The sequence below is a fragment of the Oncorhynchus tshawytscha genome, linkage group LG30, assembly GCF_018296145.1.
Source record: "Oncorhynchus tshawytscha isolate Ot180627B linkage group LG30, Otsh_v2.0, whole genome shotgun sequence".
NCBI classification, from domain to species: Eukaryota; Metazoa; Chordata; class Actinopteri; order Salmoniformes; family Salmonidae; genus Oncorhynchus; species Oncorhynchus tshawytscha.
In genome coordinates this window covers 7060989-7182884 of record NC_056458.1, presented here as the reverse complement: position 1 = coordinate 7182884, position 121896 = coordinate 7060989, and the positions used below count along the sequence as shown (strand labels likewise).

The 121896-nt window shown below is 43.0% G+C and overlaps 4 protein-coding genes and 1 pseudogene across 4 annotated transcripts; 4 read left to right on the top strand and 1 right to left on the bottom strand.

The window, feature by feature from the left end:
- Positions 1-8564: 8564 nt before the first annotated feature.
- On the top strand, positions 8565-23600 carry LOC112228885 (spermine synthase). Its single transcript, XM_024394618.2, has 11 exons — positions 8565-8896; positions 9972-10092; positions 17962-18049; positions 18307-18371; positions 18521-18696; positions 20526-20680; positions 21110-21199; positions 21342-21456; positions 21687-21766; positions 22188-22303; positions 22432-23600. Exons 1-11 carry the CDS (start codon positions 8851-8853, stop codon positions 22460-22462), a joined length of 1083 nt encoding a protein of 360 aa, XP_024250386.1. The 5' UTR covers positions 8565-8850; the 3' UTR covers positions 22463-23600.
- A 12543-nt stretch (positions 23601-36143) lies between these two features.
- Positions 36144-67030, top strand: LOC112228145 (mucin-5AC). Its single transcript, XM_042309757.1, has 33 exons — positions 36144-36439; positions 43961-44061; positions 48238-48837; positions 48952-49026; positions 51983-52030; positions 53472-53545; positions 53654-54060; positions 54388-54433; positions 54550-54587; positions 54673-54797; positions 54892-55018; positions 55125-55204; positions 55335-55379; positions 55489-55556; positions 56992-57041; positions 57214-57253; positions 57411-57445; positions 57555-57682; positions 57793-57916; positions 58116-59344; positions 59461-59686; positions 59954-60107; positions 60348-60515; positions 60649-60771; positions 60927-60972; positions 61836-61939; positions 62047-62171; positions 62298-62569; positions 62690-62792; positions 63016-63299; positions 63429-63530; positions 63619-63774; positions 66167-67030. The coding sequence occupies exons 1-33, from the start codon at positions 36351-36353 to the stop codon at positions 66274-66276; spliced, it is 5502 nt and encodes a 1833-aa protein (XP_042165691.1). The 5' UTR covers positions 36144-36350; the 3' UTR covers positions 66277-67030.
- Positions 67031-68593: 1563 nt separating this feature from the next.
- On the bottom strand, positions 68594-79748 carry gabrr3a (gamma-aminobutyric acid type A receptor subunit rho3a). Its single transcript, XM_024394621.2, has 9 exons — positions 79163-79748; positions 78015-78127; positions 75746-75813; positions 74716-74939; positions 74375-74457; positions 73641-73778; positions 73055-73207; positions 70604-70797; positions 68594-70377 (listed from the first exon to the last, which is right to left on the bottom strand). Exons 1-9 carry the CDS (start codon positions 79303-79305, stop codon positions 70066-70068), a joined length of 1428 nt encoding a protein of 475 aa, XP_024250389.1. The 5' UTR covers positions 79306-79748; the 3' UTR covers positions 68594-70065.
- Positions 79749-88610: 8862 nt separating this feature from the next.
- Positions 88611-106386, top strand: LOC112228888. Its single transcript, XM_024394622.2, has 7 exons — positions 88611-89072; positions 91241-91552; positions 91888-92154; positions 103700-104038; positions 104169-104300; positions 104513-104575; positions 106060-106386. Exons 1-7 carry the CDS (start codon positions 88994-88996, stop codon positions 106128-106130), a joined length of 1263 nt encoding a protein of 420 aa, XP_024250390.1. The 5' UTR covers positions 88611-88993; the 3' UTR covers positions 106131-106386.
- A 5423-nt stretch (positions 106387-111809) lies between these two features.
- Positions 111810-114976, top strand: LOC112228176 (annotated as a pseudogene).
- The last annotated feature ends 6920 nt before the right edge of the window (positions 114977-121896 follow it).

Here is a 121896-nt window from a genome sequence, read left to right as displayed (position 1 = left end):
CAGCATGTATACATATTGATATATACAGATAAAAGAGTTGGCCAGAGAATTGAACCCTGTGGCCCTCCGATTTGACACACTGAACTCGATCTGAGGAGTAGTTGGTGAACCAGGCGAGGCAGTCATTTGAGAAGCCAAGGCTATTGAGTCTGCCAATAAGAATGCGGTGATTGACAGAGTCGAAAGCCTTGGTCAGGTCGTTGAAGACGGCTGCACAGTACTGTCTTTTATCGATGGTGGTTATGACCTTGAGCATGGCTGAGGTGCACCCATGACCAGCTCGGAAACCAGATTGCATAGTGGAGAAGGTACAGTGGGTTTCGAAATGGTCGGTGATCTGTTTGTTAACTTGGCTTTCAAAGATTTTAGAAAGGCAGGGCAGGATGGATATACAGTGGGGCAAAAAAGTATTTAGTCAGCCACCAATTGTGCAAGTTCTCCCACTTAAAAAGATGAGAGAGGCCTGTCATTTTCATCATAGGTACACTTCAACTATGACAGATAAAATGAGGGGGAAAAATCCAGAAAATCACATTGTAGGATTTTTTATGAATTTGCAAATTATGGTGGAAAATAAGTATTTGGTCACCTACAAACAAGCAAGATTTCTGGCTCTCACAGACCTGTAACTTCTTCTTTAAGAGGGTCCTCTGTCCTCCACTCGTTACCTGTATTAATGGCACCTGTTTGAACTTGTTATCAGTATAAAAGACACCTGTCCACAACCTCAAACAGTCACACTCCAAACTCCACTATGGCCAAGACTAAAGAGCTGTCAAAGGACACCAGAAACAAAATTGTAGACCTGCACCAGGCTGGGAAGACTGAATCTGCAATAGGTAAGCAGCTTGGTTGAAGAAATCAACTGTGGGAGCAATTATTAGGAAATGGAAGACATACAAGACCACTGATAATCTCCCTCGATCTGGGGCTCCACGCAAGATCTCACCCGGTGGGGTCAAAATTATCACAAGAACGGTGAGCAAAAATCCCAGAACCACACGGGGGGACCTAGTTAATGACCTGCAGAGAGCTGGGACCAAAGTAACAAAGCCTACCATCAGCAAGGGCATTGAAGATGAAACGTGGCTGGGTCTTTCAGCATGACAATGATCCCAAACACACCGCCTGGGCAACGAAGGAGTGGCTTCGTAAGAAGCATTTCAAGGTCCTGGAGTGGCCTAGCCAGTCTCCAGATCTCAACCCCATAGAAAATCTTTGGAGGGAGTTGAAAGTCCATGTTTCCCAGCAACAGCCCCAAAACATCACTGCTCTAGAGGAGATCTGCATGGAGGAATGGGCCAAAATACCAGCAACAGTGTGTGGAAACCTTGTGAAGACTTACAGAAAACATTTGACCTCTGTCATTGCCAACAAAGGGTATATAACAAAGTATTGAGATAAACGTTTGTTATTGACCAAATACTTATTTTCCACCATAATTTGCTAATTAATTAAAAATCCTACAATGTGATTTTCTGGATTTTGTTTTCTTATTTTGTCTGTCATAGTTGAAGTGTACCTATGATGAAAATTACAGGCCTCTCTCATCTTTTTTAAGTGGGAGAACTTGCACAGTTGGTGGCTGACTAAATACATTTTTGCCCCACTGTAGGTTCATAACAGTTTGGGTCTAGAGTGTCTCCTCTTTGAAGAGGGGGATGACCATGGCAGCTTTCCAATTTTTGAAGATCTCAGAGAATACGAAAGAGAGGTTGAACAGGCTAGTAATAGGGGTTTCAACAATTTAGGCGGATAATTTTCGAAAGAGAGGGTCCAGATTGTCTAGCCCAGCTGATTTGTAGGGTTCCAGATTTTGCTTATTGAAATTATCGTAGATTTATCGGTGGTGATAGTGCTTCCGAGCCTCAGTGCAGTGGGCAGCTGGGAGGAGGTTCTCTTATTCTCCATGGACTTTACAGTGTCCCAAAACCTTTTGGAATTAGTGCTACAGGATGCAAATTTCTGTTTGAAATAGCTCGCCTTAGCTTTACTAACTGAGTATATTGGTCCCTGACTTCCCTGAAAAGTTGCATATCGTGGGGGCTATTCGATGCTAATGCAGAATGCTACAGGATGTTTTTGTGCTGGTCAAGGGCAGTCAAGTCTGGGGTGAACCAAGGGCTATATCTCTTTTTAGCTCTACATTTTTTGAATGGGGCAAGCTTATTTATGATGGTGAGAAAAGCACTTTTAAAGAGCAACCAGGCATCCTCTACTGACGGGAGGAGGTCAATAGGATACCCGGGCCAGGTCGATTAGAAAGGCCTCTTCGCTGAAGTGTTTTAGGGAGCGTTTGACAATGATGAGGGGTGGTCGTTTGACTGCGGATCCATCACGCACGCAGGCAATGAGGCAGTGATCGCTGAGATCCTGGTTGAAGACAGCAGAGGTGTATTTAGAGGGCAAGTTGGTTAGGATGATATCTAAGAGGGTGGCCATCGTTATGGATTTAGGGTTGTACCTGGTAGGTTCCTTGATAATTTGTGTGAGATTGAGAGCATCTAGCTTAGATTGTAGGATGGCCGGGGTGTTAAGCAAGTCCCAGTTTAGGTCACCTAACAGTACGAATTCTGAAGAAAGATGGGAGGCAATCAATTCACATATGGAGTCCAGGGCACAGCTGGCAGCTGAAGGGGGTGGATTTTTAAAAGTAGAAGCTTGAATTGTTTGGGCACAGACCTGGATAGTATGACAGAACTCTACAGGCTATCTCTGCAGTAGATTGCAACTCCGCCCCCTTTGGCAGTTCTATCTTGTTGGAAAATGTTATTTGTTAGGGATGAAAATGTCAGGAATTTTGGTGGCCTTCTTAAGCCAGGGTTCAGACACGGCTAGGACATCAGGGTTAGCAGAGTGTGCTAAAGCAGGGAATAAAACAAACTTAGGGAGGAGGCTTCTAATGTTAACATGCATGAAACCAGGGCTTTTACAGTTACAGAAGTCAACAAATGAGAGCGCCTGGGGAATGGGAGCGGTGCTGGGGGCTGCAGGGCCTGGGTTAATCTCTACATCACCAGAGGAACAGAGGAGGAGTAGGATAAGGGTACAGCTAAAGGCTATAAGAACTGGTAATCTAGTGCTTTGGAACGGAGAGTAAAAGTAGCAGATTTCTGGGCGCGGAAGAATAGATTCAAGGCATAATGTACAGACAAGGGTATGGTAGGATGTGAGTACAGTGTAGGTAAACCTAGATATTGAGTGATGATGAGAGAGGTTTTGTCTCTAGAGGCACCATTTATGCCAGGTAAGGTCACCGCATGTGTGGGGGGGTGGAACAAAGGGCTATCTACTGCATATTGAGCAGGGCTGGAGGTTCTACGGTGAAATAATACAATAATCACTAACCAAAACAGCAATAGACAAGGCATATTGACATTAGGGAGAGGCATGTGTAGCCGAGTGATCATAGGGTCCAGTGAGTAGCAATAGATGAGTCAAGGAGCCAATCCAGTAGTCGCTACTACGCTAGGCGAACTGGAGACATGACGATTCAGACAGCTAGTGGGCCGGGGCTAGCAGATGGACCTCAGGCGACATTGCAACGGAAGAGCCTGTTGAAACCACCTCGAACGGTTATGTCGGCAGACCAGTTGTGATGGATCGGTGGGGCTCCGTGTCGGCAGTAAAGGGTCCAGGCCAAACGGCAAAAGAGGTATTGTTGCCCAAGAATTGGCTGATGGACCTCTTCGACTAGCCGGGAGATGGGCCAGGTTAACTGGTGCTTGCTTCGGGACAGAGACGTTAGCCAGGAGTAGCCACTCGGATAGCAGCTAGATAGCTGCGATGATTCTGTGTAAAGGTTCAGAGCTTGCGGTAGGAATCCGGAGATGTGGTAGAGAAAAAAGCAGTCCGATATGTTTTTGGTTGATATCACGCTGTGCAGACTGGTAGGAATTGACCGGGCTAAGGCTGGCTGATGTCCGAGTTAACGTTGAATAGCTATTTAGCTGGCTAGCTTCTGATGGGGGTTCCGGTTCTAAAGTATAAAATAGCAGATCCGTACCACATTGGGTGAGGCGGGTTGCAGGAGAGTATATTCAGTCCGTAGATGGAAAGTGAGGTTAAAATATATACGAAATATATACAAAGAAAATTATATATACACGGGACAGGATGGGACAAGACAAAACACACGTCCGACTGCTATGCCATCTTGGGTCGTCCGAGTTAGGGGAAGGTTAGGCCGGCAGGGATGTCCTTGTCCCATTGAGCACTAGCGACTCCTATGGCTGGCCGGGCGCAGTGCACATTGACACGGGTGCCAGGTGTACGGTGTTTCCCCCAACACATTGGTGTGGCTGGCTTCTGGGTTAAGTGGGCATTGTGTGAAGAGGCAGTGCGGCTTGGCTTGGTTGGGTTGTGTTTCAGAGGACGCACGGCTCTCGACCTTCGCCTCTCCCGAGTCCGTACGGGAATTGCAGCGATGAGACAAGACTGCAACTACCAATTGGATAACACGAATACGTGGTAAAAACAAAAAAATAAACACAGCCAATGTGCTTAACAAATAAAATTATGAAAAATGTGACAGAAAAACAGTTTTCTTTACAAATATATGATTAAGATAGACAAGAATATAATTAAGAGACACATTTTTGTGGTAGTGGAATAAGATTAAAAAGTTTTACTTTAAACATGTTATTTGAGTAGTGAAATAATTTAAAATGCCCATCCCTAGTCAGTAGTGGTCAGTAGTTGGGTGGTTGTGGTCAGTAGTTGTGTGATCATTAGTTGAGTGGTTGTGGTCGGTAGTTGTGGTCAGAGGTGGTCCCTAGTTTTAGTAAGTAGGTGTGTAGTTCTGTAGTTGTGGTCAGCAGTTGTGTGGTTGTGGTCAGTAGTTGTGGTCAATAGTTGTGGTCAGTAGTTGTGTGGTTGTGGTCAGTAGCGTTCAGTAGTTATGGTCAGTAGTTGTGTGGTTATGGTCAGGAGTTGTGGTCAGTAGTTGTGAGGTCAGTAGTTAGTTGGTTCTGGTCTGTAGCTGTGGTCAGTAATTGTGGTCAGTAGTTGTGTGACTGGTCATTAGCTGTGTGATCAGCAATTGTGGTTAGTAATTGTGTTGTGGTAAGTAGGTGTGTGGTTCAGAAGTTGTGGTCAGTAGTTGTGTGGATATGCTTAGTAGTTGTGGTCAGTAGATGTGTGGTTGTGTTCAGTAGTTGTGGTCTGTAGTTGTGTTGTTGTGGTCAGTAGATATGGTCTGTAGTTGTGTTGTTGTGATCAGTAGTTGTGGCCAATAGTTGTGTGGTCAGTAGTTGTGTGGTTCAGTAGTTATGTGGTTGTGGCTAGTAGTTGTGATCAGTAGTTGTGTGGTTGAGGTCAGGTGTTGTGTTCAGTAGTTATGGTCCCTAGTTGTGTTGTTGTGGTCAGTTGTTGGTTGGTTGTGGTCAGTAGTTGTGTGGTTGTGGTTAGTTATTGTAGTCAGTAGTTGTGGTCATTAGTTGTGTGGTTCAGTAGTCATGTGGTCAGTTGTCGTGTAGTTGTGGACAGGAGTTGTGTTCAGTAGTTGTGGTCAGTAGTTATGGTCTATAGTCGTATTGTGTTCAGTAGTTGAGTGGTTGTGGTCAGTAGTTGTGTGGTTCAGTAGTTGTGGCCAGGAGTTGTGATCAGTAGTGCTCCATAGTTTTTTTAAAGTAAGTGTATGGTTCAGTAGTTGTGGTCAGTAGTTGTGTGGTTGGGGTCAAGGTTGTGTTCAGTATTTGTGGTCAGTAGTTGGTTGTGATCAGTAGCTGGGGTCAATAGTTGTAGTCATTAGTTATGGTCTCTAGTTTTCTTGTTGAGATCAGTAGTTGTGCTCAGTAGTTATGGTCAGTAGTTATGGTCTCGAGTTCAGTAGTTGTGATCAGTAGTTGGTTGGTTGTGATTAGTAGTTGTGGTCAGTAGTTATGGTCTGTAGTTGTGGTCAGTAGTTGTGTGGTTATGTGCAGTAGTTGTGAGTAGATGTGTGATTGTGGTCAGTAGTTATTGTATGTAGTTGTGTTATTTTGGTCAGTATCTGTGTGGTTGTGGCTGTGTTCAGTAATTGTTGTCAGTAGTGTTGCGGTTAGCAGTTATGGTGTATGGTTCATTAGTCTTGGTCAGTAGTGTTGGAGTTGTGTTCAGTAGTTGTGTGGTTGTGGTCAGGAGTTATGGTCCCTAGTTGTGTTGTGGTCAGTAGTTATTTGTATTTAATCTTCATTTAAATAGGCAAATCAGAACAAATTCAAATTTACAATGACGGCCTACCCCGGCCAAACCCTAACGACACTGAGCCAATTATGCGCCGCCTTATGGGGTTCCCAATCACGGCCGGCTGTGATACAGCCTGGAATCGAACCAGGCACTGAGATGCAGTGCCTTAGACTGCTGTGCTACTCTGGAGCCCAGTTGTAGCTGTGGTCAGCAGTTGTGTGGTCAGTTGTTGGTTGGTTGTGTTCAGTAGTTGTGGTCAGTAGGTATAGTCTCTAGTGTTCAGGAGTTGTGTGATCAGTAGTTAGTTGGTTGTGGTCAGTAGTTGTGTGATTGTGGTCAGGGGTTGTGTCCAGGACTGCTGGGCTGAAGAAATGCCAGGCCACGCAGAGACGCAAGAGATTGATCTTCACTGAGTTCGCTCCATTAGTTTGCACTATATATATATATATATATATATATATATATATATAGATCAATGTTTTTTTCTGTGATCGAATCAACATTATATCAGCCCCTTTTCAATGCAAAAAACTAAACAAATCTAACTTTGCAAGATTGAGTCTGTGATTTTGTTACAGGCAGAGCCAGAGCACAAAAGGGAGTGGGGGTAACCCACAAGTGGTCTTTCAATCACCCAGGGTTGAATGTGTTTTTCAAATCAGTTCAGATCAGCGCTGTGCTGGTGCAAATTTGTTGATATTCTTTGCTAGTTATTAGCCCAGTTATAGATAAGTATAGGTCAGCAATGGGGAATTACTGCTTCCTACAAAGCACAAATCGTTTAGGCTTAGGCTACATTTCAAGCTGTCTTTGAAAAGCCAGTCAGGTAAAAAGCTTATGTCTTAATGGGGCAGTGTTGTATTTTGAGACATGATTGAAGACGCAAATAAGCCAATAGAAGAAGCCTACATGGTCTAATTCTCTCTATGGTAATAATAATTCATTTTGTTTTGTAAAGTGGTTTCTTGCATCATACAACACATTACTTTGCAATTTACAGTCACTTATTTGGCTCATGGTGTTACAAACCAAGTAAAAAAATAATGTCAAGCCCTTCATGATGTAAAAACGTTTTTAAAAGTCTCATGCAATGGAGGCCACATATAGGCTACTGTAGGCTATATCATAGAAATCAAAAGCTATTTCCATGTGAAAGTGTTATGGGATTTGTTCCATTGGTTTTGTTGGTAGGCCTACATTATGCTCAAATAGCCACAATAGTCTAATGCCTAAAACTGTAAGGGTACAGTCTCAGTGTTCACTGTAAACGAGCGCCGGAAGATTCAACTCAATATTAGGAAGGTGTTCTTAATGTTTTGTCCACTCAGTTTATTTGTCTCTGACTATTACCAATGTGCTATAGTGAGAATGATTATTGAGGGATCTCCACTAAAACTAAACATGTTCATTATTGCTGAATGCCAGCACTCCCATTCAAACGCCAAATCCAATAGTGAAGTTTTCCAAAATTTCAATAGTCGAGTGAACGAGACAGGACTTGGAAGGACGTCCACGCGACACTATAACAGATTACATGTAACAAGGATTATAATGTAATCAGATTACGAAAACTAAGTAACTAATCAACCCAGATTACTTAAATGTGTGGCCCTAATCAGATTACAATTACATTCTTAAAAATAGCCAATTACATGTTGGATTACTTAATCTAATTTCAAGATGTGGGCTGCAAGTGTTTTCATCAAACACACCGAAATTGCAGATTTGTTGTATTCATTTTTTACGTCTAAGAGCCACACAGCTTGAAGTCACCTTTCAGCGGGAATGGAAGCTTTCTCTTCTGTTATTATTTATCTGAAATCTCCAAAATCTCCCCCATTTAACCAGGATCTTTGTATCAAAAGGACATTTTTGATTAGTCAAAACAGTTCACTTCCCAAGCACTGAGATGAAATACATAAGAAATCAACTGCTTAGACTACTCAGCTAAATCTCTAGTTTCATTACACTAAATTAAATAAACATTTTTAATAAACATTTGTATCTCAATATCAAATGATTTCTGGGTAACAGTTGTTTGATTTGATTGTTTGATTGTTTTCCATAAAAATTCTCCCCAAAAAACAAAAAATAGCTTCTTTGCAAAGAGCCATTTCTGAAGCAAAAATTGTCCTAGGACTGTCTGGCAGTGGTCTGAGTGGGGAAGGGAAAAATAAAAGTAGCTGTTATTGGCAGATCTTTTTCTTATTGGTCTATTTACTAGTTTACCGCCTGATGAGGTCACCAGGCAGGCCAAAACTCCATCCCACCAAAACAGGCTGACATTTCAGGTGTTCTTAATTATCATTATTTTCATATTATTAATCCAACCTCAGTGTGAAAATATATATAGAAAACGTTTTTGACTGCACTGGGCCTTTAATCTCAATAAATAGCTAAAAAAAAAAAAAAAAGTTAGTTTGGGAACAGGTCTTTCTCTGCCCAACTCACAGGAAGCCTACTGTAGACCCAGTCTGAACAAAGCACGAGGTAGACTAGCCACAGAGTCATCGGACCATCCCCCTTGCGAGCCCACCAGTCTGCGTTGTAGAAAACCCTCTCACTCAAACAGCAGCAGCGGTACTGGCAGTACGATCAAGGCCCTTCCTTCAGTCTCCACAGGCAAACTCCGTTTTCACACCGGCTGCCTACTCCAGGCATGGCTGACGGCTGTACCCAGTCATGGCACTGCGACATTACACCCTCGACTTCAACCTCTCAGCGCCAGGTAAATTGCACACACGTGCATTCGTTAGACTACGAACGGTTTCAGCACGAAATATGCTCTTGAGACCAGGTTGCACTACAGGACATGGGCCGTTGTCTTTCCGCATCTAGCTAACTACTTACTGTATGTTAGCTAGCTAATCGTTGACAATACGCGCAGTCTGTCCAATATACTTGCATAATATAGCTAGCTAGCTATGCACGATTAGTGGGGGTGAGGGGGTTCTCCGAGGACATAACTCGTTAACTGAGTAAGAATATTTCTAGCTAAATGGCATCCGCTATCTTGATAGCTAGTTAGGTAGCATAATTCCAAGTCACTGGTTGCCAGCAGATTGACATGCAAACGGGTAATATGACCTTTCGTGCAGTTGCTAGCAAGCTAACTAGATTAGCAAAGCCATGTGTCTGCTGCTGCGCCTGTCTGCGTGACTGGACAGTCAAACTGCGACTAGCTAAACAATGGTGACCATGCTTATTGATGAGGCTAGCCATCAATAACGTACAAGGTCCCAATGGCCAATAATCGGTATGATATCCATAGCCACTCACTGTTAAAAGCCTTGCACGATCAATTTTCTAGTTAAATTAGGCTACTGCCAACATTTTCTTTGCATTGTGCTGCATAGCACTTTAAATTATTCGTAATTTTCGCCAACTATTATAGGTGGTTGTTACAAGATACAGTTCCGGTGTGTGCAGTAAGAAACCCATTCGTATTTACCTAGGAAGATAACACCTACTTAAACCTGCACAGGGACTGCAGTCATTGGCACTCTCGAACACACCTGATACATTCTGTTTAGTTGGGGTTGGAAGAGGCTCCCAGGGCTAATCCCTTACCTAGCAGGCCTACTCACATTAGGAGCTGTGAAACACCGAGATGTCTGAGCTATAGCCTACTTCTCCCGTCCAGTTCAGTCATCAATCAGGCTAGACAGAAATGAGTCTGGCACTGCCCTCTTGGGAGAATGGGCCATTATCTGTGATTCTGTCTGGAGGAGGAATTTCACGAGGGGGTTGTTGCGGTCATAACTGTGTTCTCACCATATATACCCCTCTCCTATTCTGTTTAGCTGACTGTCCTTCGACTGTGCGTGGGCTGCATTCTATATTTCAAGAGCAGGAAATGACAGAGACTGTTCATGACACTGAGGGACATGGATACCTTGCTACCTTCATTGGCAAGAATGGCAGGTAGGCACCAGTTCAATCAACACTGTCATTATTTATGTCACAATCAATATATTTTGTAGATTAAGTTTTTTTTTTTAAGTCAGTGCTATTATAATAATAATAATAATAATAATAATAATAATAATAATAATAATAATAATAAGACATAAAAAAAAGCACATGAGACAGTCAATGGGGATGTATTCAAACTATTGATAACAAGCTACCATACTATGCTTCAACAGGGGTTATTGAATTGAAGATTATGTGATCATGGTTACAATCTTCAAAGATAAAATGGGATTGAAGGATTTTTTTTTTTAGGCACTCCGTAGGGCAGGGTGCCACTAGTTCATGTATGGACATTTCCATGTGACACACTCACCTTTTCACTTTAAAATGTTTGCCAAACAAAAACATTGATTGCAAAGTTTAACAAACCATAAACCTATGTATATGCAAAAGTCTACGTTTAACAATTGCCTCGGAAAATGTTGCTGAAACACATTTTCTTGAGGTGAAGATGCAAAGTTTGGTAACAGAATGACAGTTAAATCTCCCTCAGTTTGTGACTACGTTTTTCAAAAACTTGGTTAAATATCTACTCAAAATTAAGATCCAAAGATGTCGGCAGAAGGAAAGATGTGACACCTTGAGTTTGAAAAAAATCTATTTTGGTTATTGAACTACAGTAAGTGAATAGAAGAAGGTCAACACCCAGCAACAGAATGACATCATGAGTCCTTGATCTGTACGATACAAAAAGGCCTAATTATAAATGTCATGAATTGTTACACAAAGGTAGAACATTTTATTATGCATGCTCACCATACGTTTGCATGCTGTTCTGTTAGGTCAAATGCAGTCAACAGATTGTTCCAAACTAGAACGATGTTGCTTTCCACTGCTTCCTAATATAAATCTATTTCTATAATCACATTTCCATCCAACCTTTTTTGTGCAAGTAAAGTACATGTTGAATAAAAGAATGTCACGACAGGCCTGATGGAAACAGGACATTTGTCGGTAAACTTTACAAATGTCGACAAAACAAAATGCGCTAGAGACGGTAGGTTCTGAACATCGAAATAACAACCATCATATTGAAGTAAATTTGGAGTCACGCAAAAATATGTTGTGTGGTCCAACCACTACGACTCGGGAAAGCATGCGGTTTATTAGGCTACAGATGAAATAAGTTATAATGAACTTGGCAGGGTGGTGAACGTGCATGATGATGAGCTTGATGCTCCTTTCCAATAAATATTGAGGGTCTTATTCTGGTGACGTGATGATCGATGCTTGACTGCCGTGTGACAAAATAAAATTTAGCTCAATTGTCCATTTTGTAATCTCATGTAGGTAGCCTACACGCACTGTATCTGCGAGCTGTTGACTGGAGTACACATGCCAAGACCAGAGTGGGCCCTCAGAACAACCTCAATTTCTCAGGGCATGGACTCTATAAGGTGTTGAAAGTGTTCCACAGGGATGCTGGCTCATGTTGACTCCAATGCTTCCCACAATTGTGTGAAGTTGGCTGGATGTCCTTTAGGTGGTGGACCATTGTTGATACACACGGGAGACTGTTGCGCATGACAAACCCAGCAGCGTTGCAGTTCTTTTACACAAACCTGTGCGCCAGGCTCTTGCTAACACACCCACTCAAACGCACTTCTGTTTTGCCCATTCACACTCAGAATGGAAAACATGCACAATCCATGTCTCAAGGCTTAAAAAAATGTGAATAGTTCGCTTTATTTCAGTTTGTGTGCCAAAACAAGCAGTCATTGTGTAGGGAATACTTGTAAATCAAATCAAATGTTATTTGTCACATACAAGTGTTTAGCAGGTGTTATTGTGGGTGTAGCGAAATGCTTGTGTTTTCTAGCTCCGACAGTGCAGTAATATCTAACAACAATCACAACATACCCCAATACCCACATCTAAGTAAAGGAATGTTATTAAGAATATATAAATATATGGACGAGCAATGTCAGAGCGGCATAGACTAAGATACAGTATATACATATGAGTAATGCAAGATATGTAAAATAATGAAGTGACTAGTGTTCTCCGTTTATTAAAGTGGCCAGGGATTTCAAGTCTATGTATATAGGCACCAGCCTCTGTGCTAGTCATGGCTATTTAACAGTCTGATGGCCTTGAGATGGAAGCTGTCTGATGCACCTGTATTGACCTCGCCTTCTGGATGATAGCGGGGTGAACGGGCAGTGGCTCGGGTGGTTGTTGTCTTTAATGATCTTTTTGGCCTTCCTGAGACATTGGGTGCTGTAGGTGTCCTGGAGGGAAGGGAGTTTGCCCCCCATGTGTTGCCATTTCAGTTTGTCAGTGATGTGTATGCAGAAGGAACTTAACTTGTACCATCTAAACTGCTCTGAAACATATTTTACATAACCAAAAATGTATTTTCAGCTGTTTGAAGCTGGTGTACAAAACTGAAGAAATTGATCTGCTGCTTCTTAGGCTTGCTTTCAATGAGTGACAGATCTATAACTATCATTTCTATGTGAATTTGGTTGAGTCCACCCAAAAGTTACATATTGTAGCTTTAAATCAAGTTTGATTTAGTCCTATCCTTTAACTTTAATACTGATTAGGATTAAGCCAGTAGCTCACATGAAACTATCCAAGCATTACATATGCTTTAAATGTTGATTTTTGGTTGTGTTTGTCAACCAAACATAATTCAATGATACTTTTGTTAAACAGTAAGGCGGAGCTAAGTGGCTGAGATTGAGACGTGCATGTGTAGTTTACAGCAGTGGATGCATCAATTCATACTACAAGCATAGTGAGCCTAATGACAATCGCCGAATGTCATTACACTATTAGATTGTTTTGTAACATAATTCTCTTTCCATTCATCAAATTGCAGGTGCACTTTTGAGATGCTGGAATTATTTTGTGAGTGGACAAACGTGCATGGCTAGCCAACAGGAGCAGCTTTGGAGTGATTGTTTGACAATCGGACACAAACGCCGTAAATGAATGTGTTCCTTATGCGAATCTATGACTATATATACACTTGGTCCCATACCGGTAAGACATGAAATTTACTTTCACCCCTGAATGTAACAGTATTTATTCAACCTTTAAAAATGAGTAATGCATCCATGGCCACATTTTGAGGTTAGCTTACTGTAACTATTACATGTCTTCCTATGCGATCATATTCTGCAAGGAATCTTGGTTGTGCTATTAGCTGAAGCACAGTGATAACTCATTAAGTTGACGTATACAGTTGAAGTCAGAAGTTTACACCTTAGCCAAATACATTTAAACTCAGTTTTTCCACAATTCCTAACATTTAATCCTAGTAAAAATTCCCTGTCTTAGGTCATTTAGGATCACCACTTTATTTTACGAATGTGAAATGTCAGAATAATAGTAGAGTGATTTATTTCAGCTTTTATTTCATTCTTCACATTCCCAATGGGTCAGGCGTTTACATACACTGAATTAGTATTTGGTAACATTGCCTTTAAATTGTTGAACTTGGGTCAAACGTTTCAAGTAGCCTTCCACAAGCTTCCCATTCCTCCTGACAGAGCTGGTGTAACCGAGTCAGGTTTGTAGGCCTCCTTGCTCTCACACGCCTTTTCAGTTCTGCCCACAAATGTTCTATAGGATTGAGGTCAGGGCTTTGTGATGGCCACTCCAATACCTTGACTTTGTTGTCCTTTAGCCATTTTGCCACAACTGTGGAAGTATGCGACCAAGCTTCAACTTCCTGACTGATGTCTTGATGTTTCTTCAATATATCCACATAATTTTCCTTCCTCATGCTGCCATCTGTTTTGTGAAGTGCACCATGCCCTCCTGTAGCAAAGAACCCCCACAACATGATGCTGCCACCCCCGAGCTTCATGGTTGGGATGGTGTACTTTGGCTTGCAAGCCTCCCCCTTTTTCCTCCAAACATAAAGATGGTCATTATGTCCAAACAGTTCTATTTTTTTTCTTCATCAGACCAGAGGACATTTCTCCAAAAAGTACGATCTTTGTGCCCATGTGCAGTTGCAAACTGTAGTCTGGCTTTTTTATGGCGATTCTGGAGCTGTGGCTTCTTCCTTGCTGAGCGGCCATTCAGGTTATGTTGATATATGACTCGTTTTACTGTGGCTATAGATACTTATGTACCCGTTTCATCCAGCATCTTCACAAGGTCCTTTGCTGTTGTTCTGGGATTTATTTGCACTTTTCGCACCAAAGTACGTTCATCTCTAGGAGACAGAATGCATGTCCTTCTTGAGCGTTATGACGGCTGCGTGGTCCCATGGTGTTTATACTTGCGTACTATTGTTTGTACAGATGAACGTGGTATCTTCAGCTGTATGGAAATTGCTCCCAAAGATGAACTAGACTTGTGGAGGTCTACAATTTTTAAAAATATTTTTTAGGTCTTGGCTGATTTCTTTTGATTTTCCCAATGTTGTCATGCAAAGAGGCATTGAGTTTGAAGGTAGGCATTGAAATACATCCACAGGTAAACCTCCAATTGACTCAAATGATGCCAATTAGAAGCTTCTAAAGCCATGACATCATTTTCTGGATTTTTCCAAGCTGTTGAAAGGCACAGTTAACTTAGTGTATGTAAACTTCTGACCACTGGAATTGTGATACAGTGAAATAATCTGTCTGTAAACAATAGTTAGAAAAATTACTTGTCATGCACAAAGTAGATGTCCTAACCGAGTTGCCAAAACTATAGTTTGTCAACAATACATTTGTGGAGTGGTTGAAAAATGAGTTTTAATGACTCCAAACTAAGTGTATGTAAAGTTCTGACTGTAATACAAAATATCTGACATTTTGTATTCCCATTTTAATATATAATAATCCCATTTGAATTTTGCTGTGCTTTTAAATGGTTGAAAGCACAGTGATAATGCATTTAGATGACAACTTAACCAAAAATCCAACATTGTTTTTCCATTGGAATTTGATTGTGTTTTTAGATGGTTGAAACCATAGTGATAACACATTGTTGAATGCCCAAACTTCTGTCTGTCTTTTTGAATGGGTGAATGAAGGTTGAAATCTCGTTGATAAATTTCCCAACCAAATATTACCCACATTTCCATATTGAAATGACGTGTTGTGCCTGATTTAGTAACAGTGGCGCATTTCAATCACTTATTCGTAAACCAAATTGTTAGCAGTAAAAACACTACCTAATTGGTAGGTCTACTTTTACTTGTTACTTCTGTGAACCTATAATTAAAAGCATGCACACCAATAGAAAATATTTTGTGTAGAGGTGCTAACAGCGAATAAACTGTAAGCTATAAAAAAAATAGTTCCACATTCTCTCGTATGTATGTTAACCAAATAAATGACTGGGAGTTTAACTACCAACGTTTCCACATCATGCCCTTTTCAGACCTTAAAGAAGGCATAGTGATGCTGAAACGTTGGTGCATTACCCAATAAATGACTGGGAGTTTAACTACCAACGTTTCCACATCATGCCCTTTTCAGACCTTAAAGAAGGCATAGTGATGCTGAAACGTTGGTGCATTACCCAATAAATGACTGGGAGTTTATATATATAGAGTGCGACTGTCTTTATTTATTTTTAACTCCTGTGAACTTCCTCACGAGGTAGAGAAATTCGAAAATATAAAGATGTTGATAACGGAATGGCAATTTCATAAGCTTTTACAGAAAGCATATAATTTCTGTAAAACGAAATATAAATGTTGATATTTGTTGGCAGGGGACTTCAACATGATTGTGTTTTAATGTATTTCTAATACCTTAGGACTTTTTCTAGTAATTAAAAAGAAAAAACATTTTTTTTTTTCATCTGTGTGACCAGAAATCAAAGCCTTTGCTTGCTTATTCCTTATTTTTAGGATGGAAAATGGTTGAAAAACGTATCAATGCCTTCATTTCCCCAAAATATTGACTTTTCAATTGACACCAAATGTGCTCTGCTCTTATAAACTTCACTTGTTGGTGCTCATGGGTCCTTTTTTACATGGAAATGACTTATCTGAACTGTATTGGTAGATAACCTCTTAGATCATCACAAAATTGAAATTCCAAACAATGTAGTTAGCTCAACAGTGTAATATTACCTCAGCAAATACTCTAACAGCAGTTATCTGTCACGGTTAGTCGGGATGAAAGGGAAGGCTATACAGGCTGCACAAAAATGTTGTAATTGAGAAATATTTAATGTGTGTGAGGAATTTGTAAAATCCCAGTTCTTTTTTTACCAATACCCAGACTGTCCAATGAAAACACCGGGTGTGTTACAGTGGTCAGACATCCTTTAGGAAGACCATTGATTGGCCAGTTAAGTGTATCATTGGTACAACAATGGCTTTCGTTCAGTTGAACGCATGGCCCTTTAGTGGCTTTGTGTATCGGATCAAAGGGCTTTGCTGCTTCCTGTTTTGTGTGGTGAGTGGTAAACACAGCTGGTGAGGCATTGTGTGGGCCTAAGCCTGCATGAATATGGCTGCCCGCAGCAACACAACACACCATTTTGGATAAAATGCTCAACCTTCAGCTGCCCCTGGCTCTCCACTGTGCTTTCAGAAAGGTTAGGTCAATAATAGGTCACAACCTGTATCATCAAATCAAATCATCAAATCAAATTTTATTTGTCACATACACATGGTTAGCAGATGTTAATGCGAGTGTAGCGAAATGCTTGTGCTTCTAGTTCCGACAATGCAGTAATAACGAGCAAGTAATCTAACTAACAATTCCCAAAAAAAACTACTGTCTTATACACAGTGTAAGGGGATAAAGAATATGTACATAAGGATATATGAATGAGTGATGGTACAGAGCAGCATAGGCAAGATACAGTAGATGATATCGAGTACAGTATATACATATGAGATAAGTATGTAAACCAAGTGGCATAGTTAAAGTGGCTAGTGATACATGTATTACATAAGGATGCAGTCGATGATATAGAGTACAGTATCAACGTATGCATCAATGAGATGAACAATGTAGGGTAAGTAACATTATATAAGGTAGCATTGTTTAAAGTGGCTAGTGATATATTTACATAATTTCCCATCAATTCCCATGATTAAAGTGGCTGGAGTAGAGTCAGTGTCATTGACAGTGTGTTTAGCCACTCAATGTTAGTGGTGGCTGTTTAACAGTCTGATGGCCTTGAGATAGAAGCTGTTTTTCAGTCTCTCGGTCCCAGCTTTGATGCACCTGTACTGACCTCGCCTTCTGGATGACAGCGGGGTGAACAGGCAGTGGCTCGGGTGGTTGATGTCCTTGATGATCTTTATAAGCATCGGGTGGTGTAGGTGTCCTGGAGGGCAGGTAGTTTGCCCCCGGTGATGCGTTGTGCAGACCTCACTACCCTCTGGAGAGCCTTATGAGGGCGGTGCAGTTGCCATACCAGGCGGTGATACAGCCCGCCAGGATGCTCTCGATTGTGCATCTGTAGAAGTTTGTGAGTGCTTTTGGTGACAAGCCGAATTTCTTCAGCCTCCTGAGGTTGAAGAGGCGCTGCTGCGCCTTCCTCACGATGCTGTCTGTGTGAGTGGACCAATTCAGTTTGTCTTTCATGCCGAGGAACTTAAAACTTGCTACCCTCTCCACTACTGTTCCATCGATGTGGATGGGGGGGTGTTCCCTCTGCTGTTTCCTGAAGTCCACAATCATCTCCTTAGTTTTGTTGACGTTGAGTGTGAGGTTATTTTCCTGACACCACACTCCGAGGGCCCTCACCTCCTCCCTATCATGCCATAGCCTATAGGATATCTGCTAATCATGAGCTCTAGGTTTAAGGAGAAGTGAGTGAGAAGTTATAGCCTAGAATCAATGCTATTCTCCCCCTCACTTTAACTCTGCACTTCTTTCTCTCTGTCTCTCTTTTCAGGTTGGTTATTCTGCGTGTGCACTCCCAAGGTCTGGTTACCGTTGATCTGCAGTGTTGTGAAGGAGATAACATTGCACAAGTAGATAATGTAGGTGACGAGAGGAAAAACAATTGTCTTTGCACTGGACCTGCTAATATCCAATCACAATAACGGAAATATAAAAACAAAATTATATACTATTTAACAGACCTTCAGAATGCCCTTAGTAAGACACCCTTCCATGAGTTCGTTACAGCAACACTTGACCATAGGCCTTTGGACTATTTTGACATTTAGGATATTTTGCTTAATGTAACATTGGGATATGCAACATAATAAATATGATTTTTCTTTTTTTCACTCAGCTTTTGAATGCACTGGAAAAGAAGCTAAAAAGTCTCCTACATGGAAACATTAGGGGGGTCAAGAGGTAAGCCCCGAGTGGTGGATGATCTGTGGTGGATGATCTGACTAGTGGCCTTGTTGTGTGATGACTGGAGAGCTACACAAGCTGTAGTGTGACGTGATTACCCTGTCACCATGAACATGATTTAGACTATTCCCCCCCTCCTTCCCCAGGCTCCCAGCTCTGACACGAGGTGCAGCTGTTGATCGATACTGGCCCACAGCCGACGGCAGACTGGTGGAGTATGACATTGATCGGGTTGTATACGATGAGGACTCTGCATACCAGAACATAAAGATCTTGCACTCACAGCAGTTTGGCAATATCCTGATCCTCAATGGGGATGTTAGTAAGTAAAATATAACATTCCTACCAGAGTATGTGAGCGTGTCCAATATGATTGGAGCACGGAGCGAGTTTCCCAAAGGCTGGAGCGTCAGCCTTCTCACCTGTTCCAATTTCGCGGAGGGCATGCCTGGCCCAGCAAGCATTTGTAGGCTACTTGTGTGCTGCTATAGACCCTTGCTTTAGCTACTGTCATGGAGTTTGCTAAATATTTTCATAGAGAAACCGATTAAACACACAGGTGCAAAATCAAGGTGACTTACAAAGATGAGGAGGACCAAGAGCAAGAGAGGGAGTGCGGTGATGTAGTGTCCACAACTAAAGAATCATTGTGGAATCTGAAAAGCCATATCCCGAAAGCATGAGGGTGTACTTACTACGTGCACATGAGGAAGGAAGGAGGTAGGTAGCTAGCTAAGTGTCATTGTAGCAAAGTGTAAAACACTTTTTAAATTTTTTTATTTTAAATTTAAAATCAGATCTCTTTAAGTTTTGTTAATTTTCGTTCTATTATCTATATGATAAGGCTATCATTGATGTTTGCCCAATAGGCCTAGCATATTACCTCTTTCAAGGAGCTTTCTGTTTATTTTGCCTAAACCTTTTAGGCCTACCTAAATAAAAATATAACTGCATCCCTGTCCAGCCTGGCTAGAGTGTTTCGAAGGGTGTTTAGCATCCCCAGTGGTTCTGCAAGTATGGAGAGGATATTCTCCACTGCTGTCCTGCTCTCCAGGCACCATCGTATGAGCCTGAAGACAGACTCTGACCAAACTCGTGTTTCAAAATTTAAAGACTGTAGACTGAGCCTAATAAAGCATTTTTCATTTAATTCTAAGTAAGTCGCAGCCCATATGTGCAATTTATAGACTAATGTTTAAATGCTGAGCCCTATAATGTCCCTGCCAGCCTAGTGTGTCGAACTCGCAAATGCTTCACAATGTATGTATTTGTAGGCCATAGTCCTGAAATAATAGGCTTAATAATATATGAATACTTATTAGGATCCCTGTCCATATGATTTCATTGAAATCATCAAGTTTGGTTTCAATACTTCAAAATCATATTATAGGTCCAGGTAGACACAAAAATAGATGTTTTTTTTTTAAACGTTTGGAGTTTGGAGCGGTTGGAAAGGATGTGGAGCTCCGGTGCGCAAACACCGTAAGCAATGAGCGGGATTTCCAACCACTCAACTCTGTACTTTGATTCCTACGGCCGTGATTTAACGGGATAGTTCACTAAAATGACATATTGGTTTCCTTACTCTGTAAGCAGTCTATGGATGAGGTATGACGCCAATCCAGGCTTTGGTTTAATTTCCCGGGCACTGTTTCCAAATGCTCTCGTTTTAGCGTTTGTGGCACATCCCATTTAAGTCATTAGTGTTTTTCCACACATGTTCTAATCATCTATACATGATTTTTGTTGACATTCACAATACATTTGACATACTTTCTGATTAATTGGACATGTGTGAGAAATGCATGACTTAAATGGGATTTGTCCAACAAATACTAAAACATTAGCATTTGAAAACTGCCAGGGAAATCTAAAACATGTCTTACCTTGACCATAGACTGCATACAAGGTAAGGAAGCTAATGTGATATTTGTGTGAACTGTCCCTTTTTAAGATATAATTTGAGAATTATTCCATCACTTACTGCTCACGTATATCATTAATTTATATTTACTTTTATAATTGTTATTTACTGTAATTGAGGTCTCTATTGTAATTTTTTAATGATTTGAAATCTGAATCTAATTAAGATGAACATTTTGACTGGGTTTCAGTAATGGCATATCTAATGATGATGTAATTATATGGCAGATCTGGCAGAGAGTGACCTGCCCTACACCCAGGCTATCATGGGCAGAGGGAAAGAGAACTATACAGGAAAGGAGGTGCTGATCTTAGGAGGCGGTGATGGAGGAATCCTCGCTGAGGCCGTCAAACTCAAGCCAAAGATGATCACCATGGTGGAGATATCCTTTCAGGACGCCGTCTGTCACTTCCCTCTGTGCCCAGTTAACATATTGCTTCAGTGATTTGCACCGAAAACTATTTAACCTTTGAGCATTTTTTTTTTTTTTAGACATAACCCGGTAGAACTCTGGTCTGTGATCTATGTCTGGTCTGTGATCTATGTCTGGTCTGTGATCTATGTCTGGTCTGTGATCTATGTCTGGTCTGTGATCTATGTCTGGTCTGTGATCTATGTCTGGTCTGTGATCTATGTCTGGTCTGTGATCTATGTCTGGTCTGTGATCTATGTCTGGTCTGTGATCTATGTCTGGTCTGTGATCTATGTCTGGTCTGTGATCTATGTCTGGTCTGTGATCTATGTCTGGTCTGTGATCTATGTCTGGTCTGTGATCTATGTCTGGTTTGTAATGCCTTGACAAAGTGTCTACATCGACCAAATGGTGATTGATGGGTGCAGGACGCACATGAGGAAGGCTTGTGGAAGTGTTCTGGACAACCTGAAGGGAGACTGTTACCAGGTGAGGATGACAGTGCTGTCTATTGCACTTTTCCTTAGAAGAGATGGAACGTTTGTCATTTGCCCACTACTCTTGAAAGGATTGAACCGGTCTGTATGGTCTTTTATGTTACTACAAGGGGTTACCGTGACTGTATTTCCAGGTGTTGGTGGAGGACTGTGTTCCGGTTCTGAAAAAGTATGTGGAGGAAGGGAAGACGTTTGATTACGTCATCAATGACCTCACAGCAGTTCCTATCTCCACAGCGCCAGAGGAGGGTGAGTGACAGATGCTCTCGTGCTGTTCTCTTGGACATGAATTTCTAACTGTATATTGATGAAAACCGGTATGGCTCATGTAAAGAGGAACTGCATTGTACCTCATCGCAAAGTATTGATCTGATTTAGGATGTGGACAGTGTAATGTTAAACTGTTTCTTGGATAGGAGGAAATAGGTTTATATTGCTCACTCACATAATTGATTGACAGATGGTTTACTCTGTCTCAGACTCTACATGGGAGTTCCTACAGCTCATCTTGGATCTTTCAATCAAAGTACTGCGTCCTACTGGGAAGTACTTCACACAGGTAAAACTGCCTTTCTCATATTAGCTGAATGCTTCACACAGTCACTCTACTAACTAGTCAAGTCAGTTAAGGACAAATTCTAATTTATAATGACGGCCTACCCCGGCCAAACCTTAAACCGGACGACACTGGGCCAATTGTGCGCCGCCCTATGGGACTCCCAATCACGGCCGGTTGTGATACAGCCTGGAATCGAACCAGGGTCTGAATCGAACCAGGGTCTGAATCGAACCAGGGTCTGAATCGAACCAGGGTCTGTAATGACGCCTCTAGCATTGCAGTGCCGTAGACCGCTGCACCACTCAGGAGCCTCTTTAGTCTGTTGTTCATGAGAGAAGTTTATCCTAGTGTGAAGTTTTTAATGATACATATATTTTGTCACATCTGGTCCATGTTTTAACCCTGAGTTGTGTGTCCTCAGGGAAACTGTGCAAATCTGACTGAGGCACTGGCTCTCTATGAGGAACAGCTGGGAAGGCTCTCATGTCCTGTGGACTTTTCCAAGGAGGTGGTTTGTGTGCCCTCTTATATGGAACTGTATCCTTCTAAAAAAAAAAATGTTGTCATTATCAGACACTCCTGTCATTTACAGCCAGACATGGTTGAACATTCATACAGAGACGTGTGGTTGTTTGCATGCAATTCTCCTTAACGGACTGACTCAGGTGGGTTTTCTACACCGTTTGGAAGAAGTAAAGAGCTCCCTCTCTCCCATTCAAGCCCTGCCTGCCGGAATGTGAAAACTGTCCCCCCCACCCATGATCCGCTATCGCACTGAGGGGCGATAAGACCCCCCGAAAAAAAACAAAATCTCTACTCACACCGTTTATTTTATTTTTTATCCTTCTAAGTCCAACTCTCAAACTCTTTTTAGATGTTGGTTTTATAATTTTATGTCTAAACTTGCAAGAGATTGTATTTCTGTTAATTGGATATTTTGAGTTGGGCTGTTTTTGCATATGTGCTCCAGGGAGAGCTGTGGGGCTGCTACCACTGGATACACTGAAACCTACTGTAGAGGATGACTCAGCATTTCTATAGCTGGTCCCAGACCTGTCTGGGCTTTAGACTTCTCTGACTATAGCCTGGTCCCAGACCTGTCTGGGCTTTAGACTTCTCTGACTATTTTTGTCATGCCATACATGTTACATGTCTTATACATGTTTGAAAGGGCAACAATACTCCTGAGGAGTTGCCTGAAGCTCATAGAGATCTGGGACCAGGCTATAGTCAGAGAAGTCTAAATCCCAGACAGGTCTGGGACCAGGCAAGTATTGACACACTTTATGCACCTGTCCCTCTGGGTTACTTTTCACATTTGGGTTATAAAAGCAGCACCAACCAATAGCTTTTGGGTTCTGATTGTGTGATAGAATATGTGCTCCCCATAGTTTCAACTGAATGTCTGTTTGTGTGATTGTTTTTCCTCTTCTGTTGTAACTGTGGCGTGAGTGTGATTTTGATTACAGGTGCTTGTCAAGATGTTGAAAAGGCAGTGTGACCCTGCCCATTGAGGCTGAAGTGTCCGAACGTGTTTTTAAAAGGGAAAAGGGTCCTCCTTTGTGGCGGTTTCTTGCTTGTAATGATTTATTTTTACATACTTTGTTTTAAATTGGTCTAAAATTCTGTTTGGTGCATGTGCTGGAAAAGGAAAGTTTTATTGAATGTAGCTTACCATATACACAGTGCACATTCATGCCTTTTGATGATTATTGTGGTGCTTTGTTAAATTTATTTATTGGATATTATTTCACCAAATGCTGTTTTATCCCACTGGAAAAAAAATGTATGTTCAGCAGTGACTACCTGCTATTAAAACGAGTTGGAGAATAAAGTATTTGGTTTCTTTATTTTGCAGGGAAATGTTTGATTTTCCATAGTGTATCGGATAGTTTTAACATCTTGGATTGCTAGCTAATCTGACTGACAATTTCAGTTCCAACTAAAAATCAAGTAACCAATGCAAAACTTCAGAAAGAGAACTGGGGTGTACAAGTATTTAATTGTGGTATCTTTTGTAATAAGACTTTCAGTAATTCGCATACCCTACTGCTGCATACTCGGTGTGGTTCTAAAATCCACCCACACATTTGCGTATTGTCTGTTTGCGTATTGTCTTGCTTGTGCGTAGAACCAGAATGGCCAATTTTAAGAGGGACGCCACTGGATAGGTCTGAACGTGAGAATCATACAGGGCCATTGTCTTTCACCATCATTAGCCCCTCTGTGATCTCTGCCTGTGAATTTTCTCAGTCCAGCATGTATACATTGATCGATATAGAACTCATGAACAGAGTATGCAGGGTCGGGGAGTAAACGACATGTAATCTGATTACAAACAAACCAGATACGTTACCATCTGAAATATTGTAGTCCGATTAGATACTTTTGGGAAAACTAGATTACTTCTTGTTTACGTTCTGTTCTCTCAATGACATTCAATTCAGAATTGAAAAAAAGTTGCAAGTTTAAGTTTATTCCACCTGAGCGAGTCTGACCACTGACACATGTTTGTCTTCTAATGCTTTTTAAGGGGAAAGTCCTCAAAGTAATCAGATTGTTAGTTTGGGTATGCAAAAATTACATTACTGATATTCAGACAGGTGACTAGATTACATTTAGAAAGTAACCTACCCAACCCGAAGAGTATGTAGTAGTGTGTGGCCAATTGACTACTGAAGATGGGTATGATCAGGACCTGACTAGTGCCTCGGATCACACCGAAAGTGCCCCACAAAATGTGACGCGGCATATGTGTGCAACTAAAGTTAAACATTCAATTTATGCTACCATTTCTGCCAAGCCGTCTATCCAGTTTGACGCACACGTTCGATAAAGCAAACATATGCACCACACAGAACGCACAGGTCTGCAATGCTGCAAGGCAAACGTAGCGTTCCATTTGAAACGAATATACTTCTGGTATGCCAAAACGCAAGGGTACTGTCGGTGTGATCGAGGCTTAACCACATTTGGGGGCCTGCGGGCTCATTCATAATCGTGGCGTACATTTACCACTATATGTGTGCGCCATTTCTAAAACATTGCACATGTACAACAATATTGCAAACACGTTTTGTGGTTATGAATCAGACCGGTCGTAAAACTGCGCTCGTGAACGAGCAATTTAACTGCCTGGACAACCCATCATTCACCTTTTATGGTGAAAATAACGCCCCTACTTGCTGTATTCTTTAGAAGTATTGGAATTAGGCCAAGATAGCAATGGCGAAGTCGGTCAAATGTCTTTGGAGGTGTTGGCAGAGACAATACCTGTATCTGACGTTTCTGAATTGTTGTGGACCTAAACAGATCGTTTAAAAATAATGTTGCACTGTACGCGAATTATGAAACATTGTCTACTCGGAAATTAAAACTTCCATATCCCTACTTACAGTGGTAGCATACACACTTCAATTCAAAATATCAACTGTCTGTTGTAATATTTGTGTGGTGGAGAAAATAACCAGGCAGGAAACGGGAGTACAGTTCAGTGTCATTTAGTAAAAACCTATCGTGCTCTACAGCTGGGCCCAATCGTGCACATGGGCATTTCCAATCAGGTGTCGTAACATAACACTGCTTTAATATATGACGGCTTAGTAACAGCATAGTAACTAAAATAAACAGATATATATATCACCGATACTACATCTGTAATTTGTTGTATGGCTATTTCGAAAATATGAACTCAGCATGGCCAGAAAAGATGAGGTATTTATTCTGCAATGGTTATGATACACAAGTATGTGGACATCACTTCGAGTTAGTGGATTCGGCTATTTCAGCTACACGCGTTGCTGGCAGGTGTATAAAATCGAGCACACGGCCATGCAATCTCCAGAGGAAAGTATTGGCAGTAGAATGGCCTTACTGAAGAGCTCAGTAACTTTCAACATGGCACCGTCATAGGATGCCATATTTCCAACACGTCAGTTCATAACATTTCTGCCCTGCTAGAACTGCCCCGGTCAACTGTAACTGCTGTTATTTTGAAGTGGAAATGGCTAGGAGCAATAAAGTCTCAGCTGTAATGTGGTAGGGACTGCCGTGTGCTGAAGCGCGTAGCCCGTAAAAATCGTCTGTCCTCAGTTGCAACACTCACTACCAAGTTCCAAACTCCCTCTGGAAGCAACATCAACACAATAACTGTTCGTTGGGGTAGCTTCATGAAATGGGTTTCATTGGCTGAGCAGCAGCACACAAGCCTATGATCACTATGCACAATACCAAGCATTGTCTCGAGTGGTGTAAAGCACGCAGCCATTGGACTCTGGAGCAGTGGAAACGCATTCTCTGGAGTGATGAATCATGCTTCACCATCTGGCAGTCCGACAGATTAATCTGGGTTTGGCAGATGCCAGGAGAACGCTACCTGCCCCAATGCACAATGGCAACTGTAAAGTTTGGTGGAGGATAAATAATGGTCTTGGGCTTTTTTTCATGGTTTGGGCTAGGCCTCTTAGTTCCAGTGAAGGGAAATCTTAACGCTACAGCATACAATGACAATCTAGACAATTCTGTGCTTCCAACTTTTTGGAAACAGTTTGGGGAAGGCCCTTTTCCTGTTTCAACATGACAATGCCTCTGTGCACAAAGTGAGGTTCCATACAGAAATGGTTTGTTGGTGTGGAAGAACTTGACTGGCCTGCACAGAGCCCTGACCTCAACTCCGTCAAACACCTTTGGGATGAATTGGAACGCCGGAGTGCGAGCCAGGCCTAATCGCCCAACATCAGTGGCTGAATGGAAGCAAGTCCCTGCAATAATGTTCCATCTAGTGGAAAGCCTTCCCAGAAAAGTGGAGGCTGTTATAGCGGGCAAAGGGAGGACCAACTCAAAATTGATGCCCATGATTTTGGAATGAAATGTTTGACTAGCAGGTGTTCCATGTAATTTTGGTCATGTCGTGTATATATAATGTAATGTTTATGAATTAAATATTGTCAATTCGAGAAATTTGACAGTATTCAGTATACAGTATTCAGACTACAAACGTAGCCTACAAACGTAAAAGGTGAACCGTCTGTGCTTAAACGTTGAATCGCATAGAGCAAAATACTTGAAATAGCTGATCTGTTTACTACTGTGAACTAGGTCAAATTAAAATGAGAGATGGGATGAAGGGTAGCCTATCCTAACTTGTTGTAGGCCTATAGGCTATTTGGAAATTAAATCATAGGAAATGGATGCCTATTTAAAAAAATAATGCAAAGATTAAATACAGCAATCTTCGCTCTTCACTAATGGCAAATGATTGCATCTTATTATATTTAGCCAACTATTTTCTTCTTATGAATAACAGTGTCATTATATATTCCCCATTTGCACAAGGCTACTAGGATACGCTTGCCTTGCAATGCTGGAAACTGGAAACTGTGCGTAAGCATTGTTTAAAGTTTGCGGGGAGGAAAGCACATTCTCTAGTCAATTTCACATAAATTCCACATTTTGCATGAAAACTGGCACACGCACATTTTGGGGTCTATTTTGTACGTACGCACAGTTTAAAAATCCCTGATCAAGAACATTTTGGAGACCCCTCTCATGGTAGTGGAGCGATTTTCAGCAGTTACACTCATTTTGCCATGGGTCTGAGAGAAAATGTTGTCGTTTTCAAACAAATGTCTTGCTATTAGTGTCTTTACATTCTGCCATAGACGTGTTCATATGCTCTCTGAGCAGGACAGCTAGCCTTTTGGCGCTCCCTGCTGGTGAAAATTATATTAATAAATCACTTTTCATGAAACAAACTATCAGTCAACTGCTAAACATGAGAGAGGAATGTGACAGAGCTGTACTGCAGTGTGTTGCAACACTTTGTAACCTACATGTTTATATTGCCATGCTACTGGATATAGCTCTTCCTAGCTACTGATGCGTGGATGAGGAATTGCCAGGACAAGAATGAGTCAAGTTTGATGGAAATGTACTGAAAGAACTTCTCAGATAACACAGGTATGATGATGATGGGAATTCACAATAATGGCATTCAGTAGATGTTATTATACAAATGGAAATAACACAGGCTATGTCTAGGTGCTCTTGCTCGGGCACAGAACGATGTCCACGTCCATGTGATGAGCATGCTAGCAAACCTTCAACTACTGTGGGAAAAACAAGACAACTGGCTAACTTAAACATGGCACGCCCATTGACCAATGAGCGGCTGTCATGCATACAGAACGTGCACCATAGAACACATGGGGGCACAAGGGATATGCCATCTGCACTGCAGTCGTGGCCAAAGGTTTTGAGAATGACACAAATATTAATTTCCACAAAGTTTGCTGCTTCAGTGTCTTTAGATATTTTTTGTCAGATGTTACTATGGAAAACTGAAGTATAATTACAAGCATTTCATAAGTGTCAAAGGCTTTTATTAACAATTACATGAAGTTGATGCAAAGAGTCAATATTTGCAGTGTTGACCCTTCTTTTTAAAGACCTCTGCAATCCGCCCTGGCATGCTGTCAATTAACTTCTGGGCCACATCCTGACTGATGGCAGCCCATTCTGGGTTTTTGTTTGTCCACCCGCCTCTTGAGGATTGACCACAAGTTCTCAATGGGATTGAGGTCTGAGGAGTTTCCTGGCCATGAACCCAAAATATCTATGTTTTGTTCCCCGAGCCACTTAGTTATCACTTATGCCTTATGGCAAGGTGCTCCATCATGCTGGAAAAGGCATTGTTTGCACCAAACTGTTCCTGGATGATTGGGAGAAGTTGCTCTCGGAGGATGTGTTGGTACCATTCTTTATTCATGGCTGTGTTCTTAGGCACAATTGTGAGTGAGCCCACTCCCTTGGCTGAGAAGCAACCCCACACATGAATGCTCTCAGGATGCTTTACTGTTGGCATGACACAGGACTGATGGTAGCGCTCACCTTGTCTTCTCCGAATAATCTCTTTTCCAGATTCCCCAAGCAATCAGAAAGGGGATTCATCAGAGAAAATGACTTTACCCCAGTCCTCAGCAGTCCAATCCCTGTATCTTTAGCAGAATATCAGTCGGTCCCCAACGTTTTTCCTGGAGAGAAGTGGCTTCTTTGCTGCTCTTCTTGACACCAAAAGTCTTCGCCTCACTGTGCGTGCAGATGCAGTCACACCTGCCTGCTGCCATTCCTGAGCAAGCTCTGTACTGGTGGTGCCCCGATCCCGCAGCTGAATCAACTTTAGGAGACGGTCCTGGCGCTTGCTGGACTTTCTTGGGTGCCCTGAAGCCTTCTTCCCAACAATTGAACCGCTCTCCTTGAAGTTCTTAATGGCCTGATAAATGGTTGATTTAGGTGCAATCTTACTGGCAGCAATATCCTTGCCTGTGAAGCCCTTGATGTGCAATGATGACGGCACGTGTTTCCTTGCAGGTAACCATGTTTGACAGAGGAAGAACAATGATTCCAAGCACCACCCTTCTTTTGAAGCTTCTAGTCTGTTATTCAAACTCTATCAGCATGACAGAGTGATTTCCAGCCTTGTCCTCGTCAACACTCACACCTGTGTTAATGAGAGAATCACTGACATGATGTCAGCTGGGCCTTTTGTGGCAGGGCTGAAATGCCGTGGAAATGGTTTTTGGGGATTCAGTTCATTTGTATGGCAAAGAGGGACTTTGAAATGAATTGAAATTCATCTGATCACTCTTCATAACATTCTGGAGTTTATGCAAATTGCAATCATACAAACTGATGCAGCAGACTTTGTGAAAATAAATATTTGTGTCATTCTCAACTTTTGGCCACGATTGTACACTCCTCCCCTCCAGGAGTACCAAGTTCCTTCGGTACAGGTGTTACTTGCTGTAGACTGGCTTAAACAATAAAATTAATAAACAAAGTCCACAGTCTCTCTGACTTATAACTTGACTGGAAACTACACAGTCCATGTTCTTTCTTTTCCTTACTTAACTACTGTTGTATCTCAAAGGTTTGTGAAACTTTTGTCCACGCAGTGTCGTCTTCACTGTCTTGTTTTCCGTCGGGTCTTTGTCTTCGTCCGTGTCGGATGTTTCCACTTTTTGTGTTTTGTACTGTCGACGACAGAGTGCAGCAGGTTACCGCTTCTTTTCTTTTCTTTACTGTTTGGCTCCTGTTCAGGAGTCTGAAGCTGTGTCGCTGCCATCTGGTGGTGGCTAAGGTAGTTGCTGAGGTTCCAGGTGTGTGGGTGTCTCAGTGGACTCTACACTGCTGTAGGACCTGATTCATTTGTCGCCTGACCCACGCCGGGATAACCTCACTATCGTAGGGCTTGAGGCGGTCGTGGTGCATTATCCCTCTGTGCAGTTTTCTTGTATCTCATACAGCACAGGGCCACGGCATGCAGAGACAACGTAGGGGCCCTTCCAGGGTGCTTGGAGTATATTTTATTTTGATGCTGCTCAGAGATGCTCCCTTGAAGTTATGTGTGCTTCCTCTAGATCCAGGTTGTAGAGGAACTCTGGGACTTCCATCCTGTCAGACCTGTCCTCTGCTGCATCAGACCAGATATCCCGAGGTTGATGGGCCTCTGTTCCAAGCATCAGACTATTTGTAGTGAACCCAGTGATTGCATGCCTGGGAGCTGCTGTAAGGGGACATCAGGATTGGCAACTGTTCATCCCAGTTTCACAGATTCTGGTCCATGTAGCACCAGATCATCTGGAGTAGCGTACGGTTGAACCGCTCCACCTTACCGTTGGAAGCCGGATGATAGGGAGTTTTCCTTCTCTTTGAGATCTGCAATTGCCTGAACACACTCTTGAACAGGAAACATTCAAAGTTTCAACCTTGGTCTGTGTGCAGTTCAAGTGGGGCACTGACGCAAGCAAAGTCCTATACCAGACTCTTGGCAGTAGTTTCAGCTCCTTGGTCAGGAACAGGAAGAGCTTCAACCCACAGAGTAAACTGGTCGCTGATGAGGAGGATGTACTTGTTTCCGGAACTACACTACCAGTCCAAAGTTTTAGAACACCTACACATGCAAGGGTTTTTCTTCATTTGTACCATTTTCTACATTGTAGAATAATAGTGAAGACATCAAAACTATGAAATAACACATATGGAATCATGTAGTAACCCAAAAAGTGATAAACAAATCAGGGCATCCGGGTGCCTATATTAGGCACATGGCTTTAATCATTTTTTGGGGTCAAATTATATTCTACCTTTTATTTCTCATGAGTGTTCATGTTGATCAATATTTAGTCTATGCTGGCCTATTGTAAATGATCAAATAAATATTAAATGAACAATACATACAATTCTGAACATATTGTCATTTATAGTGCTAATGCAGAGGCACCAATACGTTGTCGAGTACACAGTTTTTATGTACATTCCCTTATGTCTAAGCTTCTAAAGTGACTTTGGCTACTAATTCTTGTGAGGAAGTGTATCAGTGACCTGTGTTCTGTAATTAGTTACAGAACAATAGAAATGCAATTGTGTATTGCTGCTGTTTGTCTGGTATCCATAATCATCTCTGTTGACCATGAGAGCATTTTGCAGAGAAAATGGGTTGAGGCATACTATTTAGGCTCAGAATGACACGTGGCCCATTGTTACCAAGGCAGCGACCACAAGGGTGTTTCAAAGAGCTGTACGTCAAGGCGAGCTCATGAATATAAGCACCCCGCCCACTCAAACTGTTCTTTCAGGTTCCTGATAGTTATAAATGAGAGAAAAGGTACAATTTCTTAAATTCGGGGGCATTTTAATAGCGTACAATATTGTGGGTGATGTTTTGGTCATTCAAAGGGTTTTTCACTTTAGAAATCGGATGCCTGAGCTGGACCTTTTTAAATCCTGTCTTTCTCAGCACCTCTGTGGTTGGTCTTTGTTTGGTCTTCATAAAGAGGTGTGGAGACTGTACTCTATTTCAGAGGCACGAAATTCCAGTCTGAATTCCAGGACCTGTGATAACGTTAAAGTATAAAGGTGCATTCAAGTGCACACATGGACACGCAACATGGCTCTTGTTTACATCAGAGGAGGATATGTTCAGAGTTGGGTCTGTATCCCATTTATCACACATAACAACACACATTACAGTTGCTGATGAGTTTTACATTACAGTAGCTGATGAGTTTTACATTACAGTAGCTGATGAACAGTTCCATATGATTTCAACATCTTTCTGACTGCACCCCTTTTGATTTGAACGAAACCTTCCAGAAATGTTTGGCCATGGTAGAAGTGGTCAGAAGAAAAAAATCTGTCATCACTAGAAAAATAATAATAAAAGGTTGAGTTTGATATCATTTGAAAGCTTACAAACAGGGTTGTCAAACTATTTAATAATTTATTGAAATAAAAGTTCATACAAATTGTCTTTTTTTTTTACACCTTTTACATCAATTATATAAATGCGTAAACCCTGATATTTTTTCATGTTATGTCTTTTCATATGTTGTAGCTTAGACCCTATTGTACATCATCAGAGGTGTTTGTGTTGTGACACCATCAGTTGAGATACAACATGCTCTTGAATACAGGGTGGGTGTCATGTTTTGGCTGATACATTTTTTGAATGTCAGTCAAATTTAAATGTCAACTTTCAAATGGTACCACAAAGATGGTTGGCGGTCCACACATCAGAGAATGTTGACTTGAGATTAAACTTTCAGTCTTCCATAGGAAACATTGAAATCATAGAAATACAGATACTAGAATATACATTCCCATTCAAGTTGGTATTTGACGGTGAGTGGACTGGTGACCATCTTTCTGGTAGTAATTGCAACTGGATTCTGGACTTCCTGATGGGCCGCACCCAGATGGTAAGGGTAGGCAACAACACATCTGTCACGCTGATCCTCAACATGGGGATCCCTCAGGGGTGCATGCTTAGTCCTCTCCTGTACTCCCTGTTCTCCCACGACTGCGTGGCCAAGCATGACTCCAACAACATTAAGTTTGCTGACGACACAACAGTGGTAGGCCTGATCACTGACAACGATGAGACAGCTTATAGGGAGGAGGTCACTGACCCGGCATGGTGATGCCAGGACACAAACCTCTCCCTCAATAGGAGCAAGACAAAGAAGCTGTTTGTGGATTACAGGAAAAGGAGGGCCAAACACACCCCCATTCACAACAATGGGACTGTAGCTGAGCGTGTTAAGGCACTACAGAGGGCAGTGCGTAAGGCCCCGTACATCACTTGAGCCAAGCTTTCTTCCGTCCAGGACCTCTATACTAGGCAGTGTCAGAGGAAGGCCCAAAAGGCTCCTTAACAACTTCTACCCCCAAGTCATAAGACTGCTGAACAATTAATCAAATTTTCATTGACCCCCCCCACACTGCTGTAACACCCTGTTTATTATCTATGCATAGTCACTTTACCCCTACCTACATGTACATATTACCTCAATTACCTTGTCTAACCTGTACCCTCAATCATTGACTCGGTTCCGGTACCCCCTATATATAGCCTCGTTATTGTTATTTTATGTGAAAATGAGTTAAATCAGAGTTTAAGCGTTTTTATTTATATTTGATGTTAAAGTTAATTTTTTTGTGCTTTTTAATAAAAGCTATATTTTTTCAAGAAATTATAAAATAGTTTGAAAACCCTGTTTGTAAACTTTCAAATTATATCAAACTCAACCATTCAAATTTTTCAATGACATGGATGTCTCATGGTAGGGTGGGGTATGCAAAATAGGTCAACTTTCAGCACTTCTTATCACCTGAATGTTTTGGCATTCCGGTCCAAAAAGTCCCTTTCTGACCACTTCTGCCAAGAGCAAACATGTTTGGGAGGCTTCGTTCATTTGTAAAGGGGTGTAGTCAGAAAGTGATTGAATTCATATGGAACGACCAAGTTGTGAAGTATCCCTGCTATTCACAAGCGGGGGAAATTTCAAGGATTTTCAGGAAAACCAACAATTTCTCTGCATAATTAATGTCAGAATGCTATTCCCTGCATGCTGCTGCTTCTTTCACAGCTGTGGCTCTGAAGTTCTTAACATTTCATAAGTACTGTAATCTCTCATGCTGGCTGAGCCCTTGATTGAGGTGAAAGCAGTGCAGCCTCTCCCTACCTCACAGGTGAGTAAACGTTGTGCAATGGACACTGGAAACTTTATCACAGCCAATGAGGACCGTCGATGTGGATGGGGGCGTGTTCTATCTGCTGTCTCCTGAGGTCCATGATCAGCTCCTTCGTTTTGTTGACGATGAGGGAGAGGTTATTTTCCCGGCACCACTCTGTCAGGGCCCTCACCTCCACCCTGTAAGCTGTCGTTGGAAACTCGATGATTGAGTGTGAGACGTGCATGGCCATGCAGTCATGGGTGAACAGGGAGTACAGGAGAGTGCTGAGCGCGCAACCCCGTGTGGCCCTCATGTCGATCAGCGTAGAGGAGGTGTTGTTGCCTACCTTCACCACTTGGGGTCGGCCCCAGGTCGGCCCTCATTGGGTTATTACTTACAGCTTTGTTGACCTGAGTATTAGATGGATCATATTTTGGACAGCTCTAAAACAGTATGTATACAGTAGAATAATAAGCACATTACTGTAATATCAGAGAATTGTGCCAATTAATTAAAATGGAAAAATACAACCAGGCAAATGGTGACCAGACACAGGTGCTGCAGTTGAGGTATGAAAATAAAGACATGTGAGCTGAGAACAGGTGGTCAGAGAACAACAAGACAAAAGTCAGGACAGGGAACACAGGTGTGGTATGTGAGCAGAGAAAGACTCTAGGTGAGTCAGAGGTGGGTTCCCTCTCAATACACTGTCAAGCAGATGCATAGCGTGACAGGAATGATGCATGTCCAACTCTGAACATATCCCCCTCTGACGTAGCAACAGCTCACACGTCAGAGGAGGCTGGTGGGAGGAGCTATAGGGGGACGGGATGAGTGTAATGACTGGAATAAATGGAACGATATCAAACATATAATACTATATACTTTTTGTTTTATTTTGTTCTACTGTATTATTGACTGTATGTTTTGTTAATTCCATGTGTCACTCTGTGTTGTGTCACAGAGTGACGTGTCGAATTGCTACTCTTTATCTTGGCCAGGTCGCAGTTGTAAATGAGAACTTGTTCTCAACTAGCCTACCTGGTTAAATAAAGGTGAAATAAAAGAAAATACAAACATATGGAAATCACGTTTGACTCCGGTCCATTTTTCCATTCCATTGCAATGAACCTGTCCTCCTATAGCTCCCCCTACCAGCCTCCTCTGACACACATATGTTCAACATCATCCTCAACTTTATTTAAAGTGCATTTCAAGTTTGATTTGATTTAGTCCTATTCTTAAAATTATATTTGTGGTTGAGATGGAGATGTGAATCCAACATATGAATGATTAATTTGTAGACAAACTGGAATCAAAGCCAGACTAAGTCATTGGCACAGACGGAACTATCCAAGCAGTAGATGCGTCTTTTAAATGTTGATATTTGGTTGTGTTGTCAACCAAACACAATTCAATATTCCTTTTGTAATATACAGTAAATTGCCTAAAGTTAAGTCTATCTATGAAGTCTATGTAACGTTAAACTTTAAAACGAGTACCAGATCCATGAACACATTTAGATTTTACTCTCACTATATAATCATTATTATTTAATCACATAAAGAATGCATGTTTAAGATGACATGCCTAGGTTGTCGCAGGTCTGTGGAGATTTTCGCAATTGCTGTAGTAATCTGTACAGAATCTCAAATGGCATTGATCACTTGCACAATGCACTTTTTAATGTAATCTCCACTACAATCCAGGTCATTTCATTCTGCTATTAGATGAAGCACAGTGATAACACGTCATTAATCGGTTGTATACATCAAACAAAACAGCCGACCTTGTATTCCTTTTTGAACTTTACTGTGCTTTTAAATGGTTGAAAATTCAACAAACTTTTGGCTGCCTTTTTGAGTGGGCGATTATAGGTCATAATCTCATTGATCAATGTCTCAACCAAATATTACCCAATTATCCATGCTGAAATGACATAGTGTGCCCAGTGAGTTGGCTCTAACTCTACATTACTTAGATCCTGTACTTACTTTCTACTCCATTAATATAGAAATAAAATTGAATACCATATAATATTAAAGTTTAACAGGCTAGTTAGTAATATGAGAACTGAAGAGACGTTAAGGGACAGATTCACTAAGCAGTTACATCCTGCAAACTTTAACACCTGTTATATTCCAGAAAGAATTATACATATAAGTTAAAACACTATCATAAAAAGTTGGAAAAAAGTAAGCAGATTGACAATATGTAGGCTAACTTTTCTTTCTTAAAAGTTTTGTTTGTGTCTTAGCCAGGTACATATTTCAGAACAGGCTTTGGCGTTTTAGGGGCGTGTCCCACCTGCCACCTAACGATGCTGAGAAAGTCACAGAAACTTCACGTTGGCTCAACAGCCTGTACATTTTTTTCTCAATAACAGTTGGGAAACATTTGTGATTTCATTTGTGCTGTATATGCTTATTTAAGGACCATTGTTGATATTCTATTGGTCTGTAAAGGGGAAGGACAATCATAAACTTGCTTTATTTAATTATTCTCTCAGGGGGGTCAGTGCGCTTAAAGTAGCTTAAATCTGGATTGTTGAATTGCCGATGAGAAACAAATGTTTTATGGAGATGAGGACAATCCCGACAAGGTTCCAGCTATGCGGTGTGGTGGAGTACGCTGTGTCCGTATGCGGTGCTTTACCAGGTAAAATCTATTCCTCACAGAATCTTTCTCTCTGTACAGAACATAGACCTACAGTAGGCTACCTATAAGTCCAGGGGTCATTGACTTGAATATTGACTGTTCAATTAGCACTGAGGGTGAATAGCATTTCTTGTAGTCCTTTATGGCAGTTTTTTTTACAAGGATAATTAAACGTGGATATCAAAATTATATTAGGTAGAGGTAGCCAGGATGAGATTACAGTGTTGTTAGTTTTTTCTCTATCACTTTGGTGCAATTTCCACAACTGTAAGCACAACAATCAAAACAAAATGGTTTAAAAACTCAAAGCACATTTTCAATTGACTGAGTGCAACAAACCAAATCACTAAGTAACTTGTTTTATTGCACTAAATCACTCTTTCAATTTGGATACATATTCAATATGCTTTTCAAAATGCAATATTCACTTTACTTTTGATATGATTTCCTTGTCATTTGTTAACAATACAATTAAATATCACTTATTCAAACTGCTCAAAACTGATAACTACTGAACCAAAATGATTTGGTGCCTAGTTAACTGCTCAAAACTTTACATTTCTATATTTATACCTCATAAATGTATCCTTTTGACAAATTTATGTTGGAAGGTTAAACTAAATCATGTATGGATGTGGCTGTAAATACGACATCATTCTCCTTCAGCCAGTGTGATTCAATTGGAGAATGTGGTAAAATTCACTCTATATGCCACCATTTGGAATTATAGTATAGTCTACAATGCACTGCTGAAATACCTGGGTTGTATTTAAAAACATATTCCCCTCATTATTTGCATTTCATTGATACACTGTAAGCTGAAGAATTTCAAGCACAGACACAGGCGATACTGTATCAGTTGACAAGTCACGTAGAAAAGGTGACCTTGTACAATGTTTCATGGGGCAGAAAGGGCATACAACATCGTGCGATCCTTTTACAGTAGCCATCTGCTTTAAAATACCCATATTTCTGATTATTTGTCTTATGTACTGTATAAAGATAATGAAAGGCTAGGAGTTTTTTCCTTGCCACTGTGCTTCTACACCTGCATTGCTTGCTTTTTAGGTGTTTTAGGCTGGGTTTCTGTACAGCACTTTGTGACATCAGCTGATGTGAGAAGGGCTATATCAATACATTTGATTTGATTTGAAACTGTACTGTATAAAGATAATGAAACTGTAAGACTGACATATTTCTCAAATAAAATAAATGTTGCATGTCAAGTTATAGTCAAATACTTTATGGAAGATGATGTTCAGAACTTCAAAAAGAACCGTGTTGAAATGTGTATCTTGTATTTTTATGCTATTGCATTAAATTGTAGTTAAAATGACTAAATGGTGAGCTTATTATTTAGCAACAAAACAGACGCGTGCACAACTATGGGGCAATACAGACTGAGTTGGCTTAGACTTGACATGTAAAATGTTGTTAGTCTCCTAATGTTTATTGAAAACATAAATACATTTTCACATTGAGCAATGAGTGTCTCTCAAACACATAGTTACAGTTGTTGGTTAGCTAGCTAGTGTTTTGCCATATTAGCATAGACATGACATCAGTCAAAACACTTAACAGCAAGAAATGGTATCAATAACAAGATACAATTATCTGAAACAAGTCACCTACAATTACCCACAAGGCAGCTTGTCATTGTTGCTAGTCATCTGACCATTCAGAATCATAACCAACGCATAATTTGTAACGTTGTCAGCCAACACGTCTATAGGTGACGAAACAACATTTCCGAAAATATACAATGCCAGGGAAAGAGAACGACAATTACCAGGAACTAATCTAATCGTACAAATAACAGCTTGTGGCATTGTAGATTTTAATGTGTGTGTGTGCTTGCATACATGTGAGAGATTGTGTGATCAGATTAATTGTATTAATGTTTCGGGACACTTTTGATAGTGTAAATTCAGGTGTGTCAGAACAGGCATACAGTAATGCGTTTGCCTTAGAATTATTTACGACTTACTTGTGTTACGTAACACATCAGATGAAGGCTTCCCCTATTGTGTTAAATATTCATTTGTAACTGACACGGAAATGGCTACAAAGATATCACAGGTATTAAAAACAACATTTGTTTCATGCTGAGAGATCACGTCACAGTTTAGTGTGAACCCCTTTCACCTCCACCCAACACAGGGTTTAATGTTCTCCAGCACACAACACAGAAGACCAGGACAGGTAAGTATACTCAAGTAACCTCCCCTCAGGTAGGTTACCCTCCCTGACTACCTCAGGTAAATAGCAGGTACGGATACGGCACTGCAACAAGGTAGTTATTCTAAGGGAAGGCACTGCAACAAGATAGTTATTCTAAGAGAAGGCACTGCAAACAATATGGTTAAAGGCACTACAATCTCGCTCTGGTGCTGCACACAAACATGAGACCCACCCTTGGTACGGCTCTACTCTACTCTACTCTGCCAACCCCTCTAATGGATTCTACTGCTATGGGACAAAATAGGGAGGGGGAGAGACAGACAGAACAACATATCCAGTAGAAAGGGTGGGGATAGGTTCTTGATTTCTAGGGCCCGACGAGAACCATATCCCCTCAAAATAAAATAAACGTCTCTGTGTGGCGTTATCCAGATCCGCACAGCTCCCTGTCCTGGAATTCACCCCGTCTGAGACTGCTTGGTGACGTCAACGATGGACCCGGCTCCACTGCAAAATGAGGGGAAGACAGACGGCAGGGAAACCTGCCAACAATAGTGGCTTTCAGTGGCGTGGCAAAAGGACCCAGAATAAGAAAGAGTGGTGTAAGGGGAACAGGAAGATTCATGTCCCTTACTTGGCGGAGCTAAAGCTCCTTGATGTGCGTTGTACCAATGCCTCTCTCGGTCCTCTGCTCTTGGATTACCATTCAGCTCCACAGCCCCAGTTCATTGTCAGCGCAGCTGCCCTCTTCCTCACTCAAATGTGCAAATAAGACTTTTCGTTCCATAGACACTGGTCCAGTGCGATCACAGCAAACAACCAAACAGACAAGACATGGAAACTTGCGTAGGAGACCGATCCCCACAGAGAGAAATTTTCTGCTCAACTCCCAGCCCCAAATGCCACAAAACACAGGGCTTTAAAGGAAATTACAACCAATCTCCAGCTACCTGTCTGATTAGCCAACTTGCAGGAGGTGAGTCTCATCCCCCCAGCCCCACCACAGGTCTGTGGAGTTGCATCTGGGCGCGGTCTGAAGATCAGGTAGGGGCAAGGCCGCACATGGTTCCGATAAATTGTCCGCATTGGTCTCCCTTCCTCTGGTCATATACGAATGACTGGCAGGCAGTCCAGGCCAAAGATGTAGAATGACAAAAGGCTGTGGTTGCTATCGGGTGGCTAGCTATCGGGTGGCAACCCTGATCACGTTGTCGGAAGTTCCCCAGTAACACCCGTTCACTAGCCATCAATGGAAGGTCCTTCGCCCGCTTGTTATACCAGTATTTGTCTTGCCCCTGCGGGTCCTTGCATCGACCTGACTGTAGGCCCATCATAGCTGGTCATGATGGTGCCTCACCCATCCATCTAGGTCAATCCACAGCATTGGGGCCTCCACCACTGAAATCAAATCAACAGGAAGATGGGCATGCCTGCTACACATTATAAAGAATGGGTAAGTCCGGTGCTGCTATGTTCAGTGTTGTTGTATGCCTGCAGAAGCATGGGTAACTGCTCTGGCCAACGCATCTGCTCATCTTGCCCCAGGGACCCAAGTAGAGATAACAATGTTTGATTAAACCCCTCACATGCCCCAGTGCCCTGAGGGTGGTACATAATGGTTCAGATCTCCTTGATGCAGGGGCGAGGATATGCATCCTTGTGGGTCAGGGCGTTGAGTCGGTGGTAGTCTACACAGAACCTTCAGGTCCCATCCTTTTTCTTCACCAGTACCACTGGTGCAGCCCAGAGACTTGAGCTTTATGTGATTACTCCAGAATAGCATCCTTGCCATTAGGGGTCTCCGCGTACAGGCTTGGTGGAATTGGTCGGTGTCACACTCGGCTATGGATGGCAGTACCTGTGGGAATGTGATGTAGGACCGAATCAGACTTACCGAAATCTTCCTCATGGGCAGAGAACACACTTGACCAATGGGCTAGGAGTGCATTGAGCATTTGTTGCAGTGTTGGCTCCAGTCCCTCTACCAGTGGAATGTTTACAAGGGGTTGGCCATCAGGCTGTAGATGGACTGTCTGCACATCCACCTCAATATTACCTGGTGTTTGGGTGTGTAGCACCAGGTCTCGCTCTCCACAGATCTGAGAAGGCTCCAAGAGGGTCACTGTGGCCAGTGGGTGTCACCTTGGTATCTCAAGGGGGTAAGGTTTTAAGTTCAGCAGTCGCAAGGGTAGCCTTCCTCCTTGCACTCAATACTGTGCGAGCAATTCTCAACTCCATCACCAGGTTCCTCCACCAAGGCATGACAGTCTTTGGAGGAACTCCCTCCAACAAGTCTGGCCCACAGCAACTTCTCACTGATAGCTGGAATCCCATTGGGGTCCCCATTGGACAGGCGTTCAGTAAATGGTCCGCCCTCAGGCTCAATGGTCTGCATGACTCGTATACATGACTCGTCTGCAGACAGCAAAAGCATTCTGACACTCTTTCCTGGCAACTGCCCCCAAGGTGGTGTTGAACCCAGTGACGCCCTGGGAGACTCCTTGGAACAACTCCTTCCAGTATTGGGCTATAACATTCATCCCAAGGATCCCTTAGTCTACCCCCAAGACAGTCATCATTGACAATCATAACCCCCTTGGCTGGAACTTGCACTCTTCCCACAACAAAATAATTGACCGCATAGCTGACACAAGGGATGTGTAGGCCATTGACTGCCTTCAACATGAGCCAGCGGAGGTCTGACAAATCCTGCATGGAGAGATGGCCAAGCCACTTCTGAAAAAAACTGAGACTGAACATTGTTACTTGGGACCCTGTATCCAACATATATGGTATTTTTATTCTGCTTACCTCCACTTCCACATGAGGGCAGTTTCCCAGCAGACTTCTTTCCTAGCAGACGTATTTCCCAGCAGACTTATTTCCCAACAGACCTCGCAGGGCTTTCTTCTTGCCTGGTGTCTGCAGCACTGACCGCTCGCCTTACAGCGGACGGGGGATTCCTGTTTTAAAGGACCTGTTCATCTCTCTGGGTGGAGCAGAAGCATTGGATGTGGCCAGGCTGTCCACACCCCAAACAGATGGGTCTGCCCTGCCGGTCCCACTGGAATGGGGCTCTCCTTCCATTAGAGAAAGGAACATGTTGCCCGTCTGTACATGCCCCCTTGGCTCCTCCCTCGGCCGTGGCGGTGCAGCTGAATTAGTCTTCTGATGTCTGATTTCTCTCACTAGGGTCTCTGCCAGGGTGCTCAGCTGCTCCTTCATCTTCTGCAGTAGGTCAGCACGCATGTTCTCCTTCCATTGCTCCTAGTCTGCATTGGTCACAGCAGCTGTGGCACCACCTGTAGGGGGAACAGTACGGCAAACCTGGCAGTCCTTTTCCGCCATCTCTCTGGCCAGCGACTCAGACTCCTGACTAACCTGAGTGAATGCCATCCCTTACTGTTGCCGCGCATACCTTTGGAGCCCCTGTTTCAGAGGGCCCTCCGTTAGACCTTTAACAAATTGGTTCCGAAGAGTTGTTTCATCCTTGGCAGAGCTGTCCGGTTCTGATTGGAGCCATCGGCTAAACAGCTCCCATGTGTGCAGGAGGTAGTCTCCCATAGGCTCATCTCCCCTCTGGTTACAGTCAAAGAAGCGGCACATGAGAGTGATTGTAGGGGTGAGGCTGCCAAACCGGTCCTATAATGCAGCCCACGAAGAAGGTGAGATCCTCTGGGCTTGACGAAACATGGTTTGTCTTTGCACTGCCATCTAGAGCCCCCATGATGAAATCAACGTGCTGCTATCCTGCCAGTCCTTGCGAACTCAATATGGCTTCGATTTGTGCCTCCCACTCCCAAAATCTAACTCCATTACCCTCAGAAGAACTTTTGGGAACCCAGGGTGAACACATGAACCAAGGCATTGCTACAGGAGAAAACTGAGGTAGTGGGCCTGCCCCTGAAGGACTAGAGCCTTCTGCCCCCTGTGCTCCATCTCCTAGCTGATCCATAGCCCCCTGTGCAAGAGAAGTGCGCTTGGAGAAATTCTGATGACAACAGCACTTAAAGAGGTGTCACAGTTTAGTGTGAACCCCTTTTTACTCCAACACAATATTTAATGTTCTCCAACACAAAACCCCAACACAGAAGACCAGGACAGATAGTAAGTATGCTCAAGGTAAGTTTTATTTTAAATTCATGGGTTAACATGGATTGGATCGCATTTTCTGACCTCCCACAGCAGACTGTACGATTTCCCCAGACTGTGTCGACACAATAGCCTCCCCTCAGGTAGGTTACCCTCCCTCAGTTGAATAAGCGGGCATGCAGAAGTTACACTGCAACACACTGCACACTGAAATATTCTGATATGGCACTGCAACAATATGGTAAAAGGCACTACAAATCTCACCCTACTGCACACATAATTATTCTACGGCACTGCAACAAGATAGGATTGGTGGGTCCCCCATGGGACGGTTGAGCTAAAGTAGGCTAATTTGATTAGCATGAGGTAAGTAACAAAAACATTTCCCAGGACATAGACATATCTAATATTGTCAGAAAGCTTAAATTCTTGTCAATCTACCTGCACTGTCCAATTTACAGTAGCTATTACATTGAAAGAATACCATGCTATTGTTTGAGGAGAGTGCATAGTTATGAACTTGAACATGTATTAATAAACCAATTAGGCACATTTGGGCAGTCAACACAATTTTGAACAGAAATGCAATGGTTCATTGGATCAGTCTAAAACTTTGCACATACACTGCTGCCATCTAGTGGCCAAAATCTAAATTGCGCCTGGGCTGGAATAATACAGTTTGGCCTTTCTCTTGCATTTCAAAGATGGTACAAAAAAATATGTTTTTTTCTTTGTATTATCTTTTACAAGATCTAATGTGTTATATTCTCCTACAATAATTTAGCATTTTCACAAACGTCAAAGTGTTTCCTTTCAAATGGTATCAAGAATATGCATATCCTTGCTTCAGGTCCTGAGCTACAGGCAGTTAGATTTGGGTATGTAATTTTAGGCAAAAATTGAAAAAAAAGGGATCCTTAAGAGGTTGGGAAGGCACTGCAAGCAATATGGTGAAAGGCACAAAGGTGCAATGCCTCTCTCTGTCTTCGGCTCTCAGATCACCACTCAGCTCCACAGCCCCAGTTCGTTGTCAGCACATCATATCAATCAGTTTGGTTTCACCACACCACCACTATCTCAGTAGTGCAGTCAAAGTAGTGTGATCAAATTCAATGTATTTTCTTTCATATGTGGTAAAGGATCGTCTCATCAGAGTTTAACACAGAGTTTCTTTAACAATGAAGCCTCTGTACTACACGCTTGATTTATGAGTCGTTAACATTGATCCTGTGATCTGTCGTTTTACAGAAAGATGACCAGATCCACAGATCTCCTGCACATGGGAACTAGGACACATCCAAGGCACCTCTGGGTATCCTTCCTAGTCCTTCTTCTTCATGCAGCCATAGGTGAGGTCTTATTATAGGGTAAATCCGTTAGAATTCAATCACTTTTTGACAGCATCCCTTTTGATTTAAACAAAAGTTTCCAAATATGTCTCTGCCCATTGAAAAAGTGGACAGAAAGTGACTTTTTGGACCTGAAGTTGACCCATTTTGCATACCCCATCATACCATGAGACATCCATCACTGGAAAAGATAAACGGTTAAGTTTGATATAATTTAAAAGCTCACAAACAGTGATAAACTATTTTATAATTTATTTGATCAAAAACTACGCAAACTCCGATTTAAATTTTTTTTTGCTTATGTTGTAGCTTAAACCCTATTTCACATAATCTGAGATTTTTCCATTGTGCCCGCCATTGGTTGAGCCACAATAGGCTCTTGAATACGGGGGTGTCATTTCAAAAATCAAAAATAGAATTCATATCCCTTCAGACCACTGCAATTTAGCTCGTACACCATTGACATTTGAATTGAATTGACATTTTAACTTCTACATCAAGATGACCGCCGGTCCACCCACTGTCGAATTTGAACTTCAATGGTCATGTCTATTTTATTAGCTATATTTATATGGTTTCAATAGGTTGCCTATGGAGGATTGACAGTATAATTTAAAACAACAGATATTCACATTCAAGTCAACATTCTCTGATGTGTGGACCTCCAACCATCATTGTGGTACCATTTGTAAGTTTACATTCCAATTGTATTCCCATTTTAGTACATTTATCAGCCAAAACATGACACCCACCCTGTATTCAAGAACATGTTGTGGCTCAACTGATGGTTGGCACAACACAAAAACCTCAGATCATGTCAAGTTCGGTCAAAGCTACAACCTATGCAATATTTTTTTAAATCTACGTTTACAAGTTTTTAGGTAATTTATGTTAAAGATTTTTAAAAATACATTAAAAAAACTGTTTTTTTCAAACATTGTAAAATCGTTTGACAACCCTGTTTGTTAGTTTTTAAATTGTATCAATCTTAACCGTTTATCTTTTCCAGTGATGAAGACATGGATGTCTTATGGTATGGTGGGGTATACAAAATGGGTCAACTTTCAGCACCTTTATCTCCTAAATGATTTGGCATCCAGGTCCAAGAAGTCCCTCTCCTAGCGGCGTAGTTTCTTATGTTGTCATTAGGTTTCATGCTGAGAGATGTTGAATGATCTGTTTCTGTTATCAGGACATTCGTTTGCACAAAGTTTTCCATCTTCACCCTCTCCACCATCATTAACACATCCTTAACTCAATTCAATTCAATTCAAGGGCTTTATTGGCATGGGAAACATGTGTTAACATTGCCAAAGCAAGTGAGGTAGATAATATATAAAGTGAGTATATAAAGTGAAATAAACAATAAAAATTAACAGTAAACATTACACATACAGAAGTTTCAAAACAATAAAGACATTACAAATGTCATATTATATATACACAGTGTTTTAACAATGTACAAATGGTAAAGGACACAAGATAAAATAAATAAGCATAAATATGGGTTGTATTTACAATGGTGTGTGTTCTTCACTGGTTGCCCTTTTCTCGTGGCAACAGGTCACAAATCTTGCTGCTGTGATGGCACACTGTGGAATTTCACCCAGTAGATATGGGAGTTTATCAAAATTGGATTTGTTTTCGAATTCTTTGTGGATCTGTGTAATCTGAGGGAAATGTGTCTCTCTAATATGGTCGTACATTGGGCAGGAGGTTAGGAAGTGCAGCTCAGTTTCCACCTCATTTTGTGGGCAGTGAGCACATAGCCTGTCTTCTCTTGAGAGCCATGTCTGCCTACGGCGGCCTTTCTCAATAGCAAGGCTATGCTCACTGAGTCTGTACATAGTCAAAGCTTTCCTTAATTTTGGATCAGTCACAGTGGTCAGGTATTCTGCCGCTGTGTACTCTCTGTGTAGGGCCAAATAGCATTCTAGTTTGCTCTGTTTTTTTGTTAATTCTTTCCAATGTGTCAAGTAATTATCTTTTGTTTTCTCATGATTTGGTTGGGTCTAATTGTGCTGCTGTCCTGGGGCTCTGTAGGGTGTGTTTGTGTTTGTGAACAGAGCCCCAGGACCAGCTTGCTTAGGGGACTCTTCTCCAGGTTCATCTCTCTGTAGGTGATGGCTTTGTTGTGGAAGGTTTGGGAATCGCTTCCTTTTAAGTGGTTATAGAATTTAACGGCTCTTTTCTGGATTTGGATAATTAGTGGGTATCGGCCTAATTCTGCTCTGCATGCATTATTTGGTGTTCTACGTTGTACACAGAGGATATTTTTGCAGAATTCTGCGTGCAGAGTCTCAATTTGGTGTTGAGGACCCCAGACCTCACAACCATAAAGGGCAATGGGCTCTATGACTGATTCAAGTATTTTTAGCCAAATCCTAATTGGTATGTTGAAATGTATGTTCCTTTTGATGGCATAGAATGCCCTTCTTGCCTTGTCTCTCAGATCGTTCACAGCTTTGTGGAAGTTACCTGTGGCGCTGATGTTTAGGCCAAGGTATGTATAGTTTTTTGTGTGCTCTAGGGCAACAGTGTCTAGATGGAATTTGTATTTGTGGTCCTGGTGACTGGACCTTTTTTGGAACACCATTATTTTGGTCTTACTGAGATTTACTGTTAGGGCCCAGGTCTGACAGAATCTGTGCATAAGATCTAGGTGCTGCTGTAGACCCTCCTTGGTTGGTGACAGAAGCACCAGATCATCAGCAAACAGCAGACATTTGACTTCGGATTCTAGTAGGGTGAGGCCGGGTGCTGCAGACTTTTCTAGTGCCCGCGCCAATTCGTTGATATATATGTTGAAGAGGGTGTGGCTTAAGCTGCATCCCTGTCTCACCCCACGACCCTGTGTGAAGAAATGTGTGTTTTTTTTGCCAATTTTAACCACACACTTGTTGTTTGTGTACATGGATTTTATAATGTCGTATGTTTTACCCCCAACACCACTTTCCATCAGTTTGTATAGCAGACCCTCATGCCAAATTGAGTCGAAGGCTTTTTTGAAATCAACAATGCATGAGAAGACTTTGCCTTTGTTTTGGTTTGTTTGGTTGTCAATTAGGGTGTGCAGGGTGAATACATGGTCTGTTGTATGGTAGTTTGGTAAAAAGCCAATTTGACATTTGCTCAGTACATTGTTTTCATTGAGGAAATGTACGAGTCTGCTGTTAATCATAATGCAGAGGATTTTCCCAAGGTTACTGTTGACGCATATTCCACAGTAGTTATTGGGGTCAAATTTGTCTCCACTTTTGTTGATTGGGCTGATCAGTCCTTGGTTCCAAATATTGGGGATGATGCCAGAGCTAAGGATGATGTTAAAGAGTTTTAGTATAGCCAATTGAAATTTGTTGTCTGTATATTTGATCATTTCATTGAGGATACCATCAACACCACAGGCCTTTTTGGGTTGGAGGGTTTTTATTTTGTCCTGTAACTCATTCAATGTAATTGGAGAATCCAGTGGGTTCTGGTAGTCTTTAATAGTTGATTCTAAGATCTGTATTTGATCATGTATATGTTTTTGCTCTTTATTCTTTGTTATAGAGCCAAAAAGATTGGAGAAGTGGTTTACCCATACATCTCCATTTTGGATAGATAATTCTTCGTGTTGTTGTTTGTTTAGTGTTTTCCAATTTTCCCAGAAGTGGTTAGAGTCTATGGATTCTTCAATTACATTGAGCTGATTTCTGACATGCTGTTCCTTCTTTTTCCGTTGTGTATTTCTGTATTGTTTTAGTGATTCACCATAGTGAAGGCGTAGACTCAGGTTTTCCTGGTCTCTATGTTTTTGGTTGGACAGGTTTCTCAATTTCTTTCTTAGATTTTTGCATTCTTCATCAAACCATTTGTCATTATTGTTAATTTTCTTCGGTTTTCTATTTGAGATTTTTAGATTTGATAGGGAAGCTGAGAGGTCAAATATACTGTTAAGATTTTCTACTGCCAAGTCTACACCTTCACTATTACAGTGGAACGTTTTACCCAGGAACTTGTCTAAAAGGGATTGAATTTGTTGTTGCCTAATTGTTTTTTGGTAGGTTTCCAAACTGCATTCCTTCCATCTCTCTCTCTGTCTCTCTCTCTGTCTCTCTGTCTCTCTCTCTCTCTCTCTCTCTGTCTCTCTCTCTCTCTGTCTTTCTCTCTCTGTCTCTCTCTCTCTCTCTGCAGCCTCTTCCCTATCTGCCCCGCCATCTTTGTCCTCACCGCCATCAAATGCACAGCTTAAAACAACAACCACACCACCTACACCAAATACTACCATATCCACTAAAACTACTGCACTTTCTACACCAAATACAACCACAACAATTACTTCAACCACAACAACTACACCAACTACATCCACACCAACCACAACCGTGTCAGCTACAACAACCACATCTACTACAACATCTACCACCCAAAGTACTGTAGCATCAACCATGTCACATACTAACACAGCAACTGCACCCTATCCAACCACATCAGCTACAACCACGACACCTGCAGCTCCATCAACCATACCATCCACAGCTACATTAACCACTACTTACATTCCTTCATCTAACACTCTAAACACATCAACAGTCGTGGTGCCCATGTCGAATGCAGCAGCACCAAATGCATCCACCACCCCACCCCCCACATCACATACAACCCCTCACCCATCACCACTGCACACTGCCTCATCCAACATGACTAGTGGACCAATGGCATCCACTGTGCCATCTCCATCCACTACCTCTACGCTGCACTCAACCTCACCCATCATGTTGTCCACCGCTAACAGTAAGTTAGATCATTCTTACTACAGTAGCCTATGTTAAAAATCGGATCTTTCAGCTCCACGCGTTGTATTGTACAGATTCTGCAAGCTAATCGGCTCCTGGGTCTCCATTTCAGTGACCTCGAAAAATGACACATTTCCGGGACACTCCACGCCTTTACCAACAACAGTCACCTCTAACGTCACTACAGGTAAGTCAACAGCCTGAGTAATGGTGGAGGGGTGTAATCACAATGAGTAATCATATGATTTATGTCAGATGATGTCTTAGTATAACAGAGGTGTTTGTGTGGAGCTATACAGTGCTTTCAGAAAGTATTCACACCTTTTGAATTCTTCCACATGTTGTTGTGTTACAGCCTGAATTCAAAATGGATTCAATTTGGGGGGTTTTCTAACCCATATCTACACACAATAACTGTAATGACAGTAAAAACATGTTTTTAGACATATTTGAAAATATATTCAAAATGAAATACAGAAATATCACATTTACATAAATATTCAAACCCCTGAGTCAATACTACCTTTGGCAGTGATTACAGCTGTGAGCCTTTCTGCGTAAGTCTATAAGAGCTGTAGACACCTGGATTGCGCAACACTTGCCCATTATTCTTTTCAGAATTATTCAAGCTCTGTCAAATTGGTTGTTGACTGTGCTTAATTTGAGCCGGATCCTGCCATAACAGGATCCGGCACTTCTCAGATTTGACTTTTGTTTGTTCCGGCATCTATTTTCCCGGACCCGGTACCTCTTGGAGCGGCAGGTAGCCTAGTGGTTAGAGCGTTGGGCCAGTAACCGAAAGGTTGCTGGATCGAATTCCTGAGCTAACAAGGAGAAAATCTGTTCTCTCCCCGAACAAGGTAACCCACTGTTCCCTGTCATTATAAATAAGAATTTGTTATTAACTGGCTTACCTAGTTAAATAAATAAAAACTATCGCCCTTTATTTTGATTTATTAATTGTTTCGCTGTTTATTCTAATAAAAGCGATCAGTGTTAAATGAAGTAGCCTCCTTGTTTTTTCTCCTGATCCCCCAAAAAGACCATCACGTAAAAGCGTGGCGATCCTTCTGCGTAATCATCCTATCCTGCCACAATTCCAGACCTGCTCTCTTATTTGTACATATAGGTTATGGGGAGGTAAGATCTTGACACAGGTCTTGGTAGTGGTGGACAGCGAGTGAAGAGGTCCCTACGTAATCATGCCATGTAGCCTAGTTTAGTCCTCTCCCTACTGAATTTGAAAAGGGGGAAAGCCAAATAAAAAATGTATAAGAAAAAACAATTGAGTTTGATTACATTTTTTAAGTTCAAAAGTCCAGAGAATGATTGTGAATCGTGTTCTGATATTGTGATATGTGTTCTACTGCTACGTTGTTGTCTAGAAAATTAGGCTATAATAAATTCGAACTTGTGTAAGCCCCAAAGCTATCAAATCAAATGTTATTTGTCACATACACATCACCATGCTGTCTGTGTGGGTGGACCAACTCAGTTTGTCCGTGATGTGTACGCCGAGGAACTTAAAACTTACTACCCTCTCCACTACTGTCCCGTCGATGTGGATAGGGGGGGCTCCCTCTGCTGTTTCCTGAACTCCACGATCATCTCCTTTGTTTTGTTGACGTTGAGTGTGAGGTTATTTTCCTGACACCACACTCCAAGGGCCCTCACCTCCTCCCTGTAGGCCATCTCATTGTTGTTGGTAATCAAGCCTACCACTCTAGTGTTGTCTGCAAACTTGATGATTCAGTTGGAGGCATGCATGGCCACGCAGTCGTTGGTGAACAGGGAGTACAGGAGAGGGCTCAGAACGCACCCTTGTGGGGCCCCAGTGTTGAGGATCAGCGGGGTGGAGATGTTGTTACCTACCCTCACCACCTGGGGGCGGCCCGTCAGGAAGTCCAGTACCCAGTTGCACAGGGAAGGGTCGAGACCCAGGGTCTTACGCTTGATGACGAGTATGGAGGGTACTATGGTGTTAAATGCTGAGCTGTAGTCGATGAACAGCATTCTCACATAGGTATTCCTCTTGTTCAGATGGGTTAGGACAGGGTGCAGTGTGATTACGATTGCGTCGTCTGTGGACCTATTGGGGCGGTAAGCAAATTGGAGTGGGTCTAGAGTGTCAGGTAGGGTGGAGGTGATATGATCCTTGACTAGTCTCTCAAAGCACTTCATGATGACGGAAGTGAGTGCTACAGGGCGGCAGTCGTTTTGCTCAGTTACCTTAGCTTTCTTGGGAACAGGAACAATGGTGGCCCTCTTGAAGCATGTGGGAACAGCAGACTGGGATAAGGCTTGATTGAATATGTCCGTAAACACGTCAGCCAGCTGGTCTGCGCATGCCCTGAGAAAACGGCTGGGGATGCCATCTGGGCCTGCAGCCTTGCGAGGGTTAACACGTTTAAATGTTTTACTCACGTCAGCTACAGTGAAGGAGAGTCCGCAGGTTTTGGTAGCAGGCCGTGTCAGTGGCACTGTATTGTCCTCAAAGTGAGCATAGAAGTTGTTTAGTCTGTCTGGGAGCAATATACTGAAGTATGTGGGCATACTGCAGTGACGTCTAAAATGCTTTGAATGAATCAGCACCTTGGAGAGTGCTGTCCGTTTCACCACCATAGATTGTAGGCTACTTGCATTGGAAAACCTCCCTGGTCTTTGTGGTTGAATTTGTGTTTGAAATTCACCGCTCGACTGAGGGACCTTACATATAATTGTATGTGTAGGGTACAGAGATAAGGTATTCATTAAAAAATAATTGTTAACACTATTATTACACACAGAGAGAGTCCATGCAACTTATTATGTGACTGGTTAAGCACATTTTTACTACTGAACTTATTTGGTCTTACCATAACAAAGGGGTTGAATACTTATTGACTCAAGACATTTCAGCTTTACATTTTTAATTAAGTTGTAAAAATGTTTAAAAAACAAAAACATAATTTCACTTTGACATTATGGGGTATTGTGTGTAGGCCAGTGACAAAAATGTCAATTTAATCCATTTAAAATTCAGGCCGTAACAATTTTTTTGGGGAAAAAGTCAATGGCTGTGAATGCTTTCTGAAGGCACTGTAAATGTTGCATCATAGTTATGCACGGATCCTCACCTATCTCCTCTCCCACCTCTATTTCAGAGCCAGCAAAGGTGCATTGCAACTTCTCACAGCTCTGTGCCAATCAGTGTAAGTTCAATGAATCATGCTTATAATATGAATATATGATATTGCTGCAATAGTCTCTCATGTCCACTGTTATTTGACTCTTTTTAAATGTTTTCATTTATCTCTTAATTTTAATATTGTCTATCTAAATGTTTTATTTGTCTAGAAAAGTGTTTTATTCTTTGTATTTTTTTTGTAAGAAATGTGCTACATAAATAAAGTTTGATTGATTGATTATACACTGAACAAAAATATAAACTGTCACATACGATGACGCTGGAGGAACGAAGCAGGTACGGGGAGTCAAACATTTCATAAGGAATGGACATGGAACGAGACAGGAACAGCGTCAGCAAACGAGAAACACAGACAAAAACAATCAATGCAGCAGTGGGGAACAGAGCTGGGGAACTGACAAATACAGGGGGGGGGGAGCAGACATGACATAAACACAACATGTAAAGTGTTGGTCCCATATTTCATGAGCTGTAATAAAAGATCCCGGAAATGTGCCATACGTACAAAAAGCTTATTTCTCTACAATTGTTTGCACAAATTTGTTTACATCCCAGTTAGTGAACATTTCTCCTTTGCCAACATAATCCATCCACCTGACATGTGTGGCATATCATGAAGCTGATTGAACAGCATGATCATTACACAGGTGCACCTTGTGCTGGAGAAATGTGCTCTTCGCGGATAAGTCCTGGTTTCAACTGTAATGGGTAGATGGCAGACAGCTTGTATGGCATCGTGTGGGTGAGCGGTTTGCTGATGTCAACGTTGTGAACAGAGTGTCCTATGGTGGCGGTGGGGTTATGGTATGGGCAGGCATAAGCTACAGACAACGAACACAGTTGCATTTTATCGATGGCAATTTTAACTCACAGAGATACCGTGACAATATCGTGAGGCCCATTGTCGTGCTATTCATCCACCACCATCACCTCATGTTTCAGCATGATAATGCACGGCCCCATGTCGCAAGGATCTGTACACAGTTCCTGGAAGCTGAAAATGTCCCAGTTCTTCCATGGCCTGCATACTCACCAGACATGTCACCCATTGAGCATGTTTGGGATGCTCAACGTGTACGACAGCGTGATCCAGTTCCAGCAACTTCGCACAGCCATTGAAGAGGAGTGGGACAACATTCCACAGGCCACATTCAACAGCCTGATCAACTCTATGCGAAGGAGATGTGTCACGCTGCATGAGGCAAATGGTGGTCACACCAGATACTGATTTTCTGATCCTCACCCCTACTTTTTTAAGGTATCTGTGACTAACAGATGCATATCTGTAAATCCATAGATTAGGGCCTAATTCATTCCTTTCAATTGACTGATTTCCTTACATGAACTGTTACTCACCAAAATCTTTGAAATTGTTGCATTGATATTCAGTGTATAATATGAATTTGACATGTGCTATAATCTAATTTAATGTGTATGTCTTACAGCTGTTTACTACTGGATGGTCCTTGCTGTGGACGTGACTGGAGACCTGAAGAGTGAAACGGACATCAGTGACTGGGTAGGCTTGTGAATGATTCTTGACTGACTGATGTGTGATGAATTGTGTTGAAACTGTACATTTGCTTAGTAATACATCAAAAGTGACAGCACTGTTTTCCTTTTTCAGTTGTGGGATCTATTTCATACTCACTTGGACACCTGCGAGCCCTACAAACCTGAACAATCAAATGGCACAAACTCGACAGACACACTGCGAACCACCTCAGTCAGTCCAGCATATCCCACCCCCTACAACATGACCACACGGTCATACAACTTCACCGCAGCAACACCATCCCAGAACTTCACCACGACAGCACAAACGCTGAACTACAGCTCGACCCCCTCGCACGACTTCAGCATGACGGCCTTGACAACAAACATGACAACCATGCTTTACAATCACAGTATTACTACTCCTTCACACAACCATGGCATGACTACCACACTCTACAACCATAGCATGACTACACCATCACACAACTACAGCACGACAACTCATTCTCCCAGCTGTACCATGTCTGCCACCACTAGGTAAAGTACTCAGTCACATGTCATTATTGTTCATTAATATCAATATAAAGTATATATATATATATATATATATATATATATATATACAGTAGATATATAAAGTATATATATATATATATATATATACAGTAGATATATAAAGTATATATATATATATATATATATATATATATATATATATATATATATACAGTAGATATATAAAGTATATATATATATATATATATATATATATATATATATATACGTATATACAGTAGATGTGCAGAATATGAACTAACATCTCTGTTCTAAGCTAACTCTGTTCATTAATTGTCTGTTCTGCAGTAAAGAGCACGAAGGTGGAAATATGACTGCCGCCAGCCTGTTTCAAGTAAGACTCCATCTCTCGCCAGACCAACCTGCCTTAATGTGCATGTGAACCTAAGGGGGCACTTTTGCTTTTTCTGTGAAAGCATGTGAGTTGAATCAAAACTCGTATCTTTACAGGACATTGAAGTGACGTGCGTCAATAAAACGAGGATCAGGTTAGTTGAAATACTAATTTCAATACCTCGGGTCAGCATCCTCTGTCTCGCTCCACGTCTTAATACTGCCCCCCTATTCCTCCAGGAGGACTAACTGTACTGTGCTGCTGAAGCTGAGGAAGCCCACATTTCCCTGCTGTGTACAGCGGGCCATTTGGTTGGCTGCGGAGAACAGCCCCATACGAGCCGATATTGTGGGAAACAGAGTGGGTGAGTGACATTGACCTGAATGTAAATCTGAAATCTCTCACAGAAATGTAAATGTGCTTATCAGAGCCTCTCGTCTGTTGCTTGTTGATTGTAGGTAAGGGTCTGTCTCATTGCGCAGGCCAACTGCCTCCAGTCGGTTCTGCGAAGTGCAATGGCTCCCTCAATGGGACCCTCCCTCTCCCAAACACTTGTCAATTTCCAGGGCCTGTTAATATCTCATGGTAAGCTGGACAAGTACATGCAATGCTGTTGTTTCTGTGTTTGCAGAATTTCTATAGAATAAATAGGGTATCCATCTACTCATACGAACATGTTTTTATCTTACAGTGGACATTGCGGGACTGTTTATGTTCCTCTTGGGAATCAAACCCAAATGGACGACGGCAAGCCCCCTAAACCCCCCATCGGTATAAACGGTTTTATTTACCCATGTGATAATACTCATTATCCACATTCCCTTGACGTTTCAACCTTCAGTGGGTTTTTAAAACACACACGTGTCTGTATCTTGACAAGCACCGTATTCCTGCTTTTCAGAGGCAAAGATTTTCTGCAACTGCTTCGCTTATTGCGATGGTACAGGTAAGTGAAATAGAAAAAAAAACAACTGATGAGTTCGCTGCTACTGCGATGGACCCACGTTTTCATCACCCACCATGTGATAACTCTCTCTCCCTCCCTCTCTTTTTAGCTGCACGCTACACCTTGGACGTACAGATCACAGATTCTGCTCTGCACATTTCAAACATCTTCTCTCTGGTGAGCTAGTGCAGATATGCATATACAGGTAACTGCCAAAATAATGGAAACGCTTGAGTAAATGAGGGATACAAAGTATATTGAAAGTGGGTGCTGCCACACAGGTGTGGTTCCTGAGTTAATTAAGGAATCAACAACCCATCATGCTTAGGGTCATGTATAAAAATGCTGGGCAGGCCATTATTTTGGCTACCATGGCTATGCCCCCATAGGATGACGTTGTCACCATTCACAAGGGCACGAGTGGTCACTGAATCTTTGTCGAGCATGAAAACGATGTAAACCGTATGCCATAGCCACCTGTCACCAGATCTCAACCCAATTGAACACTCATGGGAGATTCTGGAGCGGTGCCTGAGACAGTGTTTTCCACCACCATCAACAAAACACCAAATTATAGAATTTCTTGTTGGAAGAATGGGGTCACATCCCTCCAACATAGTTCCAGACACTTGTGGAATCTATACCAAGGTACATTGAAGCTGTGCTGGCTCGTGGTGGCCCAACGCCCTATCAAGACACTATGATGCTATTTCCTTTATTTTAGCAGTTACCTGTATGTATATATATATATATATATGTGTGTGTGTGTGTATGTGTGTCCATGCTTGCGCACTGTCTGTGTGCATGCATAGACACTGAGTGTACAATACATTAGGAACACTTTTCTAATATTGAGTTGCACCTGATTTTGCCCTCAAGAACAGCCTCAATTTGTTGGGGCATGGATTCTACAAGATGTTGAAAGCGTTCCACAGGGAAGCTGACTCATGTTGACTCCAATGCTTCCCACAGTTGTGTCAAGTTGGCTGGATATTCTTTAGGTTGTGGACCATTCTTACGAAACACACACGGGAAACTATTTTTGAGTGAAAAACCCAGCAGCGTTGCAGTTCTTGACACACTCAAACTGATGCGCCTGGCACCTGCTACCATACCCCCTTCAACGGCCCTTAAATCTTTTGTCTTATCCATTTACCCTCTGAATGGCACACCTACAAATCAAGCCAAATCACATCTGTTTATATAGCCCTACATCAGCTGATATATCAAAGTGCTGTACAGAAACCCAACCTAAAACCCCAAACAGCAAGCAATGCAGGTGTAGAAGCACGGTGGTTAGGAAAAACTCCCTAGAAAGGCCAGAACCTAGGAAGAAACCTAGAGAGGAACCAAGCTATGAGGGGTGGCTAGTCCTCTTCTGGCTGTGCCGGGTGGAGATTATAACAGAACATGGCCAAGATGTTCAAATGTTCATAGTGGATTTAACAAGTGACATCGATAAGGGCTCATAGCTTTAACCTGGATTCACCTGGTCAGTCTTTGTCATGGAAAGAGCAGCTGTCCCTAATGTTTTGTCCACCCCGTGTATATGTGTGTGTGTTTAAAACCTACCAGCCTGTATTAATTACTTCTTCATTCATACCTTCCCCAGGTTAAACAGCTAAGACATCCACCACCCTGTCACAACACCTCAGCGACAGGGTATGTCCTAATTTCTTCATTCGTTTTAATACAGTTTTCTCTCTGCTTAACGTCAAATATTCTCACACTTTCTAATTCGATCATCACAGCCTTAATGAACCCCAACAGTACCTATAGCACCATACCTCCCACACCACGTTCGATATTTTCCTGACATAATTCTCTGTTACAGTCCCCCTAGTCCTCTGCTCATCATATCGACTATCTTTCAGGTAATTTTGCATTGGGGATAATAACCCAACACCACAATGAACTCTCATTGTTTTATGTTGCTCTGTAAATAAACCATATGCTAACTTATTGTCACACACTCCTGGTGTGACGTCGTGTGTGACCTTAAAAGACCTGTTCTGTGTTCTTTTCACACAGTGTGCTTACGTGAAATGCTTTAGCACGGAGACAAAGTGAGTTCCCATAAACCTTTACAGTACATTCAAGACAGCTGCCCTCGATGTGCAGTGATGGTGGTCTTAATACTTATTAATAACTACACGGTTACTGTTTCCTTACCAGTCTCCAAAGCTGCAGGGTTATCGTGGGCCTTAGACATTCAGTGCCTATATGTGCAGTCAGCACTGCATTGAAGACTGTGTTCAGTGATGAGCATGGCATTGACTATGACGGAAAGGTGACACGAGCAGGTGAGTAGCCCCACCATGGAAAGTGGAGGCAGAGAGCATCTGTGTAGTTGTTCATGTACGTTATACAATATGTGTCTGGCTGCTTGTTTGTGTCCATATATATCACACAGGAATTTGTAGCTGGACAGGATCCAGTGGAGATCTATTGAATTCGACCTTCAGCTCGGCGGAGAGCTGCCTCAACCACTCGGAGTTCTGGACGACTGTAGAGGAGAGCCATGGCAAATTTGTCTGGTCAGTCCAATCTGGCGTTGTGTGCTTCAAAGACGGCAAAACCCTTGTTACACATTCTGTAATCATGTTAATTAAACACTGTAAATGACGGAGAGTAAGCACGTTGCACATTGTTATATGTACATTTCAGTTGTAACACTTCATCAATTACTGGATATGGACTAAAGATGTACATTTATCAGTTCTTTTCTCTTTTTAGCAAACAAGGAGAAGTTGTGTGCGTGCTCCCAAATGAAATGTGTGACAGATACCCCACACCTCCTCTCACTTCACCCAGCCCAATAGCCAGCACTACTTTGCCTGCAACAACAACACGGTCTCCTCCACCCAACACCACTCTACAACGAAACACCACCTCCCTCCCATTGAACACATTACCTCCACCCAACAGCACCTCTACAGCGCCAAATACTACAACCTCCGCTCCAAATACTACAACCTCCGCTCCAAATACTACAACATCAGCTCCAAATACTACATCAGCAGCTCCAAATACTACAACATCAACTCCTAATACAACAACATCAGCTCCTAATACAACAACATCAGCTCCTAATACAACAACATCAGCTCCTAATACAACAACATCAGCTCCTAATACAACAACATCAGCTCCTAATACAACAACATCAGCTCCAAATACTACAACATCAGCTCCTAATACAACAACATCAGCTCCAAATACAACAACATCAGCTCCTAATACAACATCAGCTCCAAATACTACAACATCAGCTCCTAATACAACAACATCAGCTCCTAATACAACAATGTCAGCTACAAATACTACAACGTCAGCTCCAAATACTACAACATCAGCTCCAAATACTACAACATCAGCTCCAAATACTACAACATCAGCTCCAAATACTACAACATCAGCTCCAAATACTACAACGTCAGCTCCAAATACTACAACGTCAGCTCCAAATACTACAACATCAGCTCCTAATACAACAACATCAGCTCCTAATACAACAACGTCAGCTCCAAATACTACAACGTCAGCTCCAAATACTACAACATCAGCTCCAAATACTACAACATCAGCTCCAAATACTACAACGTCAGCTCCAAATACTACAACATCAGCTCCTAATACAACAACATCAGCTCCTAATACAACAACGTCAGCTCCAAATACTACAACGTCAGCTCCAAATACTACAACATCAGCTCCAAATACTACAACATCAGCTCCAAATACTACAACATCAGCTCCTAGCACCATTGTCACAACACAAACCAACACAATGACAACCATCCACCCCATTCATCCATCGCTAAACACCTCCACAACCAGGACCATTGCGACAACTCCCCTGGGTAATACCACTGCAAACTCATCAACACCCGTCCTTCCACCAGTAAACACCGCAACAGCTTCCCCAAAGACCACCACGACAGCCGTGATAACAACCACCGCAGGTAACCACTGGGATCCTAACCCACTCTGACCTTTGAACTATACTTGTCATAGCTGTTGCTGTTACATTCATTTACATTGAACATACTTGTTTTTTTATGGATCCCTTTCCCCACAGCACAAAACACCACAGAAGCCAGTAATGAAGAGCAGGCCAACCAGTTGCTGGATCTGACAAGCGACGTGTCCAAGCTCAACTCCTCCCAGGTGGACCAGTTGGTATCCCAGCTAGAGGCCCTGCTTGCTGGGCCCAATGTCAGCCTGGCTCTGGGGAAAACCTCTGTCACGATCGTTAGCAACCTGCTGGGTGTCTCCTCTGACACCCTGGCCTCCTCCTCCACCAAGTGAGCTGCCTGGAGCTAAACAATGTACAGTTGTTCAGTTGTTCTGCCTGTTGTGCTGCCTGTTGAGCTGCCTGTTGAGCTGCCTGTTGTGCTGCCAGTAGTGCTGCCTGTTGAGCTGCCTGTTGTGCTGCCTGTTGAGGTGTACCTGAAATGATTACTTATACAAAGCCTGTAAAGAGACTGTGGCTACATTTTCTTGAAACTGAAAGAAAACTTAGCAATGGCTTTGCTAGGCTGCACGTCAGTAACAGTTCATTTTTCTACCAGGATCATTGGGATTGTTGATACTGTGGGCCTGAAGCTGGTTGTTCAGGAAGAGGCTACGATTTTAACCGAATCGGTCGCTCTCACCGTCAAAACGGTGGACGGCACTGATTTCCAGCGAACATCTTTCTCCATCCGAGACCCCAACAGTGTGCAGGTATGACCTAAACCTTCTAGTAAGGAAACACTGAATATGAAATACTGTAACCGTGGTTGCCCTCAAAATGCATGCAAATCTAATGTAAGACATCCTTCACTCTGCATGTATTATCTTTGCACAGAACAGTATGATCTGGTATGGTACTCCCTGTACAGTGTGAGGCCCTGATGGTATGCCAACTCATAACCCCTGTTTATTTGCTATGTTTTAACCATAGAGAAATGTGTCCCCTTGTAGATCTGTGGAGACAACAGAGCCAGGAGGAGTGTGAGAGCAGAGGCTTCCTCCCTCCCTCAGGGGTCCGTCACGTTCCCCTCTTCCCTCACAGCGAACCTCTCCCCTGAGCAGCAGCTACAGGCCTCCAGACTCCAGTTCAACTTCTACCAGAAGAGCACTGCATTCCAGGTACCCCAAAACCGTACCCTATTCCACTGTACGATCTGCTAGAGTAGAATTGAAGCATGACAGAGTTGAAAAACCCCTACACCCTAGTGGACTAGTGTAGTAATTGTCAGATTCTTTCCATGCTGTTTCTCAGGACCGAGCCCTGGGAGACAGCAAGCTGAATAGTGGAATCCTGGGGGCCAGTGTGGCCAACCTGTCAATCAAGTCTCTGCAGGAGGACGTGGTCATCACCCTGAGAAACACTGAACCTGTCTTAGTGAGTCAAGCAAACACCACACTGTACATTTGAGTCAAAAGCGCATGCCCTGCGTCCTGGATGTGACATCTTTGAGAAAGCATTTCATGTCTGTCACCTTGTCATCCCAATGAATCCTTGACACACTGTCTTCTATTGATCATTTGTCCACACAGGCAAATTTCGTGGTGGCATGTGTTTTCTGGGACTTTGGCATGAATGGTAAGCCTTCCGCTTGTGTCAAATCAACATCAGCTGTTGTAGTGAACTGCAGCTGGAGACTAACAGTGAAACGCTAACTTGCGGGTCCTTTTCCACCAACGCAGAGTTAAAGGTACAAAATAGAAAATAGAAATAGTGAGATATGAAACAAATACACGGTGAATAACGAATCACAATAAAGATTTCAAATGACATGGCTATGTACAGGGAGTACCAGTTGGTACCAAGTCAATGTGCAGGGGTACAAGGTGATTGAGGTAGCTATGTACATATAGGTAGGGGTAAAGTGACTGGGCAACATGATTAGATAATAGACTGAGCTGTAGCAGCCGCATATGTCGTGAGTGTGAAAGTCTATGTGTGTGAGTGTGTGTGTGTGTGTGTGTGTGTGGCATCAGTATGCATGTGCGCGCATGTTATGGATGTGCGGATGTATGTGTGTGTTGGTGTGTGTATGTGTGTGTTGGGATGTTAGTGTAAGTATGTGTGAGCGTGTGGGTAGAGGCCAGTGTTGGTGCATAGGGTCAGTTCAAGAGAGTTAGTTAAAAAAAGGTCAATGCAGGTTGTTCTGGTTGCCATTTGATTAGCTATTTAGCGGCCTTGTTTAGCAGTCTTATGGCTTGGGGGTAGAAGCTGTTCAGGGTCCTGTTGGTTCCAAACTCGGCGCACTAGTACCGCTTGTCTAGCCGTAGCAGAGAGAACAGTATGACTTGGGTGACTGGAGTCTTTGAAAAAAAGGTTTGGCCTTCCTCTGACACCGCCTGGTATAGAGGTCCTGGATGGCAGGGAGCTCGATCCCAGTGATGCATGAAACGAAGGCTACCTCTTAAAATGAATAGAATTGTTTTTTAAAAATCTGATAGATGGCTCAGGAGGCTGGAACCGAGATGGCTGCTCTGTCAGGAACAGCACAGATAATGAGACTGTCTGTGTCTGCAACCATCTCACCTGCTTTGGTGTTCTACTGGTGAGTCCATTCTGAGATAGAGGGTTGTAATGGGATCTCTCCCATTCAGTCTTTGTCAACAGAATGATTTAATGTGTATTACATGTTTTTGGTGTTTCTTCTCACAGGACATGTCCAGAACGGGCATAACCAGTTGTCTCCAGGCCACAATCCTCACCTACATCACCTACATTGGCTGTGGTATCTCCGCCATCTTCCTCTCCATCACTCTGCTCACCTACCTGGCATTTGGGTGAGTCTGAGTGCAGGATATCCATGATGACAGTTCACCTGGAGGGCTGCTCTAAATACAAAGACATATAAACAAGCTCGAATCAATGTAATATCAATCTTAATGCGTTTCAATGTGTTCCTGTAGGAAACTGCGTAAGGACATCCCATCTAAGATCCTGATCCAGCTGTGTGTGGCTCTGTTGTTTTTGAACCTGGTGTTCCTGGTGGATGGTTGGCTGGCCCTCTACCCTGACGCTGTGGGCCTCTGCATCTCCACCGCCTGGTTCCTGCACTACTTCCTGCTGGCTTCCTTCACCTGGATGGGCCTGGAGGCCGTCCACATGTACCTGGCCCTCGTCAAGGTCTTCAACACATACATACCACGTTACATGCTCAAGTTCTCGCTCCTTGGCTGGGGTAGGTGAAGAAAGGATTGTCTGTTTTCTTCTTCTTATGTTAGTGAAGAACAGCCACCGTGTGCAAGTAAACGTGACCGTTTCTTACGGTTTCAATGCAGTCTGTTGTCTCTCAACCTAGGAACTCCACTCCTTGTGGTCATTGTCGTCATTGCTGTTGACGAGGACAACTACGGACTAGTTGGCTACGGGAAGTACGTAGATGGCTCCCGCACAGATGACTTGTGAGTCCCTTGCATTTTGTTCACTATTCAACATGCCGCTTTACAGTTGGAGTCTTTCTATGAAGCGCCTGTATGTGCATCATGAAATGCACACTCACATTTGCGTAATAGGACAGCTGATAGGTCTACACCTTATTATCCATATATTTGTTATTTATATATGTTATATATATGTTATACTGTATTGTAAGCCATATATCTTCTCTCCGTTCTTCTCCCACAGCTGCTGGCTGAAGAACGGCATTGCCTTCTACGTAACCGTTGTGGCTTATTTCTGTGTCATCTTCCTGATGAATCTCGTCATGTTTGCGGTAGTGATGGTTCAGCTGTGTCGGATAAAGAGGCAGAACCCCGACAACAAGAGGCACCGTAACGGGCTGCAGGACCTGCGCAGTGTGGTTGGAGTCACAGTACTCCTGGGTCTCACCTGGGGCTTTGCCTTCTTCGCCTGGGGGCCCGTCAACCTGCCCTTCATGTACCTCTTTTGCATCTTCAACTCCTTTCAAGGTGAGATTTCGAGCTTCTTCAGATCTGCCCTAAATGCTGTATTCTCAGAGAGGACAGACGGCGTGTGGGGTTTCATGGGGAAGTGTGTAACCAGTTGGTACTTAATCTGGAGCTTGTGTTCTTTTGCAGGGTTCTTCATCTTTGTGTTCCACTGCGCAGTGAAGGAGAACGTGAGGAGGCAGTGGAGGACTTATCTCTGCTGTGGTAGACTGAGACTGGCGGAAAACTCAGGTAAGACCTGTTGACCTACACCTTGCAATGAAACAGTGACCTACACGTGGTTAACGTTTCATCTCATTCATTCATTCATTCATCACAGAGTGGAGCCGCACCGCAACACAGAAGACAGGGAAGAAGTCATTGCCAGTGACCAGAGCCACGTCCCTCCACTCCGACAACTCCTCCCAGTTCAACAATTCCTCCATCTTCTCCTTCTTGTCCAATGACTCCTCAGAGCAACCCAGTGGAGGAATAGGTAGGCATTGGGAACCAGGGAGGGGGAATCAGGGTTTGTTAACAACCAGTATGAGTCAGAAAACAGTAAAGAAATACATATATTTTTTTACATGCTGGTCTACTCTTGTGTCATGTCATCGTATTAAAACCATTGTATGCAGAGCTGGGGATGGCTTAGCAAGCCTTCATCTCCATCTCACTAATTACCTATGTAACCTCTGAACTCTGTGACGGGCTCTGAGATGACCTTTACTCTACAGCAGTGGTGTAAAGTACCTAGGTAAAAATACTTTAAAGTACTACTTAATTAGTTTTTTGAGTATTTGTACTTTACTTTACTATTTATATTTTGACAAGTTTTACTTTTAATTCACTACATTCCTATGAAAATAATGTACTTTTTACTCCATACATTTTCCTTAACACCCAAAAGTACTCGTTACAATTTGAATGCTTAGGAGTACAGGAAAATGGTCCAATTCACGCACTTGTCAAGAGAGCGTCCATGGTCATCCCTATTGCTTCTGATCTGGCAGATTCACTAAACACAAATACTTAGTTTGTAAATTATATCTGAGTGTTGGAGTGTGGCTCTGGCTGTATAAGGAAATAGTGGCGTCTCATTTGCTTAATATAAGGAATGTACTTATGACAATTGACTACTTTTTCTAGCACTGTACTTAAGTATGTTTAAAACCAGATACTTTTAGACTTTTGCTCATGTAGTATTTTACTGGGTGACTTTCAATTTTACTTGAGGTATCTTTACTTTTACTCAATTATGACAATTGAGTACTTTCCCACCTCTGCTCTACAGTAGGATTTAGTCAGTTTAGCCAAGCCAATCAAATGGTTACTGCATCTAACTGCACCCCCACCAATACCTCTGGTTTAGTTGCTGCTTCCCTGATTCCATCAGTCATAAGTGACACTGCTCCCTTGTCGCTTGTTTTCTTTTCTTCATGAAACAGGCCTTTCATCGGTTCTGCTGCCAGACATTGGAAAGAATGTCATACATTTAGTTATAAACAGTGAATCACCAGAATAATTTGGCCCTTGAATATAGGACACTGGAAGTCTAATCACCATAACCAGCTGACTTTATATATGGTCCTTCAACGCAGAGGAGTTCATCTCAGAAATACACTACATGACCTATGTGGACACCTGCTCGTCGAAATCTCATTCCAAAATCATGGACATTAATATGGAGTTGGTCCCCCCTTTGCTGCTATAACAGCCTCCACTCTTCTGGGAAGGCATTCCGCTCAAACATTGCTGCGGGGACTTGCCACCATTCAGCCACAAGAGCATTAGGTCGGGCACTGATGTTGGGCGATTAGGCCTGGCTCCCAGTCGGTATTCCAATTCATCCCAAAGGTGTTTGATGGGGTTGAGGTCAGGGCTCTGTGCAGGCCAGTCAAGTTCTTCCACACCGATCTCGACAAACCATTTCTGTATGGACCTCGCTTTGTCATGCTGAAACAGGAAAGGGCCCTCCCTAAACTATTGCAAAAAAGTTGGAAGCACAGAATTGTCTGGAATGTCATTGTATGCTGTAGTGTTAATATTTCCCTTCACTGGAACTAAGGGGCCTAGCCCGAACCATAAAAAAACAGCCCCAGACCATTATTCCTCCTCCACCAAACTTTACAGTTGGCACTATGAATTCGGGCAGGTAGCGTTCTCCTGGCATCCGCCAAACCCATATTCGTCCGTCGGACTGCCAGATGGTGAAGCGTGATTTAACACTCCAGAGAATGCGTTTCCACTGCTCCAAAGTCCAATGGTGGCGACCTTTACACCACTCCAATCAACGCTTGGCATTGCACATGGTGAGCTTAGGCTTGTGTGCGGGTGCTTGGCCATGGAAACCCATTTCATGAAGCTCCCGACTAACAGTTCTTGTGCTGACATTGCTTCCAGACGCAGTTTGGAACTCGATAGTGAGTGTTGTAACCGAGGACAGACAATTTTTATGCGCTTCAGCACTCGGCGGTCCGTTCTATGAGCTTGTGTGTGCGACCACTTTGCGGCCGAGCCGTTGTTGCTTGTAGACATTTACGCTTCACAGTAACAGCACTTACAGTTGACCGGGGCAGCTCTAGCAGGGCAGAACTCTTACAAACTGACTTGTTGTAATGGTGGCATCCTTTGACGGTGCCACATTGGCCTTACTGAAGAGCTCAGTGACTTTCATTCTACTGCCAATGTTTGTCTATGGAGATTGCATGGCTGTGTGCTCAATTTTATACACCTGTCAGCAACAGGTGCGGCTGAAATAGCCGACTCCATGAATTTGAAGCGGTGTCTACATACTTTTGTATATATACATAGTGTCCCTCTCTAATGATTTGGATACAGTAACTTGTGTGCAGGATAAGCTGTAACTCTGATGTGTCCTATTGCAGGTAGTCCATTTAATGACAGATCCATCACTGCCCTGGAAGAGCCCAACTCAGACGTGGTCCTCAACGAGATAAACAGCCAGTTTAGGAGTCCGAGTTCGAGAGCACCCTGACACCTGTGAAAAACTAGGGGCTCTATTCAATCTGTATCACTGAAGATCACTTTACAGATTGCGCAATAGAAATATCAAGGTCATTTCCGATTGCGCCGCCATATGCAGCGTTTACCGTGAATGCCGTCTTGGTTAACGCGGGAACGTTGCCTTTAAATTTCAATCACGCTGTAACGCTAAACTTCTGCGATACGGATTGAATAGAGGCCTCCGGGTAGGCTGGTGGGGAAGGGACACGGTGTGTTTCATAATAGTTTTGAAGAATATATGAAATAGTTGCATGTTAGTGTTACATTTTGTAGTTTAAAGGAAAGGTGTGACAGATCACCCTGAAGAGATGGGACATCACCAAAGAGCTTGCATGCTCATGTATTCCATCTGGTTGACCTGGCAATACTATCATGAACTCGCCTGGGCTGGCACCCATGATTGTGAATAAGGCATGTACTGAAAGGGTATCTAGCACAGAGAAAAACCCCACTCATAGATCCTCATGAGGTGCATCCTTTGACCGCATTCTACATACTTAATTTTTTTCTCTGCATTCTTCAGACCCGTAAGTTAGATGAAGGTTCAATTTAAAAAATTGACAAAAATAAGTTAATACCAACACTGTGTCACTATCTGTTTTCATCTTTAAGATTTAGCTCTTTTATACTCTATTCAGAATCAAGATAGTTTCATGAGATGTACAGTACCAGTCAAAGTTTGGACACACCTACTCATTCCAGGGTTTTTCTTTATTTTTACCAATTTCTACACTGTAGAATAATAGTGAAGACATCAAAACTATGAAATAACACATATGGAATCATGTAATAACCAAAAAAGTGTTAAACAAATCAAAATATATTTTATATTTCAGATTCTTCAAAGTAGCCACCCTTTGCCTTGATGACAGCTTTGCACACTCTTGGCATTCTCTCAACCAGCTTCATATGGTAGTCACCTGGAATGCATTTCAATTAACAGGTGTGCCTTTTAAGCAAATTTGTGGAATTTCTTTCCTTCTTAATACGTTTGAACCAATCAGTTTTGTTGTGACAAGGTAGGGGTGTATACAGAAGATTACCCTATTTGGTAAAAGACCAAGTCCATATTATGGCAAGAACAAGTCAAAGAAGCAAAGAGAAACGACAGTCCATCCTTACTTTAAGACATGAAGGTCAGTCAATGAGTACAATTTTATGTTTCTTCAAGTGCAGTCGCAAAAACCATCAAGCGCTATGATGAAACCTGCTCTCATGAGGACCGCCACAGGAAAGGAAGACCCAGAGTTACCTCTGCTGCAGAGGATAAGTTCATTAGAGTTAACTGCACCTCAAAAATTGCAGCCCAAATAAATGCTTCAAAGAGTTCAAGTAACTGACACGTCTCAACATCAACTGTTTTGAGGAGACTGCATGAATCAGGCCTTCATGGTCAAATTGATGCAAAGAAACTACTACTAAAGGACACCAATATGAAGAAGAGACTTGCTTGGGCCAAGAAACATGAGCAATGGGCATTAGACTGGTGGAAATTTCTCCTTCGGTCTGATGAGTCCAAATTTGAGATTTTTGGTTCCAACCGCCGTGTCCTTGTGAGACGCAGAGTAGGTGAACGGATGAGCTCTGCATGTGTAGTTCCCACCATGAAGCGTGGAGGAGGAGGTGTGATGGTGTGGGGGTGCTTTGCTGGTGTCGTGATTTATTTACAATTCAAGGCACACTTAACCAGCATGGCTACCACATCATTCTGCAGCGATGCTCCATCCCATCTGGCTTGCGCTTAGTGGGACAATCATTTGTTTTCAACAGGAAAACACCTCCAGGCTGTGTAAGGGCTATTTGACCAAGAAGGTGAGTGATGGAGTGCTGCATCAGATGACCTGACCTCCACAATCACCCGACCTCAACCCAATTGAGATGGTTTGGGATGAGTTGAACCTCAGAGTGAAGGAAAAGCAGCCAACAACTGCTCAGCATATGTGGGAACTCCTTCAAGACTGTTGGGAAAGCATTCCAGGTGAAGCTGGTTGAGAGAATGCCAAGAGTGTGCAAATCTGTCATCAAGGCAAAGGGTGGCAACTTTGAAGAATCTAAAATGTGAAATATTTTTTGATTTGTTTAACACTTTTTTGGTTTACTACATGATTCCATATGTGTTATTTCATAGTTTTGATGTCTTCACTATTATTCTACAATGTAGAAAATAGTAAAAATAAAGAAAAACCCTTGAATGAGTAGGTGTTCTAAAACCTTTGACTGGTACTGTATGTTCATTCATCACAATAATTAATGTATAATTAAATGTCATTTCACCAATAACAAATGTATAAATTAAAATAAATGTTTTATTTTAAGCTAATATGATATAGTATTTTTTACTTATATTCACTGATTTGACAGACACATGCATGTATACATTCATTTTCATGCACATTTAAATTCATACTACTCACATTAACTAAATGTATAAACCAGTGAACAAAAAACAACTGTCCATTACAGTTCGGGTTGCAAATGGAGAGTATATTACTGGAAACTTTCAAAGTTGACCAGTAAACTACCACCATTTTTTTAGTAACTTTTTAAATGATTAAATGTAATTTATCACAAGACATCTAGTGGCCCTTTTTGGGTACTTCAGATTACCACAGGTGTCTGTCATTATCTCTGGCATCTGTGTGGCCTTATCACATGTAAAACATTTAAAATACTCAAGTAAGATGATTCTAAAATGATACAAATCTGTAAAACATTATCCTAAATATAAACCAGCAATTTAATGAATACCATTGGTGTTTAATATGAGAGTTTCAGCATCATCCATTATATTTTCTTTACACACTTTTATTTATTTTACTATTTCAATATGTATTTGTAGATTTTTTGGCACCAAACTGGTGGCAGTTGTGAAAAAAGTCAACAGTTGGAAGAGTTGCAGAGTTTCAGAGTTAATTGAAATGAATGTCATTGGTCGATTAAATGCTTTTAAAAATTAAATTGGGCGATTTTCTCTTGAACCATAGTCTATCCACTGGAAATTCATGGACAATATGGACACATATATAAAAAATGATTACTACATATGGATACATTTTTTCAAAAGTTATTCAAGTATAAATAACCAAAGTTACCATTGCCATAGATGACCTGATAATGAATCTGGCATTTTTGGTGAATTACCAGTATGCAACCCTAATTACAATAGAAAAACTCCCATGAACATTACCACCAACTTCCCATCTGAATGCAGATTTCTAATAAAAAGCAGGTTTACTCAATAGTCTCTTTTCTTCAGTTCGGCTTGACAGTCCAAAACTCCCACAATGCACTCTGGTAGACACCAATGGTTAAGGTCATAATCCAATGGGTGGCAGAATACAACGGCTTGATGAGGATGCTGTTGTCAGTGTGAATAACCTATTAGATCATGTATGGTAGTATAATTCTGCAGTATAATTCTGCAATACAGTTTTGTAGTATAGCTATGTAGTGCAGTTATGCAGTGTAGTTCTGTAGTATAGTTATGTAGTATAGTTTTCTAGTATAGTTATGCAGTGTAGTTCTGTAGTATAGTTCTGTGGTGTAGTTATCTAGTATAGTTATGGAATATAGTTCTCTAGTATGGTTATGTAGTATGGTTCTGCAGTATGGTTCTCTAGTATGGTTCTCTAGTATGGTTTTTCAGAGTAGTCCTGCAGTGTAGTTCTGCAGTATAGTTCTCTAGTGTAGTTCTGCAGTGTAGTTCTGCAGTGTAGTTCTGCAGTGTAGTTCTATCAATATTTATTAGTAGAGTACACACTCATGAGTACAAGCTCCAGTAGATGATGTTGAACATCAGGTAGGTCATGGGGAAGATGACTCTGGAGTAGGAGTCAATCATGTAGCTGTTACTCATGATGAAGCTGAGGTTGTGTTTGATGGATTTTTTGCGTCGTAGCCTGGTGCCCTCTGTGGGTGGGGGCTCTGCAGCAGAGTTCCTCGACGTGGCCGTCCGACTCCGCTCTGTGTTGGGGGTGCTGGGGAGCTCTGGGAAGGGTGTCAGGTCAATGTCATTGTCATGGTAACATCCGTCAAAAGCCATAGTTTGAGTGGCATTGAAATCTGCAGGGATCTGTGGAGAGAGGAGGGAGTTTACGGTATATGATTTTCTGACAGTGGAACACATTAAGACCAGTAGGGGGAGATACAGACATAGTTAGTGTCACAGCCTAATTTGGTGCCATTATCGTGGCTCTGACATTGTGGTAGCATGGGTATATTCCATGTTTTATAATACACCAATTTACAAGAACCCAACTGTGACTTATTTGACCCCACACTCTATAAGTTTCAGTGACCTTTCCCCCCTTGAGCTTCTTCATCTCCTCCACAGTGGTGAAGTAGTTGACAGCAGCGTACTCAATGACGGACAGGAAGACGAACAGAAAGCTGGCCCACAGGTAGATGTCCACAGCTTTTACATAAGACACCTGAGGCATGGAGGCTGACACGCCTGTGATGATGGTGGACATGGTCAGAACTGTTGTGATACCTGGAGGGGGAGAGAAAAAAAAGGGAGATTAGTTGATTATTATGTTGATAAGGTATACATCTTGATCAATCCGTTTCTTTTTTTTTTAAAGCCTTATTTTACCACCACAACCTTTCGGCCTTTGATGATGAAAAGAGGGTGGGGCAAATGCATGGAAAAGAATTAGCTGTGTGGGGGTTTAGCATAGATGGATGGAAAGTCAAACAAGGGCTAGAGAAAACCGTGTAGCAGCTACATCCCACTGGGCACAACCTGGTTGAATAAACGCTGTTCCAACGTCATTTGTAAATGTATCGTGACGTGGAATCTACGTTAAATATACATTGGATTGGAAAAAAAGGCATCAACTTTTGTTTTGAGGCTGATATTTAAAAATACAGGATTATGTCAACATAGACAAACCTTGTATAAAATAGGTTGAATTTGTATCTTTGAAACAACGTCAGACCTTTAACGTTAAATCCACTATAAAAAAAATACATAAACTGGGAGAATTGATCTATATCTACAGCAAACTTTTTCTCCACAATTTTGTGATTGGTAGTTAACGTCTTGGCCCATCGCGGCAACTCCCGTACGGACTTGGGAGAGGCGAAGGTCGAGAACCATGCGTCCTCCGAAACACGACCCTGCCAAGCTGCACTGTTTCTTGATACTGCTCGCTTAACTTGGACGCCAGGCGCGCCAAAGTGTTGGAGGAAACACCGTGCAACTGGCGACCGAAGTCAGCTTGCTGGCCCACCACAAGGAGTCGCTAGAGCTTAATGGGACAAGAACATCCCGGCTGGCCAAACCCTCCCCTAACCCAGACGACACCGGGCCAATCATGGGTCTCCTGGTCACGGCTGGCTCAGATGGAACTATCCAAGTAGTAGACACATTTAAATGTTGATATTTGGTTGTGGTGTCAACCAAAGACAATTCAATATTACTTTTCTAATAAAGTAAATAGCCTAAAGTTAAGGCTATCTTACAAGCAATTACTTTTATTTATTTAACCTTTATTTAACCAGGTAAGTCAATTAAGAACAAAACTAATGTGACATTCAACCTTAAAATATGTTTTTGTGGACTGTCGTATACTGTAGTATTAACTGTAATGTTTTTGTGTTATTATCTTTGCCATAGAAGTGTGGACTTTCTCCTTGAGGAAACCTACTGGAGAGATAGTGAAAGAGCACATTTTCCATAACCTGTAGGTAGGATTGGAGGGAGTCTGAACGAATAGTTCAGTGCCTCTGCTCTTTTCTACAACGTGTATGGAACACAATCTATGGTCTATACTTGGCATGTACTTATGGGTGCCACAAATTGTGATATGGCGGAGGGGAATAGGCAGGGTATATGCAAATTCAATATTGTGGTATTTACTTTAGTTAAAGAAGTGTAGTGTTTTTGAGGACATTACCGTAGTATTTAGTACAGTGTTTTTAGGGGGATAATACTGTAGTATTTACAATAGTATTCCACTACAACATTATATAGTAAGTACTAAACATGATCGAAGGATACTACTAGTATTTTACAGTATACTACAGTTTACTACATCATTCTACAGTAAGTACTGTAGTATTGAGTGTTGCAGAGTGAAATAAGGCCAGCCTTTGTTACGGCATCCTGATCCTCCAGCAACCTGCCGTACTCCAAGCACACTCCCCTCCCCCCACCCCCCCCCCCCTCACACACACACACACCCTGCTGCATTAGCAAAGTCAACATCTATTCACAAATCTAAGTGCAGCATTTACTCTGTCCTTTTATCTCGCTCTCTCTTGCTCTTCCCTCGCCCTCCCCTTTTTCTCTTTCTTTCCGACACGATTGCACAAACGAGCTCTGGCACACATGCACACACAGGGACCTCGCCTGGTGCAGGTGCCTTGAGTCATGCGCAGAACTGAAATGCTTTGTCACTGTGCTCAGTTTCAGTTGTCCTCTCTCTGGGTTAATGAGTCTCTGAGCAGTTCTGCAGCAGGCTCAAAGCAGCAGGCTCACATTCACTCGCCCACATAAAAGGAACACAACAGGAAATTGTTGCGCAACCCTCCCCCTTTTCACCTTACAGTTTTCACAGAGATGTGACCTGGCTGAGGAAGGTAAAGCCCCCACCACCCACTTTACTTTCTGGAGATGAATCAAGTATGTTGTGCAGAAAATGATGGCTTTGTGATCCGTCTCTGCTCAGTCTTTAAGCTTGGATTATTTTACGGAGATCCCCCCCTCGAAACCCCACATACAAGTGAGAGAATCAGTACTGTACCCAGTGACACTCTGGCAGGCACAGCCCTCCTGTCAATCCAGAAGGACACCCAGGAGAGCATCACCATCAGCATGGTGGGGAAATAGGTCTGCAGCATGAAGAAGAAGATGTGCCTCCTGAGGATGAAGTTTATGTAGAGCCTGTTATACCAACCTGAGAGAGAGCGAGAGAGAGAGAGCGAGAGAGAGAAAGAGCGAGAGAGAGAGAAGGGCTCTGATATCTCATTTTTGGAGGAACAGTTTACTCACCATCCTTCTGGGTAATCAGAGGTCATTATGAGACACAGGAGGGTATCTAGTCAAAATTATAGTCACATGGGACCTCACATGGCTATGATGTAATGGACACTGGAACTACTGAGAGTTGGGCAGGATTCCACACTGACACTCTGTGGAGGAAAATCTCCTAACCTCTCCCTGTCCTCAGACTGTCAGAGTGGAATCAGAAGCAGGAGGGTTTGGGGTGTTGGCTTTGGATCTTACAGAGCCGTTTTACGTAATAATAAGGAGGAGTTGGACAGCGGAGAAGGACAGAGAAACAGCACCGTAGGCCCCAATGCACCAGGCTACAAAACAAGCACACATACCCGTGCTGCTGTAGAAGGCAAGCCCGTAGGAAGGGTGGAATTCTTCAATAAAAAACTGCGAGAGAACGATCTCATCAGTCCTTAATGAATCGTTCCCGTTCTTCCAGTAGAGCATGAGGTCGTTCTCATTGTACGCATCTTCAAGAGAGGAGAGAACAGGGGGAGAAGGTGACTCCTTCATGTGGCCTCTCTTAGAAGAATCATGGGCTATGTCCCTCAGAGGAGAGGAGACACTGAGATTCACTACTACCACTACTACCACCTCTCGTCTGAGACCAGACCCATGCTTTCTGTGCGTGTGCGCGTGCGTGTTCGTTTGCCGATCATTTGTGTGTGTCCGTGCTTGTGTCTGTCTGTCTGTTTGTCTGTGTTCTAATCTGGGTAAGATGCACTGCCTCTTGAGGCTGGGTTTAACACAATCATGACAATTGCAACATCAGTGTGACAGAATGTCTCTGATGAGAAATGACCGACTTCAATTCAACTGTAGCTGCTGCTCCTTATACGGATGAATCAGGACAGGTAAATCCTGCATCAAAAAGACATGCATTACAGACACAAACTGACCTGACCCCGACTTTTGAATGTTATTTCACCTATATGAAAAGAGGAGGGTCAAATGCTACCATATTACGTGCTTATTGTGTTGCACGTAGACATATGTTAGGTATATGTGTGGACGTACATGGAATTACACCCAGGGCAACCACATAGCCTTATTGTTTTATACTCACAGCTCTCCAGTTCCAGAGAGCATTTCTGTGTGTCCAAAGGAAAACTACTGAAGTCCATGGCGCAAAGAGCAGTCACAGTGATCCTGAAACACAGGGCCTAGTTAATGATACAGCAGTTGCAGAAAACATACCGTGGCAACATAACGTGGTCTGCAGAGAGATCAGAACTCTCTGTGATAGGCGATGCTCTTCCTCTTTTCTTGTTGATATTGTAGGCTGAAAGACTCAAGATGGTCTACTCCCCCCATGTTTCTTATGTGTACAAAGCACCAATAGTATAGAATAGTACACGCTAAAGGCCTTATGGTCCCTGTGTTAAAGGAGGGCCATTCTCCATGTACCTGACACTGTAGAGAATGTTGCCGTCAGGGTACACCCTCAGCATGATGTTCTCCATGGTCGTGTCATGGATGAAGGAACGTTTGGAGTGGACAAAGAACACGTCCGGCACCCAGATCTTCTTCACCAGCCGAGCGTCAAATGTCCGGCTCTTTTTGCTGCTGGAAGGAAAGGCCAGCCGGTCGTCCTGCCAGTAGTGTCTCAGGTACAGAGTCATGGTGAAGTCCTGCACAAACACACCAAAGCTCAGGTCCAATGGACAAACTATCACATAATCAAAACGTGGGCAATTGTGCAATGATGGCAGTAAGACTCAATAACGGTTCACCCAGATTCTTTGTATATAGGGTGACGAGCGACAGGATCATGCAGGTTAATAGTGTTTACAGTGCTAGTGTTAATTGGGACCAGAACATCAATGATCCATTGAAGTTAGAGTGTAGAACATAGTGGAAACAATAACACAACAGTAAAGTGGTCATCCTGCCTCTGTTTTGGTAAAAAGCCGAGGGAGGGGCGTGGAGAAATGTGACCACTCTTAAATGGACGCAAGGACTGACCATCCGTGATATCAAAATGATAGTTTTAAACGTGTTTGGAGGCTATGTAGTGTTTGTTTACATGTACATTGTTTACAAACATTGGAGTAAAACCATGCATTATTCTGGGTTCTGACGGTGTATGACAGTATGACTAAGCTTATGAGGCATTTATAAGTTATAATCTTCAAGAATTAACAGGTATAAAAAAATATATGTAGCAACTAAGTATTCTAGCTTCAAAATCAATACATGTTTTGACTGTTATGCCCTGACATTAAATTGGGGGCAATGGAGTGGAGCGGTGTTCCAGTATGAGAGAGAGCATGGGAAGTTGTCTCACTGTGAGCGAGAAAGAGAGTGAATGGCAGTGTGTTAGTCACACACACACACACACACACACACACACACACACACACACACACACACACACACACACACACACACACACACACACACACACACATCGTTTACGATGGTTATAGACACTTACCATGTTGACTTCAGATATACTGTCAATGCTTTCCACTTGCACGTCTATGCCCACAGGAATAGCTGCCCCTACAGGGGTGAATAAACAGCCCGAATCAGTAAACAGCTTGAGATTTCATACCTCTACCCTGACAGGGCAAGCACATTGAATGTTAGGCTTTTGGCCGTGTCATAGGCATATGGTAGTCATGATGCAAGGCCATAGAATGTCTGACTCAGCCGGGAACGATCTTTTATGACCCAATCTCACTGGTTTTGATTAGCCCAAGACCTATCATCCATATATCATCTCATCTGTCTGCATGTGGTCTTACTTACACCAGTTTTTATATTTATTTTATTTAAATATCCTCTTTAAGACCTAAATATTTGTAAATCCACCCAAACACTATAAAGTTAAGACAAACAGATAGTCAGTAAGAGAAAACCCCAAATAATGGTTTCACAGAGGATCTTGGTGCTATGCTGGTCCTCAAAGGACATCCTGAAACCCTGTGGTCACACTGGAGGCTGTGGTGTTGAAGGACTACATCAGCTAAGCCCTATGTTGTGATTATCCTGTCCATTTCCGTGTACATGCAGGGTCATGACATCACTCTTCACGCTAAACACAGCTGCAGGCTTATGGGGTCCCACACAACGTCAAAGACACACCAGTAGTCCCACGCCTCCCCTCCAGAAAGACACAGCCTTCTCCTCACTCAGGGATGCAAGAGACGCCGTGTCACCAATCTCATGAATGCCTTTTCTCTCCTTATCTCCTTTCCTTCATAAATCCTAACCGTATAATACCTGTTGCATTAATCTACAATCAAGTCACAGTCATCTATAATCACAGCCTTGTTCAGGAGGTTTTCCTGATCATGTGACCAGTCCAGAAATGGCTAAAAAAGGGTTCTTCGGCTGTCCTTAATTTCAATTCCAGACAAATTTACCCCACGTCACTTAGACCACACAGACACAAACACAGACAACGCACAGGGATAGTTCGGAATAGAAAATGTCCAAATGGAAACACAAATGGACAGAAATCCATAACACGTCATCACACTAGATTTACAAATATGTACCTAAACAGTCATTAGTACTGCCTACGACATAGAATGTTATGTAAATACATGTTTCAATGACAGTTGATTTACAGTGGGACCCCACACACTGACACACATGCAAGCATTCAGAAACGTGATCAATAGTTCATTATAAACTGGGTGGTTTGAGCCCTGAACGCTGATTGGCTGAAAGCCATGGTATGTCAGACTGTATACCACGGGTATGACGAAACATTCATTCATTTTAGCGATAAGGCACCTCGGGGTATGTGGTATATTGCCAAAATACCACGGCTAAGGGCTATATCCAGTAGAGTAGTGGCCTGAGGGGACACACTTAATGTGAAAGTGTTTTTTTGGGAAAAGTGTTATGAAATGGAAATGTCACGTAATATTTTGATTTGTATATAACTGCCTTAATGTTGCTGGACCCCACGAAGAGTAGATGCCTTGGCAACACCTAATGGGGATCCTTAATAAATAAATACAAATAAATAAATACAAATACAAAATCCAGGCACTCCAGGTTGCATCGAGCATAAGAACAGCCCTTAGCCGTGTTATATTGGCCATATATCACACCCAATCGGGCCTTATTGCTTAAATCTAACATTGTCTGATCATCACCCAATGAACACACTGCTGTAGTACTGTATGCATGGAACTCTTTGCTGTCCTGGACTTTCCAATAAGATGCAGCATTTGGTATTGTTTCAGAAAGAGTGGCTTATAATCCAGATTACTCTAGTTCTAAAAACATCTGTGTACTCGGCCGCAGGCTGTCATTGTCTGCTAGGCTCTGCAGACAATCTGGGTCAGTGACTTTTTGGGGGGGATGGGGTGTTATCGAAGATGACACTATAACCTACATTCTGTTCCAGGAGAGAGAATACAAGCTAGTGTCAAATGCTGCCTATTACAGAACCTTAACTCTGTGGCACGTTATGGACTATCTATAATTTTATATCTGTAACAAATGACGGTAGGTAGAGCTCTATTAACCCCCCCCACCCCACCCCTCTCTTTCCTCTTCCCTCTCTCTGATAATGACCCTTGATTTTCCCCATTCAGGCCTAATTAATGAGTCCAACCCAACACATGGTGGGAAAAAGCACACACACACCCAGTCACAACCAAACCGCACATTATCATAGTTCAACCACATGAAAATACATTGATTGCCCATCAGGCCAAAGGATATTGGGTGGGTGGTCTTACCTCCAAAGCCAGGCCGCATTGCAAAGTCATGGTCCTCGATACGGAGCAGCTGTTCAGATTTAATTAGCAGGGACTTGGTGCTGTCAGACTTTTTCATCTTAAAGTCTATTCGTCTGCGGAGCAAAGAGGACACAGATCAGCATATCAGATGTTTTATTTCCTAAGAAATACAAACTCACACCAAATGGCAAGTGCAAGTGCACACACACACACAAGCACACACACACTAAAGGAAGCAACATCTGCTTTGGGGTTTTTGCTGTTGAGAATAATTAACTGCACTTTAACCATCTGATTAAAACCAAAAGTAAGAGTATACGTGACGCTCTTCACTAATGATTTAGCAGCAAACTGAGTCAGTGCTATGACGGTACAATAATTGGTCCTGGGAGATTATATAGACTTCCCAAAGCTCTCATATAACAGTTAGTCTGGGTCAAAGGACATAATGAATATCTCCAATTTGGTTGACAACACACTCATCACTCGCAAAGTTTCTAAATAGCATCATACGATAAACTTCTGTAAACTGATACTTTCATTTTCATAATACATAAACATATCTGCTCCAACAAATCATTCCCATACCACCCAAACACAATCATCTCCCCTATTATTGCAAATGATACTCAAGTGTACAGTCCAACCCCTTATTAACACAACTCCCCCCCTATCATTACCCACAAACTACTGCTTTTCTCTTACGTGGTGCCCCCACCAAAACACAGCTTCCCTGACATTACCTCTAAGCCCCTGTGGTCACCTCACCTGCCCTTTATCCAGAATGCACTGCTGTAATGTCATCCGTCCCAGCACACATTGGAGATCGCGCATGCCACCATGGTAAATTCACCATCAATATTCTATTTTTTTCTTGAATTCATAAAGATTAGATTAATACCAACAAACCACAAATAGTACTATGTGATGAACAATACATCTCCCCAAAATAACCTTTTAACCATATCAATCAGAAAACAGATCAACAGAACAGTAACATCCTGTGGTGTGTATATTACCAAATGTAATTTTCTACCAGAACTAAACACAATCCGGTTTCAAACCAAACAGAACAGACAAGCAAACTGAACCCTTGACAAGAACATAACACAACTCCAGTGGGACCGCACTCCTAAACTCTGGCTCACCCTCCGTGTTGGTTCTTGCTGTTCTCCCCAAGGTACACGTCCTTGTGCCTCCTCTTGTTGGGTTGGTGGCTGCCGTTGTGCAGAGTGACAGGCCACAGCCAGGCCAGGCACATCAGCCTGAAGGCCAGGAGCACCAGGTTCATGTCTGAGGCTGGAAGAGCAGAAGCAACCAGGAGGTGCTCCCACTGCGTCTTGAGTCTATCTCACAGAAATCCTCCAGGTCAGTGGGACGCCACTACTGTCCCCATCCGGCGGCCCATCCATATCCCAGCAGCAACCATATACACCTCACCAAAAACACATGCAGAGCTCTGAAAGATCTGTGTTATCCAACCCTCTGTTACATGCTGCACGTTGATCCAAGCATCCAATGATCGGCTCCAGTGCCACAAACTGTTCCCCCAGCTTGTGTTTTCGCCTGCCCGTGCCCTAGTGCCAGTTCCCCTGACTCGTGTTTCTATGCTACTCAGGGCACATCCTGTTGTTCCCTCCTCTCTCCACTCCCTCTGATTAAAATCAAATATCAATATATTCATATAATGACAAAGGAATGACGTTAATTCCTCTGTAATCTTCTTATCTGTGGTCGCTGAAATCTTTCAGTAACCTACAAACTGGAGCCAGGGGAGGGCGGGGTGTGGATAATACAACCAACAGTTTCTAAACATGATTCCCCCCCCCCTCCCCCCAGATAAAAATAAAAAGCTTGTAGCCCACATTCAGTGTATGCATAAAGGGTTTTCCATGGAATTGCACGGAGATTGTGACGGCAACAGGAATAGATTTCAACACTTCAGAAGTATTGGGACAGCGACACATTTGTGTTGTTGTTTTGGCTCTGTACTCCAGCAGTTTGGATTTGAACTAATACCAAAAGTATTGGGACAAATTCACTTATAGGTGTATTAAACTAGCCAAAAGTTTAGCATTTGGTCCCATATTCCTAGCATGTAATGATTACATCAAGCTTGTGACTCTACAAACTTCTACGTTAAATACGTTAAATGTTGACTCTACAATGATTACTGATAGTCCTGAATGAATTATGAATAATGATGAGTGAGAAAGTTGCAGACGCACAAATATCATACCATGTTTAGAAACATATTCTATTGTTATTTACAATAAAGGTGATTCCAAAATGACACAATACATTATTTACCATACATTTCTATTGGGCACAATAGAAAAATATCTGTAGCACAACCAAAACAAACAGCAAATGCATCCAACAAGTGTGTAGAGTCACAATCTTGATGTAATCATTGCGTGCTAGGAATATGGGACCAAATGCTACACTTTTGACTACTTAAATACACCTAGAAGTGAATTTGTCCCAATACTTTTGCTCCTAAAAATGGGGGGACGATGTATAAAAAGTGCTGTAATTTATAAACGGTTCACCCGATATGGATACAAATACCCTCAAATTAAAACTCACAGTCTGCACTTTAACCCCATAGTCCAAAGTGCTGGAGTAAAGCGACAAAACAACACAAAATGTGTCACTGTCCCAATACTTTTGGAGTTCACTGTATGTCTGTTCCACATGCTTATTCTGAACTGATTTGTATAGAAGCTGCTATTATGCTTTTTTGGATAGCTTCTATGGATTTATTTAAACCATTGATCATAAAAGAGGTTAAAATATGCCAATATTTTCAGTTGCTTTCCTGTCTGCACAACAAAACTATTTATTGTACTCCTGTAAACCTATCCTATTTTCCAGTGTCTCCCAAATGCCAGTGGTTTTAACCTCACTGTCATGCAATCTGCTAACTCCAAATATTTACATCATATCACTTCATCCTCCTAGATCCTCCTCTTAACATCTGCAAAGCATCAACATCCAGCTAATCTGGAAGAATGGGGATAGATTGCCAAATGCCAACCATCGAATGTTGAGCATCTGTGAGCCAAAGTGAGGTGAGGGAGAGATAGAGGAGCTATTTTTGAGATAATGAGCACGGATAATGAAAGAGGAACAGAGACCTCTAAATTGATGGAATATTAATAGTAATAAGTAATAGTGTTTACAGGGGCATAGGCACGGGTGGGCCTGGGCCCACTGGGGTGCCAGGCCCACCCAATCAGATTTTTTTCTCTCTACTTGACAGTGTTCCAAATGGGACATAATTAGTATTTTTACTTAAACACAGTACTTTACTTGGGCAGGAGCTCACTGGAGCTGATTACCAGCACCCAAAATTTTCTTCTGCTTGAGTTCCTGTACCTCCTATAGAATACTAGCTCAAAGGTATTGAGGAGTCCCTGTGCCCAAGAACGCCAAGGTAACCTGCCTAAATGACTACCGCCCCGGAGCACTCACGTCTGTAGCCATGAAGTGCTTTGAAAGGCTGGTCATGGCTAAAATCAACACCATCATTCTGGAAACCCTAGACCCACTAAAATTCACAAACTGCCCAAACAGATCCACAGATGACACAATGTCAAACTCACTCCACACGGCCCTTTCCAAACCTGGACAAAAGGAACACCTACGTGAGAATGCTGTTCATTGACTACAGCTCAGCGTTCAACACCATAGTGCCCTCAAAGCTCATCACTAAGCTAAGGACCCTGGGGCTAAACACCTCCCTCTGCAACTGGATCATGGACTTCCTGATGGGCCACCCCCCAGGTGGTAAGGGTAGGTAACAACACATCCGCCACGCTGATCTTCAACACGGGGGCCCCTCACCCCTGAGGGGTGAGTGCTCAGTCCCCTCCTGTACTCCCTGTTCACTCATGATTGCATGACCAGGCACGACTCCAACACCATCATCAAGTTTGCCGATGACACAACAGTGGTAGGCCTGATCATCAACAACGATGAGACAGCCTATATAGGGAGGAGGTCAGATACCTGGCCGTGTGGTGCCAGGACAAAAACATCTGCCTAACGTGATCAAGAAAAAGGAGATGATTGTGGACTACAGGAAAATGAGCACGCCCCCATTCTCATCGATGGGGCTGCAATGGAGCAGGTTGAGAGCTTCAAGTTCCTTGGTGTCCACATCACAAACAAACTAGCATGGTCCAAACACACTGTCACGCCCTGACCATAGAGATACTTTTATTCTCTGTGTTTGTTTGGTCAGGGTGTGACTCGGGTGGGAGAGTCTATGCTTTCTGGTTCTTTGTTTTTGGCCGGGTATGATTCTCAATCAGGGACAACTGTCTATCGTTGTCTCTGATTGGGAATCATACTTAGGCAGCCTTTTTTTCTTTTCTCATTTGTTGGTTGTTGTCTTCATTTAATGCATGTATAGCCTTACGGAGCTTCACGTTCGTTTTTGTTGTTTATTGTTTTGTTAGCGACATTTAAAAAATAAAGAAAAATGTACGATCACCACGCTGCACCTTGGTCCGGTCATTTTCAAGACGATATTCGTGACAGAACAACACACCACAAACGGACCAAGCGGCGTGGTCGGGAGGAGCAGACAGAGTGGACATGGGAAGACATTCTGGAAGGAAAGGGATGCTGTACGTGGGACGAGATCCTGGCTGGAAAGGATCGCCTGCCGTGGAAGCAGGTGGAAGCAGTGAGGAAGGCGGAGGCAGCTAGTAAAGGGGCCCAGCGTTACACAGGGTCACGGCTGGCAAGGAAGACCGGGAGGCCACTCCAAAAAAAATGGGGGGCACACGGAGAGGTTGGCGGAGCTAACACCCCGTGCTCACGGTAGGGAGTGTGGTACTGGTCAAGCACCGTGTTATGTGGTGAAGCGCACGGTGTCTCCAGTGTGCGTTCACAGCCCGCTATATTCCAGCTCCTCGCATTGGCCGGGCTAGAGTGGGCATCCAGCCAGGACGGATGGTGCCGGCTCAGCGCTCCTGGCCTCCAGTGCGTCTCTTCGGCCCAGGATATCCTGCGCCGGCTCTGCGCACTGTCTCTCAGGTGCGTCTGCACAGCCCAGTGCGTCCTGTGCTAGCGCCCCGCATTTGCCGGGCAAAAGTAACCATCCAGCCAGGACGGGTTGTGCCAGCTCTACGCTTGAGACCTCCAGTGTGTCTCTACGGCCCAGTGTGTCTCTACGGCCCAGTGTATCCGGTGCCTGCTCCATGCACCAGGCTTCCAGTGCATCTCCCCAGTCCGGTGAGACCTGTTCATGTTCCACGTACCAGGCCTCCAGTATGTCTCCCCAGCCTGGTAAGCCCTGTGGCAGCTCCACGCACCAGGCTTCCAAGACGTCTCCTCAGTCCAGTGAGACCTGTTCCAGCTCCACGTTCGAAGCCTCCAGTGATGATCCATGGCACGAAGCCTCCAGTGATGATCCATGGCACGAAACCTCCAGTGATGATCCATGGCATGAAGCCTCTAGTGATGATCCATGGCACGAAGCCTCCGGTGATGATCCATGGCACGAAGCCTCCGGTGATGATCCATGGCACGAAGCCTCCGGTGATGATCCATGGATCCAGCGTTGATGCGTGGTCCGGAGCCTCTAGCGACGGTCCCCAGTACGGGGCCTGCAACGAGGGTCCCCAGTCTGGGGCCTACAACGAGGGTCCCCAGTCCGGGGCCTGCAGAGAGGGTCCCCAGTCTGGGGTCGGCGACGAGGGTCCCCACACCAGAGGCGCCACCAAGCACCAAGATAGATACCCACCCGGAACCTCCCCTATAGTGTCAGGTCCGCACCTTTGGGGGATCCTTTTATTCTCTATGTTTGTTTGGTCAGGGTGTGACTCGGGTGGGAAGTCTATGCATTCTGGTTCTTTGTTTTTGGCCGGGTATGATTCTCAATCAGGGACAGCTGTCTATCGTTGTCTCTGATTGGGAATCATACTTAGGCAGCCTTTTTCCTTTTCTCATTTGTGGGTTGTTGTCTTCATTTAATGCATGTATAGCCTTACGGAGCTTCACGTTCATTTTTGTTGTTTATTGTTTTGTTAGAGACATTTAAAAATAAAGAAAAATGTACCTTCCCAACGCTGCACCTTGGTCCGGTCATTTTCAAGACGATGTTTGTGACACAAACTAAGACAGTCATGAAGAGGGCACGACAAAGCCAATTCCCCCCCAGGAGACTGAAACGATTTGGCATAGGTCCTCAGTTTATACAGCTGCACCATTGAGAGCATCCTGACTGCTCGGCCGCTGACCACAAGTCACTACAGAGGGTAGTGTGTACGGCCAAGTACATCACTGGGGCCCAGCTTCCTGCCAACCAGGACCTTTTATGGGGTGGCAGGGTAGCCTAGTGGTTAGAGTGTTGGACTAGGAAGGTTGCAAGTTCAAACCCCCGAGCTGACAAGGTACAAATCTGTCGTTCTGCCCCTGAACAGGCAGTTAACCCACTGTTCCTAGGCCATCATTGAAAATAAGAATTTGTTCTTAACTGACTTGCCTAAATAAATAAAGGTAAGTAAATATACCAGGCAGTGTCAGAGAAAGGCCCTAGAAATTGTCAAAGACTCCAGCCACCCTAGTCCATGGACTGTTCTCTCTACTACTTTACGGCAAGCGCTACCGGCGTGCCAAGTCTTGGTCCAAAAGGCTTCTTAACAGATTCTACCTCAAGCCATAAGACTCCTGAACAGCTAATCATAGGGTTACCCTGACCCCTCTTTTACACTGCTGTTACTCTGTTTACTATCTATGCATAGTCACTTTAACTCTACCTACATGTACATATTACCTCAATTACCTCGACAAACCGGTACCCCCTGTAGCCTCCTTATTGTTATTTTACTGCTGCTGTTTAATTATTTGTTAATTTTATTTTCAATTTTTTACTTATCTATTTTTTACTTAAAACTTAAAGCATTGTTGGTTAAGGGCTTGTATGTAAGCATTTCACTGTAAGATCTACTACACCTGTTATATTCGGCGCATTTGACAAATACAATGCGATTAGATCTTTTTTTGGTTTGATGCTGCCACCACCATGCTTTACCGTAGGGATGGTGCCAGGTTTCCTCCAGATATGACGCTTTGCATTCAGGTCAAAGAGTTCAATATTGGTTTTATCAGACCAGAGAATCTTGTTTCTCATGGTCTGAGAGTCCTTTAGGTGCCTTTTGGCAAACTCCAGCAGGCTGTCATGTGCATTTACTGAGGAGTGGCTTCCGCCTGGCCACTCTACCATAAAGGCCTGATTGGTGGAGTGCTGCAGTGATGGTTGTCCTTCTGGAAGGTTCTCCCATCTCCACAGAGGAACTCTGGAGCTCTGTCAGAGTGACCATCTGGGTCTTGATCACCTCCCTGAGGAAGGCCCTTCTACTTCGATTGCTCAGTTTGGCGGCCAGCTCTAGGAGTAGTCTTGGTGGTTCCAAACTTCTTCCTTTTAAGAATGATGGAGGCCACTGTGTTCTTGGGGACCTTCAATTCTGAAGACATTTTTTGGTGCCCTTCCCCCGATCTGTGCCTCAACACAATCCTGTCTCGAAGCTCTACAGACAATTCCTTCGACCTCATGGCTTGGTTTTTGCTCTGACATGCACTGTCAACTGTGGGACCTTATATAGATAGGTGTGTGGCTTTCCAAGTCATGCCCAATCAATTGAATTTACCACATGTGGACTCCAATCAAGTTGTAGAAACATCTCAAGGATGACTAATGGAAACAGGATGCACCTGAGTTAAGAATACGGCTGTAATGTAAGAAAATGTTGAAAAAGTCATGTTAGGCGGAGCGACACAGGGGAACCCAAGAGCAGACTCAGATGAGTCTAGCTACAATAGTCATTTACAACATTAACAATGTCGACACTATACTTCTGATCAATTTGATGTTATTTTAATGGACCCCTTTTTCTCCCCAATTTCGTGGTATCCAAGTTATCATTTAGTAGCTACAACTCCCATACGGGCTTGGGAGAGACAAAGGTTGAAAGTCATGCGTCCTCCGATAGAGAACCAACCAAGCCGCACTGCTTCTTATCACAACGCCATCCAACCCGGAAGCCAGCAGCACCAATGTGTCAGAGGAAACACCGTGCACCTGGCAACCTCGGTTAGTGCGCACTGTGCCCGGCCAGCCACAGGAGTCGCTGGTGCGCAATGAGACAAGGATTTCCCTACCGGCCAAACCCTCCCTAACCTGGACGACGCTAGGCCAATTGTGCGTCGCCCCACGGACCTCCCGGTCGCAGCCGGTTGCGACAGAGCCTGGGCGCTGTACTGCAGCGCCCTTAACCACTGCGCCACCCGGGAGGCCTTACAAGGACATTTCTAAGTGACCCCAAACTTTTGAAAGGTAGTATATATTATTAATTTATTTTTAATTAAGCATAATGATAATGGCACTAAATTGCTGGGGAAAGCTTGGCTTTTGAAAAATGCACAATTCTCCAACTTCCAGACGGGGGCTTGTGGTATAGGGTAGCCTAATTAAATGATGGCCCTGCTGGCCCTGCCATCAATGGTTTTCTGCCCATGCCACTGAATAGTATAGTAATAGTACTCTTCCATGATCATGATCATTCATAGAATACACCCATGAATATATCCACGAAGGGAACAGAAATGTGCATGTACTCTCCATGTTTCTGTGCCGGTTGTGTGGATTATAAAGTTGAACTAAAATAGTGGTCTCATAGCTGCTTTTATATGATTAGATATTGGCTATGCAAAGTCTATAGTTCAAGGCTATCAGTGCATGTTTTCCAGTTATTTACAACAATGATTTCCTTTACTGACTAATGTAGGCCAGTCATGAATGTCAGGCCAGTTAAATGTTGGCTCTTCTCAACCAGAGAGTCTACTAATGTCACCACAAGGGGTTTTGGATTACTGCTGGTAATATGCATAGGTATAATTGCCTGGGAATGGATGGAAACAAGGTTTAGTCACTGGAATATAACCAGAATTAAACCACATTACACAGAGAGAAAAGAAAATACATTATAGTGATGACTAAACACACATTATTAGAACATTTAAAAAAGAATACACCAGAGGAAGTATAAAATTGAGTCAGGAAGAGACTGGTAGAGAATCAATGATCAAATGAAAGCGCCCACAGCATAATCCCAGTCCAGTGGCATGCTCCTTTAATCTGGGATTAGCGTTGATTGAGGGCAGAGATGATTGCCGCCATCTTTAAGAGGCATTGACGTGGAGCTGGTGTTTCCCCTCACACGCGCCTCCTAAGGACCGCAAAGGAGAGGTGTAGCTACACATCATGGAGTAAATACATGTTCATCTCTCAATCACTCGCTGTTGGTTAACCATGGCAACAGAGTGAGGCCTCCACACTAAAACGTGTTTGCTATGATAGACAGATACTCTGGCGCATTAAAACCCCAACCACTCATTATTGACACACAATTCTGCTTTGAAATTATTGTGGTTTTTTTTTCTGTGCTCATCTCTGTTTATCAGCTACTATGGGATAAATAGGACACTTATCATTAGTGACTCATCATAATGTGGCATTGTTATGGTTTTATTTCACCCCTTGGAGGCCAATGACACGGAACACAAGGAACTAACGTGAGAAAACACGTTGCGTCATCCAACGTGAGGGCAAACTTCCTGAAAGGTTCCTGAACGTTAGGTGCCTTCAGCCACAGCAATAAATAGATTAGGATTCAGGTTTAGTGTGGTCTGTGATCGTGTGTGTATAACACAGTGGCAGTAGTGCCCAGTGGGAGGCAGACAGAAACAATGACTGAATACGTTCCACATTGAACTATAATTGGCCTTGTGGTTAACCTCATGCCTGCCTGCTAGTGGCAGGGCACTTTGACATCCCACTTTTCTTGTCCAAACCAGTTCTCCATGATTAATGAAGGTATTGAAGGCTTGAGAGATAAAGAACATGCCTTTCAGGGAACTAGAATATACAATAAAATATACTGTTTCAGTGGAAACTACAATATGAAAAGAACAGTATAGCTAGTCTACTGTGTGCACATTTATTACTCAGAGAAGGTGTGAGATGTAAAATGGTGACATACAGAGTGACATGGAAAGAAATCAATCAGATGACAAGAGGTTCTATGAGGCACTGAGTGTGAGGGGTGGGGAAGGGGTGGGGAGGTTTGACAGGGAGATAAGAGGGAAAGAGACATTTCCAAGTAACACAGTGTAACCATTGATTCCACCGTGCCTCGATGTCTCTGTAGATGGGTTTGTATTTCAGAAAAGCCTGTCTGCCCTGCCGCTCCCTCCTTCTCGCTCTCTCTTCCTGTTACACACCCTCTTTTCTCACTGTGAGAGGAGCTAGTTTCTCTGACAGGGAAACTGCTTTTCTGCTCTGACACAAGTGGTTCCAGGTGGGCCCTTTCGTATGTCTGCGGCAGTGAGTTTCAGACTCATTGGCTCTCATTTGTGTTTACAAGGATATTTTCCATCCGGATCCTTTAAAGTGACAGCAAAGCAAAGTGACAGGCAGGTAAGAAGCAAAGAGGCGTTTCCAAGTAACACATTGTAACCAATGATTCCACCGTGCCTCTGCCTCTGTAGAAGGGGGTGTATTTCAAACCAGCCTGTCTGCCCTGCCGCTCCCTCCTTCTCGCTCTCCCTTCCTCTTACAGTCCCTCTCTTCTCACTGTGAGAGGAGCTAGTTTCTCTGACAGGGAAACTGCTTTTCTTCTCTGACACAAGTGGTTCCAGGTGGGCCCTTTCGTATGTCTGTGGCAGTGAGTTTCAGACTCATTGGCTCTCATTTGTGTTTACAAGGATATTTTCCATCTGGATCCTTTAACCTTTAAAGTGACAGCAAGTGCTTTTGATCTACACCATCCCAGAGGCTGAAATGTGAGATCTAAGAGAGACCAAGACACTAATTGTGATTCAGGGCTCCTAATTGCTTTAAGATTGCTACTGATTGGAATCAGGACGGGAGTCAACAGCAACCATACTTGTGACTTTGTGAATGAATGAAAATGGTAAAGGCACTTGCTCAAGCTTTTTTGAGGTTGCTGTGGATTCTCACCTTGGCAAAGTGTAAGATCCCAGGTAAGGATAAGACCTCTCTATCCTCTTTTAAAGGTAGTAGTGCAAGAATTGTCAGGATAGGCTCATGGGCCAAGGTTTAAGGCACGGGATGTCTTTAGTGTAAGGAAACAAATAATCTGACTACTGTATGCCTTTAAACACTTACATTTGATCTAATCTTAAAATACATCTATATCTAAAAACATTTATTACCCCAGGACACTTCAATGGGTGAGTGTCCAGGAAAATAAAGACAAGCAAACTTACTTACCTGGTTCTGATAGAGGTGATTACGCCAAAATGTAAACCTGCTTGCATGATGTGTCCAGTCAATAAATAATCAGATCTATGCAGAAACAATGTACTCCTTTTTCTTTATTTTCCTCGATAGTCACCAGTTTGAAGTGTCTGGGGTAAGGAATGATAGTCACCAGTTTGAAGTGTCCTGGGGTAAGGAATCATAGTCACCAGTTTGAAGTGTCCTGGGGTAAGGAATGTTTCCCTTTTTGTTCAAGCGGGGCTGAAGAGTGTTTTGGTACACTTTTTTCTCTCTACATCTCTTGTTCATGGAACAGATGCTTTTTGCATTGTGTCCCTTTCACTGCACAAGAAATCACAGTTCTTCTGGGCAAAACTAAAATGAGACAGACATCTGAAAAAAGAACAAGAACTACTTTAACATGTGGTCCTAAAAGGAGAGGGATTTTCCATAAGACAAATCCAGTGTAAAGTATTAGTTTAAAGATGATGTTTTGACCAGGAGTTTTATGAATACAAACAACTATTTCTACACAACAGAAATGACATGTTGTCACTGCACTGTTCATGTAACTTGTGGGTGAAGTCTCTATCCATCCTCAGCAAATCTGAGAATGTATGAAGTAAAAACATCCTTCAAGGCAATGCTGAGCCTCTATTGCTGTGCATGTGGAAATACGTTGTCCACATCCCTGTAAATCCTTGAGAGGTGGTCAGTCAGTGGGCAGGAGTCGAGATGTGTTCTTTCTGAGGAATCCAGTTGCCCATGGCGTCTGGGATAGCTGGCCCTCTGGCCCTCGGCATGCCTCTGTTTGTTCTGGTTGGGAGACTAGGGAGGCCGGGCCCCACTGCCCTGTTCAGTATTTAGACTGGCCAGACCATGCTGGGACCCAGGTCAGCTGTCTCTTAGGTTTGGAATGTTGCTGAGGTGATGAAAGACGTCTACTCTGAGGAGAAGCTCACAGTCTCACAGGGACGCCCTTGACTCTTCACACATATGCACACATGCTAATTCTATATAGTCATGCACTCTATTTGACTCTGAGTGGGTGCCCTGTCTGTGAAGGACTTCACTGGTGTTACCACTGTTATTTTGGCAGTAAAAAGCCCTTACATTTACTCATTCACAGTGCAATGTCTTGTCGCAACCACATTTAGTGCAAAACAAATGACTGAAAAGAACGGATGTTGAGAATAGGCTGTGTGATTACCAGTTTCAAGGGTATTATCTAATACTTATCCAGTGTCAAACTCTGCATTTAACTCAAAAAGTGTAATGTATGTATGTAATGTTTGGCTTTAAGTGCCACCATAACCATAGGTGCCGGCGCTCACTGTGAGTTGTGTGGTGGCTAAAATGCTGGGACTGCATGTTACAGTTGGGTAAGACGAAACATAGTGAATGTTTCAGAACCGTGAGAGTAACACAACCTATAGCAAGATGGTAAGAGGGGGAGAAAAGTTCACTCATTGCCATGAGGATTCAGTACACGTCATATGTGATATACCGGTATGGAAAGGACACACTGTGAGTAGGTGTTGTGGGCTGAAAGAAAAAGATAGAAATGGAGGGAACATTTTGTTCATTCCGCCTTCTACTGCAGTAGGCTAAATAGGGGGTCACACACAGTGTTTCTTGGTGGTCTTAAATCTACTTTGAAACAAAATTATATACCTTAAACACATAGTTATGGGCTTTAAAAAATAATACACCTGTACCATATCAGATATGGAGTTGAAATGTATTACATTTTGAGTTTGCATCGAAATATTGCACTTTATATACGTCACAGAAGACTGAAATAAAAATATAACAAAACCGTTTGACATGGCAACACTGGATTTTTTGCGTTTAAAAAAAAAGAATGTTAACTAATTATTAAATGAAGGTCACATTTTCCCAAACTGTTCTCTCTCTACTTCTCCCTTAGATGCCCATTTGACATGCCTGTTCTCAGAAGACTGTGTGCTACCCTGCAGCTTCAAACCCAGCGGAAATGAGATCATCAGCTGGTACCGCCAGGACTTACTCCTCCTCAGCCACTCCCATCAGGGTGGAGACCAGTCGGACCAGCCTCCCAAGGGCCACCGTACCAGGATGTACCTGCTTCAGGACCAGCTCTCCCGGGGCAACGCCTCGCTCCACCTCAGCCAGTGTGGCATCAAGGACCGAGGTCGCTACAGGTGTCTGGTCAACAGCACTCTGGGACAACAGGAGTCCTTTATCATCATGAAAGTGGAGGGTTAGTAGTACCGCTGGCACTAGTATCGAGGCTAGAGTATGCTGCTGAGTATCCACTTCACATATCAAATTCTTTCAGCATAGCTTGTGGTAAAATACCCTCTGTTAAGAGACATGAATCATTGTTTGTCGACCAGCTACTGCTGTATTGGAGCTAGAGCCAAATTGCTAAACTGATGCCAAGCCAAGAGTCGAGTATTTGCTTTTGTTATTGGTTTTGTAACTTTGCTGTACAAAAACCTTTTGAATGGTTTTTGCTCTCAAATTCGCTGTTTGTAGTGAAACCACTCAAGGCTATTACTCTCTAACCTTGGCTCTCTGTCACTGTTATTCCAGCTCCCATCAAGATGGTTACTATGGAGATAAGTAAGAACACAGAGATTCAGTGCCTGTCTAAGGATATCTTCCCTGCTCCCCGTGTGCAATGGTCCACTCTGCCACCTAAAGCCAACCTGAGATCCACCACACATATGGCACCCAACACTGAGGGCCTCTACTCTGTTCAGAGCAAACTGAGAATGTTTGGAAATACCCCCACTTACGTCTGCACCGTTAATTCCACATATGGATCACAGTCATGGAAGAGCTCACTACAAAAAGGAGGTACGGCATAATCAGCATCGTCTTTCTCTTTCTCTCTCATTTTGCAGATGCATAGTTTATGGTTGATAAATGATCATTTAAACAGTAATACACTGCTGGGAGTGACTGTTATTACAAAAATAAAACGATTATTTAACCTTTATTTAACTAGGCAAGTCAGTTAAGAACAAATTCTTATTTACAATGACGGTCTACCAAAAGGCTACAGGCCTCCTGTGGGGACGGGGGCTGGGATTAAAATGAAACACTACATAAAGAGAGACCTAAGACAACAACACAGCATGGAAGCAACACAACATGACAACAACATGGTAGCAACACAACATGGCAGCAGCAAAACATGGTAGCCTCACAAAACAGGGTACAAACATTATTGGGCACAGACAACAGCACAAAGGGTAAGAAAGTAGGGACAACAATACATCCTGCAAAGCAGCCACACCTGTCAAGATGGGCACCATTGTTCCTATAACCAAGAAGGTAAAGATAACTGAACTAAATGACTACCGCCCCGTAGCACTCACTTCTGTCATCATGAAGCGCTTTGAGAGACTAGTCAAGGATTATATCACCTCCACCTTACCAGTGTCATGACGTGGCCCTTTCTGGGTGTAGATCGTGGCTCCCCCCCTCGCTCTCCCTCTCTCTCCTAAACCCAGGTTTTGTTATCTCAGGTCATAAATTCCTGGCAGAGACTCTCTCCCCCTGGTCATGCCGAAAGAGAGGGAGAGAGCATAGGGAGAGAACAAAGGACTTCACTTGGCAAAACTCCTAAATCCCCAAAATGGGACAATTAAACAATATTTCTACTTTTGAGAATGTGTAAATGGTCCGTGGACACTTAAGGGACAGTTATGACGGTAACGGTATCTCTTAAAGTGTACATTTCCCAGCTGTCAGGTTTACATCTAAATATTGTGAAAGGTATGTGATTAAACATTTTAACATATTTGTGAAAAGATGTAATGTGATATGAACATTCTAAATGAGAGTTTGGATTTTCATATGAAGATTAACTAGTCTTTGGCCACACCCCCGTGAGCCCAGACATCACATTAGGCATCGACAAAGGATTAAACCTGCTCCTGAAGAAATTCACACATGATCATAACATGCCAGGTGACGCTGGAAGTGGTTTAAACTACAACTCTATCAAAGGACAAGACTATACCAACGTGGAGCATGGAGCATATGCTACACGGCTGGAAATGATTAAACTCTGAAAATGGTTCCACTCTGGGACTATCGATTCACTACAGAAGGAGCAAATTCTAGACGACACTAATTACTAATCTGCAGCTAGAAATGACGTAAACCTTGAACGTGAATAAAGAGAACTGCTGAAGCATCTATTCTATGAGAAGATTTCTGAATGGTACTATGAAGTTTCCATTCTAACCACCTACAACCACCTACGACTTTGATCTTCTGGGAAACAGAACCAGAGACTTTTCTGTTGACTCTCTCCAGCAGATGGACCTGCGACCACAGAGAGAGACAGCAAGAAATACACCCGGAAATATGTAAATTGCAATTTATTTTCGGATGAGCGGTCGTTCATGTAAAGTATTAGCAATTTATATGAGTGTAGTAATCCTCGATGAGTTTCCCGCTCTTGAACTGCCACACCCCTTTTCTTTGTCTACCAAGCCGTCATATCGGTTTCGTCCGCTAGAGACCTTTTCTTTGTATTATGTAGCAACCCAATGTATGAACTAATTGTGTGTGTTTTCATTTATTTCTATGATTAATTAGTTAGTAAATAAATACCCAAGCCAATTTGTATATCGCTGATTCATAATTTACGTTAGGGATTGTGCAGAGAACCAAGACTTTTACGATGTTTCGAATGAGACTGACGGAAGGTAAAGATTAATAATCATTAATAGAAGACTAGATAAGATATGAAAATATCTGAAGAGTTGATTCGGGAAATAGAGACTATAGCATTTTCCCGTGGTGCCCCGACTTCCTAGTTGATTAAAGATTACATGATTGGTTTAATCAGGTAATAATAGTTACAAATAGAGAACTGATTTGATAAAATAACAGTCTTCACATTTAATGATAGTAAAGACACGACACCGGCCACCCTAGACCCTCTTCAGTTTGCATACCGCCCTAACAGGTCCACAGACGATGCAATCGCCATCATACTGCACACTGCCCTATCCCATCTGGAGAAGAGGAATACCTATGTAAGAATGCCATTCATTGACTTCAGCTCAGCATTCAACACCATAGTACACTCCAAGCTCATCATCAAGCTGGAGGCCCTGGGCCTCAACCCCACCCTGTGCAATTGGGTCCTGGACTTTCTGATGGACCGCCCCCAGGAAGTGAAGGTAGGAAACAACATCTCCACCTCGCTGGCCCTCAACAGCGAGGTGGAGGGTGCGTGCTCAGGGTGCGTGCTCAGCCCCCTCCTGTACTCCCTGTTCACCCATGACTGTGTGGCCATACACGCCTCCAACTCAATCATCAAGTTTGCAGACGACACAACAGTAGTGGGCTTAATTACCAACAACAACGAGACAGCCTACAGGGAGGAGGTGAGGGCACTCGGAGTGTGGTGTCAGGAAAACAACCTCTCACTAAACGTCAACAAAACAAAGATGATCGTGGACTTCGGGAAAGAGTAGAGGGAGCACCCCCTATCCACTTTGAAGGGACAGCAGTGAAGAAAGTGGAAAGTTTTAAGTTCCTCGGTGTACACATCAACGACAAACTGAAATAGTCCACCAACACAGACAGTGTGGTGAAGAAGGTGCAACAGCATCTCTACAACCTCAGGAGGCTGAAGATATTTGTCTTGTCACCCAAAACCCTGACTAACTTTTACAGATCCACAATCGAGAGCATCATGTCGGGCTGTATCACAGCCTGGTATGGCAACTGCTCTGCCCTCAACCGCAAGGCTCTCCAGAGGGTGCTGCGGTCTGCACAATGCATCCCTGGGGAAATTACCTATAGCACCCGGTGTCACAGGAAGGCAAAAGAAGATCATCAAAGACAACAACCACCCTAGCCACTGCCTGTTCACACCACTACCATCCAGAAGGCGAGGTCAGTACAGGTGCATCAAAGCGGGGACTGAGAAGCTGTTCTTCAGTCTCTATTTCAAGGCCATCAGACTGGTAAACAGCAATCACAAACTCAGAAAGGCTGCTGCCAACATGGAGACCCAAACACTGGCCTCTTTAACAAATAGATCACTAGTCACTTGCACTTTTTGGAACCAGAAGCACAAGCATTTCGCTACACTCGCATTAACATCTTCTAACCATGTGTATGTGACAAATAAAATTTGATTTGATTTGTCAGTGTGAGTGTCCATGATTGAGTCTGATTGAGTCTTTGAATTAAGAGCTGCTGTGAACTGAAAAGACGAGCGACCCAAGGATGTTTGTGCTTTGGGGACCTTTAACAGAATGTGACTGGCAGAACGGGTGTTTTATGTGAAGGATGATGGCTGCAGTAGATATCTCAAATGGGGGAGTGAGGCCTAAGAGGGTTTTATAAATAAGCATCAACCAGTGGGTCTAGCGACGGGTATACAGAGATGACCAGTTTACAGAGTATAGAGTGCGGTGATGTGTCCTATAAGGGCATTGGTGGCAAATCTGATGGCCGAATGGTAAAGAACATCTAGCCGAATGGTAAGAACATCTAACATCTAGTCATTTGAATCAGGGTTAGTTTGGCAGCTGGGGTGAAAGAGGAGCGATTACGATAGAGGAAACCAAGTCTACATTTAACTTTAGCCTGCAGCTTTGATATGTGCTGAGAGAAGGACAGTGCACCGTCTAGCCATACTCCCAAGTACTTGTATGAGGTGACTACCTCAAGCTCTAAACCCTCAGAGGGAGTAATCACACCAGTGGGGAGAGGGACATTCTTCTTACCAAACCACAATGTCCTTTGTTTTGGAGGTGTTCAGAACAAGGTTAAGGGTAGAGAAAGCTTGTTGGACACTAAGAAAACTTTGTTGTCGAGCGTTTAACAGAAAATCTGGGGAGGGGCTAGCTGAGTATAAGATTGTATCATCTGCATATAAATGGATGCGAGAGCTTCCTACTGCCTGAGCTATGTTGTTGATGTAAATTGAGAAGAGAGTGAGGCCTAGGATTAAGCCCTGGGGTACATCCTTGGTGACAGGAAATGGCTAAGACAGCAGATGTTCTGACTTTATACACCGCACTCTTTGAGAGAGGTAGTTAATAGTAACTCCCCACCCCGGGTCCGGGAGCGTAATCATCGACTGACACTAATTAGCATAACGCAACGGACATAAATATTCCTAGAAAATATTCCTATTCATGAAAATCACAAGTGAAATGTATTGAGACACAGCTTAGCCTTTTGTTAATCACCCTGTCATCGCAGATTTTCAAAATATGCTTTACAGCCAAAGCTAGACAAGCATTTGTGTAAGTTTATCGATAGCCTAGCATAGCATTTTGTCCAGCTAGCAGCAGGTAACTTGGTCACGGAAATCAGAAAAGCAATCAAATTAAATCGTTTACCTTTGATGAGCTTCGGATGTTTTCACTCACGAGACTCCCAGTTAGATAGCCAATGTTCATTTTTTCCCAAAATATTATTTTTGTAGGCGAAATAGCTCCGGTTTGTTCTTCACGTTTGGTTGAGAAATCGCCCGGGAAATTGCAGTCACAAAAACGCCAAAAAATATTCCAAATTAGCTCCATAATATCGACAGAAACATGGCAAACGGACTTAGACAAGTTGTAAATGGATCATAATAGTACTCACAGCTTTCCAAGAAAAACATTTGAGACATTTCTGATCTGTTTACATACAGTACAAGTCCAAAGTTTGGACACACCTACTCATTCAAGGGTTTTTCCCTATTTTTACTATTTTCTACATTGTAGAATAATAGAGAAGTCATCAAAACTATGAAATAACACATATGGAATCATGTAGTAAGCAAAAAAGTGTTAAGCAAATAAATACATTAATTTTTTATTTTAGATTCTTCAAAGTAGCCACCCTTTGCCTTGTTGACTATCAGACCTCAGGATACAGAACCGCAGACAGGCTCAGGGAAAGGGCAGGCAGAATGGTCAAAACCGGAAAAAGGAGACAGAGGGCTGTAAGACAGAGGATTAATCCTTGATACATGAAACGTGGGATGTGTACGGAGCGTGTGGGGCAACAGAAGATGAACAGCAGAGGGGCTAAGGATCTTGGAAAAAGGGCCGATAAAACGGGGGGAAAGTTTGCGGGACTCTACCCGGAGGGGCAGATTCCGAGTAGACAGCCATACCCTCTGCCCAAGAAGATAGCGGGAAACCAGGGTCCGGTGGCAGTCCGCCTGTCGATGGTACTTGGAGGTAGTCGTGAGAAGAGCAGACCGAGCTCTCTTCCAGGTGCAGACAAACATCTGGGCAGAGGGTATGATGACCTCTTCCTCTTGCTCAGGGAAGAGCTTGGGCTGATAACCCATGGAGCATTCGAAGGGCAAGAGCCCAGTGGCCGAGCAGGGAAGGGTGTTCCAGGCGTACTCCAGCCAAGTTTCTGGCCTCAGGTGGTGGGGTTGGCCGAGACGAGGCACCGAAAAGTTGTATCCAGGTCCTGATTGGCACGCTCTGACTGCCCTTTGGATTGGGGATGAAAACCGGAGGACAGGCTGGCTGACGACCCAATCAGAACGCCTTCCAGAACCGGGACGAGAATTGAGGACCACCGTCGGAAACCATGTCCACTGGAAGTCCATGGATCCGGAAGAAGTGCTGCACCATGAGCTGGGCCGGCTCCTTGGCCGAGGTAGCTTGGGGAGGGTAATGAAAGCTTTGGAAAACCTGCCCACCACTTTGAGGATAGTGGTGTTGCCATCAGACATAGTGGGACCAGTGACGAAGTCCAGGGAAATATGTGACCAGGGACGGTGAAGGACAGGAAGAGGTTGAAGGAGGCCAGCCAGAGCTTACCGAGGAGTCTTGTTCTGAGCACAGACAGTGCAGGCGGCGACGAACGCGGAGATGTCCGGAACTATGGTGGGCCACCTGCCACCCTGGCTCCAATGGGGGCAATAACGGCGTGAAAGCGCGTCTGGCTTACCCCGGGTGGTAGGAGATGGTGAAGTTGAACCGGGTGAACAACAGTGCCCATCGAGCTTGCCTGGAGCTGAGATACTTGGCGGTGCGGAGATATTCCAGGTTCTTGTGATCCGTCCACACTATGAATAGAAGTTCCGCCGCCATCTAACCATTGTCTCCACTCCTCCAAGGCCATCTTCACCCTGAGTAGTTCTCGATTCCCCACATCATAATTCCTCTCTGTGGTGTTAAGGCGATAGGAGAAGAAGGCGCAGGGATGCAGCTTAAGTTCCAGGGCAGAACGCTGGGACAGGACAGCCCCCACTCTGACATCCGAATCGTCTACCTCCACCATGAACTGACGGGACGGGTCCGGATGGATCAATATGGGAGCTGTGGTGAAATGATGCTTAAGGTCCAGGAATGCCGGGTCAACAGCTGGGGACCACATGAACGGGACCTTCGGAGATGTGAGTGCTGACAAGGGAGAGGCCAGGGTGGATTAAACCGTGATAGTAATTGGCGAATCCTAAGAAACGTTGCAATCTACTACCGCTCTCACCTTACCCAGATCCATCTGCACATTCCCAGAAGTGATGTATCCAAGGAAGGAGATGATGGAGCGATGGAACTCGCATTTGACAAACAGCTGGTTCTCCAGGAGATGCTGGAGGACTTTTTGGATGTGGAGAATGTGTTCTTGAGCTAAGCGGGAAAAGACGAGGATGTCATCGAGGTAGACGAAAGTGAACTGGTTCAACATATCCCGGAGAACGTCATTAACCAAGGCCTGGAACACAGCAAGAGCATTGGTATCACCAGGTATTTATAGTGTCCACTAGCAGTGTTGAAGGCTGTCTTCCACTCGTCACCTTCCCATATCCGTACCAGGTGGTAAACATTCCCCTAACTTAGAGAACATAGTAGCCCCTTGGAGCGGCTCAAAACCAAGGCGATGAGTGGCAGTGGGTAGCGGTTCTTAACTGTGATGTCATTGAGGCCCCGGTAGTCGATGTACGGGCGCAGAGTTTCGTCCTTCTTCTCCACAAAGAAGAACCCTGCGCCGGCGGGGGAGTCAGAAGGACGCATACCCCCTGCAGCCAGGGACCTGACAGTGAATACAGCCATCCCCGGGGTGGTAGTGCCCGAGAGAATGTCATTCCCGCAGTCATAGGGTCAATGCAGAGGAAGCGAAGTGGCCCGGGCCATGCTGAAAACCTCCCATAGATCCTGGTACTCCGCGGGAATGGCAAAGAGGTCCGAGGCTTCTTCCGAGCCCAAAGGAAGACGTCCCGGGGCAGGCTGCGCTGACTTCAGGCAATGGGCGTGGCAGAACGGGCTCCAGCCCATGATAGTACCAGCAGTCCAGTTGATAAGGGGATTGTGGCGCTGGAACCAAGAAAACCCCAATACCACGGGAACCTGAGCATAAACTGTATAGATCACTGTGGTTCCCGGACACACACAAGTGGATAGGAGTAGTATTGTGGGTAACCCTGCCTATAGAGTGCCCATCCAGTGCTCTAACATCCACGTGACTAGAGAGGGGCTGAGTGGGGATGCCCAGCTCAGACACCAGGGTGGCGTCCATGAAACTCTCATCGGCCCCAGGGTCAATGAGAACCCAGGGAGATTTAGATTGGTCACCCCACAGCAGGATGGCATGGAGAGGGGTGTGAGTAAGGGGAGAAGAAAAACTCTCCGTATGGCCCACCAGAGTACTTGTACCTACTGATGAGCCTGGTCTTCTTAAAAGACAGGTTGACACATAATGACCGGCAGTTCCGCAATACAGACAACTCTGGGTGTTAAGTCTGCGTAAGTGTTTAGCCTAGCTCTGCCAAGTTGCATCGGCTACAAAAAAGGGGAGTCGGCAGACCTCAGAGACTTTCGGGGGAACTCTCGTAAGCTCGGATTCTCTCGGGGACGTAGACGCCGGAATCTTCCGGAGTTCCTCGGAGGCAATTTGGGATCCTTAGGGCAAGAGATTGGGACTGGAATCAGACCTCCTCTCCCTCCTATGTTCCCGTAGCCGCCCATCGATCCGGATGGTCAAGGCAAAGAGAGAATCGAGATCCGTAGGCAGTTCCCGGGCTGCAAGCTCATCCTTAACGTCCTCCGATAATCCATGAAGGAATGTGTCAAACGGAGATTCTGAGTTCCAGGCACTCTCGGCAGCCAATGTGCAGAAATCAACCGCATAGTCCACCACAATGCGGAAGTCTTGGCGAAGCTGGAGTAACTTCTGGGCAGCCTCTCTCCCAGAAAATGGAGAATTGAAACCTTTTTCACCTCATCCACGAACTCCTTCAGGCTGAAACACTCGGTAGATTGTTGCTCCCACACCGCAGTAGCCCAGGCAAGAGCCCTCCCGGACATTAGCGGGGGAAGGACGAGGGCAGCAGCTCAAAGATGAGGGAACACTGGGAGAGAAACACCCGACAGGTTCCTGACCGTCCAGCGAAGTGTTCTGGGGGAGGTAAGCAAGGTTATTGGGAAGCCAGGGTGGCCTGGAGAGACGCACTGCTGACAGCGGTGTTACTGGGGGGCTGGGAGGCTACTGTCGTGGCCGGTGGACTCACAGATAATCCGCAGAATTGTTCCAGCAATGTATTCAAGGCACAGTCATGGCGTTCTGCCAAGGTTTGGAATCCGTCCATAAGACCTGGGAGTAACTCCTTGTGTCTCCCAATGGTGGCTCCTTGGGAGGAGATGGTGTTGCGGAGTTGGTCCAAGTCTACTGCGTCAGTCATGGCCAGGTCGTACAATCGGACCTCAGGAGAAGACCCAGATGCAGACAGTTCGAAGCAACAAAGTTTATTACAAAAACAGGTGGCAGGCAAACGACAGGTCAAGGGCAGGCAGAGGTCAGTAATCCAGAGCAGAGTCTGAAGGTACAGAACAGCAGGCTCAGGGTCAGGGCAGGCAGAGGTCAGTAATCCAGGGCAGTGTCACAGGGTACGGAATAGCAGGCAGGCTCAGGGTCGGGGCAGGCAGAATGGTCAAAACTGGGAAAGCTAGAAAACAAGGACAAGAGAGAAAAACAGGAGTACAGGAAAAATGCCAGTAGGCTTGACGAGACAAGACGAACTAGCAACAGACAAACAGAAAACACAGGTATAAGTGCACAGGGGATAATGGGGGAAATGGGTGACACCTGGAGGGGGTGGAAGCAAGCACAAGACAGGTGAAACAGATCAGGGTGTGACAATGACTGCTTTGCACACTCTTGGCATTCTCTCAACCAGCTTCATGATGTAGTCACCTGGAATGCATTTCAATTAACAGGTGTGCCTTGTTAAAAGTTCATTTGTGGAATTTATTTCCTTCTTAATGCTTTTGAGCCAATCAGTTGTGTTGTGACAAGGTAGGGGTGGTATACAGAAGATAGCCTTAAGCAAAGAGATAGTCATAAGCAAAGGGAAATGACAGTCCATCATTACTTTAAGACATGAAGGTCAGTCAATCCGGAAAATGTCAATAACTTTGAAAGTTTCTTCCACTTGCAGTCGCAAAAACCATCAAGCACTATGATGAAACTGGCTCTCATGAGGACCGCCACAGGAAAGGAAGACCCAGAGTTACTGCTGCTGCAGAGGATAAGTTTATTCGAGTTAACTGCACCTCAGATTGCAACCCACATAACGCTTTACAGAGTTCAAATATCTCAACATCTCAACTTCAACTGTTCAGAAGAGACTGTGTGAATCAGGCCTTCGTGGTCGAAATCCTGCAAAGAAACCACTACTAAAGGATACCAAAAATAAGAAGAGACTTGCTTGGGCCAAGAAACACGAGCAGTGGACATTAGACCGATGGAAATTTTCCTTTGGTATGATGAGTCCAAATTTGAGCCTTTTAATTCCAACTGCCGTGTCTTTGTGAGATGCAGAGTAGGTGAACGGATGATTTCCGCATTTGTGGTTCCCACCGTGAAGCATGGAGGAGGAAGTGTGATGGTGTGGGTTGCTTTGCTGGTGACACTGTCTGTGATTTATTTAACCAGCATGGCTACCACAGCATTCTGCAGCGATATGCCATCCCATTTGGTTTGCGTTAAATAAGACTATAATTTGTTTTTCAACAGGACAATGACCCAAAACACACCTACAGGCTGTGTAAGGGATATTTGACCAAGGAGAGTGATGAAGGGCTGCATCAGATGACCTGGCCTCCACAATCACCAGACCTCAACCCAATTGAGATGGTTTGGGATGAGTTGGACCGCAGAGTGTAGGAAAAGCAGGCAACAAAGTGATCAGCATATGTGGGAACTCTTTCAAGACTGTTGGAAAAGCATTCCTCATGAAGCTGTTTGAGAGAATGCCAAGAGTGTGCAAAGCTGTCAACAAGTCATTTTGTCATTTAATTTTTTTCCCCCTTTTCATATCCAATTGTTTTAGTAGTTACTATCTTGTCTCATCACTACAACTCCCATACGGGCTCAGGAGAGACAAAGGTCGAAAGCCATGCATCCTCTGAAACACAACCCAACCAAGCCGCACTGCTTCTTAACACAGCACACATCCAACCCGGAAGCAAGCCGCACCAATGTGTCGGAGGAAACACCGTGCACTGCGCCCGGCACAGGAGTCGCTAGTGCATGATGAGACATGATATCCCTACCCAAACCCGGACGACACTAGGCCAATTGTACATCGCCCCATGGAACTCACGGTCACAGCCGGCTGCGACAGAGCCTGGGCTCAAACCCAGAATCTCTGGTGGCACAGCTAGCACTGCAATGACGTGCCTTAGACCACTGCGCCACCCGGGAGGCCAAAGGGTGGCTACTTTGAAGAGTCTAAAATATATTTTGATTTGTTTAATAGTTTTGATGACCTACAATGTAGAAAATAGTTTAAAAAATAAAGAAAAACCCTTGAATGAGTAGGTGTGTCCAAACTTTTGACTGGTACTGTATATTTTAGAGGCTATTTATACAGACAATTGGTGTAAAACCTGTATAAACTGTATTTACAATTATTTGACAATATTTTATGTTGACAATAATTCTATTACACCATCTCTGATATATCTTACTTTAATTTTCCTGCAGGTGTGTTTTGAGTCAAATCTGGATTATATGCCTCTATTGCCATTCGTTCCAATTAGAGTGGTTGCATTTCGCCCTGACCAATATGGCCGCCATTTTCCTCCTTTCTGGAACTTTGAGGGTTTATGAAACCCCACAAGTAATTTAATAGGATCTCTATGGTAACAACGCCCTCTAGTGTTTAAGAGAGTGACTACAGTGGGAAGTCTGCTAAGGGACAGTGATATATACCTTTTACATTTAGCAGACACTCTTATCGAGAGCAGCTTACATAAGTCAGTACATTCATTTTTGTATTTTTTTGTACTGGTCCCCCGTGGGAATCGAAACCCACAAACCTGGCGTTGAAAGTGCCATGCTCTACCAACTGAGCCACAAATAACATGCTTTCCCTGGCTCACAATTCATAAACTTATTTCATCAACAGAGTTGATTGGAGAGGCAGGGCGAGAGCTGTCCATCCCTTGCATGGCTCCACAGAACTTCCAGAACTTTTTCCTCACCTGGACCTTCACTAGAACCAATGATAACTCCAAGGTCATCCTCAGCTATGTCAGCCAAACCAGACGGACCTCCAACCTTTGGGAGGGCCGGGTTGAACTGGAGCAGGACCGAGTTTTGATGGGAGATGGATCCCTCCTTCTTCACAACCCAGAGAGTCAGGAACACACAGGAACCTACACCTGTACATTCTCAGGCTTCCAGAGCAGACACATGGTTCAAACCCAGGTCGCCATCAGGTCAACATCACGGCGATCGTTGACAGGTACACAATTATACCTTTAAATGATTTACTCCCTATGTGCTTATTATGCATGCAAGGTTATTGATGCTAAGTGTTCACATCTTTCCATAATGCTGAATTTTTAACACATTTACATTGTCCAAACGTCTAGACAATATGCCAAATGCTGAAGACCAGGTTGGGCGTACAGGGGAAAGTCACTCCAAGATGTGGGTTATTGCTGTAATAGTTGCAGTGGTTGCACTAGTAACAACAGCTATACTACTGTATAGAAAACAAAGAGGTAAGTATAAAGACAGGTCTTGACCCGGGCCTGCAGTGGGAGTATATCAGCGTATCAAAGAGATGTCTGCTATCCTACTGTTCAATCTACTATAACTAATGTGATGGAATACCTGAGAGTAAATTAATCACTTCTGAACACCATGCATTCTGTACTCATACTCACATGGCAATGAAGGAAGTAATGACTCATATGATTTATGAACTCCCTAGCCAACCAAGGGAAGGCTGATAGGACCACTCTGGAGGACACAGAGATGCAGCCAATGAAAACTAGTAAGTGTAGGTCTATTTTAGTAGTTGTCAGGACTCATCATTATACAGTATGGCCTTTATCCTATTATAATCCAATCCAGAAGTCTTACACTATATATACAAAAGTATGTGGACACCCCTTCAAATGAGTGGATTCGGCTATTTCAGCCACAACCGTTGCTGACAGGTGTTTATAAAATCAAGCATAAATCCATGCAATCTCCATAGACAAATATTGGCAGTGGAATGGCCCGTACTGAAGAGCTCAGTGACTTTCAATGTGGCACCTAAATAGGATGCCACATTTCCAACAAGTCAGTTTGTCAAATTTCTGCCCTGCTAGAACTGCCCCAGTCAACTGTAAGTGCTGTTATTGTGAAGTGGAAACACCTAGGTGCAACAACGGTTCAGCCGCGAATTGGTAGGCCACACATGCTCACAGAACGGGACCGCCAAGTGCGGAAGTGTGTAGTGCACACTCCTCGGTTGCAACATTCACTACGGAGTTCCAAACTGCCTCTGGAAATAACTGTTCGTCAGGAGTGGTGTACAGCTTGCCGCCATTGGACTCTGGAGCAGTGGAAATGTGTTCTCTGGAGTTATTAATCACGCTTCACCATCTGGCAGTCCGACGGACAAAACTTGGTTTGGCAGATGCCAGGAGAATGCTACCTGCCCCAATGCATAGTGGCAACTGTAAAGTTTGTTGGAGGAGGAATAATGGGCAGTGGCTGTTTTCATGGTTCGGGCCTTAGTTCCAGTGAAGGGAAATATTAATGCTACAGCATATAATGACATGCTAGACGATTTTGTGTTTCCAACTTTGTGGCAATAGTTTGGAGAAGGCCCTTTCCTGTTTCCCCATGACAATGCCCACGTGCACTAAGCGACGTCCATACAGAAATGGTTTGTCGATATCGATGTGGAAGAACTTGACTGGCCTGCACAGAGCACTGACTTCAACTCCATTGAACACATTGTGGATGAATTGTAAAGCCGACTCCGAGTCAGGCCTAATCGCCTGACCTCACTAATGCTCTTGTGGCTGAATGGAAGCAAGTCCCCGGAGCAATGTTCCAACATCTAGGGGAAAGCCTTCCCAGAACAGTGGAGCCTTCCCAGAACAGAACAGCCTTCCCAGAACAGTGGCAGCAAATGGGGGACCAACTCCATATTAATGCCCATAATTTTGGAATGAGATGTTCGAAGAGCTGGTGTCCACATACTTATGGCCATGTAGTGTATCTGATTTTATCCCATTCTGCAAGGCCAAACCAAAGTGACTTGTGTAGCCTTCAGCCCAGATACCTTTAGCCTTAACAACATTCATAAAACTTAAACTTTTCTATCATTTGAATGAATGTATCTGTTATACTAAAGTTCTTATTTATTCATGTTTGGTTGAAGTACACTGAAAGGAAATACTGCTGGCTTTAGTTATTTTTTCATTGGCTAATACCTATTGCCCTGCCTTACTAATTGGCCTTTCCATTTCTCCCTCACAGTTAAATCATCTGATGATTTGCCAATGGATAACTGCCAGCTGACAGCAGGACAAAACAACGGCCATACATAGCTCTGACTGACAAGACGTACTAGATGACAGTCATACTGTTCCTAATCACAGACCTGACATCATCAATCATCCATGCATTTGTAGCTTGACTGATAGTTAGAAAATGTGCCCATGGACAACAACCCACATGTTTTGCTCAAGGGGGGAAACTATATCATTGGAGAGTACTGTTCTACAGTGGAGCACATCTGTGTTCTAAACAATTGAATAACTGTACCGTCTTCATAATTTACATTAAAGTTTTGAATGAAGTATTCATTGTAGCAGTCATCCGTGAGTGTCTGAACAGTTGTCAACTCTGAGATACCTTACCCTTCTAAGGTATCTAGCTTAGAACAGCAGGCTACCGAGACAGAAATAGACATTGCCATGCTGTTCGTAATGGAGCGTAACATTTTCGTCCTGAATTTGAGCTTTCATTTTAACAACATGACCACACAACTTTGGAATTCTATATAGGACAAAATGCGTGTTGCAGGCATATTTTGATATTTAAGATTGTGAAAATGTTGTACAGTTATTCCCTCTTCGAAAAAAAAACGGTTCCAAAAGGGTTCTTCAGCTGTCCCCATAGGAGAACACTTTTTGGTTCCTGGTAGAACCCTGTTTTTGGGTTCCATGTAGAACCCTCTGTGGAAAGGGTTCTACATGGAAACAAAAGGGTTCTAACCTGGAACCCTAAAGGGTTCTACCTGGAAGCAAAAATAGTTATTCAAAGGGTTATTCTATGGGAACAGCCGAAGAACCCCTTTAGGTTCTAGATAGCACCTTTTTTTTCTAAGAGTGTACACCTAGATGTGTGAGTAGAAGTGTGAGTAGAAGTATACTAGGTAAGAATACTACAAATTTTGATTATCAGAAATGTTTGATTGCAATTATATAACATTATCCTCTGGAATCTAAACTTCTATTAAAGAATATGTAGGCATTGTTTTTAAAAAGGCCATGTCTTGTCTCTCTGGTGACCTGTCTCTACTCTGAGGACTGTGTGCTGCCATGTAGCTTCAAACGAAATGAAGACAAGGTGATCCTTTGGTACAGACAGCAAACACACGTCCATAGCTACTACGATGACATTGACTAGTTACAATTTCAGACTGAACATTTCAGTGGAAATACATCTTTGTTTAAAGACCAGCCTTTTCATGTAAATAAATCAGTCCTACTCAGGAGTGTAGATGTTTCAGATGAGGGTATATACACTACCGTTCAAAAGTTTGGGGTCACTTAGAAATGTCCTTGTTTTTGAAAGAAAAGCCAATTATTTTGCCCATTAAAAAAACATAAAATTGATCAGAAATGCAGTGTAGACATTGTTAAAGTGGTAAATGACTATTGTAGTTGGAAACGGCAGATATTTAATGGAATATCTAACACTACTGTACCAAAGTTTGGGGTCACTTAGAAATTCCCTTGTTTTTGAAAGAAAAGCACATTTTTTGTTCATTAAAATATCATAAAATTGATCAGAAATGCAGTGTAGACATGGTTAATGTTATAACTGACTAATGTAGCTGGAAACGGCAGATTTTTTTAATGGAATATCTACATAGGCCCATTATCAGCAACCATCACTCCTGTGTTCCAATGGAAAGTTGCGTTAGCTAATCCAAGTTTATAATTTTAAAAGGCTAATTGATCATTAGAAAACCCTTTTGCAATTATGTTAGCACAGCTGAAAACTGTTGTGCTGATTAAAGAAGCAATAAATCTGTCATTCTTTAGACTAGTTGAGTATCTGGAGCATCAGCATTTGTGGGTTCGATTACAGGCTCAAAATGGCCAACAACAAAGAACTCTTCTGAAGCTCATCAGTCTATTCTTGTTCTGAGAAATGAAGGCTATTCCATGCGAGAAATTGCCAAGAAACTGAAGATCTCGTACAACGCTGTGTACTACTACCTTCACAGAACAGCGCAAACTAGCTCTAACCAGAATAGAAAGAGGGGTGGGAGGCCCCGGTGCACAACTGAGCAAGAGGACAAGTACATTAGAGTGTCTAGTTTGAGAAACAGACACCTCACAAGTCCTCAACTGGCAGCTTCATTAAATAAACAAAAAAAGAAATGTTCTCTCACTGTCAACTGCGTTTCTTTTCATCTTAAACTTAAACCACAGACATGTGACTAACAGAAATGGAATAATGTGTCCCTGAACAAAGGGGGATGTCAAAATCAAAAGTATCAGTCAGTATCTGGTGTGGCCACCAGCTGCATTAATTACTGCAGTGCATCTCCTCCTCATGGAATGCACCAGATTTGCCAGTTCTTGCTGTGAGATGTTACCACACTCTTCCACCATGTCACCTGCAAGTTTCTGGGGGGAATGGTTCTAGCCTTCATCCTCTGATCCAACAGGTCCCAGATGTGCTCAATGGGATTGAGGTCCGGGCTCTTCGCTGGCCATGGCAGAACACTGACATTCCTGTCTTGCAGGAAATCACGCACAGAACGAGCAGTATAGCTGGTGGCATTGTCATGCTGGAGGGTCATGTCAGGATGAGCTTGCAGGAAGGGTATCACATGAGGGAGGAGGATGTCTTCCTTGTAATGCACAGCGTTGAGATTGCCTGCAATGACAACAAGCTCAGTCTGATGATGCTGTGACACACCGCCCCAGGCCATGATGGACCCTCCACTTCCAAATCGATCCCGCTCCAGAGTACATACAGGCTAGTGAAGGTTTGAAAATAATTTGCCAATAGATTGTTGACTTGATTAAATAAGGATTTGTTCTTAACTGACCTGCCTAGTTAAATAAAGGTTAAATAAAAAATCTAATAAAAAATCTATTCATAACTAAGATTTTGAAAGTATGATGTTGACATGAACAGTCCAATCAAAGTTTCGTGATATAATGTGATTTTACGTCATTTTACATGTGGCCAATGACCTTGAGCCTTCTTGGAAGGGCATTTCCAATATAAATCTATGGCAGCACCGAAGGGGCTTGAACTTTCTGGCTCTCCCTGTAGATTTTGAGGCGACTTAGTGTCCCCATGAGTGACAGAACACTGAGCCAATCACGGCACATCAAGAGAACATTACCAACCCCTACGCTCTGTTTTTTTCTGATGGCTGCCCCATCACCACAGAAAGCACTGAGCTAGGCTGAAACACCTGCATTTTGGAGTTGACTTACTCAAGAAAGCAAAGCAGAGACCATGTTTGTACAGTGCCTTGCGAAAGTATTCGGCCCCCTTGAACTTTGCGAACTTTTGCCACATTTCAGGATTCAAACCTAAAGATATAAAACTGTATTTTTTTGTGAAGAATCAACAACAAGTGGGACACAATCATGAAGTGGAACGACATTTATTGGATATTTCAAACTTTTTTAACAAATCAAAAACTGAAAAATTGGGCGTGCAAAATTATTCAGCCCCTTTACTTTCAGTGCAGCAAACTCTCTCCAGAAGTTCAGTGAGGATCTCTGAATGATCCAATGTTGACCTAAATGACTAATGATGATAAATACAATCCACCTGTGTGTAATCAAGTCTCCGTATAAATGCACCTGCACTGTGATAGTCTCAGAGGTCCGTTAAAAGCGCAGAGAGCATCATGAAGAACAAGGAACACACCAGGCAGGTCCGAGATACTGTTGTGAAGAAGTTTAAAGCCGGATTTGGATACAAAAAGATTTCCCAAGCTTTAAACATCCCAAGGAGCACTGTGCAAGCGATAATATTGAAATGGAAGGAGTATCAGACCACTGCAAATCTACCAAGACCTGGCCGTCCCTCTAAACTTTCAGCTCATACAAGGAGAAGACTGATCAGAGATGCAGCCAAGAGGCCCATGATCACTCTGGATGAACTGCAGAGATCTACAGCTGAGTTGGGAGACTCTGTCCATAGGACAACAATCAGTCGTATATTGCACAAATCTGGCCTTTATGGAAGAGTGGCAAGAAGAAAGCCATTTCTTAAAGATATCCATAAAAAGTGTTGTTTAAAGTTTGCCACAAGCCACCTGGGAGACACACCAAACATGTGGAAGAAGGTGCTCTGGTCAGATGAAACCAAAATTGAACTTTTTGGCAACAATGCAAAACGTTATGTTTGGCGTAAAAGCAACACAGCTCATCACCCTGAATACACCATCCCCACTGTCAAACATGGTGGTGGCAGCATCATGGTTTGGGCCTGCTTTTCTTAAGCAGGGACAGGGAAGATGGTTAAAATTGATGGGAAGATGGATGGAGCCAAATACAGGACCATTCTGGAAGAAAACCTGATGGAGTCTGCAAAAGACCTGAGACTGGGACGGAGATTTGTCTTCCAACAAGACAATGATCCAAAACATAAAGCAAAATCTACAATGGAATGGTTCAAAAATATATCCAGGTGTTAGAATGGCCAAGTCAAAGTCCAGACCTGAATCCAATCGAGAATCTGTGGAAAGAACTGAAAACTGCTGTTCACAAATGCTCTCCATCCAACCTCACTGAGCTCGAGCTGTTTTGCAAGGAGGAATGGGAAAAAATGTCAGTCTCTCGATGTGCAAAACTGATAGAGACATACCCCAAGCGACTTACAGCTGTAATCGCAGCAAAAGGTGGCGCTACAAAGTATTAACTTAAGGGGGCTGAATAATTTTGCACGCCCAATTTTTCAGTTTTTGATTTGTTAAAAAAGTTTGAAATATCCAATAAATGTCGTTCCACTTCATGATTGTGTCCCACTTGTTGTTGATTCTTCACAAAAAAATACAGTTTTATATTTTTATGTTTGAATCCTGAAATGTGGCAAAAGGTCGCAAAGTTCAAGGGGGCCGAATACTTTCGCAAGGCACTGTATGTGGCTTTATTAACTCAATGATTTGTTTTACATTGTTAGAAAACTGATTTGTGACACGTATTAATGCCAAAATAACATGCTAAACAGGAAACAACAACTGTATTTTTTGCTAAACAGGTGAGCTCATAACAGCTGCCCTGAATGACAGGTCACCACTTGTCATTACCGCTGCTGGCAGTGCTTATGTTTTGCTAATAAATAGAGTAGACCACAATAACTGGAATGACATTTACACTCACTGCTGGGCAAAAAGCCACACCCCCAATAAGCCACGCCTCCAACTCTTCTGATAAGCTGCCTCTGCTACATTGTCCTCACCACTATACAATGCACATGCGCATGAGGTGCTGAAAGAAATTGAGAAGCTTTCATTCAACTGAAAAAATTACATTGATACTGTATGACGATTTTTTGTTATTTGATTTCAGACAAATTGAATAGAATAGGCTGGATGAACCAAAATGTAATTTTTGGTCATTCCAATCATTAAAAGCACTTGAGATTAACAACAGTGCAGTCCCACTTTTTACAGTGTGCACAGGTTAATGGAACAACAGCTTGAATGGTTGCACAAAGTGCATACTCAGAAGCACTCTCAAACATAACACACACACAAGCATGCGCGCACACATGCAAACACACTCTCAAAGGCACGTTGTCCTTTATATTTTACACAATTTGAGGTTACATGTTCTGCTATCTCTCTTGAAAACCAGTTTATTTTATGTAATTATGTGTGCAACCACTGTGGTGTACACATCATGTCCATTCATGGGTAGGCGGGTTAAAGTTTTACTCGCTTGGTTAATAAGACCTTGTTTTATCAAAGCAAGAGCCAATGAGACATGGATTCAAGATCTGGAAACAGACTCTCTAAGATGGCACTGACACATGGACCTGCCACTGTGTTCCTGATCTTTCTGAGGATATTGTCTATGACTGACTCTAAAGGTACAGTATGACTAAACCGCTTCTCTCTCTCTATCTCTCTGTTTGTAAGCGGAACAAACTCTATGGATATATTTCAGGGAAGAGCCATTGCTACTTTCCTCCGTCCATCTTTCCCTCGATCCTGACTAGTCTCCCAGTCCCTGCCACTGAAAAACCTCCCCACAGCATGATGCTGCCACCACCATGCCTCACTGTAGGGATGGTGCCAGGTTTCCTCCAGACATGATGCTTGGCATTCAGGCCAAAGAGTTCAATCTTGGTTTCATCAGACAAGAGAAACTTGTTTCTCATGGTCTGAGAGTCCTTTAGGTACCCTTTGGCAAACTCCAAGCAGGCTGTCATGTGCCTTTTACTGAGGAGTTGTTTCCGCCTGGCCACTCTACCATAAAGGCCTGATTGGTGGAGTGCTGCAGAGATGGTTGTCCTTCTCGAAGGATCTCCAATCTCCACAGATGAATTCTGGAGCTCTGTCAGAGTGACCATCGGGTTCTTGGTCACCTCCCTGACCAAGGCCCTTCTCCCTCGATTGCTGAGTTTGGTTAGGCGGCCAGCTCTAGGAAGAGTCTTGGTGGTTCCAAACTTCTTCCATTTAAGAATGTTGGAGGCCACTGTGTTCTTGGGGACCTTCAAAGCTACAGACATTTTTTGTTACCCTTTACCAGTTCTGTGCCCTGACACAATCCTGTCTCGGAGCTCGCCGTACAATTCCATTGACCTCATTGCTTGGTTTTTGCCTTGACATGCACTGTCAACTGTGGGACCATATATAGACATGTGTATGCCTTTCCAAATCATGTCCAATCAATTTATTTTCCCACAGATGGAAACAGGATGAGCTCAATTTTAAGTTTCATAGCAAAGGGTCTGAATACTTTTATTTTTATTTTTAATACATTTGCATTCGCTTCGTCATTATGTGGTATTGTGTGTATATTATTGAGGAACATTTTTTATTGAATCAATTTCAGAATAAGGCTGTAACGTAACAACATTTGAAAAAAGTCAAGGGGTCTCATTACTTTCTGAATGCACTTGTTCATCAAGTTAAAACACAAATGACAAATGCTGTGGTTCTCCAAAAAAAAGGCCAGTAGATGGCATTTATTCCCCTTGATCAGATACGTACACAACAGTGATTGGACAATTGCAGGCTCGAATTTTCAAACATTGCTTTTCAGAGGCCTTTGTGATCTGTCTATTCCATGAGGACTGCATGCTGCCCTGTTTAAACCCACCGGTGCTGTAGTCATCCACTGGTACAAACAGCAGATCCCTGTCCATAACTACTCCTAGTTTATTTATCTTTCATGCAGCATTTCTCAATAGACAGTTCACCACCTTTCTGCCTTTGGTATGATTCCACATTTCAAATTCTCTCCAGACATGTAAAACATTAAAAAGCTGGCACCCACTGGGCACCGTTTTGATTTACATTTGGTTGAGTTGACAACTAACACAATTTCAACGTGAAATCAACAAAAAATATCACCTTGTCATTGGATTTAGGTTCAAAGTTGATTACTTTTTTCAATATCACATGACAATTTTGGGGTTGAAATGACGTGGAAACAACATTGATTCAACCTGTTATTTCACAGTGGGCAGGCTTTGTAAGCCATGTCTACATCTGTTCCAATATCCCCATGTTAAATTTGTCTGTTTATTTGTTTTGTAATATTTGTTCTTCAAACCTCTTTAGGAGAGCCAAGCGGAATGTGATGATCTATAGAGTTTAATAAAAGCTTGAGCCTAGTATTGAAAATTGGGACAGTGTTTGTTAGTGTTCCATAATTAATTAGTCTACCCTCATGGTCGTGACTGCAGAGTGGAATAAAACACTCTTTTTCCACTGTAACACTTAACTGGGCCCTGCTGGCAGTAGTTTACAGGGCACACAATTTTTCCATAGGGACCATGGTCATATTTCCATGAAAGCCGAAGTTGTCAGACTAACAATGCAAGCATCCACTCGATAAAACAAAAAACATTACTGATTTACAATAATATGCCATGATTGGCCATGGAAACACTAGAGGGCTAGTGAACTAATGTTATCAATGTAAAAAATAAAAAAAACACTCATGGTTGATACTTTAATTCAACACTATCAATAACACCTTATTTCTATTTTGCAGCTCTCATCCAGTCAGTGAGAATAGAGATGACTTGGGAGGTCGTCTCCTGTTCATCTCAGAACGTCTATCCTGTCCCTCAGGTGGCATGGACAACAGACCCAGTGTCTGCCCCAGAAACACAGAACTCCACCAGCAAAACCCCAGACTCCAAAGGTCTGTACACAGTGGAGAGCACAGTAAGGATCGTGGGTCATGTCTCTGACCACACCTACTTCTGCTCTGTCATCTCTACAGACAAGGCCCAGGTGTGGACAGTCTATGAGGCAGCAAGGTATGGATCAACATCCTTGGAATCCAGTGTTATGTTTGTAAAACCAAGTCTCACGAAAATTCACAGTGAGCAAGTTGTTCTCTCCTAGATTTAGCCTGAAAAGGCATTTTTACCAAGAACTGACTAAGCTTGTATTTGATATGCTCCTTGGAACAGGAACTAGGAATTATTGGTCAGTCTATTTAGTGTCTTTAGAGAAAACCTTCAACCTGTCCAGAGATATAGTGACATTTAAAGGCACTTTAAATATGTGCCTCATAAAAGTGTGATACTTATGGTTAAATATTGTGCTTTTTAGGGGTCATGAAGGTTGTTGACAAAGGAGAGAGATATCATTGACACAGGATTTGTGATGTTTAAACTTGCAGAGAAATTGATTGGACAGTCAAGAGCTGTCCATTCCTTGCATGGCTCCACAGAACCTCCAGAACTTCTCCCTCACATGGACCTTCACCAGGACTAATGAGCCCACAGTCATCCTAAACTACGACAGCAGAACCAGACGGACTTCCAACCTCTGGGAGGACCGGGCTAGACTGGAGCAGGACCAGGTTCTGATGGGCAACGGATCCCTCCTTCTTCGCAACCCAGAGAATCAGGAACGTATAACTGTATATTCTCAGGCTTTCAGAGCAGATACGTGGTCCAGACCCAGGTCAACATTACAGTTACTCCAATAGGTAGGTAGCATACTCGTTAAATGTATAGGTTTTCTACACTATTCATATACATCGCTACAAGCAAAGAAAGACAAGCAGATAGTTAATGAAGAAACACAATCCGTTTCACAGTGGAGGATGAGCACAACAGTGAGAGGTCATTGTGGGGAACAGCAGCCTTTGTAGCCTTCTTTTGGCTTCACAGTTTAAGACACAGAGGTAAGCGACTACAGACCTCTAAAAGTCATGTGACACCTGATTGTACTTTCAGCTATCTTTCCAGTAGGATAGCAAACGATGGACAATCGTAAAGACGGGCGACCGTTGCTTTTAATAAAGACCCTCACATGCAGGTAACCGAAGACTAGAGGGTCAGAACAGTAACACGTTTTAAACCGTTCTTGAGGAGGATGACTTGCTGTTCTAAAACGCTGTATTGTTGTGGTGTAGATACAGCAATAATCATGATTGGATCAACTTTACGCCAACAAAATGGAGCAGGTCTGGATGAAACAGGATCCGCTGAACATAGACCACACACACCAACAAAATGGAGCAGGTCTGGATGAAACAGGATCCGCTGAACATAGACCACACACACCAACAAAATGGAGCAGGTCTGGATGAAACAGGATCCGCTGAACATAGACCACACACACCAACAAAATGGAGCAGGTCTGGATGAAACAGGATCCGCTGAACATAGACCACACACACCAACAAAATGGAGCAGGTCTGGATGAAACAGGATCCGCTGAACATAGACCACACACACCAACAAAATGGAGCAGGTCTGGATGAAACAGGATCCGCTGAACATAGACCACACACACCAACAAAATGGAGCAGGTCTGGATGAAACAGGATCCGCTGAACATAGACCACACACACCAACAAAATGGAGCAGGTCTGGATGAAACAGGATCCGCTGAACATAGACCACATACACCTACAAAATGGAGCAGCTCTAGATGAAACAGATGCAACAATATCATACGCCCAAGAAGGGGATATATCGGGACCATGTACATCAGGAGAGGATGAAGAAGTAGGACTTCGTCACCTCCACACACATAAGTAGGTCCTGTCCGACCAAACACCAGAGGAGTCGATTCCTCTGTACCAGATGACTCAGAAAGAGGTGCACATGTCCAGGACTTAGTGAGAAGTGATGCACCAGGACCTTACATAACATGGGGTGGTCTACCAGAACTAGACAGCATATCATATTGGAATAGCGATTGAGGAGATACAGTACTTCTCACAGTGGTCACAGCTGATGGATACATGGCTACATCAATATCCTCACAGAGTCCATGTCTAATGCAGATCAATGTGTCCAGACCCATGAACAAATCTACTATAGTTGCCTGAGAAAAGTTTGGGATGGGTTGGAATAATGTTGGAAAGTAGCACAAATTCCTTGCCCCGTTTGATATTTGCCTTGAGTTACGGTAACCTACAGACATATTCTGACTAACATTTTAATACATTTATTAAAGATATCTGGGTCAAGTTGTGTATTTTCCAGACTCCTTGTTCATTGCTTGGGCAGAGTCACAGGAAATGAGACTGCAGGCTGCCCTGTGTTAAATGAGGTCAATGTGTGCATGTTTATCCTGGCCTCACACTGTGGAGGTAACACATCCCATTGGTTGCAACTTGTCCCACAAAACATGTATCTTGCATTGACCCTGTCATATCTATTGATAACTGAAACCCCAAAGTTAATGTAAGGAGATGACAAGCCGTCTGGAGGAAGAACTAATGAAAGATGCGTGTGTGACCCTTGGGTCAGCAGAAAGGGGACATTTGATCTCCCTACAGAACATACAATCTCCTGCTTTTGTTCTAACTGCACTGGGCAGTAAGGAATAAGCACTGTGTGTGTGGCTCAGGGGTATAGTGATCACATGTACTCTGTGACCATCACATGAACAGAAACAACACATGAAGTAATCGGAGAGAATTGCTTGAAAGCATCAGGACATTAGCGCACAGAAGATACAGGAAATTGTGATCGAAATCACATGAGTTGAATTATCAGTTTCACTTCTCACTTATATCTTCACAACACACACATCCATTTTTCCTTAAAGGCACCTAATCACGTGCACCCTCAAGCAAAACAGACACAAACTCATCCTTGCAACACTACGTAGTTATGTGCTCTCCAACAGAGCACAGCCCAATTGATCCTTTGTGGGGGTTTTGAATGCAGCTGTGACTTTTTTAGCTTCAAATCAAGTGACTCTGTTGTCCTTTTGACCCTACTGGGTTTTCACAGAAAGACTTCTGCAATTAAAGTGAGTAAACTGGCCTTTCTGGACACTGTGGCCATGATTCCAAAAAGATGGTCAGGCTAAATTGTGCCAGGACAACCCTTCCCACTGGGGAAAAAGGGGTTGAATCAAAGTTGTTTTCAAGTCATTATTTTTTCTTCAATGTGATGATGTTGAATCAACGTGGAAAACTGATTGGATTTGCAAAACATCAACAGAGGGGATTTGTCTTTTTTTCACCCAACTTTGGACCTAAATCTAATAACATGGTGCATTTTTTTGTTGATTTCACATTGAATTCACGTTAGTTGACAACTAAACCAAATGTAAATTAAAACTAGACATCGAAATGGCGTCTGTGCCCAGTGGGTTATCCCTGTGTATACACAGGAATTAGGATTAATGTACAGAACCAGTCAAAAGTGTCGACACACCTACTCATTCAAGGGTTTTTCTTTATTTTTTTGTCACGGCCGTTGAATGAGGAGGACCAAAGCGCAGCGAGCATACATAATCCTATTTCGGATGACGCCAACAATAAACCATACAAAACGACCATGACGCTTAAGGGCTACAAACAAAGACAACCTCCCACACAGAAAGGAGGGAAAAGGGCTACCTAAGTATGGTTCCCAATCAGAGACAACGATAGACAGCTGTCCCTGATTGAGAACCATACCCGGCCAAAACATACCCTGACCAAACCAAATAGAGACATTAAAAGGCTCTAAGGTCAGGGTGTGACATTTTTACTATTTTCTACATTGTAGAATAATAGTGAAGACATCAAACTATGAAATAACACATATGGAATCATGTAGTAACCAAAAAAGTGTTAAACAAATATATTTTATATTATAGACCAGGGTTTTTTAAACCTTTTCATCCTGGGACCCAAATGAGAAATTCTGTGTTTTCCTGGGTACATTTCTTTGCCCTTATACCTCAAACAATTGCAATATAGACAAATAACAATTAAATGAAATACCCATATAAATAGCTATTCATATTTATTTTTCCCCATTAAAAACACACATATCTGTCTAGGTTGGAACTGTTGCTGTTAAAATACAATAAACAATTTTCCTTCTGAACTGGAATAAATTGATCATCTAACACAGATGTAGACCAGAAAACACACACATGCACACAGTCCTAATGAGAGGTGTGTGACCGGTTGAGTTTTTCAACAAGCAGGTCTATTCTGGGCTCAGTTTTTGACAGTGCAACCCTGAAGTCATGCTCAGCATTGAGTTTGTGGCTGTACTTGTTTTTTTAAAGTATGCCAGAGTTGAGAACCCTGACTCACATAGGTATGTGGTGCCAAACTGGATCAGAACATCTACTGCTTTCTCAGACGGGCAGGAGACAGCTTCCTGCTGTAGATGAGCAACCCAGAACTGTGTGTGTGTTTGCCTCAAAAAGCATCTCGCTTCAATCAGTTTATTCCAGTTCAGAGTAAAACATATTACTTGTATTTTAACAGCAACAGTTCAACAATAATTTCTACAGCAAGATGCACAGTAGACCTGATCATGTTTCATCTTCATATGTACTGTTACTTATGGTTGCACTATCAGTAGCAAGCTAGCTTGCTTTGGCTAACGTTAGCTAGCTGGCTATTAGCTGTGTACAAGGGGATTGTTTGAAAGAGAAACTCACATCGACTACTACAAGAGATAGTAAGAATTAACACTAAACAGTGCAAACTAGAATGGTATTTGGCCTTAAGCAGAGAGTTCACAGTGGCAAAATACCTGACCACTATGACTGACAAAAAAAATAAGGAAAGCCTCGACTATGTACAGACTCAGTGAGCATAGCCTTGCTGTTGAGAAAGGCCGCCGAAGGCAGACCTGGCTCTCAAAAGAGGACAGGCTATGTGCACACTGCCCACAAAATGAGGTGGAAACTGAGCTGCACTTCCTAACCTCCTGCCAAATGTATGACCATATTAGAGACACATATTTCCCTCAGATTACACAGATCCACAAAGAATTTGAAAAAAAAATCCAATTTTTTATCAACTCCCATATCTTTTGGGTGAAATACCACATTGTGCAATCACAGCAGCAATATTTGTGACCTGTTGCCACAAGAAAAGGGCAACCAGTGAAGAACAAACAATTGTAAATACAACCCATATTTATGTTTATTTATTTTCCCTTTTGTAGTTTAACTATTTGCACATCGTTACCACACTGTATATAGACATAACATGACATTTCAAATGTCTTTATTCTTTTGGAACTTTTGTGTGTAATGTTAACTGTTCATTTTTTGTTTATTTCACTTATGTTTATTATCTATTTCACTTGCATTGGCAATATAAACATATGTTTCCCATGCCAATAAATCCCCTTGAATTGAATAGTACTCCCTTATTTCTGCTTATGTTATAAAATGACAACAATGCCTTGCTAGCTGACTTACTCTTCCACTGTCGAAGCACTGTTTCCTGAAGCATTCTGCCCTGTTCTGAAAGAACTCTCTGGGTTTACCACCATACTGTGGATGTTTGGTCAGGACATGTCATTTTAATTTGTTCCGTTTTGAGAGGCTCATTACTAAGTACTATGTATATTGGTAAACAACAGCTGGTGCACGATATCTAAGGAAGTCTCGCCTGAGGTAGAGTATCTCATGATAAGCTGTAGACCACTCTATCTACCTAGAGAGTTTTCATCTATATTCTTCATAGCTGTCTATTTACCACCACAAACCAATGCTGGCACTAAGACCGCACTCAATGAATGACCTGTATATGGCCATAAGCAAAGAGAGAAATGCTCATCCAGAGGGGAAAAAACTATAGACCCCCTTCACTCCACACACAGAGATACGTACAAAGCTCTCCCTCGTCCTCCATTTAGCAAATCTGACCATAATTCTATTCTCCTGATTCCTGCTTACACGCAAAAACTAAAGCAGGAAATGAGTAGAGTTGCCGTATTCAAGAAGAGGGACTCTAACCCGGAAGCTTGTAGTAAATCCCGCTATGCCCTCCGACGAGCCATCAAACAGGCAAAGCGTCAATACAGGACTACAATTGAATTGCACTACACCGGCTCCAATGCTCGTTGGATGTGGTAGGGCTTGCAAACTATTACAGACTGCAAAGGGAAGCACAGCCGTGAGCTGCTCAGTGACACAAGCCTACTAGATGAGCTAAATTACTTCTATGCTTGCCGATGTGAGTAACATCTTTAAACACGTCAACATTCACAAGGCCGCAGGGCCAGACGGATTACCAGGACGTGTACTCCAAGCATGCGCTGGCCAATTGGCAACTGTCTTCACTGACATTTTCAACCTCTCCCTGTCTGAGTCTGTAATACCAACATGTTTCAAGCAGACCACCATAGTCCCTGTGAACAAGAACACAAAGGTAACCTGCCTAAATGACTACTGACCCGTAGCACTCATGTCTGTAGCCATGAAGTGTTTGAAAGGCTGGTCACTCCAATTTGCATACCGCCCCAAAAGATCCACAGATGATGCAATCTCTATTGCATTCCACACTGCCATTTCATACCTGGACAAAAGGAACACCTATGTGAGAATGCTATTCATTGACTACATCTCGGCCTCCAACACCATAGTGCCCTCAAAGCTTATCACTAAGCTAAGGAGCCTGGGACTAAACACCTCCCTCTGCAACTGGATCCTGTACTTCCTGACGGGCCGCTCCCAGGGGGTAAGGGTGGGTAACAACACATTAGTCACGCTGATCCTCAACACGGGGGCCCCTCAGGCGTGCATGCTTAGTCCCCTCCTGTACTCTCTGTTCACTCATGACTGCATGGCCAGGCACAACTCCAACACCATCATTAAGTTTGCCGATGACACAACAGTGGTAGGCCTGAACACCGACAACGATGAGACAGCTTATAGGGAGGAGGTCAGAGACCTGGCTGTGTGGTGCCAGGACAACAACCTCTCCCTCAACGTGGTCAAGACAAATGAGATGATTGTGGACTACAGGAAAAAGAGGACCAGGCACGGCCCCCATTCTCATTGAAGGGGCCATTCTCATTGAAGGGGTTAAGAGCTTCAAGTTCCTTGGTGTCCACATCATCAACAAGCTAACAAGGTCCAAGCACACCAAGACAGTCGTGAAGAGGGCACGACAAAACCTATTTCCCCTCAGGAGACTGAAAATATTTGTCATGGGTCCTCAGATCCTCAAAAGGTTCAGCTGCACCATCGAGAGCATCCTTACTCTTTGCATCACTGCCTGGTATGGCAACTGCTCGGCCTCTGACTGCAACGCCCTACAGAGGATAGTGTGTACAGCCCAGTACATCATTGGGGCCAAGCATCCTGCCATCCAGGACCTCTATACCAGGCGGTGTCAGAGGGAGGCCCTAAAAATTGTCAAAGACTCCAGCCACCCTAGTCATAGACTGTTCTCTCTGCTTCTGCACGGTAAGCAGTACAGGAGCGACAAGTCTAGGTCCAAGAGGCTTCTAAACAGCTTCTACCCTCAAGCCATAAGACTCGCTGACTAATTACCCCCCGCACATTGACTCTGTACCGGTACCCCCTGTATATAGCCTCGCTATTGTTATTTTACTGCTGCTCTTTTATTTATTTATTTGTATTTTTCTTAAAACTGCATTGTTGGCTTGTAAGTAAGCATTTAACCTGTTATATTTGGAGCATGT

Coding starts and splice junctions, on each gene's coding strand:
- gabrr3a (XM_024394621.2), bottom strand. CDS start 79,305: ATGAACCTGGTGCTCCTGGCCTTCAGGCTGATGTGCCTGGCCTGGCTG. Junction 74,458..74,715: donor AACATTCTCTACAGTGTCAG/GTACATGGAGAA, acceptor CCTGTGTTTCAG/GATCACTGTGACTGCTCTTT. Junction 73,208..73,640: donor TGCCTTCTACAGCAGCACGG/GTATGTGTGCTT, acceptor GCTCTCTCTCAG/GTTGGTATAACAGGCTCTAC.
- LOC112228885 (XM_024394618.2), top strand. CDS start 8,851: ATGGCACTGCGACATTACACCCTCGACTTCAACCTCTCAGCGCCAG. Junction 18,050..18,306: donor ACATTGCACAAGTAGATAAT/GTAGGTGACGAG, acceptor TTTTTCACTCAG/CTTTTGAATGCACTGGAAAA. Junction 21,767..22,187: donor CTGGGAAGTACTTCACACAG/GTAAAACTGCCT, acceptor GTGTGTCCTCAG/GGAAACTGTGCAAATCTGAC.
- LOC112228888 (XM_024394622.2), top strand. CDS start 88,994: ATGAAAATGGTAAAGGCACTTGCTCAAGCTTTTTTGAGGTTGCTGTGG. Junction 89,073..91,240: donor GGCAAAGTGTAAGATCCCAG/GTAAGGATAAGA, acceptor CTTCTCCCTTAG/ATGCCCATTTGACATGCCTG. Junction 92,155..103,699: donor GAGCTCACTACAAAAAGGAG/GTACGGCATAAT, acceptor TTTCATCAACAG/AGTTGATTGGAGAGGCAGGG.
- LOC112228145 (XM_042309757.1), top strand. CDS start 36,351: ATGTTTTATGGAGATGAGGACAATCCCGACAAGGTTCCAGCTATGCGG. Junction 59,345..59,460: donor CGTGATAACAACCACCGCAG/GTAACCACTGGG, acceptor CTTTCCCCACAG/CACAAAACACCACAGAAGCC. Junction 62,793..63,015: donor GGCTCCCGCACAGATGACTT/GTGAGTCCCTTG, acceptor CTTCTCCCACAG/CTGCTGGCTGAAGAACGGCA.